Source organism: Paramacrobiotus metropolitanus, unplaced genomic scaffold (genome assembly GCF_019649055.1).
Source record: "Paramacrobiotus metropolitanus isolate TYO unplaced genomic scaffold, Prichtersi_v1.0 Parri_scaffold0000041, whole genome shotgun sequence".
In the NCBI taxonomy this organism is placed as follows: Eukaryota; Metazoa; Tardigrada; class Eutardigrada; order Parachela; family Macrobiotidae; genus Paramacrobiotus; species Paramacrobiotus metropolitanus.
This window is the reverse complement of record NW_026570261.1, coordinates 387,681-495,202: the sequence shown is the minus strand read 5'-3', so window position 1 is coordinate 495,202 and position 107,522 is coordinate 387,681. Positions and strand designations below refer to the sequence as shown.

The following is a 107,522-nucleotide window of genomic DNA, read 5'->3' as shown; positions in this document are numbered from 1 at the left end:
CAGCCCGGACACTTTAGTCGGAGCACTATATTGACCCGGACACTTTGGTCGGAGCACTATTTCAGCCCGGACACTTTGGTCGGAGCACTAATTCAGCCCGGACACTTTGGTCGGAGCACTAATTCAGCTCGGACACTTTGGTCTGAGCACTATTTCATCAAGGACATTTTTATCGGAGCGCAATTTGGAGCCGGACACTTTGGTCGGAGCACTAGTTCAGCTCGGACACTTTGGTCGGAGCACTAATTCAGCCCGGACACTTGGGTCGGAGCACTAATTCAGCTCGGACACTTTGGTCGGAGCACTAGTTCAGCTCGGACACTTTGGTCGGAGCACTATTTCAGCCCGGACACTTTAGTCGGAGCACTATTTTAGCCCAGACACATTGATCGGAGCACTATTTTGACCCGGACATTTTTGTCGGAGCACTATTTCAGCCCGGACACTTTGGACTAAGCACTATCTCAGCCCGGACACTTTGGTCGGAGCACTATTTCATCAAGGACATTTTGGTCGGAGCGCAATTTAGAGCCAGACACTTTGGTCGGAGCACTATATTTACCCGGACACTTTGGTCGTAGCACTATTTCAGCCCGGACACTTTGGTCGGAGCACTAATTCAGCCCGGACACTTGGGTCGGAACACTAATTCAGCTCCGACACTTTGGTCGGAGCACTATTTCAGCCCGGACACTTTGGTAGGAGCACTCTTTCAGCCCAGACACATTGGTCGGAGCACTATTTTGACCCGGACATTTTTGTCGGAGCACTATTTCAGCCCGGACACTTTGGACTAAGCACTATCTCAGCCCGGACACTTTGGTCGGAGCACTATTTCAGCCCGGACACTTTGGTCGGAGCGCTATTTCAGCCCGGACACTTTGGTCGGAGCACTATATTGACCCGGACACTTTGGTCGGAGCACTATTTTGACCCGCACACTTTGGTCGGAGCACTATTTTAGCCCGAACACTTCGGTCGGAGCACTATATTGACCCGGACACTTTGGTCGGAGCACTATTTCGACCCGCACAGTTTGGTCGGAGCACTAATTCAGCCCGGACACTTTTGTCAGAGCACTATTTCAGCCCGGACAATTTGGTCGGATGTTTTCACTTTTGATGTTTTTACTTTCTACTTGGTAAGGCTACTTTTAAGAAAATAAAATTTACTTTAAAAACTACGGTGAGGTGATGAGGTGTAAGGGGCGACAGTATGCTGGCGCTTTTTCCCTCAAAATGTTTATTGGTTTTTCGCTTTCTAATTTAATATTTTTATTTTTGTTTTTTAGTATTACATTTTCGACCGAAGAGAAGCGAAGGTCCTCTATGGGACAAGGAAACGGGACTTTCTGTCACGTCGGTCACGTCGGTCATGCACACATAAATTATTGCGCCTAATAAAAGCTTAAGATGGGGCGTGACCAGTGTGTCTGTCGAATCCCCGAGATCCCTTTGCGGTGGATTTCAAAAACCAAAGATTGTCTGATAGATAAAACCAAAGAGTTCAAAAAACCCTATCATACAAAGTCTGCGGGCCTCCACCACAACCAATCAGCGAGGACGTTAAGTAACTGCTGGCTTCAGTTGCTTGGGAGCTTGTGTGGTGATATTGAAATTTTGCAAATTTTGCTTTCTTGGATATTTTCGGTCTTCTGTTTAGGTCTGCCTGGGAAATATGCTTCTAGAAACCTTTGTGTATAGCGTTGGCTTTTAGATAACAAAAACATATGCTCGAGAAAGGTTTAAATAATATTGACAACTGAACGCACAAAAAACTAGGGGAACCTATTAAAGAAGTGTTCCAAGTGAGATTCGCGAACCTTTTGGTGACAACCGGCAACTGGCAAGCTTCGAGTAACTGCGGAATGGCGGGTGGCTGCTTGTTACTTATGTAGAAGGCAGCGTTGTGTATCAGAAAAATTTGTGATTTGGACGGTACGTAGGGCGATTCAGACAAACCTGGATCCATCAGTGAATCCGGTTGCGCAACTCTGGTTACGTGTTAATTGTTCTTCGCCGGGCGATGCGACAACCCTTTGGGGCGATTCAACAAGCGTTACTTTCGACAAATATTTAACTTTATCAACAAAACACAGTTAACTTTAATCAGCATTCGTCATTTTGCACTGATTTGCTCAAAAAAGAGCAACAGTTATACGGAAGGTTAATACAACGGCACTGGCACGGTATCAATATTTCCACGCTTAACGGTCGCAGACAAACGTACTACCGTTTTTTTGTTGCGGTAGTTTATGCATTTAGAATAGTTTGCTGATACCACCATGTTCCACCGTTTGTCGAATCGCCCTGTCAATGGCGTAAAATGCATAGGCTAAAAATACAACAGGCCTATGTGAAGTCTAAGCCATTGCGTGCTATTCTTATCGAATCGCAATCTGAACCGATTTGGGCTCCAAATTTTGGAGTCCCACTTTGTGGAGACTTAAGAGTACTCCTACAGATCTACTGTTAAATGTTCTATATGTACATCGTTCCACGTTTTTTATAAGTTTTTGTTCGTGTTTGTGGACTAAAAACATAGCGATTTACGAGAAACATGAATATTGAAATGAACTTGGTTAACGCTTTAATTACATAACGCTTGAACTTTAAAGTCCACGCTAAGAATTGTCGATTTTCGAAGAATAATAATAAATGCTTGCTGAGGAATGCTACTCTTGAGAACCGGCAAGATGTTTTGGGAATAAAATGGAAGAGCGCAACTAACCTTACTCCGATGATTCCAGCGTCACTGCTTCAAACGGTTTTTTCACGAAAAAAGGTATCTTTGAATTTTGGTAGTAAATAAGTGATAGGAACATAAGGCGAAGCCAAGCTGCTGCACGAGGAAAGTTCGCAGAGTAGCAGTCAAGCAAAAGGAAGTTTTCTTTTCTTCAGTGTATCAGCCAGTTCTGCAAGAATTGATCATTTTAAAATAAATAAAAGAAGTCCATGTAAGTAGTTAGCTGGTGCGTAAATGACGCCCGCCAGTGGAAAAGGTAATGAGCGCGTTACTAACTGAGTAATCATCAAGGTAACTTCGATAAGCATCATATGAAACCAGCCTTAACAGCCTTTCAATAAAGTAATTTATCTGTAACTCATTTGTTCCGCGCGCAAGTTTGCGCGCGGTCAACCGGTTATTTTAAACAGCTATGAAAGGCAGCCTTTACAAGTCAACCATTATACGGTGAGTTTGTGTAGTATTTAGGCTGACCGAAAGCTTGCACTTAATCATACCGTCCATACGGTAAAGAAAAGTATCAAAGCATGGTTGATTAGAGCATACATTTCAGTTCTTCTACCACAATCAGCAAAGAGTGTACTTTGAAAAAAAGCACACTCGTTCAGGCGGGTGATGAATGACTGTAGTGCCCCGACCAAAGTGTCCGGGCTAAAATAGTGCTCCGACCAAACTGTTTGGGCTGAAAGAGTGCTCCGACAAAAGTGTCCGGGCGGAAATAGTGCTCTGACCAAAGTCTCCGGCTCCAAATAATGCTCCGACCAAAGTGTCTGGGTCAATATAGTGCTCCGCCCAAAGTGTACGGGCTGAAATAGTGCTACGCCCAAAGAGTCCGGGCTGAAATAGTGCTCCGACCAAAGTTTCCGAGCTGAATTAGTGCTCCGACCAAAGTGTCCGGGCTGAATTAGTGCTCCGACCAAAGTGTCCGGGCTGAAATAGTGCTCCGACCAAAGTGCCCGGGCCAATATAGTGCTCCGATCAAAGTGTCCGGCTCCAAATTGTGCTCCGACCAAAGTGTCCGTGATGAAATAGTGCTCAGACCAAAGTGTCCGGGCTGAATTAGTGCTCCGACCAAAGTGTCCGAGCTAAAATAATGCTCTGACCAAAGTGTTTGGGCTGAATTAGTGCTCCGACCAAAGTGTTCGGGCTAAAATAGTGCTCCGACCAAAGTGTCCGAGCTGAATTAGTGCTCCGACCAAAGTGTCCGGGCTGAACTAGTGCTCCGACCAAAGTGTCGGGGCTGAAATAGTGCTCCGACCAAAGTGTCCGGGCTGAAATAGTGCTCCGACCAAAGTGTCCGTGATGAAATAGTGCTCAGACCAAAGTGTCAGGGCGGAATTAGTGCTCCGACCAAAGTGTCCGGGTCAATATAGTGCTCCGACCAAAATGTTTTCGAGCTGAATTAGTGCTCCGACCAAAGTGTCCGAGCTGAATTAGTGCTCCGACCAAAGTGTCCGGGCTGAAATAGTGCTCCGACCAAAGTGTCCGAGCTGAATTAGTGCTCCGACCAAAGTGTCCGGGCTGAATTAGTGCTCCGACCAAAGTGTCCGGGCTGAAATAGTGCTACGACCAAAGTGTTCGGGCAAATATAGTGCTCCGACCAAAGTGTCCGGGCTGAAATAGTGCTCCGACCAAAGTGTCCGGGCTGAAATAGTGCTCCGACCAAAGTGTCCGGGCTGAATTAGTGCTCCGACCAAAGTGTCCGGGCTGAAATAGTGCTCCGACCAAAGTGTCCGGGCTGAAATAGTGCTCCGACCAAAGTGTCCGTGTCAATATAGTGCTCCGATCAAAGTGTCCGGCTCCAAATTGTGCTCTGACCAAAATGTCCTTGATGAAATAGTGCTCAGACCAAAGTGTCCGGGCTGAATTAGTGCTCCGACCAAAGTGTCCGGGTCAATATAGTGCTTCGACCAAAGTGTCCGGGCTGAAATAGTGCTCGGACCAAAGTGTCCGGGTCAATATGGTGCTCCGATCAAAGTGCCCGTGATGAATTAGTGCTCCGACCAAAGTGTCCGGGCTGAAATAGTGCTCCGACCAAAGTGTCCGGGCTGAAATAGTGCTCCGACCAAAGTGTCCGAGCTGAATTAGTGCTCCGACCAAAGTGTCCGGGCTGAATTAGTGCTCCGACCAAAGTGTCCGGGCTGAAATAGTGCTCCGACCAAAGTGTCCGGGCTGAAATAGTGCTCCGACCAAAGTGTCCGGCTCCAAATTGTGCTCCGACCAAAGTGTCCGTGATGAAATAGTGCTCCGACCAAAGTGTCCGGGCTGCACTAGTGCTCCGAGCAAAGTGTCCGGGCTGAGACGCTCTCAGGAACTTCAGGTCACATCGAGAATGCAAAAATTGTTGAGTGGGCAAAATTTACGGCGGACGTTTTTTTGGTCCCCGGACGATTTGGTCGGTTTAACGACTAAAACGTCCGCCGGACGTCTTGGTCGTCCGGACGTTTTGGTCGGTTACAGGCGTACACATGCCATGCCCACGCGCTTGACTTCTTCCATTGGGCGTGTCAGGACTGACTGGCGTCTGATGGCTACAAACGTGCCGCCCTTGACCACTTCTAGCAGTAGCGACAAAAGTTGACCCTTTGTTAAGATATTTAGGCTAAGGGAATACGAGCGACTGCGCCGTTCGTGACTACTTCCGCATACGGTTTTCATCCCTGGCAAAATCATCTGCATGACAGTTACGGTAAAACGATAAGTTTTATTTGATAAAAATTCGAGCGCGCTGTCATTGACTGAAAATTGTGGTGGAAGCGTCTATCTGCGTATTGTTAATCTTTCAAGCATAGATAGGGTCGAGGAAAACTGGTTTTGTCCGTAATTCCATAAATCTTCAGCGACCTTTTGGATGAGAAAAGACCCAGTGCGCGGTACATGATAATTAGCGGAACAAAATGACGCAAAACTTCAATGCCAAAGCAGCCCCTATGCACACTATCTAGTAGATTCTATACGAGGCGTGTGTCCCTTGCTTAGATAGAGCACATTTACCTTACCATACTAAGATAACTGTGCCCGTGTTGTGCAGCGCTGTCAACCACCCAGAGATGGCAACGTCAGGGAGAATTTGAAAAATCTGTTGAATCAGCCGTTGATAACTTCAATTGCTCACATCTCGTGAATGTGGGAACAAAACTGTTCATGCAATATCTCAAAAGATGTGGAAAAAATTCATAAGTTTTTTGATACCAAGTAAGTCAGGATTTAGAGCGGATGAAATAAATTAGAGCCATTTCTGTTTCCCATAGACTTAGCATAGTGAGTATTACGTTGAAGGGGTCCACGAAGAGGTCCTATAGTGTGTCTACGAGAAACTCAAAAAGGCTACAACTTGTTTCAGTTGCTCTAAATCCCATATTACTTGGTATCAAAAATCTTGTGAATTTTTCTGCATCTTTGAGATATTGCTTGAACAGTTTTGTTCCCTCATTCACGAGATGTGAGCACCTGAAATTATCAACGGCTGAATCAACACATTTTTCAAATTTGGTTCTAGCGTTGCCACCTCTGGTGGTTGACAGATGTGCACATTGAGTGCACAACACGGGCACAGTTATCTAAGTATGGTAAGGTAAATGTGCTCTATCTAAGTAAGGGACACACGCCTCGTACGAAAATAATCGGGATGAAATGAAAGTAGAACAGCATATGTTTATTGGAGCTCGGGCGCTGCTTAATGCGTAGACACTAAATGTTGATCAACCGATTGCAATTTGCCAAATAATTGCTACTAAATACTGTAAATAACTTAAATTTTTTTCATTAGTTAGTGCTTTAAAAGTTAAAACGCAAAGCGCTTACGGCTAATCTACGTTGGTTCGGTGACCGTGTTGATCTCCTGCGAACGGGTGCTTTGTAAAAATCATTGCGTTTTCTAATCGACAGCTTAAAAAGACACTTTTCGCACTGCTTGTAAGCTCAAGAGCTATAGTTGTCTTTAACTTTTACTGATGCTGCTCGAAAGATACACAGAAATTGTGTAAACGTTTGCGCTGCATTCTAAAATTGTAAATCATGGCTGCAAGAGAAAACCATGAGCGAGAGATTGTTTTTAAGGCTTGACAGTACTATCTGGAAATCTTAATTATGACTGCGGGTCTGCAGATGTCTCTATAATATCGTTGAAAGCTTTAGCAACGCTTGTGTAACAAGGCGAAGGTGCCGCTCGAGCACAATCAGGTTTCGTGTTGTCCCATGCTACGACAACAAAAGCGCTGATATCCAGACAGTAAGACTTCAGAGCAGCATTGACCGCTGCGGTTATCTTGTCCAGTTCACTGCCGGTGACATCCTGGGGCTTCTTCCTTGTGTTGAGGTAGATATCGGGATAACCGAACAAGCCCGAAGTGCTGTTGGTTCCGAAACATTGGTAGAAAAGGATGTACGAGTCGTAGTCGGTCGCCAATACAATCGAATTATCCACACCTATCCCAACAAAACGGTATAAGGTGCTCGCCGCAACGGCAGCACTATAAAATCAAAGATTGTGCACAACGAATGCAGTGTGTTTTATACAAGTTCGATTAAAATGTACCGGCGGCTTCGGTGTTAGTTCTGGATAGGTCCGGTGGGAAAAAGTACAAACCAATTTGGCGTCCGTCCGTGGTCAGATAACATATTTCGCGATTAGAGCGGCATGTCATGTCTGAAGCATTGTAGTAAAATGTCTGCTCCTGGACCATAATGGCCGCTGGTATTGTGGTCGTGGGGAAATAGCCTTTGCCCAGGATGCGATAAAAGTTGACATCATTGCTCAGTGGACTTTCCATATCGGTGGGATCGATACCCGGATACCAGTTGCCGTAGGCGTACCATGTTCCTGCTACCTGCAGTTGCGAAAAAGCTTTTACGTTTTAGTCATATGACTGTTTAACTCCAAGATTTGTGCTTAAGCTTGGAGGACTAAGCGGCTCGGCATTAGTAATCGTCATTTTTCACAATGAAACGTGACTACATGCCGACATAAAGCGTTTTAAATAAAGCAGATTTATTGGGTCATTCAACTTAACATTGGTTAAACTCAAAATTACGCAGTTCTCATCACTTCAACACATAGTACACTTCATCCAGTCTCTTACCGATACAAAACGTTTCCTGAACACACGCAGCGTTACCTCGCATTAAAGCAACACTGATTCTCTGCTTCAGAAACTGAGTGGACCGTTTCTCCTGTGTCCTCTCAAAAAGCATCTTACCGAGAGTAGACATCTTACACTTCGCTTCTTTACTCCACACGCCCATTGTTTCAAAAACCAAAGCAGAGAAATTGAAATTATCGCGTAAATATCCGTGCTTATTGTTTTTCTTCGCCTCTGCCATCATGGCGGCAGCCCCGGCCTCCTGGGACGTCTTGGCGATGTAGGAAGTGGCCATGGTGTCCGGGCAAGTGACGTCCCAAACCCAAGCTTTGCCTTGGCTGAAGGGGACCGAGGTCATGCCGTCCGGTCGTTTCAGAGTGTCGCGGTACAGGCCTGGTGGTTCCAGAACTGAAGGGATGCAGGCCGAACCACACGCGCGATGAATAACATCTCTGACTTCATTGTGACGGGAAATCTTCGCGTTTTAAATAGCCCTGATTACACATAGAAGAAGAATGAAGTAAATAAGCAACCGATACAGCGCCCATCAGTGAATAATCGAATTAAAAAAAATCACATTATGTAACCTGCGTAGCGAAGATAATTATATTCTGTATTTCGCATAATACCCTATCGATTCTGCGTATACTTACACCTATTTACTGCTCGCTAATATCCTGCATGCACTGATTGCCAGCATTTCTGATATGCTTGTCTGCGTCTGTTCGTGTAAGACTGTAAGTATCTGTAGAAAGCTAAAAGACTACTCGTACAGTAGAGAGTTTTCGTACGAAGTGTCTCGGGGCAACGGTTTTTATTGGAACTGCAGTACTTTGTACTGGTATTGTTGCCTGGAAATGGAATTCCACCAATAAAAACACAATATCGCGGAAATAAAAAAAATTGTTTTTTTTACCCTTCCTGAAATTTGAATGGCCCCTTGGGGGCCGGGGGTCTCTTCATAGTCGCTTTACCTACTTTGTTCGCAGAACATATTCTAATTCAGACTGTATGGTCCCAGTTTTGCTCTACTACTACTAGTAGTACAAAATTTGCCATAAACGTGAAAGCTGCCAACATTCTTCGCCCTAACGCACGTTTTTAGTAACTTACTTGTAGTTGCAAGCACCTGATTTGAGGAAAGAAACCTACTTTACTAAGTCGATTCCGTGATAACTTTTTCCTCCAACGTTGTATAACAATTAGATTAAGGAGAAGATGGTCGTGATCTGCTTTCCCTTTCACTGTATTTTACGCTTTTATCGTAATTTTCGAGAAGTTCTCATAAAAGCTATAGCGTTTGCTTTTTTTGTTGTCGACTTGTTAATGGTAGGATAAGCTCGTATTCTTCAATTTAAATACCTGTGGCTTTAGTTTGAACCTGTTTTGATGAGCATCTTGTACGGCGGTTCAGTACTTGTAACCAGTAACATCACTTCCGATCCTCCCCTTGAATCGCAAGTTATTATTTTAAGTGTATTTATTAAGTACTCGTAATGGATGCTAGGAACACTAGATGCAGTCGTGCTGATTTATTTCAGCTGCACGTTTAGTTTCCATGACAATGGCCGTCACAATCAAAACTGTAGTGTACACGGGTAAGTACAATAGTGTACCTGGACAACGCATGGATAGTTGCTTTAGAACCAGTTTACGGGATGTACATCCGCACACAACCTTTGCGGCGAAAGGTTATTACGCAGTGCACAGTTCGCATCGGTTAAGCAACGGATGGATAGTTGTTTTAGAATTATATACTGTGCAGGCCGTTGTGTACAAAACTGTAAACTGCCAAGAGCCAGATGTGGAAACCTACCCCGGTTTGCACATATTCAAACAGATACTGCGCAGACAAACTGTTTTTACGCCAATGTATGCAAGATATTTGTTTTGGCTACATGTTGTCATAAAATAAGTGAGAAAGGTTTTGGAAGTTAGGTACGGCAGGAAAGTGAAACGGTCCGGGCACATACAGTAGTAACAGTACATAAATTGGGCACCCTATTGATACTTTTTCTACTAACAAGTAACATACAGCAAACATATCGCCGCTAGCTTAAAAATGACCTTTGTGCAAGCCATTCATTTTGTCCACCATTCATTCCGTCGCCATCCGCTTAAGCGTGTCTTACAATTTAATTGACTGATTTTACTACACTAAACTTTATTGATCTGTTCTTCTAAAAATTTCTATGCATGATGATGTTTTCTTATGGTTTTTCTTATGTTCTCCAACTTTAGTTTCTTAGGTTTCTTTATGACTGATGTTTTCCTTTTCTGATGTTTTCCTTCGTTTTCTTATATCTGCGCCGGTCTTTTCGTTTTCCTGTGTTTTCTTAGGTCTTTTATGTTTTCTAATGTTTCCCTTAAGCCATTACGATTTAGGACACTAATATACTACTCGTATGGTCGTTTAAGTGAAACACTATGGTAAGTGAATGGGCGATAGTCGTTTAAGTGAAACACATGAAATAACATTTTCCACAAACCGATTTTCTTTCGGATTTTTTCCTCTTCCGATTAAAACGGATGTACCCTTTCGGGCCTTTACAGAGTACTTGAAATTATTAAGAAAGCTTGATTCCTTTTCTTGCAAATGAGACATAAAGAAATCAGTGACGAAAGCGCTTTAACCACACCACGAGTGCCAATGCACTACGCTCAAATATTTGCAGTCACCGCCATGCGGCGGTTAATTCAGTTCAGATAAATATTTATGTGCAATTGAATTTTTTTCTTCGTTTGCTTGTAGTTGGTGTCTTCAAACTGTATTCGTTTTAATTTAAATAGACATCTTACCCGGCGATGGTACAGCCGCCCAGGGATGGCGGTGACTGCAAATATTTGAGCGTAGTGCAGTGGCACTCGTGGCGTGGCTAAAGCGCTTTCGTCACTGATTTCTTTACGTCTCGTTTGCAAGAAAACGGTTCAAGGTTTTTTGAAAATTTCAAGTACTCTGTAGAGTAATCCGAAAGAAAATCGGTTTGTGGAAAATGTTATTTCGAGTGTTTCACTTAAACGACCATCGCCCATTCACGTACCATAGTGTTTCACTTAAACGACCATACGGGTAGTATCTGTAGTGTACAGTAAGCTATCGTTTGCAATTGCAGTTCAGTGTGCGCTGTGGGCCGCATAAATCGAACTCGTTGACGCTACATACTGCATCACGTCTTAAGGAATTCGATTTGCACTGAAATACGCTTACAGTTTACTCGTATACAAAAAGTACGGTGGACAGAACGAGCGGTGGGCAAAATGAACGGTGGACAAAATGCACGGTGGACGAAACAATAGGAAGCCGTTCGAAATGATGTCTTCCAAGCTATCCACTGCGAGCAGTCCTCCTTGCATTGAAGTTACTGACCCTTTCCAAAAGTACTTGCAACGATTATCGTGAAAATGTTTTACTATAAGTTTTGCTTGTGTACACGCATCCGCCCAGGAAAACTCTTGCGCAAATTCGACGATGACTGCTTCGGCTGTTACTGCCATCGGATGTTTTTTAAGGAAGCATGGCATCACATTCATGTGCAGGGGTGCCACGCCAAGTTTGGGCACTTTCTTCACTTTTTGCCACAGGTCACCCATCACAAATGACTAGCTCATTACATTTTTATAGTATTGCCATATGTATCTACCATCTTATGGACTATCGTTCCTTACGCTCAGAGCGTGTTTCGAATTGCATCCGAATCTAGAGCAGACCAGTTTCAAAATACTGTTCAACCCATGTACCGTGGGAGCATCCCTCCGAATTGTAATTCGCTTCAAAATTCCATTGACATCTTTATCTAAACTAAATAAATTTGAAGCATTCGCGATTTAAGGATCTTGCGAACTGTATCTCAGATCGTTCGTTTACAGCCCAACCTACGTGACCTTTGAGATGTAACTGTGGGCATAGTTAAAGTAGAGAGTGACCCTTTTTACACACCTGACCTGCAACCTAGTGAAGCTTCGACGATCATTTTTTATAAAATCTCATCTGAAGGACCCTGAGGGACGGTGGTGGGATGAATTCGAGAAATGCGATAAGTTGCATACTCGCTGGCAAATATACCTTACGTTTGATGGACATGGTTCACCTGATTTGGTTGTAAAAATGTTTGCAAAAGCTCGCATCGATTTAATACCAACGTTGTAATTTAACGCTCTTTGATTCAGTAAAATTATCTGCCAAAATAGACGGGAGATTGGAACGTTGAAGTGACATTTGTGGAAGATGAGAAGATACAGTTCTACAGTATTTGACGTAATTCGTCAACGGCTTTTTACTTGTTGAAACTACTGCGAATTGCGAAACTGCGAAAACCATCAGATTCCGTTGCGTGTAATTTTCCGCTGTTGTTAACTTGTTATACTTTACTAGTTGCGTCGGTTAATTAACTATCTTACATTTTTCTCGAAAGGCTTTTTTGATGTAAACATCTAGCATAAAAAATATCGCCAACATATATGTTGCGATATTGCCAACACAGCTGCAGAATAAAATCATGCTAAAACTGCTGAACGAAATTCGCATTGACGCCCGAACGTTTTTCTTTGTCATAGGCTTGCCCTGCTGAGAAGGTCACCAAATTCATTATAAACAGCTCGGATGCAAAATGATACGAGTATCATGGAAATTGCATCACATTATATTTCTTATAGATAAAAAATTAAAAGGGTCCCTATAAAACGAACAATAATGTGTATTTACTGCCCTGCCAAGCCAAGTTCGGACAGTTGCATAAATAAAATTAAGAAACATTTGTACGTCACTATGTTTTTCTTTAAACACTTTTCTAGTGCAACTTTTTATTGCGGATCTAGTGATGTCAGAACTCAAATCTTTTAACATGTCACTAAGCAGATAGGCGGTGATTAATTGGGCGGGGCGTTGGTCGTTTTTAGCTATAGGTTGATTATAAGTGCGCCTCTGGAAATACCACAAAGCTGAATTTTTAGAGAACTTTTTCGAAACTATTTAACTATCCGAAGGGTGTTCCTTGCGGCTCAACAACTCAGCTAGCCCCGCGCGATCGAACCTCGACGTGACCTCAAAACAAAGTTCATCTCCCATAGACTTCTATGTTACTCGTATAACACACCTGCCGTAGAACGCGGTTGCATAGCACAAAGATCTGGAAGATTTAATGTTGACTGTTTCGATGGGTGAAACATGGATCAAGGTCCATGATTTTAGCAAATGGACAGATATCTCTCATACAAGTGGGTAAATGCAAGTGCCGGACAAATGATAGAAAAATCCAACAAAGCGGTGACCAAAAAACGTTAATATAGAATGATATCAAAACTCGTCAGTACGGAACGTATCGGGTTTTTTGTGGAAACGGAAAACCTAAAGTATACGCACAGTCATCTATAAACAATATTTGATCAAGAATGGACACCTAAGACCTCCCACGGTTGTACGGCGACCGCCCGAAAGGGGTCATCTTAAATTTCGACGGTGCCCACAGAAAGGTCACGCCGTCTTGGTAGTAAACGGGCTGTGTTAGACACCATCCGCAAGAGAAATGGTTGGCAAATACTATAGTAGTAACTAGCCAGGACTTGAGAAGCTTCGAATTTTAAAACGAATTACGAATCGGGAGATGCATCCCACAACAGATGTGTCGAGTCGCATTTCGAAGCTGGTCGGTTATGGTTTCGATCTGGCTGTAATTCGAGAAAAGCCTTCAGCGTAAAAATCCTAAGTGCAAAAGTTACTGGACATATACGCTGACCGATCCGATTTTAATTCTTGACCAATTTTAATTCTTGACGGGTGACTTATGATAATTTTTTGGGAAAAGTGTCCGAACTTGGCTTGGCAGGGCTGTATTTAATTATTATTAAAAAAAGGTGCCTATAGAAAAAAAAAGTGTGCTAAAAAGGGTGGTCATAAAAAATGAAGGTGAAAAAGGGTGGCTGTAAGCCTATAACAATTTCCAAATACAATGGGTTAGACAGGCATGCATGTAGATTTTGTGCAGGAATCGAGCAGCTCGGCGAGCGCGTTGCAAAGGCGAACCATAAGCAATCCAAAAAACACGAAAGACGCAACGTACCATACTATCAGTTACAATCAGCATCGCTAAAATTATGTGTCTATTTTGCAGTAAGTACGAGTAATTACTGTATAGCAACAACAGAAACGAAAAGCGAAGATATTTTGTGGGTGATCAAAGAACCAATAACCGACTACCTGTATCGCAGGAACTGAAGTTTCGAGTAAATCTAGCATGAGAGCCATCATACGGTAATTTAAATTTTAAAAAATGTCATCGATGCTATGTACAGCCAGTACAGGCAGTACAGCCGAGCAGAAATGCGCGACAAACACATGTGGCAAAACAAAGATTTTGGAACTTTTTGTTTTGCAACAAATGAAGACTGCCGATTGCTGGTGAGGGTTTTGTAATTCATGCAAAAATTAAAATTAATATTGTAGAAATGGCCTTTTATGTTGGAAAAATAATTAACGACCTTTTTATTAGTACATTACTTTTTGCAATTAATTGTATTATACTTATTACTTACTATTACTAATATTATATAGTACCTTGCGGCTTGCGCATTACTTATTACTAAGTGGTCGAATTACATATTTTTTATATTGATTTAAAAATTAATAGCTTGATAGTGACGTAACATGAATAGGCGGGGCTGTCACACTGTCACCGAAATTCTACCACAAGAGGAAAATATTAGTTTAAAAAATACAATTTAAAAATATATATTTGTGACGTAACTTAAATAGGCGGGCTGTCACACTGTCACCGAAATTCCACCACAAGAGGAAAATATTAATTTTACAAATACAATTTAAAAATAAATATTTGTGACGTAACTTAAGTAGGCGGGGCTGTCACACTGTCACCGAAATTCTACCACAAGAGGAAAACATTTATTTAAAAAATACAATTTAAAAATAAATATTTGTGACGTAACTTAAATAGGCGGGGCTGTCACACTGTCACCGAAATTCTACCACAAAGTGGACAAGATTAAAAACTTTAAAATAAATTGTAAAATATATTCATATTGTGTAAACAATTATTAGTAATCATAATAAATAATGAAAATTACGATTTAATTATTAATTTTTAAAAATAAGGAAAATAAAATATTTTTTGGAAACATCCAGTTCCATTAAGCAAAATTCCATTAAAAACGAAAATTGCTGCCCCGAGCCATGAGCTTTCTTTACAGTAGTGTTTTCGACAAAGCGCTTCAGTTCTGCTCTCTAGTCTGTGGCTTCCGCTTCACTCTTCCACAAAAGTTTAATAGGTGCCCCAGTTTCTAGATTTTAACAACAACAGCGATTACCTAGTTAGTTCCAAGCCAAATTTCTAGTTTCGGTGAATTTTATCTGCTGTTTGCCGTTTGTACTGCAATTTAAGGGGATCCCTATGAGATGAAAGTGGGTCTGAGAAAACATGAATAAGTTTAAAACAGCTGAAAGATCACTGTTGCCATTGTTCTGTCTGCATGCGCAAAGGGTTTGGCTATACAATGGTGTGCTGCGATCTTGTCTGCGCTCTCTCTAGACAGAGCTATTCAAGAAACAAAGAAAAAACTTTGGAATCAAAAGTTGAAGGAGAAAGTTTTCTCGAATTAGATGCAATAAACATCATTGAATGTGTTTTAGCCTGAAAAGCTTATATTCTCTAACATGCTAATAAAAAATGTTGTTAACTTACCAAAAAATTGAGAAAAACACTAGCTTGCAAGGGAAGAATGGGTTTGCTCCGGCCACAGGACAGCATCAGGTGTCCTGTCTGAGATCTTCTGTGGCATATCTGCCATGTGGCTGGCCATGGCTAGCCGATAAGATCACTGCATTTACTGCGCCGCTGCTGACCCAGCCTTGTTTTTTTACTTATAACTTATGATCACTGTTTACTGTGCCGTATCGGGACACACTCTCTGGAAGCCCGAAAAATTTCCTACAAGCTGATGTTAAAACTGGAAACATATTTAAACGAAAAGTCATCTCATAGTGGTCCCCTTAACACAAGAGGTATCCAGCGTTCGATCCCATCGCACTAATTTTTTACATGCGAGAGGCGGTTTTGTTCCGTCAGTTAAATAATGCACTTCCCTGTATAATTATTTAAGGAAGTTCATGTATCTAAATTCTAATGCTCATTTTCGCACGTCCAGGTCTCGGAGCAATATGGCATCAAGTTCAATGCCACCGTATGAGCGGCTCTTGTTTGATGAACAGCAAATGAGCTATCAGAACACTGTCGTTGTTCACAAGGACCCCAACGAGTATTGGCTGGGATACATTCAGAATATCTGCGGAGGCTATGCGCTCATTGAATTTGGATCCAAAAAGGTCCAAACCAGCTGGATCCATACGGGCCGCGTGTGGCCGTTGCCGTTCATTGATGACACTCACAGATACGGGCCACTGAAAGGCAAGCAGGTATCTGCGGCGCTCCGTGACGAAGACGACGGGCCATTTCGCTTTCGGCCAGCCGTGGTGGTGAATATGATCACCGCGTGCCAATCTTGCCAAATATTTTATGTGAAAACTGAGATCTCCAAAACGGAATGCGTTCCTCAGAAGGCTCGCGCGGAAGTGGCGGATAAATGCCAAATCGTCGCCCAGCTCCTGTCAACGAGGCGCCTCTCCTGTGCCGAGTAGAAGGGCTAATATTCAGGAAATTCTTCATCCCGTTTGACAGAGCGCAGCACGTTTTCAGCGATGCTTCCGACCGATCTCGGACCATCAAGCATTTTCGCCGCACGATGAATCGCGATAGTCGGTTGGCTACCTTATCGGACTGCTGTCGATTTCATCTACGGATTCAACGCAATGGATGCATCTTCGTTGTCATCAGCCTGTCAGCGGACCCGGAAACGTTACAGTGGTTGGCGACGGCACTGTCGGAATTGTTGTTGATTCATCTAGCCAGCCGGGCCGACCTGCCGCCTTTCTTCCTCGCAAACCACGACAGGAAAGGGCTTCCATTCGAATCAGGTCAGTAATGTCGTGCGTCCCAGTTTTGCTGCAAAATTCATCATAATACGAGGTCTAGATCAGATGCCGGTCGCCAAATGCACTGTGTTTCACTGACCGACAAATTCTAGTGCCAGTATTTATGTGGACATTGACAGAGAGATCCCGCTATTGGAAATAGCTAGCGTAATGTTCCATTACATACAAACTGGCCTCAGTAAAATATTGTACCTCAATAATCTAGTATAACTGTAATTGTCCAAAACGACCGCCGCCACTCAGATTTTTTTACATTTTCGATCATGAATAAATAGAATAAGTATATTTTCGTATCCGGTCCTGCCGGAGCGTTATATCACTTATATACACTCCGGCTGAAACGACCCGATACAAAATTACACTCCGGTAGCAACGACCGGATATGAAATTATACTTGTTCCATTTGTTCATGGTCAAAAATGCAAAAAAATCTGGATTGGCAAAATTTACGAAGGTTGTTTTGGCGGCTCCGCTCGTTTCGGACGGTTAGAAAAAACAACCGGCGGATGTATCAGACGACTGGTCGTTTTGAGCGGTTACATACAACTCTTCTTGTAGACGTACCGGCGGACGAGCTCAACGAAGACTTCCCTATTGATAATCTGGTGCCTTCTCTCCTGACCGAAATCTTTTCGTTTCTGGAACTGCATTCATGTGCAAAAATGCAAAGGTAGAGAAGTCTGTACCCGTACGTAGATCACAACCGTAAAACGAAAAGGGGGATCCTCCTTGATTGTCCAGCAGTTCGCTATCCAGGACGCCAAAAAAACTTAGTTTGCAAATTGTACAACGTGTGTCTGCAGCTTAGCAGTACTTCCGAAACGCGAACAGATTATCTCTTCATAGGTTCACAAATTCAAAGAGCGGAAGGTTACTCGCATCTCATGCAGTGTTCGTATTTGCTGACGCCTTTTTCGTTTTTTTTCCAACAGAGTATGTGCTTTATGGCAGCAACTGCTGAGCAGTCGACAAGCTTCCGAGCACATCAGGATCTGTTTGGAAGCATGCACGAATGCAACAAACTCCGACAACTTCAACTGCTACAAAGCAGTGTCTCTTCTAAGCCGTACCGTCAGCTCCCTGACAAAAAGCATTACTTTCCTGAAACCAGTCTTTAACGTGGACGCAATCATTGATTTGCTGAAATCTGCGCATTTCAAGCTGCCTGCAATAATTTTGAAAGATTACACTATTATCCATCCCGGCTATCTGCACGGAATGAAAAGGATTTCACCAACTGGATTTTACAGCATTTCACGATAGACATGGTGCGACAGGATTGTTAAATCTTTGCCAATACAGCGGCGCACGTATCTTGCTGCACAACTGGAAACTGAGCAACATTTTTGGCCGAGCTCTGTATCAATTATTTTTCGACACTCTTGTTATCGGGCTCGTGTTGCTACCAGCCCACGAGGTCATGTGGATAAAGCGTTTCACACCTGAGTCCCAGCTGGATGTCCTCGAGATCGATAACTGCAGATCACACTCCCGAAGCTGAGTGGCCAACGGAGATTTTTTAATGCAAGCAGAACATTCAGTGATCGCACGGTTTATGCTACCGCCCGAAAGTCGCTCTTTTAGTGAGTACACTAACTGTATAATAAGTTTTTTGTTTCGCCCTTTTTAATGAGTACACTAACTGTATTAAATTACAACTTAAAATAATCTTACACTGTCAGAAATGCTCGGATCCTTTCCCACTCATGCGGATAAGCGAGTGTCTGCACCCAACGAGCATGAACAGTCTTCACTTTTTCATAAACTTCTTCCGCGACCAGTGGGAAATTATTGTCCAACGCCCACATGAATTTACTGTCCATAACCATGCTCTCGAAGTCCTGGCTGCACTCGAAAACCGAGAACGGGAAAGAATGTACAGATACGTTAGTAAACACTTAACAACAACAGCGGCGTAAGGGAAAATAAAATCGTTCAGCACACGAAATATGCTGTTTTTCTTGGCAGGTTCAATGGATTTCAAACAGATGGGACGCCGAGGTCATGGCAAAATATTGATCTGAAACTTTTGGATGTGAATAAGCTAAGCAGAATGGCTCTGTTGGGGCTCGGGGAGCTATTTCGAATTTGAAGAAAACGGGTGTCTTTTACGAACGCCTTTCACTCTGTATTTCTCGCTGCGCTCGCTTTTTCCTGACTTTCTGAAATATTTACTTTCTGAAATATTTTGAATCACCTGACATCTGCCTTTCTGTGATGCAGGCAATGTGTGCCATTGCTTGTCCTATTAAATACCTGTTGTATTTGTGTGTTTGTTGTCAGTTACGTGTTAAGTTGATTCTTATTAAAGAGCACGACGCTGACGCTGACGTCACATGCGCAACTGCTCCAGCTCCGAGCGAACCTGAAGGCCATGAGGCCTTCTCTGGCAGCTGCGCTATTATTATTAACAAAATATGGATATTATTTAGTATATGGGTATTAAATTCAATAAGATGTACGTGCATGTGCAGATAGTTCAGTCAAATGCAGGCATATAGATATTTCTGTTAATGTGCAGTGCTCGAATTCTGTGCAAGTTCTAACCGTGGTATGGTACGTTATGTAAAAGAAATATTATTCAAAAACTACCGTATATTACTTAGTAAAGACCCCGGTACACGGCGTCAGATTTGTTTTTTTAAGGTTAATTTTGCGGTTTGCGCCTGAACAGGTAAAATATACCTACGTCACAAACCACTCGTAATATACCCTGTTGTTTTACCGCAGACGTGCTTGCAAAAACGAAATTTAACCCACATTCCCATTCTGACTGGCAAAAATAATTAACATGAAAGAAAAATTTACTAGATAGTTCAAAAGTGAATACAATGCAAGTTTGTGCTGCTGCTAAGTACTTTCATTCAGAAAACACTAGAAATATTGCTGCAGTTAGAATTCTTTGCCCGTTTTGCATGTCAATAATCGAAAGTAAAAATCCATTCTTTTTCCTTCTCCTCTGAAAAATATTCTTGGAGAAGCGTATTTTTCAGCTCTTGCGATACGAAGGAGGCTTGCAACGCGGAACGGTTTATCTGAAAGAAGTCAGCTGTGCCGAATCCACATTTTTCGTGAATTAGAGCGTAATCATCTACAAAACATCATCGGAACATTCATTAGATTAAGCTTAAGCCAGCGATCTTAGTTAGTTAACGCAAGTAAAATACCGGTTTAGCGCTTACCGGAAAGACAGGAGCCGAAACATGCCGGATCGTCACTGTTGATGGACAGGCTGAATCCATCCTTGTGGAATTTCGCGATGGGATGTTCACTGGCGGCCTTCACCTCACCGGTACATAAGTTACTAATCGGACTGATCTCTAGGTGAATGTTGTGTTGTCGGAGATACTCGAACACTGCCGCGTCTTGCACGACTTTTATGCCATGTCCAATGCGTTCTAGAACGCAAAATGCTTTATGTCAGTTATCCATTAATGCTTACACTTATTTGCTTAACATGTTTTAATTATTGCATGATATAAAAAAATACTTTCTTCAGCCGTACTTGCATGTAATTTCTCCACGGCAATCTGGGCGTTTTTCGGTTCGGTGCTTTCCGCTGCGTGGATGGTGACGCCAATGCCGGCGTCATGGACCTGGTTCAGATACTTGTCATACTGATTGAGATCCTTTTCCGGTCCACACAAATCGAAAGCCACGAAGTCCTTCCTGCAAAACAGATTCAAAAAGGGATTAACGATATAATTCAAGACAGCATTTCGTTTACGTCGGTCGACCAATCGCTATAGCTAGTTTGGTGGTGCTTTAAGCAGCAACCTTTGGCGCAAACGGAATTTCTTATAAAATGTGCATGTTTGCCTACGTACTTATGCCTAATTACGAAGTCTACGGCCTTTTGCAGTGATTCGCTGCCCAGAGCAGCCAGTCCCGACGCGATCAGGAAGACATGGATTTCTTTATCTTGTTCCCGAGCCCGGTTGATGCCGAAGGTGATGCCCTCCTGTATGGCCACCAGGACGTCCTCCATTGATATCTTGCCTTTGCTCTTGGATTCAACAAACGGCGGACAGTATCGCAATTCCAGCAGCCTACAGGAGAAATATAATGCCAACTTGCCTGAACGTCAGTAATGCACGATCTGTCATCTTGAACGTTTTACTCGTACGAAGTATACCAATTTAGAACATATAGTATACACGGAATTCAGTGCTCAGTACCTACTTTACATTCTCCATTGCTTTTCGGAAAACTACTTCGCTGGCAACACGAGTGATGGCACGCGCTTCTTCAAAGATGATCTAAATTTGCAAACACAGGTATAATCTCGCTCAGCATACAGAGTAACACAGAAACAACAAAAGAACATAGTAATTCAAATTTGCACAGTCTTTTCTCATGTTAACCCGGTCGACACCATGCATGCCAATTGGCACGGTGAAGGACCGAATTTTTGTAGCTAGTTCTAAAGCTCCTACAGTGTGTTTATTGGTTTTATTTCAAAGGCGAAGAGTGAAAGTATAATTAAAAACATGAAATTCCAATGTCCAGCATTACCATAGAGCTTTGGGAATAACCAAAGGTGGACAGAAATGACCAGACTAGGTTCGCCAAGGTCTCGGCCACCTGCCCAAAACCTCCCGCATCCGATAATTACCCAAAAAATCACACTTTTAGTATCCATAGGACTTCGTGTGAAAATGATCAGGTTGCTCATTTCCCTTAAGGAAAAATGTGAAACAAGAAAAAATAAAAATGCTCGCACACTGAGTGACGTTGTCGATGTCGTTCGGTGCATGGCCGGAATGTAACAGCCAGGCTTACAACTTCCTGCGCCTTATACGTAGCACCTGGCCTCCGGTGTTTCTATACTTTTGTAAAGTTTTGAATAATGCAGTGTCACCTCAGTACTTTGAATTTATATGCAGTTTATAAGTATGCGCTTTAAATAATGTACTATCTCTTTATGAATCCATTAGCATTTATTACTGCATATGCTAAACTTCCGGTCAGTACACCGGTCGGACTAATCTGCTTTCTAGGTTAGGGTAGAGAGGCCTGCCGATCGATTCTGCGTCTTAGTAATGAGAAAAGCAGCAATCATAACGATAGGTTTAACATTATCGTCATAATAAAACGAGAATGTTACAGTACTGCCTTTAAAAAATGGTACAGTACTGCCTTTACACTATTGTCCAGCGTATGGCGTCGGCTCTGGACTGGACACAGGTGCTGTTACTGCAAGTTGACAATGACTGCTGAGTCCATGCCAGTCACAATCCAACACAGCACACTGAGACTACTGTACTCATTTCCGTTTCCGTGTCTCATAATTATATATATATATATTATCATGTTTGCGCCATGTCAACTCTGATAGGTGATTTTATGCATTTTTCATTCTTGCTGACCACTGGTCATCTCGCTGACCATTTGAATTGCTGAATTAAATAGCGCTCGTCAAGACCTTCTGTTTAAACTAAACTATGTTCTTGTACGATTTTTTTATGAATTGTTATTTGAGTAAAACTATACGATGCCAATTGGCTCAGTTCCCATGCGTGCCATTTTGGCATCGTGACGTCCTATGGTCAAGAAAATTTCACAAAAAATAATTTTTCTTAATTGAATTTTTTCGTCGAGGAATACCAATTTTCGAATCGGTATTCCTATCCCTTCTAGTACCCGGCGTTGGTGGGTTAATTGGGACGAATTCTTCATTTGATTATTATTGTTGAGCGAAGCTCGCTTTGTACATATTGAGAAATAAAAACTGAGTAATTCAAATATTACTGAGATTGTAAATTACGGTATTTATCAATATTGCTACAGTATATGATAGAAAAGTACATTAACTACTAAGTTTCATGACAAAAGCACATACTGCGCCACGTTCCAGCGTAGGGAGAGCATCTTCCAGATTCTTCGCCGGCTTCTCCAGAACGAACGCTTTCCTGCATTCTGCATCGGACGCGGCAGGCAGCGGAATGCCTTGGCGTTGGTGCTCGTCGATAACGATTTCATAGGGAATACATCCTTCAAAGTGGCAATGCAGTTCCACTTTCGGAAGGTGTCGCCATTTTTCAGTGCTTTTTAAATCAAAATGCATGATGCTCGACTGGAATGGGTTTACCGCCGAACAAATGCAGCCACGTAAAAGACAGATAAAGGTAAATGCAGGAATTGCGATTTACATTTATCAAGAAGATACAATCTGCCGATGAAGCACCTGGCGCACAGCTGATTTTATCAGTTTCCGCCGCAAAGAAGTCGAACGTGTTTATACGTGCGGTGCATGTATAAAAGGAACCGGATCCGCGTGTTTGAAATCTTACAAACACGGTAGGCGTACGGCGCACTGCACGGAATGAATCATTAGCAAGACGTTACACAACCAGCAACTGTTAATTTTTTTCCCTTTGGCTTGCATTTCTCTCCCTTTGGCTGACTTGTGTGTACAGTCTGTACAGTGCCGGCAGCACGGTAAAAATAACAACTCTACTTTTATGCTTCCCCGATGAGAAATTCCCGTCCAGGCAAAAGAAAATTGTTATCGATTGACGATTGGATGCGGCTTTAAACTCCTTTTTAAATACCACATGAAGTTAATATTTCCTTGGAATCGACAAACAATATGTGACAAAAATTATTTTGCAGAAAATTGATCGTTCAATGTCTTTATAAAATTATTATTAGTTTTGCTGATGTAAATGTTCACACAGAAATCGACGAGTTGAGTTACTATGAGTATCGACAATTATGTAGTGAATTTTTATATGGGAATTGTGTACCTTTAATCGAGTTTTTATTGTTTTTAAATTCCACTAATATTAGAAATAGTTTAATGCAATTTTGTTACTGTTCATTCTAAACCAGAAACTATATCTCGGGATCCTCCGAAAAACAAAAAATAATTATAGAATATACCAGTACGATGGTTAACAAGCGTACAATCGTAATACTGACATTTGCGCTTTCCTGGCATTAACATTCCAAAGAGAAACGCAGAAGACGCAAAGAGATAGTAAGGCAAATTGCTGCTATACGCCAATCGACAAGCGATTCGCCATTAACACAACAGGATACGCGTGCAGGACGATAACGAAGCGGAAAGTGTATACCGGTAAAAACTCGTCCCATAATTCCCTTTGCATGCCCAGCGATGCTTAACGATGAACATCCGACCGAGGGAAAATTCATCATCCTTGATCAGCTGCCGCACCAATGGCTATTAAGGCGTTCAACCGAGGGCTTAATTAATTTAATTATTCATGCTGCCGTGAAACCGCTTAGTTAAAATACGGTAAGCTATACGCGATGTTCAGTGCATAAATACTTAATGGAGCTGTCTGAAGCTGCCAGAGCAGGATCCAGGCAGTAGGGTGCAGTAGTTGCCATCAAGTCAGTCGATCTGCTCGTGACCTTACAGCTGCCTGATATTACCTTATAGTTTGCTTGTCCCTTTCTGTGCACACGAATATGGAACGTAAGATGTTGATCCTTACAGTTATTGCTTTCCTGCTGCTGACCATGTACACGAAGGACACCGAGTCGGGGATAACCGATCTACAGGTTCGTTACCGATCATGCATTTGGTAAACATATTTCCATGCAGCTGCCGTAACGAGTTCGCAGAATTTTGCGTTTAAAACTTCGTTTTAAAGCTTAGTGATTTTATCATAGCGCGGAAAATTAAAGTGTGGTTACCAAATTTTATATCGGTTGCTAAAATAACTTATGCGGAAACATTGTGGTTACTTACTGTTATTGCACCTACTTCAACTTTTATCGATAGTACATGCGAATAAATAGGAATGCATGCTCGATTTTTTGTAGCGGACTCTTTATTTTCATACGGTGTATTATTTTTCTTCTTAAAAAATTTTTATTTTTAAGCGTGGGCGTCAATGAATTCGAAATTTTGTTCGATCCATGTCTCGGACAGTCAATTTTGTGCCATATGTTCGACTGGTTCACTAACTGTGTAGAAGCAGCTCCGCCAAGCTGCTTCCAAGCCAGTGCATTCCCATGGGATGATCCCTGGAAGGCTATAATTGCTGCTATTTGCCGATCAGGACGCTCGTTTTAATGCAGTGCAATTTTAGGAAACCGTGCTGTATCGGGAACGTCGCAACTCCAATTACCGCCGCTGCATGTCCAGCTGCAGTTACCGTTGCCGACGATCGGCGGTATGCAGTGCCGTGGGTGCATCCTGCTCCTGGAGCTGGCTGGGTTTCGTCTGCAAATGCAAGGATGGCTGCCTCCCGTAGGAGTTATCTAAGAAAGCCGGCAATGTATCGCACACAGCACAAAGTTCCCCTGCCACAAACATAGGTCATCCCTGGATATTTTTAAGTTCTTCTTTGTCGCCATTGCGCTGTTTGATTTACCGTTTTCGTACTGCTGGCTTTACAAAATTAATAATGTTCGGTAAAAATAGGTAGAAAATTACTTTAGTATAATTCATTTTTTAGTTTGTGTGTCCGGTGAGCATTTATGTCGCTCCAGCTTGTTACATATTCGAAATGACGCTCTGATATTTCGTGTCAGCTCTGCGATTATTTTGCTATGCTTTAATTGCACACATCTTGAAAACCCTTGCACCCTTAGTTTTTGGATGATACTGCTACAAAAAATGCAGTTGTTGAATTCTCCTTTTGTGTCAAGCGATACGTAACGATCTTTAGGTAATTCCACTACTACGATTCTTAGGGCACCATCGATCCGGACTACTCCAAGTGCTCTTCCACCTGTTTTACTACGCTCACTGCCAACTTTTAGTGCATTGTCGATGCATTCTTCAGTAAATTTAATTAGATGGATTTCCTTCCTTAATCATGTAAAAAGCGCGGAGCAATTATGTGTCTTCAACTTCCAGGACATACTCGTTCGGTCGTTCCAGCGATAAAGAAAGATAAACTATTTGTAAACATAGTTTTCATGCACTAGCTGGTGTTCTTTGTCGCCAGAAGACACTGCTATGTAATTCAGCGCTGAATAATTTGCGAGTTCAGTATTGTTACGTTCCTAAAATCATAGGAATTCCGTACTTACTTCAACGAAGGCGTGGTCATACAGACGCTTTTTAATTCCATCGAGCACAGTTTATAAAATGGAGCATATCAAACAAATAATAAAGCGATGCTGTTTTAACGAATCGCTTGCAGCGTCTTTACACCGTCGATGAATATGCACTGCTGCATAGCATAATACAAAGCTAAATCTCCAGCACTTCAGCTGACGCTTGTTTTTAGATTCCGCACAAAATATAAATCCAACAGTTTTTGTTTGACATCTTCTGCTGCAAAGGAACTGTGCAGTGCCAGAAGATTTATTTTTAAAAATGTAGCCATGTCATAGCCGAATGTGTGGTGCAGGACATGATATTCATCTGAAACGACAATAATGATAGCATGTGTTTTTAATACTGTTTCGGCACCCCAACGGAAACCGACCCGTTAACGTGTGATCCAGAATCCCGGGGTCGTCCGAGTTGATCGAGACACTAAATCCTCCTTGGATATACCGCTGGATGGGATGATTTTGTAGATTCTCCACTTCTCCACTCCGCACATTGGCCGTTGGGGCTTCTTCCATATGGATACGTTTGTCTTTCAGATAGGCGAAGATGGCAGAATCCTCAGGCACATGCAGTCCGTGTCCAACCCGCGCTGTCGGCATAGTAATATACTGAGCATCAGCGTCGGGAACAGCTTTATGAAATGGGAAATGACATCTCCACTAGTACTGTACTTGCATGCAACCTATCCACCAAGAAGCGGATCTTTTCCGGTTCCATGTCGCTCTCGGCATGTACGGTAATGCCTAGGCCGGCATCCTTAAGGCGATCGAGAAACGGTGAACACGGGTTCATATCGGCTTCGGTGCAGGCCACATCGAACCCAACAAAGTCAGCTCTAAAAGAATCGGAAGCTTTTCCGTTGGTTAAGAAAAATGGCCCGGTACATGGTGTCAAAAACGGGATACATACACTAAAACTTTCGCTTTCGCGCGCTCCGAAAGACTTTTTAGTAATATTTTATGTCGAAAAGCCAAATGATTTGCATCGTTCTGAAAACCCGTTTGAGCGCAACATCCGCTTGCCGAGATATGGCAAACTAAAATGAGCAAAAAATTTAAACGCATTGTTGTGTACCAAAAGTCTGGTAATTACCCAACTTTCTTGAAAACTTTGCTGTAAAAGACACATGACCATAAAGTCGAAAGTGAATTAGTAACACCGTTTTCGACACCATGCGCCACCGGGCCATTTTCTTAAGAAACCTACTAGTTATCCACTAGTTAAAAAGCGTCTTCTTTATTTTACTGTGACCCACCTGTGGTGAAGCGCAAAGTTAACGCTGTCTTTAAATCCATCCGCATCCCAGGGCGCTGTAAGCCAGACAAAAGACGAAACAAACTTGAGGTATTGTCTAGATAAGTGTTTGATGCTTACAGTGTTTAAAAATTACGTGATCGCAGCAGATGAGAAAAACATGGATGTCCTGGTTATTATTTAAGGCGGCTGCAACACCTCTCGTCACGCCCGCTTTGACCGCTTCGTGAATGGTACTCTGTGAAAGTCGGCCCTTGGTCTGCCTGGACATGTATGTCGGAGAATAGCGCAGCTCAAATAATCTGAAACCCACCCATAAATCTTACATTTTTTTGTTAGTTAAGGCCATCGATGCATCAAACTGCAAAGCGATTTGCGGATAGCGGAACGTAAATAAATATGGGTACTCGCAATATTAATTATGTCAAAAAAATGTTGGGGTAGAGCGCCAGAACACGAGACGAATACCAGTACGAAAAGCGGTGCAATGTACATGTACGTTAACCGTACTTGACATTATCGGCAGCCTTACTAATCACCGTTTCTTCTGCCACTCGGGAAATAGCACTGACATCGCCAAATATCACCTTCGATGAAAGAAGTCTCGTAATTGCTAGTCAGCCTGGTGATAAAATGTTTCAATTTGTGTAATTATATTGTTAGTACTAACTACCACGTACAAACCGGGCAATAATTAAGACAACTGTAACCAATTAAGCTCGTATCACATAAAACTTACAGATACTCCGGCTGAGAGCTTTTACCTGATGTCTTTCTATGGCAAGCAGGTATCGCTGAAAATCGTCGACAGGTTCCTCGATGAGGAAATATTCTCGTAGATCGGCTTCTGCCGTAAACGGAAGGGGTATTCCTTGCCGGCGGTGCTCATCCAAAAGGGTCGTAAATTGTACCGCGCATTCTAGATGGCAGTGGAGTTCCACCTTCGGAATATGTCGTAAGATCTCCAACATTTCCGTCATAATCATAATTACTCTAAAACAGATTCCAATGCTTATTATTACGGTAATAGCGTATTAATTTTGATCATCACGACTTCGTCGCCCGGGTAACTGAAATGCAGGAATGCAACCTACGCAGCCTTGAACTGTGCGATATTGATTTGCAATGGGAAAACGCCGGTAGGACCGTAGTCATGGTAGATCACATACGTATCCAGACGTGAAAAGAAGAGCGCAACCGGCGGAAGTGAAGAGGATGCCGGCTGAGTCAGATCTGTCCCGGCTGTTGTGGGAAAGTTCCATACAGCTCTGCGGAGTACGGAGTCAATTCATATACCACATCGGGCTGCCTGTATTTTGCCCGCTGATGCAGTCATCATAATAATTGCAGTTTGTACTTAGCTTGGGAGAACTGCATAGTAAGCACTATTCAATAAGACAAACGTAGGGCTATCGTGCTTGTATCGAGACACATACCGTACGAGTAGAGAAAGTAATCCGCAAATGATGGCGTTCCATGCAAACATAAATGCACCGACTAAAACTTTTGTTTTAAATAAAGTTTTAAATAAAGAGTAGTTTTAAATATTATTTTTAAATAAAAAGGGCCTTGGTAGTAACGCTTCCAATACTCGTATGTGTTCCAGGAAGCACACTCTTGTCGCATTTTAATACTACAAATTTCGTGTTATGTTTTTGTTTTTATGGTAATAAGATTTACTTGTATGCGTTATCTGTAAGTACACCGTACCACAATACCCCACATTTTTGGAAATATAGTAACGCAGACGAATAAACAATTATTGTTATTGGTGCAATGGTGCTCAATGGGTGCAGACTTCCTTCCGCATAAGGAGACAGCACATCTGAATAGCACACTTGAATAATGATTCAACAAAAATGTTTGCATTCTTAACTAGAAGTCAACACCCGAAGGATGTCATCTACAAAGCGCAGTAGGGCAGCAATTTGGAACCGGTTACATTCATCATTCCTGTAATCGTTAAATAGATGCCTGGTATTCGGAAGTGGTGAGGAAATAAAAACAGGAAACAACCACATACGTAGCAGGAAACAGGGCACTGGAATAGGTCTTCATATTAGTAAACAGAGTACTGAAAATACGGCTGCCGACACACAGACCTGTAAAATGGCAGCAGCCGGGTATTTAAGGACTAAAGCACATAGTTAACAAAATCATACTCATTCGTTCCGGATAATTTAGTGGCACTAGTTTTCCTAATAAGTATTCCAAAAGCATAATAACGATGCCCGCTGCATTCTTCTGTACACTTTTTGTTGGCCTTCTGGCTTCTTTCCGTAAGCTGCTTTATGAAGTTAAAGTCCCTGCTTAATTAACTCAAATGTTTTATTAAACTGTGTTAATGTGGTATATTCAACTTAGAAACATATTCAGTTAATTAAGTATTTTAATCTGTAGGCCTGGCTGACAGTGCCGTGTCCTGCGGTACCCCACAGATATCTCCCCGCTCCGAGATGTCACGAGTCAAAGGTGCGTTGCTAAATATTGAGAAAGCGTTTATCTGGTGTGCACTTGATCTATAAATATCAAAAATCATTTTCAACAGGTGGTAGCGACGCGATTGCCGGTAGTTGGCCCTGGCAGATCCGTCTCGGTGTCCGTTATCCCAACGGCCAGGTGTCGTGGATCTGTGGAGGCAGCATTCTCACCGAGAAATATGTGGTGACCGCGGCACATTGCTTGCTTGAGTAAACTAACACAGACGATAACGAATACTCAGAAAATGCTGACAACAGTTAAATATCTTTATACAGTGGTGTGAATGGCCAATACGTGGTGCGTGCCGGTGATCACGATCAGAGCCGCGTAGAAGCCAGTCAAGTGGATCATACTGTGCTGCGCGTAGGGCGCCACCCGCAATACGGCGGCGAGCGGACCTTCGTCAACGACATTGCCATTCTCCGTTTGGCGACCAATTTGACATTTAAAGCCCAAGTCAGCCCGGTGTGCATTCCGTCGACGTGTCAGGATGTGGCCCAGGGAACGAACTGCATGGTGACGGGATGGGGCGGATCCGGACCCATCGGGAATATGAATAAACCGCTACTGCAACAGGGGAGGGTCCAGATTATTGGACGGGAACAGTGCGCGCGGCGGTACTGGGGCGGCATGGTCACCGGGGCGGTGCAAGTGTGTGCCGGGACGCCGACGCTGACAACCGATGCTTGCAAGGTAACTGTGGCAATTATACTCGAAAGCATATGATTTTTAAAGGCATTGATTAACATTTTATTGCACTGGGTGCTTATTATAGGGTGACAGCGGCGGTCCGTTGGTGTGTCAAGACCCCGCCAGCCGGAAATGGGTTCTACATGGCATTGTCAGTTTTGGAGCTGGGTGCGTACTTATGCATAATAGATGGACAGTTACTGTCAAACTTTTTGACTTGTAAATCCGACAAACCGTCAAACATTAAGTTGATGCTGCTTAAAAATATGAGAAAAGTACTTGCAAGATGTAACTAAGATAACCATTGTCGGCTGATTTTATAGTTGTACCAGTAACAAGCCCGCCGTCTACACGAGAGTGTCTGGACTGCTTGACTGGATAAAAACGACAACCGGCAATACCGCTATGGTTTAACTCAATCCATATGCCAATGCTGTGCGAATTTTTCCATCCATGGAACCAGAAACGCCACACTGCAAAAAATTCTATAATTACTTATATAAAATGCTAAGTTCGACTGTACGGAAATCGTTTATACTTTCCTAATTGTTATGTCGTTGTCGCTCTAAAGGGTTGTACTCTCTGTACATCTTATCGTTAATATTATTATTCTGTGATACTACTTTAAAGTTTACCATAAAGTTAGATGTCTAAACTGCCTTTATGCCGATTTGTTTTGCATAATAAAGTGATTAAATTTTTATGATACTTTACCACAGGAAACCTGTCTTCACCACAGCCTGGATTGATACTTATATACATAGATCTTTTTGTGGTAACCGTATTGGTGATACAGCGAGAATATGTATTTTATAGATTCCCCGAGAAAATGGTTTATTACATAATCTTCTGATTATGATGAGGAGTGATTATTCAGCATTTCCTTGCATGATGCGTATAATACCGAGAAAAACTTTGGTTGCGGCACGTGCTAAGTTCACAATAAACGGGACATAACTGATCCCAACGGCAGACACGAATAACAACTTACCGACAACAGAGAAACTTGGCGAAACTTCAGGGCAAAAATAAACTATATGTATACGAATGAGCAGAATTCTGTTCAGATGCCTAATGAAAAAATTTAATAGTAGTGTTCGATAAAATCCATTTCGCAAAGAAGATTTAATTAAGAGCTTAAAAAAATTTGGCTAATTGCTTTTACGGAAATGTGATCTGCCGAAAAATGGAGCGGTGAGCGGATGTTGCGACTATACTTATAACGGGTGCGCTAACGGAAGGAAAACCACACACACTACTGCCCCACCTTTTTTCACCGTTGACTGTATTCTGTTCCAGGGGCTTATTGCGCTGTGGGAGCTATTCCGGAAATTATAAGATGCTCCCAGTGTTGCAGTAATCTAGTGCACATCAGATCACAGACGTTAATGATTTGTATTAAGTTGATGTATCGTATTACATGTGTACTTCGTGAAGTTCTTCGGTGTATGAAGCACGAACCAGCGCCCATTACCTCTGTACATACAGCGTTTGCGTGGGAAAACACGGGAACGAAATCTCAGGAAGGTCATCCCTGTTGATACTAGATAGAGAATATGCCATAATTTCAGTGAACTGTTGTTGGATGGTGAATTTATTTTTGTATTTGCAGTGAGGCTACTGAAATTCAGAATAATATCTTGACACAAGGTATCTCTGACAAATATCGATAATTTGTCGCTTACGATCGCGCACAAAGCGGTTCCTGCCAAATTCATCGTTTGTCCATGTAAAGCCGCGCTCAAATGCTCACTCTTTCACGTGCTCATAATCCCCGGCGGATCCATTCAGGTTTTTAAAACCGTTTGGATCATCTAGCTTTTAATGCGCTCCAGTATCTTCCTTACCGTTTTATAGGCTATTTTAAATCACTGCAGTAGTTGATGTGTCGCATGATCGCATCTTATGTATTTGTATACTGAAGTTCGGCAATAAATAATATTACCGCCGAAATAAAATCCGGCAATGTGGAAATATTTCGGATCGAATTTAACGGCTTGGATATCCTGCAAATTGTTGGTGTCCACGGTATATGCCATGCGACTGAACGTGATCACCCTGAGCAATGCCAACGCCAGCGGTTCGGCAGCCGATCTGATGCAGTCCACGTTCGCCGTGGCCTTGCGGCACAATCAACAGCGCTATCCGGAACTGTACGAGAACTTCACCAAACTGGATTTATCCTGGCCCGCCGATATGCCCATCTGTCGGCCGGTGGGCGATGCCTGGGTGCCGCTCCAGATGGCGAAATGGTACAGCCACGGGATGTTTAATCGCCAAGGCGTCACGGTTGTTCTCAGTTCCGGTACGGCTGAATTCCGATTATTAGCATAGGAAGGCGCAACCGCCCTTAAGGCAAGCCGGCTGCGACGTTAAGCTTTGTAAGGATATTTTATTAGTCTACAATTTCTAAAGCAGGAGTTTCATAGTTAAGAAATCCTTGACGATTTTCCCCTATTCGTTTAACATTTCTTAATAAGAACATTCGAAGTGCCAAGTCAGAAAGTTGCTTTACAGCGGCATTTCGATTTGGCACTGTAATTAAGAATTGTCGAACAAGCCGGGCAAAATCTGATTACTTGCAAATTACACGTCCCAGATTTGCGTGTTTTATCGTTGTATACCCTATGTAGCGGAGTTTGGTAATTGGTGTGTACTGTGTTAAACTAAATTTATTATTAAAAACCCTTGCAGTTTATGTACAACGCAACAGGTTTATGGGCTATTTGCTACCCACATGTCTAGCTGTTTTTAATACACAGCTAGCCGTTTCCAAGTTCTGTACAATTTATTTCGAAATTTATGAGCCGAGAGAATCGAACGGTTTTCTTTAGTGTGTGCTTACGCATTCCCCACCATCGCCGATTTCTTGCGAGGTGAGTAGATTTCTATCAAGAGAACCATGACTGAAACAGTTAATGTGTATATCACTTGTTCACTTTTTTATGTTTTATGTAGAGCTTGATATAGCAGTATTACCATGGTAAGTCAGCACGATTTTTCCTAAAAATTTATTTATTCCGTGTCACTGCAAGCAGATAAAGCAGTGCAAATTTGAATGCTAATTAGCGCAACCAGCGTAGCGATTCGAAGAGACCGCTATACAACAGCCGTGACGATGTCCACCGCCTCCTTCATTTTATTTGGTCAGTCTGTGTGGTATATGATGAAGAAGTTCAACTGGCGTTACGTGGTCATTATACGCGATGAATTCAAGAGAGTGCCGGGGTACGTTAATTCTGGCCGTTCCCAGACCCAGTGCGAGGGGGTAACCATGGACCTCAGCAAGCGCACCGATGTCCAGTACCAACTGATAACGTTCGATTCAACGGCAGAGGATTTTTCCGCTTATGATACTCTACGAACCGCCGCGTCGTACAGCCGCAGTAATGTATAGCGTAACAAACGTTATTCAGTGAAATAAATTCATATACTTGTACCGTTGTACGCTATACAAGCTGCTTTGTACCTTTACGAAGAATGGCTTGGTAAATAGTAAATACGCGTATAATATGTATACTCGTAATTTATGGGATACAGTTTATTTTTGCAAAAATTTTGTACAGCAAACGAGAAGATATTTTTGCTGTCGTAGAAAACCAGTTTCGCTGTTTATGAATTATTATGTATGAATAACGAGATTGCCTGTTTCTAGTTATTGTCTGCTGCACCCTTTTTAAAGCGATGAGACGAATATTGGTAAGAAGGCTCAAGCAGATGAAACCCAGATTTCTGCATATAATCCAGCCACGATACCAAAGCGTGTTTTGCGTAGGCCGCTGCTGCCGAGCTAAACATGACCAACGGTGAATATGTAAGTTTAGCATTTTCTGAATATTTCTACGGATGCATTGTCGAGAAAGATCCTCTTGGGAAAAGCGCTTATCAATCCACGATTTCCTTTGCCAAACAGGAGTTTTTATACTTTTATGAGGGACAAATCCCCGCGGAGCCGCCGCTGGGAGACTGGAGACAAAATGATGACCTCGATAAGGCTTGTCGATGCAACATAATCTTACCTTAGAAATAAGCAAACAAGCCGTCGTTTTGCAGGCAATCAATGCAGTCATCGAGCGCGTACTGGTCATTCGGACACCCGAGACCGACTGGTCGACGTTCTTGAACCGTTCAGACGAAATTCTGCGCTACCGCGAGGCAGTGTTTGGAGCGCCTTACGACATACAACACCTGGTAGCAAACAGTCAACCTTAAATCGAGTTCGACGGTGGGAATTCTGTTTTGCAGTATAACGACTTCTTCGTCTCCTGCACGAATGCCGCTGATCTAATGTCCACGGTAAGGCGTTCTTGATCGGTACACGTTATACCTAGTTGTTAATATTATGTCCATGTCTTTTTACATTACAAATGCTGTTGCTAATTACGATTTTACAAAGGAGACGAGCATACGACTAAAATGAGCAAGAGCGCTCCTTATGCCCGAAAAACATCGCAGTAATCAGAAGCTTTACCACACATTTGACGTATTAGGTCCTAGATGAATTCCGCACGGGCAACGAAACAGAACAGGATAGTCCTGCTTACCACTTGGACGCCGGACGAATACTGAAAAAACTGCTAGGACAATCGTACCGCTTGCCATTCGAGAACGTCTCCATTACGTCAAGCGGCGAGAAAGTACCAGTGGTCGTCATACAGCAGTTCGATCGCGTCAGCGGCAAATTTCGTGTGAGAAGTGCATCTGATTTGGCGCGTATCTGTTGAAAACTTAATTTTGCTGTATCCTTCAACAGAACGTCTACGCATACAATTATCTTACGAAAGCTTACGACCTGGTGGACGTTAGTCGCCCCATCAAGTGGAAATTGGGCGTAGCCCCGTTGGACCGGCCGGTGTGTGATACAAACTGTAGCGGACTGTCATCGATAATACCGACGGCCGTCGGTGTCGCGGTGGCGGGGATCGTGCTGGTCGTTGGAGCAGCTGCCGGATTGCTGCGGTAAATTAAAACAGCTGCAATGTTAACACTAAGGGTAGGGAAAATGCAGGGTTGGTTCATTGTTAGACCGGAGTGCAGGGTTTAAAGTTGTAAGTCCGTTCGTTTACGATAAGATATGCGACGTATAACTATTATTGTTAAATTAATATAAGGATTAAGTACTTCGAAATTCTATTGTAAGTCGGTGTTCCCATGAATACGAGGACATTTGGGTGCTGTGAACATACCCTGCACGATTAGGCTGCGATGAACAGCCGGCTAAATTTATAGCCGTTTGCATTCAGACCGAGCTACGGCTAGCCAGCTGTTCATCGCAGCCTAATCGTGCAGGGTATGTTCACAGCACCCAAATGTCCTCGTATGTTTAGGAACATATGAATTCATTTTTTGAAGAACAGTATTAAATGTATGGCACTGGTAGACAAAAATGAAGTATTTTATGGATCGTATGTATTTTGACTAGTCTTTCCGTGTACTTTGCTTTAGGTGCCTTTTACTACTCTGTTTTTAATCGTTACCTATGTAAATTATTGTTCTAATTACTTATAACCGGTGTCTGATACGCAGGAGACAGCAGAAGCTGGATAAGAGGCAACGAACATGGTGGATGGTGTCGGAAACGGAGTTCATGCCCTTTATGCCCAAATCCCATTCCTCAGATAGCTTTACGGAAAGCGCGTCGTGGTCTGATGTCACCGCTTTGCGGAGAGGCACATATCGCTCGACAGCCGGGCAACTAGTCAACCTCCGCGGGAGTCCCGCCTGGAAGCAACGGCTATATTGGACAACGAATGCCCACCCTGTCTTGACGACGACATTCCTTAAGTTGGTCTCAACGGTGGGATAATCCCGGCTAACTAATAAACCGCTACAAGGCACAACTATGAAACTTGGTTTTGCTTGTCAGATGCACAAATTCGATAACTGTTCCAATCTGAACAGTCTTCTTGGTATCTGCTTCACCACCAAAATACCCAGTACATTCTACACAGTGTGCAAGCGGGGCTCAATCGAAGATATGATTACTCAGCGCAATCCGGACTGGAATCTAAAGCTGTTCCTCATACAAGACATAATCAGAGTAGGTAAAACTGCAGGCATCACTGTAAACCGTTTTACCATACCGCTCTTTTTACAGGGGCTGACCTTTCTGCATAAATCTTCGTTAAAGAAGCACGGAAATTTGAAAGGCTCAAAATGTCTGCTGGATAAACAGATGGTGATTAAGATTTCCGATTACGGACACGAAGAATTAAGCCGCTCTCTGCAGTCCGTCGGTAAAAAATTTGCTGCACCGCTGTATGTCGTTCTGGAGCCGTTCTTTGCGCCGCATTGCTGGATGGCACCAGAAGTGCTGCGCGGTCACCCACCGACGCCGGAGAGCGACGTGTATGCACTGGGCCTGATCGCCCATCAGATTATCATGCACACGCATATATACGGTCAGGACGGTGAAGGAACCGATAGCGCTGTTTCTGAACGTACGTATAACAAAATTATTCAATAATTCGTGCTTTTTATTTGTACTGCACACTAAGCCTGCACTTGTTATTTGTCAGTGTATGAGAATCGTGAATGCGATAGTACTCGTACGTATAAGCCTACAGGTTGCGCTGTACAAAATTTTATAAAGTGTACGATAATAGTGTGTACCTATACAGTAATATTAATTCTAAGTTATATCGGAATTAAATCGTTTCGTCGTTCGTACAACTGATAAACTAAGAGGTTCCACTGTAAACTAAATTTGTAAGGAGCCTAGGTTTTGCAGACTGCAGTTCATAATAAATATCGTTCAAATTTGTTTTGACACTTTTCAAATGCTGTAGACATTTTGGAACAAATCGCAGCCGGATCAAAACCTTACTTCCGACCATTGTTCCCACAGCTATCTCAGAACAGAACGTTAGAGCGACTGATTCCCCTGGTGCAATCGTGTTGGGCGGAGGAACCATCACAGCGACCACAAATTGCAGAGGCCGCGCTGCGCTTCCGCCTGGCGACGGCCAGCGAAGGCATGGAAGGGACCTTTCTCGACCGGATCATGCAGTGGCTGGAGAAGTACAATCGCGTCCTAGAGCAGGATGTCGCAGACCGAACCGCCCTACTGCTGCATGAGCAGAAAAAAGCTGATGAACTCCTCTGTCAAATGCTTCCAGCGTGCGTTCCATCAGCCGCCTAGAAGCGACTGCATATTTGAAGCGTAACTGAAAGCATGAATATTTGATTCTGTTTCAGGTCAGTGGTGAAAAAGCTGCGAACCGGGGAGACCGTGGAAGCCGAGTACGTGGAAGAAGTTAGCATTCTGTTTTGCGACATTAGCGGTTTCAATACGTTCGTCGCATCCTGTCTCCCGCAAGTGGTGTTGTCGTTCCTCCATGAGGTGTATTCGATATTTGATGAAGTGTCGGTGGGATTATCGATTTATAAACTGGAGACCATCGGAAGCAATTATGTGGTTAGTGAGACGCTGCGAGTTCTTGCAATCCTAGCAAAACGCAAAATACATACAGTGCAAAATACATACAAAATACATACAACTTACGACATTAAGGTGATATCGTCAAGCGTCGCGTAGTATCGCATACGGGCCCACCGCCGAGCGAATTCGCTGTCGAACCTTAAACCACGGTTCGCTTGCAAAATGTGCCTCATACAATATACCGTATACAGTAATCTGTAATATAATAAAGTTTATGTACCGTATTAAAGTACAGTACACTCAAGCTTAAAATGTGTAGTATGACATTTTGGTCAGCTTTTCCGATATTTACTGGACAGTCCAATAGTATTAATTACTATTTATCGGACCTTATTATTGTAACTTGGTCAGCAAAAACTGAAGTACAGATTTCCTAGACATTTTATTTTGCAGGCCGTAAGCGGACTGCTGGAGCGAATAGGCAGCCGTCATGCCGATGAGATCTGCCGCTTGGCCACCGTCCTTCTCAGTGCCTTCGAGCGTGTACGCAGCCACGAGAGTATGCAGCTCTTGATGGGCGTTCATAGTGGGCCGGTAGCCGCTGGTGTTATTGGACTGAAGAGACCGCGATACTGCTTGTAAGATTTTGTGCCGGAATGCGCACATCTTTCGTGTAGCTAGATCAAACTGAACACAGCACACTTTTCCTCAGTTTCGGCGATTCCGTCAACACGGCAGCACGCATGCAGACCAGTAGTCAGCCGTCCCAGGTACACGTTAGTGTGGCCACCGTGGTCGTTGCTCAGCAATTTGGCCATGAGTTTATCAGTCGCGGGAAAGTCCATCTCAAGGTACGACGCGTTATATGGTGTTCATTACTTTTTTAATTTAATGATGATACTGACTCATTTTGCCTTGTTTGCTGATTTAGGGAAAGGGCAATGTGACGACGTACTGGCTTCTACTTCAGCCGGAGCAACACGTCACATCTAACGTTTGAGCGTAACATTTTCCGGAGCATCTAAGCGTCAGCAAGCAACAATAGACTGTCCTAATATTTCTAGCAGTTGTGCATTATTTTCTCGATAATGTTAAACCTAAGTAACATTTCTCTCGGAAAAAGAGGCTCCAATGCGTCCTTACTGCAACGTCTCGCTTCACGTGTCAGGCGACGAATGGCGGCCTGAAAGGCCAAAGATAAAGTCGACCATGCTCTCGAGTATTTTGGCACAGAAGTAGAGAATGTTTCCAGTTCATACACTGATGGTCGACGAATTAAAAGCGAGCGGTAAACGTTTACTCGCACAGTCATCCGTTACTCCTTAGACGGTCATTGGCATTGAAAATGCCGGGCGAAACAACAGACTATGTCCCCAAGTCCACAATTAAGCAACGAGCATCGCTAGTTTATCAGCTATTATATCTCGGACAACAACATCACATGCTCGAGGAAGTAGTGAAATAATGGTATTCGTAATATACATGTAGCTCACGAACATTGAGCGGTTGTTTATTAATTCGTTATGTATCAGCATAACGTATTGTTGTCAGCAACTTGCAGCTAGTATTTCTACTAGCAAAAAACATCACTTGAATCTGACACGATTCCTTACGTTTAGTAATCAGGAACTCATCGCTTTATTAACACCATTTTCACTGGCTAAGATGGGAACCATTATACTTCGCATCTGCCTCGTGTTAGGTGCATTCTTTCCATCCACCGAAAGCTCTGCATTACCACATCCGCAGTGCTTCTTCCCGGAGCATCAGCCCTTCGATCTCGCATGTACGCAGGCCGATCTGCATTTCCCGGGGAATTTCAACGCTTGTGCGTTACCCACCGTGTACGGCGCACTCTTCACCCTGGTTCTGGATTGTCCGACTAGCAACTTCAACACGTACTGCAACACCTTAGGGAAGTACTTTCAAGCACTGCCTCGTAACGACGGCATATGGCGAGTAACGCTGAAAGGGTTTCGGTCAGAAACAGAAGCGCGGGCCCCGATTGATCGACTCCTTTCTAACCTCCACAGTGTCCTGATTCTTATTATACAGTATTCAAAGATTGGCAGATTGGATGCGGCTTTCCTTAGTGGTTTCCCGAGTTTGCTTACGCTGGATATAGAGAAGAACGATATTAAGGACATCGCGATCGATACGTTCCGCTCAGTTCCTATCTTATCTTATCTTATCCTATCTTTTCTCCAGCTGAGCGAGAACTCCTTAACCTATTTTGATTGGACTACTCTGGAGCCAGTTGCTAACCACTTGGTAATCGATAAAATGTATTTTTCTTAAATTAATGAACTATAAATCTTTCGTTCTTTCCACCGCTGTTGTATTACGATTACATGAGAGTCGAAAAATTGTAAGAAAAAGTTGCAACAGCTACTCGTTATTACTTAATAAAATTAACTGAATTTACAGACATGGCAATGAAATTCAACATTCTAAATATTATTGCGAAAATTATTTATGGAGATCTGGGCAAAATATTAGTAAATTCGTGCTGTTAATTTTTAGCAGTTCTCTACATTACTAACTCTTGCGCTTTTTATAATTTCGATGAACATAATATAAAAACGAGGTTTTTTGGTCAAAGTTATTTCTGGAGCTCCGCCAGCAGACCCCGCCCCTTCGCCACCTGTACCGCAGTGGGCCTCGGTTCAACGTGCACTTATCGACACTGTCCTTAGACGGTAATCTTTTGCCATCCATCTCCAAGGATGTTCTAGATACCCTTATTGTCAAAGAAGACCGAGTGAATGTGAAGTTTAATTTCCGTCATAATCCGATCTGTCCAGAGGATGATGACTGTGGATGTTGGGCTATGGAAAATTTCCATCAGTGGTTCAACAGTACTGTGCATTCGCCCGGTTTGCTGACGGACAAGTATTTGGAAGTTAAAGTGACCTGTGGACCAGCATGGAGCATCCCGGGCAACCCAGAAAAAGTGTACCGAGCAGATAGTCAATCACTATGTATTGCGTGGTAAACGTTTTGTCGTAATCCTACTAACATTTTGTTCATCTAGCCGGTACAAATATAAGGTTGCTGCTCAGTCCAGATTTCTAATTCAGGCCTCAAAAGCAGACAACCCGTTTTGTCTGAGTGGCCAGAATTGCGTTGCTCAGATAGACCGATTGCTGTGTTGTGTGTTCTATGGTTGTAGTAAATTCCGTGAAGCAACTTAGCAGAAGCATATAATTATGCTTGCGCTGGAAAATTTTGTAAAGGTCACCAGTGCAAGGCTCCCGAAGCACTAGGCTAAATTATTAGACCATAAACCGTTCGAGTATGCATGTACAGTATGAAAGTTGTTAAAAATAATAATGATTAAGAATATGTGCTCGTACACGGCCCGTCTATGATCCTTTATTAATAAACCTGCGATGCTGCGCAACTGCAAGACTAGCAAATTACGCGTATATTGTCCCAAAGACTAAAAACTGATAGAATCATAGAAGTATCGGCGAAATATCAGACGCTGTCCCCAAATTCCACTAAGCACCGTCAGTTTATCACCTGTTGTATCTCGAGTAATGACCAGGCTCTCCCAAGAAAGGACAGAAACCAGACAAGCGGCGAACATTACACAATTTTGATAATATAATTATATTACTCGTACATAATCTGTAAAACCTTGGTGCTAGCAGCTTTAAATTTAACATCGCTAACAAACAAAATGGCACACATAAATCTGATCAACAGAAAATACATCGCGTTAGGATCGACGTTTTTACTGACTGGGAGGAAACTGGGGGCGAGCCGTTGCTATTTGGATGTCACATTTTTCGTCGTTGACGTATCCTTTGAAGCTAAGCCACATCCATGGTGCTTTATCCCGTGTGTTATTTTCACATCCCTTCGTAAATTCCTGCACACTTCTATTGGGCAAAAAGTTATCACCAAAATTTAATGTCACTTTGAAACAGTACGAAACCACTCGAAGCGAGAGTAATTAAGTAGCATTTCTTACGATTCAACACCTAAGTTGACCACAAAAGAAAGCGATAACGGGTGACACTGAGCTAGTTCACTATCACTAATAGTTTTCGTTAAGTACATGCGTTAAGGACGTTAATTAAATTTTTTCTGCAGAACAAAAATACTAGTATTTATAAACAACCGCCGTTTGGGCAGTACCCGTATAGCCGAACTCTGCACCGCTCAATCTCTACTCAAGTAGTAGAAATTAGTTTATTTCTCGAACATCTCAACGTTACCCTGCATTAAATTACAGTTCGAGTGCATACATATTACAGCTGCGCTACAAATTTCAGGATGTTCACCTCGACAGCATCTCGCCTTCTTTTCCCTTAAATCTTCCGGCCAAACTAGCTGACTGCCTGCTGGGCTATCTAAGTACTTAGTTGCTGCTAGTGCGGTTTAATCTAGCCAAAACTTTTTGCAACGTGTCTGTGTATCGACTATCGAGGACGCGATACTGCGCAGAAGAGTCCGAGGCTGACAATAACAAATGTTCGGCTACTACAGCAATATTCCGTGAAGAAATTGATTATGGTTGTGCCGAGGAGTATCCACAGTAATTGAGTGCCAAGGGAACCACGTACAAGGTGGTCGGCCACTTGGTTTGTCTCGTCTGTTACCTGGTCGATCTTTATCGGGCGCTTATAGAAAACGCCCGTCCACCTTTGAATCATTCGTTTTCTGCCTGAAACCTACAATCTTGTCCCTCTCAATAAATCTAGTTATTCCTAACCCTCGATTTTCCATCACGCTTTCGTGCGCGGTGCGCAATAACACCAGCTGACGCCACGATCCTGTTCATCTTTTCTTCCGCTTTCAGCATACTTCCCGTTTTTACTTACTTTGGGGGTTAGCTTGGGAGGACTGGAGGCCGGCGGTGGCATTGGTGCATTTTTGTCGATGAAATCTTGAACCTTTTTGCGATCCAAGGGGTTCTTAATAAACTGAAGATCTGCAGGATAAGTCATGCTTTGGCGAAGGTCCACGAGTTGTTTCAGATCGTTGACACCGAAATCCTCCAGATCCATTTGCGTTGTTGGGGCGAGGTCACACGCGGAGATCAGATTTTCTATGGTTTGCACAGGAAGGGTGTTCTGTGGAACACCGCAAGTATTTTGCGCCACACCATCCATACCGCTGGGAACGTGTACTAGCCAATAATAATAAATTCGGTTTGAATGTTTTGTTATTACTACTTTATCCCCTACCTACTAGCCAGACTGATGTAGGCACACCGTGTATAAGTGAAATGTTGTGTCATGGCAACCACTGATACTCGTACTTATTACAACTGCAATTACAAATTCGATCAGCTGTTTATATGTTTAAAATTTTCTCAGTATTGTGCAAGCCGACCTGTACACACAAATACCATTTTGGCGACAGAATGTCTTAAAGCAGTGCAAAACAGTTTGGAATGCACGGAAGCGAAGTGCAACGGATCTGCTACGGATTCGCTGCAATGTACCGTGCCGCTTTTCTAAGACTTAGCAATCCTGATCCGCTTCAGGATAGTTTAATAAGTTTGAGTTTAATAAGTTTAATAAGTATGTTCTCCATGGTCTCACGACTCACCACTGCCAATAACCGTTAAGTGTCGCCGGTATCGTTTTCACCGGCCAAAAACAAAATGCAGTCAATGTTCTGCACCCTTGTCGCAGACGTAAGAATAATAATTAATATCATGTGGTATAATTTGTTTTGATACACGAGTGTGAACTGTTTTACAGCAGCCTGATCTAGTATTACTATGCAGCGGTACAATGCAGCGGTATGTCTATTGATTTATAAATAATGAATCTGTTTCTGTACATTTGCTTTACGTCATTCGGCGTAAGATTATAAAGAGAGCAATTCAAACAATCCAATCCTTATCGGGTGTAGAAACAATCAATCAAAATTTCCGATAATAACTATATTCTAACATTGCATTATATTTTAGCCATCACTGCAACTGACTGCCATGCCGGCGCTCCAACAGCAAATCGCGCCTGCAGAATAAATTCCACTACATAGAAAAAGTTTATGCAATCAAAATAAATAAGCCTAGAACAGCATTCATCAAACTTTCTACGCAAAATCCCGGCTAATTTCTCCTTATAAAACACCACCCGACACCGTAAAGCAGCATAAAACACCACCCGACTAGAGACAGAAGCCACCGTTGGCCAGCAGCTCGGCGGAGATGCGGGTCTGTATCAGGTACAGCGCCACGTTGACCGCCTCGGGACTGCCGGTAATGGTGATACTGCGCTCCTTCTTCCCATCTTCACACGGACTGATTTTGATCACAGCGCCGGACAGATGGCGGATCTCGTTGATCTTCACCCCGCCCCGCCCAATGACACACCCCACCCAATCGTTGGGGATGGTCAGCTCGTGGCTCTGCTGATGCTGCGGCGGCAGTGCGGCGACCGGGGGCGGTGGGGGCGCCGCCACCACCGAGACGCCGCCCGGCCCGGACGGGCTTAATCCATTCACACTGCGCAGGACGGCACCGCTGTTCACGTTGAGCATCGGCGATCCCGTTAGCATGGCTGCAAGTACGCGGTCATCATAGATTGCTACAATTAATGGGGTGGCACGATTATGCAGGTGTTATAAAGATTAGTACAACCAAGTGCTACAGAAAGCTCATGGTATAACTTCTCATGCAGCTATCCTACTACAATTTCCGAACATTTTAAAACATCAATGGTCAATATACATATATGTAAGATTTACCAGGCGCATTTTGTGGGTCGATATTCAGGAAAATTCGGGTTTTTGCAACAAACGTGAAATACCAGCGCAATGAACTAAGATTTTTGTCAATTGCGCAGGCCAAAACTACGCAATTGCTAACAGTTCAAAAATTTATTACAGTAACCGTAATTTGCCAGAGCAACAACACAGTCGTTTAGCATACGTATAAAATTACGCTACGATCGATTTGTCTGTGACAACCGATCGTAGAAAATATAATTACGATTTACGGTAAATGGCTGTATTATTGCTACGGCGTATTAAAATTTCAGTATTACAGTATTTTCTGAATGTAGGCCAGCAAAATGCGCCCCGACTCCCCGAGTAATTTTCCACATACTCTACTAATATTGCGTAAGATTTTATCATATGCGTTCGGGTTGTATAACAGTAGGACAAAAGTAAATTATTCGTGAAGTAAGTATAGAGACGCACACCTCGTGCTGCAGTTATCCTACGCACCTTGCAATGCCGCCGCTTGCTGCGCTCCCATCAGCTGCGCTGTGGCGGCAGCGGCGCTGTTAGCCGAGCCGTTGAGCGTCTGCTGCATCTGCGTTAACTTCGTCAGATCGGCCTGGGCCTGGGGCGACAAGGGGAACTGACTCTGCAGGAGGAAGGGCGCCTGTGGTCCACCCGATATCAACACGGTCTGGGGCGCCACCACCGGCGCCACGCCGGGATTCCCCGTTGCCAGGAACCCGTTGGCGGCGATGGGTCCGTTCAGCGAGACGGCCTTCGGACGATACGGAATGATTGGTCCTTTTGGAGGCGACTATACCATAAATAACAAAGGCATTTTACCAATGCAAACATCGTAGTACGTAATCGATAGACCGACTGACCAAAATTTATTGAAAAAACTAAACCCACGGCAACTTTTAAGACAGGAACGCATTTTTAGGTTTAAGCTCTGAAAACTAGTTTTTGTGTTTAGTGTTCCGCATTGGCATTTAGGACAAGGTACATGCTTTGTTACGCTTCGTATGAGCAGAGAATTATTTACTGCGTTTGAAGCATAAAATTATAACATTGCCTTGATTGTGCGTAATTATTTTTATGATTTATGACAGTTTGCACTTACTTCGGCCAACATTTGGCAGACATATTCGAAGCAGCGCGTAATGGGCTCAAAGTTGCCGGTCAACGTGATGGTTCGTTCGGTGGAGTTGGGCAGGGCATCGCTGGCCACCTGGACCGATGCACCGGTTATCTAAACGAACAACCACCCGCTCAGCAAATGTACATGTTTGTGAACGGAGTGTTAGAGCGTTGACATACGTTGCGCAACTCCTTAATCTTGGACCCTCCTTTCCCGATAAGGCATCCACATTGGCTGGCCGGGACCAGCAGACGGATGGTTAATGGCGTCCACCATGCTCCGTTGGACTGAAAGGCATTCTGCCCGTTATAGTCTATATCCTGTACAAAAACAAGAAAATCAATTATGTTCATCAGTCAATCACCGACAGCGACCACTGTTTTCCGAATCAAAAAATAAACGCTCTAAGTAATACACAACGGTGACTGTCAGCCGCCCGCGGCAACCGGGCGCATAGATTTTGGCTGGGCGCCATGAATCTCCGCGCACAAATGTACATTTAATTTACGTATATGTATCTTTCTGACAGCGTCTCTTTTCACTTGGTTTGTTTTCCATTGTTTAAAAGATTTGAATTTTAACAGAATACAAAACAGTATACAGTTTAACTATAAACAGCAGACACTGGTCAGAACAAAATTGCTGCTCGCTTGCCATTTACCAGCATTAGTAAAAGCACGTCTCTACATACAAAGCGTGTATTTATTTGCGACGCTACCGAATTTTGTTCGCTGAAACTTTGCCATGAAAGTTATGTGAAATGTTTGAAGAGGCTGCCATAAATAAACCCCATGGCGCTCACCTCGAGGAACTTGGTGCAGATCATCTTGAATGCCGCCGATACATTGTCAACATTGCCCACCAGGGTGACAATCCGTTCCGGTGACGAGCCGTCGGAGATGTTGATTCTGGCACCGCTCTGTTACGAAGGAAAAAAAAGAATACGCTGATTAAGCCGGACAGCCTGGTGCACTTACAACATTTTATTTCCTCTCACAGCACGCTGGCGATCGCGGCGGGAATTCGCAGCGCGCCCGCATAACCAGCCATCATGTGCTCTGCAGCACTTTATCATCGCTTACCTCTTCCCGAATACGCTTGACATTTTTGCCTTCCTGCAACGAAGAAAGATTAGATTAAGTAGATGACCTTTCGTGACAGATTTTCCTGTAATTAACCGGCCAGTAGCAGTGAAGCAGGGCGCACGAATCTCAGCGCAAAATGCCGGTAATCGATCGTGCGCTCCGCCGCACGTGGTGCGGACGCGCGCGGTGGTGGGCGAATTAGCTGTTAAAAAGCTCATTAATTGAGCGGCAGTGATATGTGTGCTGTTATAGAGAATGGAGACCCGGCCCGTCACGGCAACAAATGCTGTATGGATAATCCATTAATCTTGTCTAACCAAAATTTAACAATGTTTATTGGCTTGTTGAAAGCTCATGTGGCTGCCGCTGCTGTGTGTATGTGTGTGTGATGTGTGTGCCGGTATTGAGAGCGTTGGCGCGGGTCAAGACGCGGATTACGGCGGGATTAAGTTGAGCATGATAGGTGCCGGTTCTTCCTGCCTGCGACGCTGCGCCTGACAAGCAGCTTATGTCGCGCAGGAACATCTGGGAGAGACTCCAGAGAGATGCGGTGTCTGAATCAGAAAAGGCTCAAAAGCAGGTTTAATACAGGCTGATTAAACCACCGTAAATTATATCAATTCTTCTGCATATATAACAATTATAAACATGCGTCAGTCAGATTTTATTGCGTGGTGTTATTTATTATCCATCTTTAATCCTAAATTGTTAATAAACAGCTTTCGATTATATCACAAAATTTAAATTTAATTATCATTCAATGATATCGCAGCTATGCTTAATTTTTATGACGTAATAAAATGCTGCTTCTGTGTAACTAAATACTGCGTGGAAATGAATTGAAATCGTTAGTTGATGTCGCAGTTTTATCTAAATTTTTTTTCGGGTAATCAAAGGAATCTCTGTTGGCAGGATCTTGCACAGCGCTGCAGAAAATTTAGAAGAAAATTCCCAGTCGTGCTGATGGCGCACTATTCCAATATATAGGAAATACGTCGGATAGAATAACCCTGTTGACGTGGAAGGGAGGGCAGGACGGGAAATAATCATTTAAATTATTTAGGCTACCATAACCGACATCTCCAGCTACCGTCTTCCGGGAGGCTTACCTTGCCGATGATACTGCCGACCTCCTGGAAAGAAAAAGAGAATAATTATACTATGCCTGCGCAGGAGCAGCAGAATCTATCTGATACGATAATTACAGTAGTTACACTCCACCGCCACAAAGCACCGCGGATCGTGATTTATTTAATCAACTACCAGCCACAAGACGCAATACATATTGCATCGGGGCAGCCCGAGTTAATTCTTCCCGGACTCTATAAACTCAATTATCTTCTATATTTGCGTAACCCAAGAAACTGGTGAGGAAGGAAGGGCGGGTGTGTTTTTAATCAGCGAAATATGCCTGCTTCCACTAAATATAGTATTACATCCGCTGCGGCCGGAAAACCATGTCGACGACAGCACGCATCATTTATAATGGATTTTTATATTTACGCCAAAAGTATTTAGGATTTTAGCGTTAACTAGTTATACACAAAATTAATTACAATTTTTAAACGTGTTTTCTATGCAGAAACTGAGGATAATTCTGACGTTTTTGTGTGCAACTAAATATTTTTTTATTTTCGGTATTTTTTACGAAAGGTTATGGTAAAAAAACAGTGGTGGCTTTCTTGTTTTTGGAAGAAAGTCAATTATATTGACTCGTTAATTATTATTTTATTGGCCGCACATGCTGAACTTCCATGTGCGACGATTACGTCGACCATCGTAAAACGCGGTAACGAAAGGGTTTTACGAAGCCGGGTTAGAATAGATGTTCTATTCCCCGCACAACCTCACCGATCTGTCAAGCGTGCCCTGGCATGGCTGTTTTGTCTGTTGACGTAAGCGGCATATCTGGTTGCAGCGAACGTGACAGCTCTGCAGCGTAGCTTCACTGAATACTACAACGTGCGCCTCTATTCTAAAGCCTCACAGTTCTCGTTGCAAGGAACCCCTCCTAAAGTATAATTAGGGTTTTTTATGGGTGCCGAATGTCAGGGATTTTTTTCCTCGTTATCCTCAAACCGCTATAATCTTCCCCCGTTCATTACAAAGTGATTTACGCACCCAGCGACGGATGCGTAAATCGCCGTGGATGTTAACACTGTAGCCAATAAACACCTCATTGCCAGGCATTCATTTTGTCTGTCATAGTGGCGACTGTGATTTGACACATCCAGTACTACTGGCCTTGACAAACATACGTGCGACACGTGTTAAAACGGTTAACACGCTTGTCCCCTTCTGCTTGTTGCTTCGCACGCCAGTCAATCGATCTGACAACCAAACATTTACTTTTTTTCTTCATTCCTAATATGATTCGGAAAATGAATCAAAATGCCCACTTAAGCTGTACATATGTACACGGCCGGCACAATAGCGGCGGTGGGTCAATACGTCAATAATTGGGTATCGCGTCGCTCGACGAAAGTAAACCCGGGAACCGATTGGTCAAAAACAAATGGGTGACACACACAGACAAAAAACAACTGAATAAGAGAGACACACACATACCTTGCCAAGCATAAGGAGCCGGACAGTAAGCGATTGGATGGTTGGGACAGGGGACGTATTAGGAGACGGTTGAGATTCAGCGTCCATCATTGCAGCGCGTTTATGTAATATAAATCAACACAAAAAACAAGCAGCAGCGGTGAGTGTTTGTGTTCCCGGACAACAGAGGTTGGTGAAGGAGAGAATGCGAGGATTAAACAAGGAGTCCGGTGTGGAAGAATAATAATACACGGATATGTCAAATTAACAAGGGACAACAAAGAGAAGAGGAAGAGAGAGAAAGAGAGAGACGACAAACTGTGGATCAAAAATCAAACACAAACAACGCAGCCGGACGGAATCTGGAAGTAAAACAAGACCGACATCAACGTAAAGATAATTGGGTCATCTGTGAGTACTATATACCTTCACCGTAGGAAAACGCAATGGGTAAAGACAATACCAAGTTTAACGGTGGTTATATGAAAAATGCCGGTTGGATATACGACAGATACATCGGCGAATATGTTTTTATATGGATGCTGCGAGTGTGCAACAGGATACACCGGTGGCTGACTGTGAGCACAGGACGCGCTTATTACGCCCCGGCATTTAACCAGCCGTGTTCCCTGTTCGCTGAATGTTTATGTGTCAGCTGGGGTAGGTGTATGGTTGTTGTATGTACAGTTGTATGGACATTTGGCTGCGCTGCGGTAAAATGCGAGCGAGCGCGCGCGCGGATGGGATAAAAAGAGGGGAAGTGATCGGGGCTTAAGTGTCAAGCGTCCCGGTGTACGCGGACCGTCAAATCCCTACGGTGGATTACCACTAAATGCTCTCATGTCGGCGGCACAGCCACCGGGCTCGGCCTCCTTTTCCCGAGCTGATAGATCTTTGAGTCGTTCTTCCTCTGTGATATGGCGCGCCCGGGCTCTTTCGACCCATCTTGTCTAATAAAACACTGACGGGCTCGCTTTTCTTCCGCCCCGCGTTACACTGCAGCTGGGTTCGGGGCGGTTTTTATGCGGCTATTTAGCGGATCTGACAAAGGCCAGGGGCTTTTGTTACGGTATCGCCGTCTGACACTTGTCTTAAGCGGAAGATGGGATGTAAAAAAAATCCCCCTGTCTCGGATATTAATTCCCGTTCGATCGATAAACGCGGAAAAAATCTGCGATTAATTGCCGCGGACAATGGGATTTTGCCTAATCGATTTCTGCATCTCCTGCGCAGTTTTTTGGCCTAATAACAATCACACTATTTCTAAACCAGTTAATAGAATTACCTAACAAACTGGCAGTTAAAATTATAATTTCTTGCATACTAAAATTTCTGGCAATGTTTATTTTATTTTAGTTTAAAATTTGTTACCACATTTTCGCGAGTAGCATTTATTTTACCTGAAATTCTTGATCATTGTCTAAGTAAAATACTTATTACACTACTATACTGTTCTGGCAAAACATTTGGAATTCACAATCGGCTAGTCAAGGATTTATGGACTTGGTGTAATTAAAAGATTCACCGGCAATTTTTTATTCTAATTCCACAACGCATTAATTTTAAGCCCAGACCGGCACGCCAGCGCGCTAATCAATCTGGAGCTGTAATACAGCGGCGTTAACAAGTGCCATAATGTTCGGCACATTTCGGTATCGCGGGGAGTGACGGAAGGATACTAATAGCATCGCCCGTGCTGCTGACACTCGCCAAGCCGCGCCGCTTTTAAGCAGGCCTTAAGAGGGTCTCATAATTGGATTTTCTATCTTTACAGCTCATAGATGTACGTCAAAACCATTTCCCATCATATAACCGGCAATTTAACGCGCACATTTACGACACATTGCATTATAGGGGGACTGTTAGAGATCGGGCAAAGCGATGATGCCATTTCGGCTGTGTAAGTCCATTTTAGAACCTCACTACACCGGAAACCGCGACAACGGTCCCATCCCGGCTGATGGGCACAATGCACTAATGCAGCATTTTTACGGCCTATCAAAAGAAGGTCACATAAAAAATGCGGGCATTTATTATTTCCGAGCTGCCACAAAGACTGCACACTTTTTATTATGATTAATTGCTAACTGAATAAATGATTATTTAAAAATTCAATTTGATTTTAAGTCTTTTATACTACAATATATAAATCTGAAATAAACTGTAGTCTTTCACATCGATCATTTATACTGCAGACGTAAAAATTCGAAAAATTTGAAGTGTAACGTACACAAATCTATCCTTTTTAAAAAATCCTGTAGAAGAGGGTTAACATTACATTAATGTATTTTATCTTGTTGAAGTAAAAAGGATAACAAACCAGGTAAGCTAATTTTATTAAGAACTACGCAATCTGTCTGAAAATATATTGGTCGAGCAAACATAATTTAGTTGCTGCGAGAAGCGTGCAGTTGCTCGTAGGATAATAATAATCCATTACGCCGGAAACAACATACAGCGATGGATACAAGCACACGATCGGCAGTTGCCACTCCAGCCCAGCGCATATTAAAATCTTTCCCGGGAATCTCGTCGTGATTTAGCCCATACATGCAAATGACCCAGATCTCCACAGATAATCAGTGGTAATTAAACTGAAGGAGCAATTTGCTTCCCATCTGTTATACTCCCGGATGAATGGAGGGGCGCTCGCGATGGGAGACTGCCCAGTGGGCAAGTAACCGATCCCGCACTACATCCCGCCACAGACAGCGCCGGCATCGATCGGAGCCCGGTATTCGGTACAGACGAACAGCTAATGAACCACAACATGTTACGCATGTTGCGCGCACGTCTTGCTACCCTGAATGTGCGAGAGACAGTGAGAGGGAAAAGAAACGGGACGGAGCCGGCGCATCGTGCCGCACAGCGTCTCACCACTACCACCGGAAAATTCACCGACCGATGCAAATGGGTAAACAACCCAACAGCGCTAATCGCTTCCAACATTTGCATGTGTAGTCGATCATGGGAATTACTTGTTTAAACTGACGCATACATTTACGACAGTATCACATTTAATTCGGAGCTTTACGACCTTTTTTACAAAAAAATGGAAGGCTTGCCGGGAAAAACTACTCTGCTGATTTGCAAGTTTATCAAACGGCTCGTGATCGGGCGAATTATTTTTTAGCTTATGCGGGTTTTTTCCCCATAGCTGTTTCATTAAATATAAATTTGGAAAGCTTTGTAAGTTCTGTTCTGATACCCGAAAAAGAAAAATTTACGATGGCAGGTTAGCGTTCAACAGTTTTAAATATTCTTATATATAATGAATTTTATTCTATCTGCTCTGCCAGTGCTCTATACATTAGCGAAATGCGCTTCTGAAATCGATGCTTTGATTTTCTTATGCGCATTCTAACAATGTGTACCGCCTTAACCGGAAACAGACGAGAAAATTCCCTTAATTGCACTTTTTTTGCATCAGACACTTTTGTTTAACGATAGCCTGTCACAACCGCTAAGACATGCTAAGGTATCCCTGACCGACATTTTCCGGGGAAAATGTCAATGCAAATTACGACAAATCCGCTTTTGTGGTACAAGCCGGGATGAAGATCAACCACATGCACCGCGCCCGGGATGCAAATGCGGATGAGTTAATCACACTACGAGAGCAATTTGTCAAAACCCGGCACCGGCTTCTGTCTTCTTCTACCAGCGCCCTGTCCAACAGGACAACAGCAGCCGCGATCGTGATCTCGTCCCCGGCACACAGACACACTTTCCTCCATACACACACATCAACCGATACAATATATATTGTGTCATTTATGGGAAAACCTTTTACTGGTTATATACACAGACAAATTTCCCTAACCGGGAGAGAAAATGAAGGGTTTCAACCGGTTTCAACGGGAAGAAAGCTCGTAGTTTAATGTGGAGCTGTGCGATCGCGCTGCAGCGTAATACGCCAATCGATTAATCAACAAAATGCAGCTTCCCTGTTTTTGTGGCTAATCGATCGCACAATAGTCAGCTGTGCGCTGCGATCAGCGGAGCCAAGAGAGAGGCAGCGCGCCGGGATAAATAGGTTTGATCAAAGCGCCAGAATAAACAAATAATACGATCGAAATGCGGAGTAATGACACAGGAAAAATACGCAGTTTTCAACAATTTATAGACTTCACTACCATCAACGCTACAAATAAATCTTCAAAACATAATCGCGACACTTTTACCCACGGATAATTTTGTATATACCTATTTTCATGCTAAAATATAATTTACCGGCAGTTTTCATCGTAAATATGGTCACAGTAATTTACAGAAATTTCTGAATATTTTCCGATTACAGACTTTTATAAAATTGGATTTCGGCTCTTGTCCGTTAAATTTGTCGGAACGTGGTTTTGAATAAAATTTGTTGATATTAAAATTATAGTCAAGCAATAAGTTTGTTTTGAAATTTTCAGGCGCACATATTTTTACAAGCGCACAAACAAACGCATTTTCTCGTCCGCGTTACTATCACGGAATTGCGGATATTCCCATTCCGCATACACACCACTCTGTACACGTATCGGATTAACCCGGCACATGCAACGGGATCAAATTTCACCTCCATCGAAGCAGGCTACGTTTAAAAATAAATGCACAGAAAAGCAGCCGTTTCCTCTCGAAACGCAAACACACCATCCTTCATGGCCAATGTTAAAAGAGTGCACCGGGAGATTATAATTTCTAAAGTACCCCTGCCCGGCAGTGTATACACGGTTACCCACCAGAGACACGATGCGCCGGGCCAGAATGCCAGCCGACACCGGTGGCGATAAGCACGTATATTCCCGCAACTGCGTGTCAGCTGCTGTGGCGGCTGCCGGCCAACAGCAGGATACTGCTGCTGCCGCGGCCGCACTAATCCTGATTGGAAATAATTCAAATCATCATCATCATCATCAGTATCATCAACGCGATCCACGATCCCATCAATGCTAATACAGCATGCCGCATAACACATCATCAGCATTTTTGTATACGCGATACACTTTCGCATTTCCCAGGGATTACATCATGCAGTGCCGGGTTTTTACATAATGTATGATAGTGGTCTAAAGTAAACAGATCGGGCTCATCAGTAAACAATACAGCTGTCCCATCAATTAGACCACGGGCTTCGATATAATCCCCCGTGGAACGAAATCACCGGAGAACAATTAAACGACAGCACAGTGATGCCGGCATCGGCGGAAATGTCTCATTGGCATTTTCCAGTGGTAGACGGCGACGGCGATCGAGAGATAGCAGAGAGAAGAGAGAGAGACGGACAGAATGTATGTACAGATCGAGCCAGCTCTTGTTAATCAAGCCCGATTTAGCAGCATGATGGAGAAATTGGAATGATGCTGTTACACACCAGCGCGAATATAATCATTCCCCGCCGATCCGCATTCTGATCATCTGTGTACCGCGCATTAGAGGAAAAATACCCCGGGATTGAATCGCGAGCTTAAACGCCAACGAGGAATGTGGCACATACACAGTACCGACGCTGCCAGAGAGAGAAACGCCGAGTTTTTCGCAGGACCGGCCGTTTATACTTAGAAAACAAGCTTGTTAATTCGACGGTTGGCTTAGTAACTTAACACTCCCTTCTCTCTATGCACGCCGCGCGGTGTTATCCCGCCCGCGTACGGTCGGGTTGCGTCAAGAGCGTACACACATCCACACACGCAGAGGAAGAGTACTCGTGTATAGAGAAGAGAGCGAGAGAGAGAGATGTGCCGGTACAATAGCCGAAAAGTGCCAGAGAGGAACCAGTTGCAACAGGAAGTGCAGTGAATGAGCACGGGGGGATGCTGGAGGAAATCACTGACGACAGGATCGCGGCGTGTACACTGTATAGCCATACAATAGCACCCGGCTAATGCGTCGTGTCCGGGACAAATTGCGCGCACAATAACCGGCATCTTTATGGGGACTTTACTAAAGAAAACGCGGTGAAAAATCTCCCGGCTTTTGACCTTTGGATTGTTACCAGATGGTGGTATAGGCTAGTTACCTGAGTGGAGTTTTCTGTGGCTGGTTGAGAAAGTATTGTTGCCGGTGACAGTTGTACCGTGCGGCGGATGTTTGCCGTGTGGCGGGATAGATGGAGTTATATTGTTGGTGTTAAGTGTGAATGCCGGTTTTCGATGTTTAAGGCGCCCGGGCACAATGTATCGATTATTACTTAACCGCGGCATGTTTTTATATTGCGGCAAAGTATGCGGCACTTAGTTTATGCGTTTATTATAGACAACACTCTCCTATACAGCGCTTCTGTATTTAATGAGAGAAAAAAGTCAAGATTATATTTTTATTAAAATAGCAAAGCTTGGTGCAAACTGCCCGAGGTGACAGTTACAGTAGCACTTGTTTTTGGAGACTTTAGACTTTACGTATTGAATGATAATTCTCTCGAAATTCGTTCTCGTTTTTCCATTCCTTTTTTTTAAAACTTAATTAGAGCTTTTCAGCTATCGAATAGTTTTTTGTTTAGCGTTTTGCAGACACGAAATGTTGGACCTACTTTAATATTTAGTTACAAGGGATTGTCCGGTTAATTTTAAGTGATAATCACGCATTTTTATCGTGATGTTCCAAGTTGATATGTGAGTATAATGTAGTGTAAACTAAAACCGTTTTCCGCTCGGTAACGGTCACAGGAAAACCGTACAGGCTGCACTTGACGATCTCTGCGCTTAATTGCTATCGATTCAGCTGCAGTGAGTGTCGAGTAGTGTATGATTAGCGGGAAAATCGTTGCCCACTCCTGATATCCGTGCGCGCTGTTCGCATCTGCACCGACTTCCCTCCCGGCTCCTGCTGGGCCACGGAGCGCGGTAATTAAACCCATGCAGTGGACCCGCGGACAATTGTGCATGCCGGCGCGGAAATCCAGCCAGACGTGGAGAATATGCGGCTAATTGGCATCCGCTGATGCATATGCACCGTGTTCGGGATGGGGAGCGTACGTACAGGACGGGGTGTGTGTAATCGAATAATCCTGCTGCTCGCGGGATATGACTGTGCTCCGAGCGTGAAAACAATTAGCCACTCAGAGCGTATTCACGGATGTAGAGCACTATAGCGGGAAGAGAATGGGATCCGTGCTTTCCCGGCCATGTCAGCGGAACAGGTCGAATGGGAAGAGCAGGAAGCGATTTGTATCGAATTACGCCAGCTTCAAATGATGCGTAATCAGAGAGACGCGGAAAATCTAATATTAACCGAAAATAACCTTAACAAAAATTATTGTATGATGTATAAAAACCTTTTTATATTCATTTATATTCATACAAGGCGTCCAAAATTTTTATCCATACATTAATAAACTGAAAATTTATATCCAATAAATATAATGAATAAATTATTTAACACATACAAAATTTGTATGTAAATCAGGAAGAAATAAAAAATAAAGTTTTTTAAAAAAGCTTTTGATAACGCGGCTCGTTAATGCAAAAAACATTGCCTTCGCCGGTTCAACGAAAACACGAAAATTGCCGGTTAAAAGCCTTCGTTTCTCCAGAGCATACGGTGATTTCATTTACCGGCATTTTCGTGCCGGGAAAATTGAATCAAACACTGACTTAACCTGCCCGCATGCAACGTCTACTGGCAGCCCGCGGTGAGCGCGCGTTTTAACGCGCGCCCCACCATCAATCATACAGGCACTCCAAGTCAAACATTTTCTCCCAAGTGCTGATGGACGCCAAGTGCCGGTAAGAGGGGCCCGACACATCTGTACAACGGCTGCAGCGAGTTAAATTTATAATCTCCACGGCCGCATTTATAATACACACCACATAGGCAACATTCTCCTCTCCATTCGTCCCCAGTGAGAGGGTGTATTTTGATGGAATACCCGGCATATATATCACTCTCCGTTCTCTCTCAGCATTTAGCTCGGCTATCAAGTGCCAGCTGGATGAGAGTGGATGGAATAATATTTGCTATTGTATAATCTATGCGCGCTGGGCAGCTGCTGTCAATGCGCGGCAGTGTTCGCCGATATTTTCCGGCTGGATTACCCAGTGCGCCAGCGCGCCCGCGCTACAGCGCTTCCGGCGGGCGTTGGTTGTCTGTGTGTGTATGTGCTGGTCAATAGGCGTTAATTGGGCTAATCAATTACCATGTGGACGCTGGATGGGGATTCATGCCGTGCCGCTTCACTTCACCAAATCCCGCAGGCGTCAATAGCCAACAGTACAAAGAAAAGGAAAACAAACCAGTGACGCGGGTTAGCTTTATATGCCTTTTTCTCTTTGTATGCCGTAAAAATGACCTACATTGTTTGCATTATAAATCGATATTAAATTTCGATTAATTCTTTTGCAACAAAAAATTCAGTGACATTTAGAATTAAATCATAAATTTCCCTCCCAATTAAAAAAAAACCTCTAATATTTCAAACAGTCCTGAACTTCTTTAACATTACCCACTAGTACACCTTGTGGAGACGTTTTTATTTTTTTCTTTTTAGTAATTACAGAGTTTTCAGAAATGTATAATCAACATATCAACATGGACAATATTATCAACATATCTCCTGCAGAATTTTTGGTTCAGTTGTGCTTGAAGCAGAGAAAAATTGAATTAAAGGCTTTTTACAGACTGCTACATGCTATATCCTGATCAGTCCATGATACACGCTTCCCTGAGTGTCTGTACAATGGTAATTTTATTAACTACTCTTGGAGTAGATGCCAGTGACAGTAGACAACACAAGCGTAAAATGCAGGAAGCAACACGATCTGTCTCCCATAAATGACATCGTTAACAACATTAACGATCCAGCCCGCTTATCAAACCCGGCATACTGTGTGTGCATGTCGCGATCTACGGAAATGGACGACAGCAAAAGATATAGGATAAACATTAGCATTCTAACAAGTCATCACACGGCTGTCGACATCTTCATCACGGCTATTACGTCGCCGTTAAAACCGCCCCAACTCTACAAAGCAGTAGAATACGCTTCCATGTCCAACCAAAAATGGGATTGATTTGCGCATTATAAACACACAAAACCATCATCTAAATATTACCGGCTTTGTTTGCTGGGAAAGTGCGAATCTCTTAACCTCCGCGATATACATAACATTTAGAAGGAAAATGTTAAAGATTAAAACGCAGCACTCGTTTTGTATATAGTGTGCCGTTTGTAAAATAATCCGCCTGGCAAATACGCTTGACAGTTCCCGCGGCTCGCAGAATGAGAGAGAAATGATCGAATTACCATTCCGTTGGGCCAACATATTTGGCCTTCACGACGCACGGGAAAACTTACTGCGAAGCACGGCGGCAACGGAATTAAATAACACGATGGCCTACATCATTTCCAACATGCCGGAGAAAGAACTCGACCAGCATCGGCGGGAAAATAGAGTGCTGGCGATTTGTCCGCGCAACGAAGCAGCCGTTGATTAACTACAAACCTTGAGAAAACCACTCTCAACATTAATTATCACGGCCTGTCATCACCCGGGTGCATAACGCGCACCCCATCTGCGCTAATGAGTTTTTGCCGGCCACTCTTATCGAACTCGCCGGCTAAACAACGTTTATCACATTTTCACGCTACTAAATATAAATACCACTATACTGATTAAACATCCCGTTCGCGTAATAACGGTAATGTTGCGGAACCAGCGCCCGTACTAATAAATCGCGGTATAATTACGCATCGGTTATTTATACGGCTGTGCACTGCGCAGCGATAAGACGCTCTCTTTCCCCGATCAAGTTCATACCGAGCGTAAAATGCACCGTATACATAAGGGATTATCGATAGCGGATTAGCCTATCTGTCGTCCGGCGTTGCACAATCATTCATCATTCTATGCTTGTGCACATGGCGGCGGGAAAACCGGCGCAGAACGCAATACTGGAGAAATATCTTCACCGCTTACCTGGGTTTTTATTGGGGGGATGCGAGCCGGAGAGGACGCGGGAATCAGTGTATAACAGCGTAACCTTTACTCAACGCTTGATTCGATTAGCATAAATCAAAAAAACTGCGCGACGCGCTTCAAAATCGAATACTATCGTGGCGCTTACGAAGACGGCCTGTTCAAACCGCGGTTATTTGACACGACTGAACATTAGGGGGGACAAACGTGCGGGCAAATTTAGCTGTGGCATAAGATTTATGAGATGGGACATCATTTTTAGAGGCTACTTAAAGCGCATGTACTGCGTGTGTTGCACAGCGTATAACCCAGTGTTTTGTTTTGATTTCTCAATCATGTCCATCACATCCAAGTACATGTCGTGCCGCGGGAAAGTGCTGAGACACCGAGAGAGTGAGCGAGAGCAAGAGCGCCCCGATACGAAAATGGCCAAGAATAAATACACTTAACAGCTAAATATTTAGATTAGCAATGCAAACTACATCATTTTTCTGATCGGGTTATTAAAAGAAAATGCACCGGCTTCGTTATGTCAACCGGGGGAAACGAGAGGCAGACCGGAAAAAGCGGTTGGGAGACATCATTTCCAACAGTATGGACACTTACCCGGAGTTGTTGTCTGTGATGGGCGCAGCCTTAATAGTCCGTATCATCCATTAGCACCGACATAAAACATCATGGCGGGAATATTAACAGCACACGCTATTTGAATGGTCCCATCTTTCCGCACAACAACCACACGTCGTTTAATTCCGCGTTAAGCGAGATCCAAACAAACTGCCGAACATTTTTATGTAGCAGCGGTTGCGATGGGTAAATACGGTGGAAGCGGGTTAGAATTGATAATGTATTGACATGGGTAGCGCTTATCGCTGCGGCTTACACTTTGGACTGACGTGAAACCGAGGCGCTGCGCGGTTGGATGTTGTGACAGGGGAAAATGTGGCGGATCATAATTAAGCGGTGGCTGCGCTCGCTTGCGCATCCGCACTGGCTGGAATGCTTAATTAGATTCGTTGCTGGAATGTGTTGCGCATGGCATAGGGAGAAAAAAACCGTCTTTGGTGTGTAAAAATGCCGGTTGCGCACATGTGCACGTGTCAACGTGGCACCGGCTAATTTCGCGTCAGGATGTGTCCATATAAGAGAGATGTCGGCGCGGCGGTGACAGCGGTCGAGGACAAAGAAAACCCGGGAACAGTTTGCCAGGGAAAATGTTCTACTGTCGCGCTCCAGTGGCGCTCTTAATGTTGCGTACCGAAATGTGTGGTGATTTCTGGTTAAATCGCCGGATATACGTGATGGCAGCCGGTCATAGCTACTGATATTGCACCGCTGCCAAAATGAATCAATCTATGCGTCAGGGTATTAGCTAAATTTGTTGTTTGATCGGTTTGACGCACTGTCATCACCGATTTCTTGTAGTTTAGTGACAAGTCATCGTGGCGGTAAAATGACTCTGCGATGGTTTGGGTCCTGCCAGTTCTTTACTAAACCAGAAGGTTTGGTCCAGAGTTAAAAGCGCAAAATGTCAAAAGTGCCATTTTTTATTTCTCTACATGATGAACGCACTTCAAATTGTAATTTGTTTTCTTTGAAAATTAGTGCGATTAATAAATTAACGCAAGCATAAAAACAAGTACCTGGCGGAACAAGTACTCTGTACTTGGCGGCAGTTTTCGCTTCAAGCCACATATAAAGCAGAATGCAACAAAACCGACCCAAAAATTGTGCAACTTCGAATTCAAATGAGCGGTAACACGAAAGGAGCATGTTTAGATCCGGTTTGTAACTGAATATACCGCAGTTTAAGACGAAAAATCCGTTTATCAGAATTTACATAAAAATCATTTTGCAGTTTTTTCGCGACTTTTTGCAGCGATAGTGCAAGTCATGCTATATACTGTATGTACTCGTACAACACTGTGTGACCTCCAGCAAAAATTCCGGTTGTGTGCCACAGGCTGTTTATAATTTCTATACGACAAGTCAGAGTGTTCTAGCAGACTGGCGGATAAATAAATATTATGTACATACGCTAAATCGCTAATACAGTAATAACCTGTTCGATTATCTAACATAATTATAATTTGCAAGGCGTTCTCCATACTCCATAGTACAACTCGTCCTGTGTTATCGCAGCCATGTTTGGGCATAGGATCTTGTTGTGCTTGGGATTTGTGGTAATCAGTGGTGCACGGGAAGTTAGTTCTCTTCGTCCAGATGCCGAAGTCGAAAGCATAACTAAGGTATGTTCTTGCTGCAAGTTTCGAAACTTTATTGCGGAGAATGCTGGGAATTAAAGCGTAGATGTTTAACAAGGCTCGGCAGCAACACTTGCGGGTAAATTTTCGCAACAGATGTTGTCGCACAATGCGATAGCGATACAGAATTGGTATTATTATTCGAAGCCCCCGAATTACTTATTGAAAAACAGTGACTGGAAGGGTCGTTATTCAGTGGCGGCCTGTAACTTCCACTATAACATTCAACCAGCAGTTAAGGGTGTGACCCGGTACATGACATTGTTATCAAATTCAAAACTGAACGGCAAAAAAATCTTGGTATTCATTTCCGCATTACTGATTGTTTCAATAAAACACCTTGTAACCTAACGGTTGCAACCAAAATACCAAATATATGGAATTTCGAAAAGTTGGCATCGTATTTTTTGATCAGTTTTTGTGTCAGTTTTCGCAATAGCAAAAACGTAATGAGCTATAATAAAACTAGAAATTTTTCCATGATTTAAGTGAAAGTTTTTTGTTCAAACGAGTAACTGAATTTTGAAATGAACGTATGCCTAGAACAGCATTTTGTTGCTTAAAATAAGCATTCATAACTAACCGTAAGGAATCTCTTGCTCACCTTATACTGTAAATGTCTTATGCCGAATTGTACTAACCCGAGTGCCTAGGATATACTTATCCACATGAACATTGGCAAATACTGTATAGAGTACTCGTGTAATGACACCCAATCAACGTCAATTAGTGGAATCTGCTCACACTGTACCTATACTTGCTTATCACAGAATTCGGTAGCCCGTGCCGGTAGCCACTAGGCATAGTGTGATTTATCGCCGTATTGCTTATCGGCAATAGACTTCGGTGGTCTAAACTAGACAGTGTAGACACTACCCTCCCAGTCTCCCCTTTCTTTGTTTAATTGGAAGGGGATAGCGCGAACGCAGTCCCCCAACTATCAAAAATTCTGACCCCCTACCCCGATCTTTTTGACCGAAGAGGCCACCTTCATAATCCCGGAAGTGCAATGGGACCACTCCGATGGGGATGGGCAAATCGTGAACTGCGCCATTCCGGGTCCAGGTAAGTATGAATTACAAATGCATGCGATGGCCCTACCACTTGCCCCGAACATATTAATAGAGGGTTACAGTTACATAACTTGCAACACTATTTTTGAATGAAGAGTAAGTTTTTTCGTATTTAAATTATACTCATTTTACAGACATGGTTGATGTGCATATTGTCAAATAAATAAAAAGTGAAAAGAAATTGATTTTGACGATCCAGTTGGTCACTGAACATCTCAGGTGGCGCTAATTACTGTGTATTGTACCTATTGTACATATGAAGTACATAGTCAAAAGACTCGAAACTATTATGAGAGCTCTGATTTGCTGACTTATCACATCGGGTATCACTTATTAGTAACCTACTGGTAGGTGATAATGATAAGAATTGGTCAACATGGCAGTAAGTAATCCAAAGTCTATACCTAATACAAAGTTATTTTGCGACTTTTACTATTCACAATCTCCTTTTCTTCATCTACTGGCTTTACTAGACTTATGCATCATCGCGTTATCTTGCGAAATTCTTGGGGGATGGTAAAGATGCTAGAAGTATTGAATTATGTGGTTCCACTGCATATCTAATTTTCGCACAAACGACTCTTCACCTCACAATCACGATCAGTTCTTTCAAGATGCATTAATTTTAATGTCAGTGCTGGAAAACGTGTGAGAGTATGCGAAAGCAAGAATTTTAAAGTGGCTTTGTCGTTCAAAGTTGTATTAGGAAGACAGACAAGCGGGTAAATCTGTAATATGGCGTAATGTTTCGCTTCGGTATGTTTGAGAGTACAGTACGTATGCGAAAGTGAAAGTTTTCCTGCATTACACGAATTTGTTGACATGTACCGGATCACTTCCATTAGTAACTGACGATGAATTATGTATCTACAGAGTACCAAGCGTATGTTTCACTTTTATGTATAAATCCACTCCTTCCATGTTGTTACAGTTTGCGCTGACCCATGGTCCGAACCTCATCTGTAAGATGATGGTGTCGAACGGCAAGCGGATTCCTGTTCAAAGCTATCGCACAGAAAATTTACCGGACGGTGTTATGTACACCATCATTGTACGTAACACGGTAACAGTACAGTTTGGCGAAATAATTCGATTTTGTAGAATCCCGCACTGCGGCATTATGACATTTTATGGCTGCTTTCAGGTGAGCCTAAACAACAAACCAGCGCAGCGCGGCTCAATTGGTGGTTTTGGAAAAATTTTGAAGGTTTTGAAAGGGAAAGATGGGAAGCTGTCCATTGAACAGGATCCATGTCGCTATAATGCTCCCTAAGATGTATCTGGCCCAAAAAAATGGCTTATTAATTCTGTTTTTTTTTAGTGTTTAATCAGTGTCTGTAGTACAGCTTTTACCAGTAATACAAACCAGCACGACAGATATCGCCTTCTTTAAAAGGTACAGCATGTTAAGAAAAATTGTTTATTCAAGCAAGCAAAAAGAATGAGATCCGCTGATACATGGCCGTAATAAATTATTCCCTAAGAGATACAGATTCTCATAAAACTTTTAATTTTGTGCGGCTAACAAATGCTCGGTACCGCGACTCCAGGTTGACACAGCACACATAGGTGGCTTCATCTTGCACCGAGGTATTGGGAAGATAGACCAACGGGTATTCTTGAAAATACAACGTTATGTTTCGGTCCTTCCACCCATTCAACGGCAGCAGAATTTTCCGCGGTGGTATGTTTAGATAAGTGAGAAGGACGTTGCGCATGGACTGTGAATTCTTGAAAATTTGCAGGGTAAAAGTAGTCGTTTCGTTGAGATTCAGCTCGATGGATGCGTTACAGGAAATGGTCACTAAGTTGCCTGGCACAGCGTACACGATGTTCGAATTTTCGGCTTGTTTGCCCGGGACAGTAGTTAAAAGTTTCCCAGTGGTGATTTTCTTTGGTAAAGGGGAATCTAATCAAAATTAAAGAAAAAAACTATAGCACGATAAAAAACGCTCTTAAAAAATCGCGAATCTCACCGTTCTGGGCAGATGTACAGGCAGCCATGAACACAACGTAAAAAACAAGTATCGCCTCCATTATTAAAAAATTATAGGCTTGGCGCTTACGTAAACGTTTTACCGCAGAGCAGCTATATAATCCAACAGTAGAACATTTATCGCCAATAAATGCTCGGCAGATTCGCTGCTTCTGACATTTAATCGCCAGCAGGCAGCAAAGTTATAGGAAAGTAATCGACTCATTAACGCCTTGTTATCGAGCTGCTCATGCTAAACGGTGCCTACTTAACAACCTGATTATTTTATTCCTGGTTGTTTGTTGTCGGTTTTTCAAGGAACTACACACTTATGCGAAAACCGGTCAATTTATTTTTTACGAGTTATACGTCACATTATGGAGTGTTTGTCGTGTGTTTTGTGACAATCGGGTTGTAGATGGGACATGTTGATTACCGCAGGTGAACAAACTTTCGTGGTCGCGCTTTGTAGCAAGTGTAAGAAGTTATTCCGACAAGCGACAAGCGTGCTGCCATTGACGGCAATTTATTGATACGCTACATGCACCCTTTCAGGGAAGAAGTGGATGTGCGAAGTGGACATGTGGCACGCGTCAGTCTGTCTCTTTTATTGTTCAGTAACACAACCGAATTACGTCGTTATCGAGTGCTATGATAATTTATAAAAGCAGCTGATGCAGTATCTTACAAAAAATTATTAAGTAAATTTGCGTGCAACTGTATGCCATCAGCTTACGGTCCAACGACCGGCGTAACAGATCGCGACAAACCGGCTGACATGCACTCAGTATATCACGTGCCGTTCTTAAGTGGCTTCAGCCGGCACTGTACAATTGGCGAAGCACTTGTCGAAGTGTGATTCAAAAGCAGCGAAGCGCTGATTTGAAACCAGTTTCTGGATGTCCATCTTGGTGTCGTGTGTTTGGTAAATGAGTACACCGTAAGTGAGGAGGATTGCAAAGAACTGCAAAGAAAATTAGGAAAATATGTGGGCTCTCGAAGAGAAACACTCGGTACAGCACTGACCGATCGAATGAAGCCGCGGTCAATCTTACAAAAGCCACCAATGGTGATACTGTGACTTCCCGTTCTTATTAGCCGAAGGAAATTGTCGATTTGGAGGCGTAAATGCACACAATCAATGGAAACGGCAGCACGCTGCAGCGCTAAACTGACATCATCAATCTAGAAGAGAAAAACTAGCTTTTGTAGACTTAATTATTTTAATTTTAAATCTAATGATTTATTATCTTTTTATTATACAGTATTTATTGAAAGCGAATCTAATGTAAGTGTGGCACTGACTTTCTCGTGACAGAGGGTGCAGGTACATAACTTTATCATCGCGTTTACCAAAACCAGACCGCCAATAATTAAGGTCATATTCCGGGCGAACCACTGCAACAGGTCTGTCTGGCTGGGATCCAGTGCGGTAATCGCAGCGCCCACAACCGCTGCTAAGCAAATAATGTCTTTGATAAAGGTCAGAAACATAAACCCCGAAAATATGTCGTTGAGATCGTTCACAAATAATTGCAGCTTTTGAAACTTAAGCTGCATTTTCTCCATCTGCTGTACCAATACTTCTTCGTTCTTGGCATCCAGCGTTAATTCATCCATTTCAGTTTGCATCTGTTGGTACGCTGCATGAATGTACAGTATGGCAGAGAACAGCAGCATCTGGGTCACGGATTCACTCAGTACGGCATACGCCCCGCATATCATCGCGAATACTGCCGCAACGATAATCGGGATTCGCTGCGGTGACATGGCTCCCAATAACGGTACTGGCATCATCCAAGAACTGTCTGTGTAGAGCAACAGATCGTCGTAGCTCTGATAAACACCTCCGATAATACCCGTGCAATACACAATGCTCCATATTAACAAGACGATAATAACGTATAGCGATCGGGTCTTCAGAGCTGGTGATGTAAAATCTTCGACAAAAGTGATTAATTTGAACGTGACGTCAAAAAGGTGCCGGATTTTGCTGCATATGGTAATCTGCAGCAGCGGCGCTTGGGCCATTAAAACCGTACTGAAGAATATTCGGAGCAGAGCAAAAAATTCCAGTTCTTGGAGGTCTTTCGCATTGATGTGCAGGTAGGTTGTTGTCCACGAGAGACAATGAAAAAGAGACATTGCGAATATCACAAATGCCCAGCAGGCTAGGTATGGGCTGAACTGGAAGCGCTGCCTTTCGCCGGTTTTCGGGTATACTGTCGTGGCACTGCTGTTGTATGGCCATAAGCCAAAAAGCTTCATACAAAACGCAATCATCCGCACAAACCAGGTCATTTTTGGTCGGTTTATAAGAACTTTTGGACGATTTATACTCGCGCGCCTAAAACTGCTGACTTGTAGGAAGCCGAGATTAAGGCTGGCAGTACTGCCAGCTAAGAAATATCTCCGGGTCTGCGGAGGCTCAGGATCGATGGTATGTCAATTCGCAGGCACAGTGTTTGTACAGAATTACCATAACAGCTGCATATGCAATACAATATCGAAATATTGTGTCATGCGATGAATTATTTACGCGAAATTCGAGAAACAGCATCGTGCAATGGCAGGAATGCCTTTCGTTTGGAAGTTTTGCCTTTCTGACAACTCCAGTGATATACATACGCTCTGGCACACCGACCTGTTTTTAAAAAAAACTAACTAAAGTGCGTTCTACTTGCATTTTTGCATCTTTCGTCGGAACGGCGAGTGCCGTGTGGGCATGTGGAAGTTCTCGGCTAGGGAACAGTGTCGGATGCGCACTTGTGCGTTCAGCGCCGTGCACGTTGGTCGATTTCCAGGCCTGTACCGAACATAAAAGACATAAAGCCCCCTTTATTGGCGACAGAGTCATATCACAGCAAACAAGTCGGGTGTGGCGGGTGGAGATGTTATCGCTACCTTTGCAAAACAGAAATTAGCTGGGAAGTGAGCATCGATCAACGCCGTACCAGCGCTGTATAACCATGGGGTGGGCGGTACGCAACAGATAGCCTAATGTTCGTAGGCCCCATAAATGACATTACGCCGTACGAAGACGGAAAAAGAAACAAATGAGCACTGAGTGAATGGATCATGGGTTTCTTATATTTAGAGACTATCTAAAGTCTCGTTATCTTTTGTCGTTGTTTCATATTTCAAGTATAGATGCTACTTCCATGTTCCAACCAGCTAATCTGTATAGTGCATACATTTTCCTGAGAATTTTCGTTCTCGAATACATAGAAGGGTAAAGGAGTAACTTCCGTTAATTTTTGATAGATTTTGGCAAAACAGTTAAACGCGTTTTGGTGCACTAAACGTGCGTTTCTTATCCTACCTGGTTCTGTTGCATACCACTCCCATAACTACCAATTAAGAACGGAAACCATTTTTAGAGCATTTTTTCAATAATTCAAGATATGAATCTAGCGCACCACGAAACTAGAGATACAAATTGCAAAAAAAAATGACACAGGCAAATTTTAATACAAATTTGCTGCAGCTTTTAAACCAGATGATTTCATTGATATGCTTCCTTTATTACAGTAATGCTAAGCTGTGGTTGCTGAATCCAGCACATTTGCCCATGCGCGCCTCGAAGATCTCAAAGTGCTTATTGGACACTAGTCCCCGAATATCCATTTTGGTGTCGTGGGTCTGGTAAATGAGTATTCCGTAGGTCAGCACGATCTCAGCGATCTACAAAATAAGCTGCCACATTGCACATTCTGTGTACTAATATAAAGATATGTGTTTGTTGATTACACCAACGTAATTGCTGAGTAAACATACGCCGGCACGACACTTACCGCACGGATGAATTCTCTATCGATCCGGTAGAAACCTCCCACCGTGATCGCATTACTATGATCACCACACACTACGATGAAACTTTCGCATTTGCTCCGAATTATGGGTGCATCGTGGAAGAACACCGCCGTCCGTTGAAGAGCCACCTTGATCGACGGAACCTCCAATGCATTCAAATTTTAAATCATCACGAAAATCTTTCCGCTACGTATATGCTTGTTTTTTTTGCTGCATAAGAAATAGTTGGTTTACCGTTTCTTGACACGCGATACAAATACCAAACTTGATGCAAGCATTGACCAGTCCTAGACCACCAATGACAACCGTCATGTCTCTAGCCACATATTTAGCATACGGATTGTCCGTGGGATCCCGTGCTGTTATCGCCGCGCCCAGTACGGCGGCCAGACAGATTATATCTTTAACAAAAGTGAACAACGAGAATCCCGCAAACACACCATCCAGGTCGTGGACAAACAGTTGGAGTCGCTTGAACTTGAGCTGTAGTTCCTCCAACTGCTGCGCGGTCGGCTCTTCCTGTTTTGGCGCAAATTCATGTAATACTCTGTACACATCACGGCGAATCTGTTGATAGGCCGCCCCCATGTAAAGTACAGTGCCTAAAATCAGCATTGAGACTCAACAGAATAACTTTAGTACGTTCATCTTTAAAAGCTTTAAAAATATAGCTTTAAAAATATAAAAAATAATAAGTTTTAACCGTATCTACAAAAGCTTTTGGTTATCACTTATAAGCAAAGAAAAGAATTCAAAATAAACGAATGCCATTTTAGTTTTTTAATTACTATTCAACAGTCAGTTCGTTTTTGTTAATCCGTTATTTTATCATTTTATGTCATGAAATCGCATAAAGCGGATTCTGAAGATATTTGGTCGTTTTAATGTTTGACATGAGTAATATTTTTGGAAGTTTAATTGGCTACTACCTAAGAGAGCCATTTGGGGGACTACTTCACAGCTGACCGCATGGGCTCCACCCAGCATGGAGGCAACGCACGTGATAATCATCGGAATTTTCGGTGAGTTAAATCCAAAACTTCCAACTTTTCAACCCAACCCGTAGCTTGAACCCCTCGGATTTCAAGAAACGTTTTATAAATAGCAGCCATAAAGCCGGCAATGTAGATGGCATTCCATGACATCAGGAGACAAATGACGTAGCGGATACGGGTGGCTGCTTTCTGGGATATCATGGATTCCGTGTACACCGTCAGATTGCAGACAATATCGTAGAGATACCGGCTTTTTATGGTCATGATCATGATCAGTAAGGGAGCTTGTAGATAAATCACGGTGGTGAACAGTATCCGGAGCAGTGCGAAAAACTCCAGTTTTTGTAGCTCGTGTTCGCTCATCCGGGCGTAGGAACTAGTCCATGATACGCATACTAGGATGGACAGAGCGAAGAGAAGAAATGCCCACAGCGCTAAAAACGCGTGCAGTCGACTGGCTGTTTTTCTGGTTGTGTTCTTGGTATTAAGCGCGGCCTCACTATTGGGATAATATGGAAACAGACCGCAGACTTGCATCCAGACGGTAACGGTACGGATTATCCAGTTCATATTAATGGTAAAATGTTTTGCTGTTTTTAGAGTACATTAATTACATTAATTTTTAATATCGTTCCCTTGTCAGCAGGTGACACATGTTGTGATGCATCCGATGTGGTTTATGCAGCAACTAACTGTAATGCCTTCGCATTCGCGTCCACCGAGCGATCGTTAATGCATATCCCGTTTATTTACATCCTATCAAATGGATGTGCCGTCCATGCATTTATTTGTTTGCACGGCCTCTTTGTAGCTTTTCGAATTCCATCGAGAACATGTCTCTGTAATAGTTCAAAGGACATCGGTATTCAGATATGCCGCGGTCATCTCAGATCTTTGATCAATACAGGCTTCTGAATCTGCGATATGTTAGTAAAAAAAATATTTTAATTTTGAAATATCCAGCTTATTACAGTAATTTTTGGATTACTACCCGGGTAAATTTCACAACACAGTACTCGTACAAAGCACACTTGTGGTTGAGAATGCACTTACCGGTTAGCGACTATCTGATCCACCGTAGCGCCGTTAAGTACAGCATAAACCATCGGTGTACTTGGCAACTACCGGCAGCCGGTAGGTATACTTTCTTAATCAACCTGTACGAGCAGCCGTTACGGATGATTAGGATCAGTGATTTTTGTAGTGCGGTCTGCTTTTATCTGCATCTGCATATACCGACGATAGCTCAGTTGGCAGAGCGGACGGCTGTAGATAATAATTAGCATAGCCACAGGTACCGTCAGGTCCTGAGTTCAATTCTCAGTCGTCGGAAAATTTTTATTTTTTTCGAAACCTTGTTCAATTTTTTCTAATTAGAAAATCCAATGCAAGATATGTTAAAAACTGTAAACATGCTGTCGAAAGCCTCGATAGCGGCCTTAGGAAGTTCAATAAGTAGACAGGTATGAATTACTCTCATCATTGGTAAAATCTTAGTAATAAGAAGAATCTTAATCTTAATAATAACCTTAGTACCTTATTATACATCTATTTACACCTTATTAATAAATCACTATCTCTCGCCTGCCAAGATATTTGACCTTACTAAGGCAACACACCTTGGAAAGCTCTAAGCAAACCGACGAAAGCGTGTCGCATGCCGTGGCAGAACGGTCATAAATCAGCAAAAACTCAATCCTGTTGTAGAACCACATTTCTAAAAGTACCGACGGATGAAAACGGCAACATCGCCGACCGGCAGCTTGTACAATATCAAAGCAATAAAAGCATAGTGAACATTTGCGTCAAACAGTAAGCTACATCCCATCGTCAACCCAGTACCTTCACATTTTTTAGTTATAATAAAACCTGATGGCGAACCATGCGAACCACGGAAATGGAACATAACTCACGGGCTTTGTTACCCGTGGCTCGAGTGCATGGAACCAACTTGCCCCACTCCTCGTTTGGATGACCTTGATGTAGTGTCCGTTAGAAGAGATTGTAGACTCATACACACTAGACAGTGTCTACTGAGTAGACACTGGCTTCGCTTTTTCCACCGGGCATCGCGCTCCTTGTATCTGTATCTTAATATCGAACAGCAGATATGACTGTTTCCGTAACAGGTACTACTCTGCTGTTTCTGCGATACTGCGCTCAGGTTCAGTACGAGTACTGGACTACACTGTATTGTGAAATTGTCTGCGAATTCAAACATGAATCCTATTGATATAAATTGGAGTACTAAACATGTACGACGGGGCTCGCAAGTGAGTGGTTTAGTGAGCAATGCCTTTAAACTGCTTTTTCCAGTTCTTCGACTCCACAATTTTTGCTTTTAACAATTTTATATGAAAATTTAAAATTTTGATTTGCTAGTCCCTATAAGCAATGGGTCATGCCACAAGCACACAGCAGCACGCTACAACGTCATAATCGTCTCCGCTGGTTACGCACGCGCTGAGACTTTTTTTTCGCTGCGGCATGCGGCTGTTTTCCAATGTCACCAGCCAGTCCTGTTGGGACAACCCTGTTCCTTTTGCAGATCCGCAGCACATAACGATAGGCGTTACCAGCGGTTAGATAAAAGAACACAGGGTCCAAAACAGGCTGCAGGCTGTACAAAACTGACTGGACTTTGCCCACTGCTGCGCCCATACGAACACTGGGGAAGGAGGTTGGGATCATAAAGTAGAATATGCTGGGCAACCAACATATCATTGCGCTGCCCGTGTATAGAGTGAGCAGCAGGAAACGACGAAGGAATGCCGCCCGCTTTTCATCGGCTCGCTGGGTTGCCCGATTAGCAGCGCTCTGCCGCGCCAAACGGACAGCATATTCCATAATAAAAACGGGTAGACAAGAAAAATGACCAGGTCTGGCACATCAAACAGCCCGATGCTCGTAAACTGGGTCAAAGTAAATTGACCGGCGGTATTTAGTCAACCGGTATTTAGTTGACCGGCGGTACTTCCTTTTTCCAGAGGTGCATACAGATCATCGTTGTCGAAACCGTCGCAACCGTAAAGCAAAGTACTGATGATTTTTAACCGTACTTAACGGTGGCCTGTCACGTTAGCACATGACATTTCCAATTACCAATTAACGTATAACATTCGTAAAATATGCCGTACAATTGAAGGCATCCTCATGAAATGGAGAAACGTGTCTGGTCAGCTGACTGATCGGTAAGTATTTTGTTTTTAAATACGTTGCGCGTTCACGATAACCTTTCGACCCAATCCCAACGTGACTTTTAATGATTCTCAATCACCAGGGTCGGGCCGGTTGTTTTTCGAAGTGGAACAAAAATGGGCGAAGCGTAACAAAAGCAACTTTTTTCGTTTTACAAGCAGTAATATGTTCATCCAGTATAATCGCACACTGTTGTTATCCGGTTTAAAAGGAAAATCGGTTTCCAATATAGCGGTCTGATTCCCTCCAAAAGATGTTTAATCTGGATGGCCAGCTCGTCATTTGAACTATGCGGATAGCGCTGATCGAGATTCAGCTTCTTAAGGCAGTTTTCTTCCCGCCATGTGATCAAGTTAATTTTCCTGGAAAATCCGGAAGTTATTACTGGTTTCTGTACTTGTAGGTCACACGCACATCAAAACAAACCATCGTATTTAAGCCTGCGCATTGTACAGCCACTATTCCCTGATCCATCACATGTCCGTTTGTTTAAAGTGTACTCTACTCTGTAAATGGATCACAAAATTTTTTTTCCTTGATTAAAGTGCCGCACTTTTTGCCAACCGACCAATCGTTTTCCATGTGTTACAGCAATGTAAAACGCAGCAAGTGTCCGAAATGTGTCCTCGGTGAACCTTCTCAACATCACGCACTCTTTGCAACTAGCATACAACGCATTTCTAAGAGCACCTGCATCCGTAAGTCTCGTTACCACAGAGACACTTGCCGTTCTTTTCAGTTCTCTGACACTTGTATTTACGTTGGCGAACAAGGCGCAGCGGACACCGTTCAACATATTGTACGTAACAGCTTTACTGTGCTGTAATATAGTGTATGAGAGTGTCGGCAGTACCATAGTCCTCGTCTCGGATGCTCACGGAGCAGCCAGGATGGGCAGTCCGGTATGCACATTACGCATGTACGTCTTATATGCGGTCGTTCCCATGATCATCCATTATCATCTGCTGATTACGCTGAATCGCGCCTCGGCCCTCTTCTGGCCGATGTCGTACCGCGCCCGGCATAACTGCAAAACCGCCTGCTTGCTGCGCTGCGCTGTCGTTCCATATGTTCACGTTCTGATACTGCCACAAATAATCCTTGACGAACTGTACTAGTTACTAGCTGGATCGGACATGGTTCGACAGATCCTTGGCAAAGCCCCACAATTCCGCTTCTTATGGCACGTTTCAGTGACAAGCTTTGCTCGGTGCATGTGATCCAGTTTGCGTAGTTTTTTGCACTCGCGCTACAAATTTACGAGCTCGCTTGTCAAGCGTAAATAGTGCATGTAGTACTGCCTAAGCCTTCTTTCGTAAGAGAGAAATATTTAAGCTATGGAAGTGCACCCATTTAGGCTACCACTATAAAACCGAAGCGAAGCCGGAAAAGCCAGAACAAAATTTATTCTGGCTTTTCCGGCTATGTATATGAAGAAAGCACTTACAATGGACGCCAAAATTGTCTTACACTTATGTAATCACAAAACTCGCGCAACTAAGCACTTTTCTGTACTCAAACAGCCAAATTTTTGACTGGCCATCGGCCTGCTGACATTTACACTTGCACCTTGCGCATTGCCCAACCAAAACCATCGACCAATATCTCAAACGAATGAGGAAAAAATTTCAAGAATTTTGATACCAAATAAGTTGTTCTTTATAAGATCTAAGAGATAATCGAGGCATCTAAAGTTTCTCGTAGACATAGCATAGGATTTGCATCCGCGGTTTGGTTTCAGTTTTCACACAGAAATCGTGTGCTTTGTCTACGACAAACTAAAATGGCTCGATTTTCTCCTAGATCTCATGAAGGATGACATGTTTGGTATCGAAATTCTTGAAATTGTTTTATCTTTCGTTTGAGATATCGCTTGATGGTTTTCGTTGGGTAATGCGCCAGGAACAAGTGTTCGTATTCTTGCGCGTTTTCTGTTTAGTGGTCATTTGGTCCTGGCCATTTATTTTTATTGGTCATTCGGTCCCGGACCGAATGTAAGACAATTTTGGCTTCCATTGTAAAATAATTAAAACATTTAAGTGCGGCTCATAGTAAAATCTCGTTTGATGCGGTATGGATAAAAAACTGGGGATCGAGGTAATGAAAAAGCCAACAAAGGGCGTCATGGAGGCAGACAGACCCAAGGGCGCGGTTTTGGAATTTGTCTACTTGCCCGAGTCTCCTTCTTTCCTCTTACAACTAATGCATTCCCGAAAAATTCAAGAGGCAGGTGAATAAAGAGTAGAAGCAGACAAGAAGAGTGAAAGCGTTTATTAACACCGTCTCAGTTGGTCTGATGTCTGACATAATCATTCGTGATTACATACATTACTCACACAGTGCCAGTTGTCCGCATCTACAATACCGGCTGCTGCGTGGGGCAAACAATGAGAGTTTTCACATTGACATGTTGTGGCGCTGACAGCACGTACACCACACTGTCGGCAATGTCGCTGGCATTCAACATTTGGTAATTGGCGGTAAAAGCAGCGGACGGTTCCAGTGGATGATCCGCTTGACTGAGCGCTCGGCCAACAATCTCCGTAATCACGACCCCGGGGCTTATATCCTATTAAAAGCAAAAAAAGCATCTAATTTCACCGTACGCACAAGTACCAGCTCAACCTACCGTTATTCTGATGTTATTTTTCGGCTCCATCGCGCGGACCTCGCGGTGCAGAGACTCCGTCAGCGAAGTGACCATATGCTTGGTTCCCGAGTAAAAATGCGCTTCGGGGAAATGGAATTCGGCGTGACCGGCTAAACTAAAGTTCGTAAAAGTGCCGAATTATCGCAACGGAAAGTACGATCTTCGGTTTATTGAAATTCTGCTGAAGTACAACGATACATGAAAATATACGCCGTTATGCCATCATTTCATCGCGCACCTGTTAATATTAATGATATTGCCATCCGTGATCCCCTTTTTCTGCATTAGTTTGAGCGCTTCCCTAGCGCCAATACACAATCCAAGGACATTGACCTGCACAAATATTAAGCACTATGCTGATGAAATAAAATATAACTGAATGTGTTCACTTTACTTCGAACACCTCTCGCCACTTCTCGGTCCGCCCCGCCATCAACGTATCCATATGGTTCAGACCAGCATTGTTCACAAGAACATCAACATGCCCGTACTGCTGTGCAATGTGATCGAACATCGCTGTGATCTGCTCCGGCTTGCTAACGTCACACTGGAAGGCTTCCAGGACGCCGGGTCCATTTTTGTATTGCTTCGCACATTCCTGCAACGTGAGCGTTATTTACTCTGCAAGCAGCATTTTAAATAACAGATGATCAGTGGTTCATCAAGTACTAGAAACTTGTGCCTGAATTTTCGTGATATTCCTGGCGCAACCGATGACTTTCATTCCTTTCTGCGCTAACGCCTCGGCGATGGCATAGCCAATACCGGACGAAGCGCCGGTAACCAGGGCTGTTCGGCCTTGCCAGCGTTCCATGATTGTATTCTTACTGCTCTTAAAGCACGATTCCGATGGTCGACAAAAAAAGTAAAACTTCCTTCTCAAAAACTGAAAAAAATCCGGCTATTAAATTTAATGTTGAGTAGACTTTGCATACAATGCTGACGAGTTTGCATTAAGCGCAGATTATTATGGCGGTGCGTACAGACGAGTCGCGACCACTGCACTGCCTTAAAATACGGATATGTATACACAACAAGCGTTCACATAAACCAGTTTTGCCAAGAAAATTCTTAACATGCAGTTTCAGCAAGGGTATTGTTTGCCTACCGAAACCAGTTTGTAACTGCGGTATTGTTAATCTTATCATTCTTTGGTCTGTCTGCTGATACGTATTCGACTTTAGCACAGAATGATAGAAAAACCGTACTATAGCAATTACGTAAGTATGTAATCTTAGGAGCTCTGCTTTGCAGCATATTACGTAAACTGCAAGAACTGGATGAGATGAGACCTAATGAGCGATTATACTCTGCATTTTCAATTTTTCGCCATATAATGTATGTTCTTTCCGGCTTTCCGATTACACCAACTGAAACATTACACAATCATTATTTTGGTTTTCCCTATCACTTCAGCATCAAGATCCTCATAGTTCCTAATAAAACCTGATTACGAGTATCAAGGTAGAGATCTATATTACAACGGAAAACCCCGTACGATCTGGTCCGAACAAACCAAAAAATTAATCGAAAAACTGCTAACGCCATTCGATTCAGCATGTCTGGAAACTATGTCACATGCATTTTGTTTTGGTAATATCTACTCCGGCTCCCGTGCACAAACGCCGGTGCCGGTAGAGAAGAAAGCTCAAGGTGACCTTGAAAACAATTTCAAAGTCCTCTTGCATGGAGCAAAAAATCAGTAAATTTAAACTGTTACCCTTTTTAGATCAACAAATCAAAAAGGTTTGAACTTTTACTCCTACAAAACTGGAAAAGCCAATGAGCAGTAGCACAAACGATACTGCTAGTGGATGGCTTCGTTTACAGTTTAAATCGTTAGCAAATTAAAGCGCTTAAAAACAGAACTTAAGAGTAAGAACTGTCGTTGAAAACCATTTGAAGGCAGCTGTAAAAGAAACTGACCATAGTAATCGTTCAAACGGGCTAACCTTTCATTGCAGTCCGAGCAAAACTAAAGACAGTGATTGATAAATGATAATCAGTATCTACAGTCCGTAAATTATTTCGTATAATACGGAATAATAGTACGGTATCTAGTATCTACTGTACATTCTAGATCTTTATTACCACAAAAAATAAAAAGGGATTCACGAACCCAGCTTTCCCGTATAGAATCAGCAGAAACCATTTCCATAATCAGAATGCCCATATTCCAAAACCCGGCCAGACGGTTTTAGTTTCACAGAGCCAAGCTGTGACCGAACTACCGCTACTATCCAGAGCACACAGCCCGCTAGGTAAACGAGTGACCGAACTACCACTACTATCCAGAGCACAGAGACAGCTAGGTAAACGAATGACCGAACTACCACTACTATCCAGAGCACACAGCCCGCTAAGTAAACGAGACCGAACTACCACTACTATCCAGAGCACACAGGCCGCTAGGTAAACGAATGACCGAACTACCACTACTATCCAGTGCACACAGCCCGCTAGGTGAACGAGTGACCGAACTACCACTACTATACAGAGCACACAGCCCGCTAGGTAAACGAGTGACCGAACTACCACTACTATCCAGAGTACACAGCCCGCTAGGTGAACAAGTGACCGAACTACCGCTACTATCCAGAGCACACAGACCGCTAGGTAAACGAGTAACCGAACTACCACCAGCATCTATTGCAAGCATCCTTTAGTGGAAATTTAGTACCTGGTAGACTCGATCAAGGGCGGGAGGGAGAAGTTAACAAAAATTCCCTTCTGAGTGAAAGTGAATAAAAGCCATAAATTCACTTCTTATTCTATCTGCGTTTTAGCGTATTTTCGGATCATTTTGTTTCGTTGAAGGAATAAGATGTTAACTAAATAGCTGATCGAAATCATTTGAATAAACCGGCCGTAGACTGGAGACCACAAGAAAAGCGGAGGCGAAGCCGATGCTGTTTCTTGTTTAAGGCTATCATTGTGTACGACTACATACTTTTCAAGTTACTGACGTGAATATTGTTGCAAAATTTGGGATACTGCCCTATACTCTATAGTTCAGCGATTTGTATTGAACTTAAAACTCGGATAAACTACAGCACCGCTGAACACTGTTGAGTGTTGAGAGCAATTACCGGTAGTCGGTAGGTACGCTGTCTGAGAAAAGGCTGACCAGCAACCATAACGGGTGATTAAGATCAGTTCGTACTGCGGCTTGACTTAATTTGCATGTACAGTTACCGATGATAGAGCGGACGGCTGTAGATTGATCAAATGGCACGGTGACAGATACCGTCAGGTCCTGAGTTCAGTTCTCAGTCGTCGGAAAATTTTTCTTTTTGCCAGATTAGCATAACAGCCTTTGTAGTCAAGCATGGAGGTGAAATATTCGATGAAGAATCGCGGTTTTGTGACATTATCATTATCACCTCAAGGTGTTAGTGGTAGTACTCATTGTTGCCGAACAAAAAAGTACAGCAGAGAATAATGAAACATGGTGCAAACACAAGCATGTACGTAGTCCAGCACAATTTCCAAGAAAGGGCAGCCACCTCCATAACTGTGCTAAGCGGAATGCACTGTATTTGAATTACCGTAGATGTTATATCTTTTTTTTAAAATCTACTGATAGATTTTTTAAAATCTACTAGTTATGTCATCCGTACTGTCAGAGTGTCCATAGTTCATACCAGCCTACAATTCTGGCTGCTGCGTGGGGCATACGATGAGAGTTTTAACATTGACATGTTGTGGCGCCGACAACACGTACACGACACAGTCCGCAATGTCGCTGGCATCCAATTTCTGGTATTGGGCGGTAAAAGCAGCGGGTGGTTTCACTGCATGATCCACGTCACTCGCCGATCTATCCGTAATCTCCGTAATAACAATTCCAGGACTTATATCCTGATAGAGCGGAACAAAAAACACGTGAAATAAATTCTTCATAAGATACACCGATTAGCGTTGGTTCCTTGTACCGTTATTCTGATGCTGTTTCTCGGTTCCATGGCACGAACTTCACGGTGCAGTGACTCCGTTAGCGAAGTGACCATATGCTTGGTTCCAGAATAAAAGTGCGTTTCTGGGAAGTGAAATTCCGCATGGCCGGATAAACTGTACTTCGCAAGGAAAATGCCGATTCAGTGTACATAAGTAACTCAGCCGAATTGTACGCAACGATTACACCATTATCTCATAGTTTACCTGTTAATATTAATGATACTGCCGTCCATGATTCCATTATTCTGCATCAGCTTCAGCGCTTCCCGGGCGCAGATACACAGTCCGAGGACATTTACCTATCCAGATAACAATTAAAGCCGATTGGTTTTACAACAGAGCACTGTCGACTGTTTACTTCAAAGATTTCGCGCCACTTCTCGGTTCGTCCCGCCATCAACGTATCCATATGGTTTAGACCAGCATTATTCACGAGAACGTCCACATACCCGTGCTGCTTCACAATCTGCTCGAACATTGCCGAGATATGTTCAGGTTTGCTGATGTCACATTGGATGGCTTCCAGGTACCCGGGTCCCCCCTTGTATTTTTTGGCAATTTCCTGACACACACACTATCAACTACGAAAACGATACTTCCTGAAAAGACATATACCGCTATAATCAAACATTTTATTAATTAATACTGTATCAGGAACTGGAACCTGAATTTTCGCGATGTTTCTGGCGCAACCGATGACTTTCACTCCTTTCTGCGCTAACGCTTCGGCGATGGCGTAGCCAATACCGGATGAAGCACCGGTAACTAGGGCCGTTCGACCTCGCCAGCGTTCCATAATTTTATCAGGAAAATAAATGCGCTACAATCATACAAGTATATCGGACGTATCTCGTGAAAGTGTTCAAACGTCTTTCGAAAAACTAGCCTCCTTATCGAATGCGAGCTACTAAACAGACGAGTCGTTTAACGTTTTAGACACAGGTAAAAACGGATACAAACTGCAGTTTTTCTCGCTGAAAACATCTATTCGCGTACATGTGGTGACTGCGTAATAAGACTTCAGCGCGAACAGAAATCAGTTTTACCACACATACATGCAGTTGCACCAACCCGTACTATTTTCCCAAACGTTGTGGAACAAGTTTGTAGTTGCGGTAAAATATCCATTTTTAGTGTCCGTGTGAATACGAGTAATTTATTATTACGAGCTCGTTTATTTTATTTTTCTGTTTGTTTGTTGATACGAACTGAAATGAGTGTGACTTTCGTAGTAATGTACAGAGGCTAACAGCATCTGTACGTTGACATATGTACTGGCATGCGCGTCTGGTTTTCACCTAGAAATCTGTACTCCAGCTTTCAGCTTCTGGGGTTGCCCGGCGTGGTACAATAGTTTTTGTTAGCCATGCAAAACATTTTGGCCGATGTTTGTTAGCACTGATCTGACAGTGATCCATGTCTATAAGAGTTTCGTAAGTAGAATAATAGTTTCATAAGTAGAAAATAAAAAATTTGGAGGATACTTTAAGTATACTGTGGATACAAGTCTAAAAACATGGCTGGAAAATTTTATCGTTTACTAACTGCGCCACAAGAGTAGATCAGGCTTGTCCCATTTTCTTTGCCGTACTAATATGTATCGACTTATAGGCATGGGCTGTACACTAGCAAGAACCGCTCTTTTTTGAATTAACTTTGTTGGCATGGGCTAATAAATTTCGAACAAGTAGAAACGGTACGTGAGCATTTTCTGCATTTCCAAATATAGGGGGAAAAACAAGTCTACTCGGCCCGTTTCCCTGTACTGCTGCCGTTACCCGCCTGGAGTGTGACGTTACGGCAGTACATACGGTTAAATCAGGCGCGGTACATAACACCATGTATAGCCACAACGTCAAACCCCAGTCGAGTGACGGCAGCAATACAGGGGAACGGCGGAAGCTGCCTGGTTTTGCCCTCTATATATAGGGGGAATTCAACTGCTGAGGCCAGCACTCCCTGTACTTGCTGCCGTCATCCGGCTGGAGTTTTACGTTGTGGCTAAATATGGTGCTTATCTACCGCGCCTGATTTAACCGTATGTAATGCCGTAACGTCACACTCCAGGCGGGTGACGGCAGCAAGTACAGGGAGTGCTGGCCTCAGCAGTTACATTCCCCCTATACGTACATACAGATACGAGTATATAGTATAAGTGACATATTATGGATTCGTTTGATTATCGGTACAAAGTATGCACAAATGTGCAGGTAGGCATGTAGTACAGTACTTTGTACTTCGAAATTCTGTACCGTTAAATGTAAGTGAATGCATGGCAGTAAAATGCAGTTCTTAAGGGAACATGGTACCAAATTTGTGTATATGTACAAAAACTTTCACTTTCGCGCACTCCCAAACACCTTTTTGCTTTGTTTTATGACATTTAATAGCCGGATGATTGATATACAGATACATAGGTGGGAAAACCGTTTGTGCGCGCAATATCCGGTTCGAGAGTTATGGCTTTAAGAAAATTCCAAAACGTTTAAATGGATTCGGGTGTACCAAAAGTTTTATTACGAACCGATCCCTTTCAAATTTTGCAGATAAATACACATAACCATGAAGATCGTTCTTACAAGGATCCAGACTTCCACGATTTTTTATGAATTTCAAAATGAATATTAAAATTTGTGAAATTCGTTTTAAAACGTGAGAAACGTGTTAGAACATTGGATCGGTGTAAAAACGATCTTCACGGTTATCGCATTTACGTGCAAAATTTGAAGGAGTTCGGCCCATGATGAGACTTTTGGTACACCGGACGGCGGACTGTGCATTTAAACTTTTTAGAATTTTGTTAACTTAATAACTCCCGAACCGGCTGTTGCGCGCACAAACGGGTTTCATGCTTTTGTGTACAAATTATCTGGCTACAGAGTGTCATAAAACAAAGCTAAGAAGTGTTTGGGAGTGTGCGAAAGCGAAAGTTTTCGCGCACCATGTACCGGGCCACTTCCCCTAAGTCAAGTATTTCGAAGTGCACTTTAATACTTATACTGATCGAATATCCGCAGTTTTATGGACTCCCCTAAGGGGTGGTAAGTGCTACGAATCGACAGTTACAAAACACGCAAACCTGACATATAGTAGTTTAGTTCGCAAGACGTTACCGATTTTTCAACATTCGCGCTGAGTTTCTACTGTGCCCAATTTCAAAAAAAACCAAATGCTTCCACCTTAAGCGGAAAACACAATGTACCTGCATAGGTACATCAAACGCCATTTTAAAAAAAATACGCATAAATTGGGAATTATTATCTGTAATTACAGATGGTGTAGGAGCAGGCCTACAATTCTGGCTGCTGTGTGGGGCAAATAATGAGAGTTTTGACATTAACATGCTGTGGCGCAGACAACACGTACACCACACTGTCGGCAATGTCGCTGGAATTTAACTTCTGGTACTGGGCGGTAAAAGCAGTGGGTGGTTGCACTGCATGATCCGCGTGGCTGGCCGATCTTTCCCCAATCTCCGTGACGACAATTCCGGGACTTATATCCTAATGGAGCCATCAAAACATACGGTATACTTCACATGCCACAACGATTGGCAGTGCTAAGTTTTCGTACCGTTACGCGGATGTTGTTTTTGGGTTCCATGGCGCGAATCTCACGATGCAGCGACTCCGTAAGCGAAGTGACCATACGTTTGGTCCCGGCGTAAAAATGCGCTTCCGGAAAGTGGAATTCTGCGTGTCCGGATTGGCTGCATTTCACAAGAAAATTTCGAAATAATAAAGGAAAAAAATATGCTGTATTTTTTGTTCGGATGGCAATAATACTGCGGAGTGCGGATACATATTAGTTCAGATTAGTATTTTTATTTTACTCAGTTTCTACCTGTTAATATTGATAACATTGCCGTCCATGATCCCGTCCTTTTGCATGAGCTTCAACGCTTCCCTTGCGCAGATACACAGTCCAAGGACATTAACCTGCACATATACCGTATAAATCAAAACATAAAGAAAGGAAATGGAGAAGCTGAACTGCCCCACCTCGAAGACTTCGCGCCACTTTTCAGTCCGACCCGCCATCAACGTATCCGCATGGCTCAAGCCAGCATTATTAACGAGAACATCAACATGCCCGTGCTGCTTGGCAATCTGCTCAAACATCGCCGTGATCTGCTCCGGTTTGCTGATGTCACATTGGATGGCTTCCAGGCTCCCGGGTCCATCTTTATATTTTTTGGCCAGTTCCTGAAACACACACCGCTTTAACTGAGAAAACGATACTTCCTTAAAAGGTATATAATTATTACTATATCACAAGATGGTACCTGAATTTTTGCGATATTCCTGGCGCAACCGATGACTTTCATTCCTTTCTGCGCTAACGCCTCGGCGATGGCGTAGCCAATTCCGGACGAAGCACCCGTGACCAGTGCGGTGCGACCTTGCCAACGTTCCATTATTAGTTTTTATCTCAGGATAGACACAAATACAGTATATGGTTCGTGAAGCTGTCCGAAGAATGATAAGCTGTGCAAACAAAACGGTCGAGTGGTTTATAACTATTAAACACAGACGAAAACGGATGCAGACTGCAGCTAGTAACATGCAGTAAGGTTTCACCGCCGATAGAAACCAGTTTTACCTAGAAAATGTGCAACCGCATTTGCAGGTATGCGTTTTCAGCGGCCCGGGCTCTCTGGCGAAGCCGGAACCAGTTTGTAATTATGGTATACTACCCAGACGTATCGTTCTTATCAATTTTCTGTTTGACTCTTGTCTCTTGATATGTACCGGTGTGTGTTTTCGTACAGAAACAAAATTAATAGCGTATGTACGTACGTACATGTATGGGCTGTTGCTTTTCATGTGAGAATCTGTCTGTACCTTAAAGTATCAGTAATTTGTTATTTTTGTATTTAAGTCTAGGTACGATATTCTAAACAAATATTTTTAGCAAGATTACCGCACTTCCACGATAGCTTGTTATTCTGGTTTAATAAAACCGCACATTCTGGCCTATTATCGAGCGGTGTAGTCTGAGACGCGTTGCAAAATACCGATCAACTGATCTCTATTTTCGGCTTACTACAACTGTGGCATTTGGGTTGGGCACACAATAAGAGTTTTTACATTAACATGCTGCGGTGCCGCTAAAACAAACAATACACTGTCAGCGATATCACTGGCGTCGAGCTTCTGGTAGTCATTGGCCAGAGCGTTGGAGGGCTGCATCGGGAGGACAGCCTGGCTCATCGCCCTGGTCCCGATTTCCGTAATCACGATACCAGGACTGATATCCTGCTTAGGTGCCAAATTTTGTTAAATTTATGGTAAATGAAAAGACAGTTTAATCTTTCGCATATCTGTACCGTTATGCGAATGTTGTTCTTCGGTTCCATGGCGCGCACTTCGCGATGCAGTGCTTCCGTTAGAGCGGTCACCATATGTTTGGTCCCGGAGTAGAAGTGCCCTTCGGGAAAGTCTATGTGAGTATGGCCGCCAATGCTATGAACACACATAAGAAACTGGATCGTTGACGGAAAGCATCAAATTTTTTCTGGAATATTGTGGAGGTTCTATGTTTCCCTTTGGTGGTACTGCCTTACTGATTTGCAGTTAAACTTTTGAATTGTAAAAGTGGTTTTTTGAACCTCTACAATATCAAGCAGAATCACTTTTAATTAGAAAAAACATTAGTTCATTGACATCATACGTTAAACTATGTATACGTGAAAACAAAATGCATATGTGTTTTTTTTAAAAATAAAGCATCGTTGCATGCAAAACGTACCTGCTAATGTTGATCACGTTCCCATCGGTAACTCCAGATTTCTGCATTAGCCTCAGCGCTTCCCTAGCGCATATACACAATCCCAGAACATTAACCTGCAACGATGAATGTAAACCCCTCAAAACATGGAATTTAAAAAGGCTAGTGATACCTCAAAAATTTCCCGCCACTTCTCCGTTCGTCCAGTTAACAGCGTATCCATATGCGTTAAGCCGGCGTTATTCACGAGAATGTCAACGTGTCCGTATTGCTTCTCAATATGCAGGAACATGGCGGTGATTTGTTCCGGTTTAGTGAGATCACATTCGATCGCTTCCACGCTACCGGGCCCTTGCTCGTATTTCTTCGCTAGTTCCTGCAATAAACATTCTAAAGGTACGACGTAAATCTAAAATGAAAAGTTGTCTATCCAATTTTGAAAAGAAACTTCACCTCGATATTGGAAATATTCAGATCCGCGCATCCGACCACCTTCACTCCGTGATGAGCCAGTGCATCGGCAACTGCATGTCCAATACCTGTTGACGCACCGGTAACGACTGCTGTACGACCTCGCCAACGCTCCATCTTATCACGTTTTTACGTTATTGCGATCCTCACTGTATACGAAAGAGCAATATATTGAGGGAAAATAACAATCTGCGGGAATCCTTTTCTGTAAACAGTATTATAATGCAGAACTGTTTTTGGTCTAATTGGTATGCTGTGCAAGGTGATAAACATAAAACGCGTGTCGGTGTACATAGATCTTAGAACAACTAAAAACGGATCCACCACGCATCGTTGTAACAGTTGTAGCAGACGGCGCAATGAAGATACGTTTTTCTTTGGGGTACATATCATCATGTTAACGGAACCGGTTTCTAAATTTCGGTTTTGCCTGCATTTTATTGCACCACAGAAAGTTTATTGACATGATGGTTGGCGAAGTGCATTTAACGGATCAGAGTACCAATGCGATATGGCGATTAGACTGAAAGTACAGGTATACCTGGTTTCTGATATACAAGTTTTAATAAAGTCTTTATTAAGCATTTACCCAGACAAGCGTCACTAAAAAGTATAAGTAGTATCAAAAACTTTCGATGAGCTAGCGTGATATGAGGAAGATACCTGAAACGCTTCCAGTCAGTATCTCCTACTATTCTTGAGCATGTACTTTTTTAGGCATTTTTTTGTATAACTGAAAGGCACTCATGGATGTTGTGCTGAATTTACCTCCGATGGAATAAGTACGTACTAATGCACTGTTCTTGTTAATTATGCAAATACTCTTATAAGTGTTGATACATGTACGTACACTTTTACGCGTTCTGGCGTTTCCATCAGTACTACATAATAAACCGGATGGCATTAACGGCGATCGTTATTTTCGAGTTTACAGTCTGACACGAATATAATTTTTGACTCACATAATCACTTTGGTATAGAACACTCTAACAAGCAATAAACGAACATACAAAATAATAAAACACAAGCATTTATTGCGCAATGCGCACCCACATGAAAATGATTAAAATATTTTCAAAAAAAATACGCATAAAAGAAAGTAAAAGTAAAAGAAAAAAAAGTTAGAAATAAAGTAAAAGAAACCATAAGATTACTATAAGTTAGCCAAGCCAAAATCTGTTGAAATATTCGGTATCCAGTTAACGGTGTCCGTAGCGGGTACAAGCATATGAAAATCAGCCCTGCTCTCCATCTGATCTGCATGCAAGCACATCATAAGAAAAAAGAAATACTGTGCCAAGTTATAAATAATTTGTATCCGGTATATTTTATCCCCATTGCAGCAAACAAGTGCACCGATCAGATCGAGGCAGACCCGGCATCTGCATATATATAAACCAATTGCCCGCTCCTGCATCTCATGGAATAAATAAGCGCCTAATTGAAATTAGCATGTTTCTCCATCATCCGCTGCTGCAGCATCAGAGAAATAAATGCCGGCGAGCGCGCGCGCACACACACACACGTACACGAAGCGTTTTATTTTTAAACCCGCTTCCAGCTGCTTAACTGGCAGTTTCTGAAAAGGAGGGAAGAATTTATCGCCGATATCAGCTGTATTCATCGGTGCGGCCTACACATCCGCCGTGATTCCAGCGCGGGCTCGACGCAGCAGCACAACATTCCTCCATTGGTCTGCGATAATTACCCTATGTTTAAACTTTACTGCGTAGTATGCGCCCGTATGGAATCCGTTAGTGCGTGCGATGATCTAACTGGCTGAGGATCGATAATTTATGTTTTTCCTTCCTAATCCATCCCGGCACGCTAACGCGCCCTGACGGCGGGGCTGCAATACCAAGGAGCAGCCCGTTCCCCCGTGATCCGGTATAAATCACCGCCGTCTCCTCATTAGACACCGCTTAAACAACCAGTGCAATGCGCGCGCGCGGCTAATCCCCGGGCAAAACGCAGATCCAACCGGCATTTCACTGTGGTAAGCCGGCTTTTGTTTTTCGCCCGCTGCACATTAATCCCCGGTGGAATTTAACCAGCCTGGATACTAGTTTAAATAGTCGCGTTTGTGTTAATCGCTAAACTATCTATTTAACCATATTGTGGTTTTCTCCTTTCAAACAGTTTTCAATGATCCTCCAATGAAGCGGCCGGCAAGAGGCGGGTCCTGGCTGTAATCTAACCATTGACAGTGCGCCACCGTATCCGGAAGCTGCACCCACTCACTGTACACGCAACCACCGGGATTATATATACACAGTGTGTGTGTAAAAGAGCGCTTGGCTTTGCACTGCGTTACTGTTGAGTTTGTGCGATGGTGGATGTGGTCGGCCGTATCGTCTGGTATCGTCTGCGTGAAACCGCCAGCATCTGGTCACACCGTCTCGATCAACTGTGGATGGATCCCGGCGGCGGTCAGGATGCCGGGATGGATCCCTTGGGATTATTACTCCTGGGCTGGATTGTCTTAGCCGGGATTGTGTACTTTACCACGGATCACCTGAAGGTGTGGTTAATCCGTTATTTCGGTGAGGAACCGGCACCGGCGGCCGTTCTCCCGCAGTACCGGCACCCGCCCACGGTGCTGCCGCTACCCACCCGCGAGAGCCCATACCGCCGCACCCCCGACAGCAGTTCCCCGTCGGCCTCCTCCCTGGTGTCCACGCCCACCGAGAGTTTACAGGCCCGGGTGAAATTAATCAACTACAGTCAGGAGGGCTCGGACTGGGTGAATAATGTCCTGAATTGGCTGTATCACCGATACAATTCCACACCGGAGTTTGCCGATATCTGGTTGTCGGCGTTAAATGAGTACGCCAAGCGTAATGCACAGCAGGTATGTGTGTAGTTGTGTATTGATTGCGCTGGGCTTGTTTTTTACACCTCCCAGCTAATCATTTTTGTGACGGAAATAGATCGGCGCTGTCCAGGGAAAGAATTATAGGCAGTGTAGGGTGGCTGGGTCTGGGTAATTCGATTAGTGCGCTACAAATGAGAAATGCGCACGGTATTGATTTCCGTGTGTCGCGCAGGGCATTTCCGGTGTAATCGGTAGAGAAAATTCCTTTGTTGATATTATAATACCCGAAGACGTAGGATGCGTTTTTGACAAGCGCCTCGCAATGCTCCAGGGTTATTTCTTTGCATGAAAACGACTGTAACATTCCTACTTTCCTGCAATTTCGAATATTCGTAAAAGAAGTGTTGAAAATTCTTTAAATATATTTAAATTTAGGTATTCATAAAGGATACAGGGTTAATTTGATGTAAGATGCTAACGGATGCCGTTAGTAAAATGCAGAAAGGATGAGAAAATATTTCGTGTAAATAAAATTATTTTTCAAAATTCCGTTGCGGTTTTTAATTGCAAATTCCGCCAATTTTTGACCTGTATTTTGCCGGCATATTTTAAGCTGCGGGATTTGTGATTTTTGCGCTTGACAGGCATGGTCAGCTGGAATGTCAAAAATGCGCGAAGAAAAATCGCCTCAGCACCGCGCACAATAATTCCCTTCAGCTGGCGATTGCACGCGCATATTGCGATTAAGGCAGCAGTGTCAATTAGGGCATAACCGGCACTTGACGACGTCTGATGGCTACAATCCCCCAGTCCTCATCCCACGGAATAACTGGGTTACAGACGTCAAGTTTCTTCAGCGAATATCATTAATTCTAATCCCACCCTGCACACTACGCGTTGAAGAATTACACCCGGTGGCAAAACTGTACAATTTACCGGCAATTCTATTACGCAACCACCGGTGCACATCTACCGGCACAAAGCCGAACCATCAAGGAAAAAGTTGGCCGGATTCATTAAGCGGACCATCGATTGGTATGGATCGATGATGCGGCCGTAATTACCGCATTTTACACTACGGCTACTTTAATCGACGCGGGCGAATTATCGGTTCGGCCAAGGTTAGCTGGGCCATCCGCACCATCACCCGGGCTACTCTTCCCGCTGATGCAACGGGATAACACACTTCCGGTTGGAGCATCCAATGCACTTACACACACACGCGCATCATCGATATACACAGCGAGATCGATGCAGTTTATGTAATAGTGTTTGATTTTGTTCGCTTTTTTTAATAGAGTGAGACAGCATCGCCGGCTAATTTTAGACATGCGCGGATCGCGGGCGCTTGACAGTTTGGGCTATAGACATTATTTGCCGTCATTGCCGGCTAACATTTTTATATGGACGCGCACTATGTGTATAGTGGTAATCGAGAGCTTGGATGGATATTTAAGACTTACATTATTTTTGGTAGCCATCGGGAAAACTGATATAGCCCCGGCTTGGCACGCTTTGACGCACTGCCGGCGCACTTAAGACCCCGGCGTTTTATGCTGCTTTTTGCACGTTTTATGCCGCGCGGCAGCTGCCAGCCGTTAAACTGCAGGATGTACACGGGCTGGAGGAAAAAATATGTTATTTAGTTACAACTCACAAGTATTGTGTTTTTCTGTTTTACAGAGAGAATAGTACACCGGCCAGCTGCTGCAATTATGGCAAAAATATGTACCGAAATAAACGCGAAAAATAAGTTTTTAAAGTGACACGCAAAAAACATGATAAATGCCTGTGCAGATATTCTTTATATAAAAATGCATCCTATTCATTTTAAAAAAACGGTTTTCAATGAATTTTATTTTGAATTAAATTGGCGTGCCAAAAAACTAGTTATTTTTGCATTATATGAATTTATTTCAAAAAAATAAGTTTTACTATTTTATTACAAAATGGTTTGCTTTTGTCTTGAGAATGAATTTAACTTAGGAGGCATTTTGTCAAATAAATAACTGGAATCCCGTGAAAGTCATTTAGATTGCTTAACAATTGCAACTGCAGCGGAATTCGGCTTGGTAAATTTAGAAGCATTTTCCCAGTGAAATTAGCTGCCTTTCTATTTTTTTCGAATTTCCGGGAATTGTTTTGATCTGTATCAGCAGCAGTTAATGAGATTATACCGCTTCTAGCACTAATTTGGCAGCAGCCGGTGCATTTTAATCAGATTTCACTCCAACCACGCACCGTGAAAATTAAAGAAAAGGCCTTGCGCATTTTTCCCTTTTTCGCATTACAACCGGCATCCAGCGCCGCACACTCCCCTTCCCACTGCAAACTTCCGCATCCAAGTGATTATGACCGGCACTCATCTGTCAGTGCCAGCCCAACCGAACCCGCCACACTGTACCGCACTTAATGAATTCGTCGTCGTTGACCTTGACTTTCAAGTGATATAAATCACCATCCGTAATGTTTGTCTACTCCCGTAAATTGTCTGGAGAGTAGTGCCAGCTCCCGATAATTATATCACCGTTGTAGCAATCTGGTCAAGCGCCGCATCTATACGATAGAGATTTATCTGTATACTTATTGGTCTTTATTGGTTGTGTCAGTGGTGCTGTTGTTGTGTGTTGTATAGTTGGGCATTCTCGTCACATTCGATCGATTCGCGCCCAGTAGCCGGGCGCCGCGGATCAGCGATGTCAGAGCGGAACTCTCGGCCGATGAACAGTTGGTAAGGATAACAAACAAGCCACTTGGCACGTGAGACTTCATTTCTTCCTTCTTCCCTTTACCATGCAGAGCAAATCAGTTTATTATTATACTGATAGCAGTCTCATTTCATATTGTTATTCATAAGGGCAATAGCTCAAAGTCAGAAAATATGTTGTCTAACTTTTAAATCTAATTTATTTAAGCCAGTTATGTAAACCGATTTTTAAGGTTGTTTTAACAGTATTTAAAAATTATTTTAATTTTTCAATATTTTTGTTTAAAAGGGGCGAGAGAAAAAATGCTTTAAAGATTAAATAAATGAAAATTAGAGGCAAACAGGTTTGCGAAAGATGTTGAAAACAGTTGTGTAATTGTTCGAAAATATTTTTGTGTTGTTTAAAAATATTATGTTTGAAAATATTTTTAAAATTAAAAAATTTGCAGATCAGTGTTTTTGATTTAAACAAGCGAAGTCAGATTGCAAAATAATATTGTAAATTGTAATAAGTGAAATTCAGTCACTGAATTAATCATTTTAGTATCTATCCGTAGAATAATAAATCTGTGTTTCTCAATAAACTGTTTTCGAGTAGATTCTACATAGAAGTTGTAACAATTTCAAAACCTATTATTTTCCCAATGACTATGCGCTGACAGCAAAAGCCAGCCTACGTAAATACAAATACCGCCTTCCGCTAAACTGCGTAATACACCAGGAGAAAATGCCCATAATTCCCCCCTAATTTAACTCCCCCATCACGTCGCTTTGTCGGGTGGCGTAAAATGTCAACCGCGCCTGTAACACGTAGAAACCTCCATAAAATAATTACACCCTATACGCGTTAAACGTCCCCCCTTAACGTTGTCACCCTGCATAAAGCCGGTTTTTGTGTTGCTGTTGATGCGTCGCTTGTGCAGGGCATCTTCTGCTCCGTGGAGACCGTCCAACTGGGATTCCACGTCCTGGCCACCACGCACAGTCCGGAGCGGGGCGTGGTGACGGACGCGTACGACGTGGATGTCGATCATCCGCAGGGCGAGGTCCGTTTCCTGAATATTAACGATATGCGCCATGTACCACCCGGTCAACTACATAACAGGCAGTGTTTCCAGCTTGCCATGAAGATCTTCCAGAGCGCCCATAAGGAGATTATGCTGTCCAGTGAGTTCGAGCGCCAGACGACGCCCAGTATAAAGGTCACACTTCGGCCGGTAAGATAACCCGAAGTTGTACGGTTTACGACACAGATTTTGGGACACTTGCACGAAAACACGTCCGTTCTTATTAATTCTGAATGACCATCAAGATTTTCCACAACGAACATAAAATAAAATTTTTCAAAAAGATTTGAGAACTTAAAACCAAAGTTGCCAGTCTGGTTCGGCATAAAACCCAATTTCATTTCTATTTGCGTTTACGTGCAAAATTGAAAGAAGTTCGGTCGATAACGAAAACTTTTGGTACACCTGTTTACATTTAGACATTTTGGAATTTTATTTTCACCCACAATTTGCTAACCGATTTTCGGGCGCACAAGCAATTTTTAGGCCACGTGAAAAATTATTTGGCTACACAATTCATAAAAGAACAACAAAAACGGGTTGTTGAAAGCCCGGGGACAAAAATTCCTTTGCATGTACGCAGATTTGGCAATTAGCGGCGCACTATCCTTATAAAATAAGTAGGATTTCGATTTTTGAATGAGATTCAATTGGTATCAAGCCTAGCAGCAGAGTGATGGTTCTGCTTTTGTGCCGAAATGCAGTGTTTAGCGTAGTTATCTGTAAGTGTCCTGAAAATGTTGGCGTTCATTGTATGTACTATGTATATGGTGTGTATACAGTCCGTTTCGCGTGGGTGTCTGGTTTTGTTTGCAGCGTCTGTGTGTATATATGTGCGTTTGTGTATTACGTGTCTGATCCGTGCACTGGTTTTATTTCGTCAACTGCTTTTTGCCGGCTGGTTCGAGAATCCATCATCCTGTATATACGTTTGCGGAGGCAATGTTGAGTGGCTGTTGCGCTTGATTACATGTAATCCGGCATTGTTTACTTAATTGCCGAACGGGATTTCTTCTGGTGGGCGATTGAGCGCGGGATCGTGCAACGAAACCAGACTGTTTTGTCTGGCTTCTTTTATGGGATGAGTTACATCACGAGAGAATTATCCAGCCAGCGCGAAAAGAGCAAAGGCTGTGGTCAAAGGACATGGACATTTTTAAGCGAAAATGTTCTCGGTCTTTTTAAAATATATTGTTAACCACTCATTTCATCTCTGTAGACATTACTAATTTTATACATAAGGACTTTAATCTAATACATATTAAAAACAATTAGGCATTGCTTAAAAAATATTTTTATTGCGAACTCCTTAATTTTTACCGTCCGCTAAATAATAAATAAATTTCTTACTTTATTATTATTTCACTTGAAATTATTGGACTGCTCTCCGTTCCGCTGTGACACGTAATAATTCTAATAAAGTACTGCGCTCAAGATTTATTTTAAATTTACGATCAATATTCTCGTAGCTGCTTTGTTGACTGCTGAATAAGTTCACGATTTATAATTTATTTCCATGAATTTGTCGAACGAACTCCCATCCCACAGTCGTTAAATACAATTTTATGCCCGTGCATATTTAACAAGCGATGCTTAAATAACTGCCATTTCCTCATCCATTAAACGTTGCCCTTGTTTATATCCCACACTGGCGCTGCACACAGGATGCATAATACATTTGCAACAATTCCGCGTCATTTGTTTCCGGTGGCATACAATGTATTGATCACCCCGCGTCCGTTGTTAACTGCAAACTCATGCAACTAAACAACTCGGCATGCACAGTGCGTGTGCCGGTATCCGCGCCTCGCGCACAGGGAATACTGACAAGGGTCAACCGGAAATTACCGTCATGTTGACTGTGGTTCCTCTTGACTTAATCAAGCTGCCGGATCGAGCGCATTTCGCGCAAACCGCTCTCTGCCTTAGCATCCGCGTTTCGGCGAGCGGCCGGTATAATTATTACGTCATCTGTTTGCCTGTAGGAAGCGGCCATGCCCGAGGACTTCGACCCGATCCCGCTGCAGGACGTCATCCGGCACTGCATCCTCAACACCAAGACCACGATGAAGTTGGCGCGCTTCCGCGATTTCCCCTATCCGTACTGGCATGCGCTGGCCAATCGGCCGGTAACGCCGTCAACACCGTCCACGCTCACCCCACAACAGGTAAGGGAAAAAGCCGTACTTGCGCACGCGTACCGCTGAAACGGTGAATTTCCTGTAACGGGGCTAAAGATAAACCATTTTTCCACGCTGTCCATCACGCGCCGCTACTAATACTGTATTATCTTCCCTTAATCGCACTTAACATTTGACGAAGACCCTAGACTGTTATTAAGTGCGTCCCGAATGCGTTATTCTCGTGCCTGCATAGAAGGCTACAAAAGGTTGTCGAACGACAAAAGACCTTTAGAATTTTTTAATAGTTTATGCGCTGAAGTGGATCGCTTAGAAACACCATGATTCATTTAACAATTTGCCTCGTATTCTTCAAAACTGATGCTATTTGAATGCGCGTATTATACCGAATCCAAAGCATTACAATATGCGTTTTTCAACCCAAAGATTTGCTTATTAAATACGCTGAATTTAATTATTCCGTGGAACCCATATTCTTAGCCGCATTAATAATAATTATCATAACTGCGTTGAAATCTTCTAAAAATATACGCATTTTAAATTAATGCATCTTTATAAGGAATTTCAAGGAGATCTTATGTGAGGCTAAGCCAACGGTTTCCAGATCGAATAAACTGAATTAAATCAATTCAATTATTCGGTATTTATAGACGCATTTCCCGTTTGTCGCCGCTCCCGCCGCCGGCACCGACAGTGAGCCCAGCACATCCCGGACCGGTTCCCCGTTCGGACCGGGCGACAATCAAGTGGTGGTGAAAGTTAATCGCGCCCATGGAATCGGCGGCGATTCAGGTTGGCGGCACATATTCTCCCGCATCTTCGATTACCATGACAATCAGACGTCTCGCTTACGCTTCTTATCAATATAGCCGGCATCGAGCCTTACTGTGTCATCGAGATGGACGAACCGCCACAGAAGCACACCACCTCCATTGTGAAGTCCCGCGGCGCTAATCCCGTCTGGGATGAGACGTTCTTATTGTACGTCATCCAAGGATTTAGCAGATACGATGTAAAAATAATTTCTTATTTGCGTCTGGTTATTCGCAGTGATGTCTCACCGGAATCCAATGAGATCCTGTTCGAGCTGTACGACCGTACCAAGACACAAAAGCGTAAGCGGTTGTTGTCGCTGAATAAAGCGCGGGTTAGACAGTCTAATGAATAATCCATGCAGGGAACTTCCTGGGCACGGCCATCGTTAGTCTGCATGAGCTGAGCAAGAATCCCCATCAGCGGCAAGTTATCCCGCTGCAGTCGCGGCCGCTAATGAACGACGTGGTGGCCGGGACGTTGACGGTCGAGGTAATGCATCAGCGCGTGAATCAGCATAATTAAAACATTTGTGCATAGCGCTTAATTTGTGTTACAACGACGTCGGTTTGCGCAGTTTTCCGTGATACCGGCCAGCGGCCGGAAATCCCCATCTACGAACGATCTCGGGCAGCAGACCAGTCCCACCGCTACCCATGTACGCATGAATATGTCGCCCAATCGGAACAGCCATGTCTACCGTAAGTCCTGTATACTGTAGCACTTTCAAGGAATTTGGATGCGATGCAAATGTATTGCTTCTTGAATTCCAAGAGTTCTGCTTTGATGGGTCATCATCCTTCCGACAGTTTTTTTAGTATTCTTCCTAAGATTTCTTAAATGTAAATCAGTTTTGCTGGCATCAAGCTGTATGAAGCAGCATTAATTTGGCAAAGTCAGATTGCAGCCAAAACACTTACACTGTTCAGGAAAAAGGCATAACATTAGCATACAATCACACTACGTGTCTGCATATCTGTATCATGGCTGTATGCCACAAGTAGCGTACAATTACAAACCATAATTATTCATAATCTTCGTAATGGAACCGCCTCGATAAAAACCGTTATTTACTGAAATAAATTGGTGTTAAACAAGTTTGGATCCATACGTACACACTCACAGATACACTAGATAATTAAGCGCTGGTTAGCTGAAATAGTGATTTCTTACGAAACCTATTGCAGTACAACAACGGAAGTGCGTAACATTTATTTGTTTTACAGTTGCTAATATGCAACACAGTGGTATGACTTAATGCTATAATTATGCGTTGAGCTCTTTGTAAGGGCTCTTTAACTGCATATTGCTCATACACAGTGTGTGTTAAAATCTCTTTCAATTTTAATTTCTTTTTAAATCGTAGATCGAGTCTGCATAAAACTGAAAAGAATACAGGCATCGCACACATTTTTTGCATAAAAATACACATCGACAACGCGATAGTTTAATAAAAGTGTGTTTAAATGGCTCGTTCGCCCAATTATTTACCGCTCAGTATTATTTTATCCTTTACAGTACATGAAACGGTGGAGACCCACGCGTCACCCGGTGAGCGGGAGCGTGCCCCGCCCGTCCAGCGCTCCGTCAGCGAGGACATCTCCATCCACCGGGTGACCACCATCACCAACCACGGCCCGCTACCGTCGCCGGGACCGCTGAAGCGGAAATCGGTGAGACGCTCAACCGGTGCATTAAAACCCCTGGTAGACAACTGCATGTCGTGCTGTCAGGCTGCTGATACCAGTGATAGTGTCCGTCGCCGGCACAACGGATCGGCGACCACTACCACCTTTGCTCACACCACTGCTCAACTCGTTGTCAATAAGGTTAACGCTCCCCCTTTTGCATGCGGTTTCCGTGACCTTTGACCACTAACCTAACGCTGGGTGTTTGCTTTTACGCAGAGATTTCTCGCGATACCTAAGGTGTGGGGAAAGTCTTGCCTCTTGAATTGTTAGAGTAGCACAGAAAATTACATAACATATATTTTGCAGAGTGCTACGGATGGAATGTTAGGTGCTGATTCATCCCTTTACGCTTCCGACCTGGATGCTAAAGGTGAACTATATTTCCGGAGGCAGAGGCACCATTATTCCTCGGCCCAGCCGTTCACCATTTGTTACACTCGTTCAAACAATTTTTACGCTAGGAACTTTTTTTTCCGGAAAAAGCAATTAAGTCTTTCAAACAAAACTTTTGTTACTTTATAAACATTCTCTTGCAAATATATCAAGAAATAGGTCCAGTTCCTTTCTGAATGGCTGCGAAAAATCAGCGTGACAAGTCTTTACTGCTGTGCGTATTTAAATTGTGTACAATACAGTAAACTCTGTGAGATTGAACAACTGCGAAAACTGAACATCTGCGAATATTGAACGTCCGCATAGGAACCAGCGCGTCTCGTATACTGCGAACGCTACTGCGAATATTGAACAGTTGTTTACATTGAACACTTTCAAGGAACCGTAGGTGTTCAAATTACACAGATTTTACTGTAATACCAATTTGTCATAGCGAGGTTAAAATGTGTGACTTTTTATCTTTCGATGAGAACAGTTTAACTTGGAAATTATAGGTCGATCTCGCAGTGCGGACCGCAAGCAGTCCCTTCTCGGCCGCATCAAACGCCGCTTCAGCTTCGGCAAGAAACGCTCCAAGAGCCTGGACCCGGCCACGGCCCAGGAAGAGATGGCCGCGGCCGGCGTAACCTCTGCCAGCTCCCTCTCCGTCAACGGGCCCCACGTCGACCGCACCACCGACGCCATGGACCGCGACCCGGACGTCCTGGCCGCGGAACGGCGCGCCGAAAAGCAGGAACGGAAACAGCGCAAGAAAGGCCACATCCGCTCCGTCTCCGCACCGGGATCACGTGACCCTTCCGTCAACCGGGCAGCAGCAGCGAGTGCGTACATCGGCGAGTGTCCCACCCCGCCACTGGGTCTCATGCACGATGATGAACGCTTACACAACAGTCTTGTCTTCCTTTTATCTACCACAGGTAATAAAGCCCAGCAGCGCTCCTGGAAAGATAAACTGCGCTCGCGCTTCTCCCGGAAAAAGAGCCACGAGGCCACCATCATCCGCACGGAAGCGATCAACCTCTAATACAATCTAACCGAGCGCAAAGCGAATACTAATGCGTAACAATACTGATTAACTGGACCAAGTGCAAAGAACACCGCCAAGATTTGTTGGTGCATGTGACGGCTGGAATTTACACGCTCAAATACAAACTGGAAATGGACAAATATATTGGTGCATGGGCTAAACCTGTTTATAACCTCCTTAGTGCACTCGCTGCTGTTCCCGCATGTCTGATCCTTTCACCACTGACCCTACGTTGTTTTCTAACGCGACTCAGCCGTCGCCGTCAAATTCCACTTCCACCACCGTTTCCTTCCCAAGACATCCTTCCTCCTCCGCACGAAGCGAAAGGCCAACCACCTTCTAGATGTGCTGATTGGTGGAGCTGACTCATCGGTATCCGAATGGTGGGCCTCCGGTGAAAGAGATCGGAATGCAGGATGCTCTTAACTCGGATATACATACAAGCTCTGTTCTAAATCTGGCGCTACAGATCTGTGTTTTCGTTCCTTGAAAAATCCGGCTTACTGGATAAAATAAACACCATATTGGTCTAATTTTTCTTCTCGGATTATACTGCCAGTAATTTGTCAAATCTGTACTCTAACCACCGAAAAAAATAAAGGTAGCATAAGTTAGAAATTTCAAATTTGTATAGGCGTACTGCTTAAACGCAGTTTCCGTGGAAAAAAACTGTGCGAGCACCACATCAAATTCTGGTATAAAAAGCAATAACGCGAACAAATTTTTGTTCACGATTTGTTCAGCAGCAACCAGAACGTCGTGATCTTGCCCTTACCCTGCAATTGCAAAAGTAGGATATTTTGTTAATGCTTAAGGTGCTGTTACTGCTGTATAATTTTTAATTTTTTTAATCCAAATTTGCATTTTGTACTGAAGAATTTAAAATTGTGTACATGCATTTTTACCTTTATTTGTATTTCTCCACGTTGCTCGAAGTGATGTCCAAATTGCACCGCAAGAACCTGTATGGTCCCGCTGACGTGGACTCGGGACGGCATACCACTAGTTTCAATGCGCGCCGCCGTATTAACCGTATCCCCGAATCTACGGCAGAATAATGCTTGATGCCACACTTAGCTAAATGACGTTGCCCGCAGAACTATTCGTACAAGCAGTAACGCGGTCGTTTGAAGCCAACCACGCCCACCGCCACCGGACCGCTATGGGCGCCGATACGGATCTCCATATTGTTGTGCTGATTGGCCCGGTTGAAAGCGCTGAGCAAGAGCTGAGCCAGAAGACAGATCTCGTTTGCGTGACTGTCGCCAATGCGTTCAACCAATCCGCTTACAGCCTGCGACAAAATCATGGAACATTTCAGAAACATTCCTATAACGCCCCGATTTACCATGTAAACACTGCCGATGGTTTCCATCTTGTAGATGGATAATTCGCTGGATGCTTGGTCAAAACCCGTGTAGACTTCATGGAGGAACGCCATGACTTCCTGGGGACGCGTGCCGGCTACGAACTGGTTGAAGCCGAAGATGTCGCTGAAGAGAATACTCACTGCGTCGACATATTCCGCTTCTACCGTTAAACCAGCGCGCAGCCTCTTAACGGCATCACTAAAATTAGGGACCGAATCAAGTTACAGTCATAACTGAGTATTACTTACTGGGTATTACTGGGTATTGCTTTTCCATTACAAACATATTTATAGTTTGGGATAGTATCATAATATTCCCTTTCTGCCACATATTATTCTGGAAGCATAACCAAGACATTCTTTGTTCATAAAAGCGCACGCAATGCCTGTAGCGCACAAGCCGGGTTTTTGCTTGAAGACTAAAAAAACGGTTTTTGGAGCGAGTACAGAAAAATTGGTCTTCTGAGCAATGACTGAAAAAAATCAATTTTATCCTGCGACTAATGAGTGCTCTGGATTTAGTAAGTAATAAAAATTATTTAGTCGGCAGGTCTTTTTGCCTGGCTGTCTGATGGAAAGAGAATATGATCTCAGTCGATTAACATACACATTGCCTAAACGGACGGACTCTGCGGCACAAACCTGGGCAGCATTTGACGCAGTAGGTCGTCGGCCTTCCTGTGTTCTTGCAGCAGAAGAGCCGTCCGACTGGCCACATCCTGCTCCAGTACCGCGTTGTACTTGGTCAACCAGCGGATGACCCGGTCCATCAGTGTGCCTTCCATTTCCTCCGCGACTGTAGCCTTCTTAAACGTAGCCGCAGTATCGCGCATCGTGGGTCGGTTAGCTGGCGCCTCATCCCAGCATCGTTTTACCAAGGCAACTAACCAGCCGTATCTGGAGTATTCAAAGTCCAGAAAGACAGGCCGAAAATAAGGCATCTCGCCTAATTGCACTTGGTCGATTATCTCTGCAAATAATCAGGCAAAATATTATTGATAAAAAAGATTTCTTGTATCACCTGCAAACCTGATACTGTAATTTACGTTACTTAAATGCAGCAGCAATTTATTTAGTGTCAGTATACACTGAAGAGCGTTGAAAACCTTAATCCGAAAACCGGTAATTATGGTAATCGCCAAAAATAATTCTTCAGGGTGAACGGATTATTTTTACGGTCTTTCTTCTTTTTCTGCAGTCTTTCTTTCTTTTTTTTCTATTTAAATTACTGTGCGTTTACGGTTGAAAAATCTCACGATTGAAATGCCCGTCAACAGGTTAATAATTGCTTATATCGGGGCTCAAAGTGTTCAACTGCATAAACTGCAGGTAAAGTTTTGAAATATTTTCCTGGGACGTACCGAATGGGCCCAGGGTGCAATGTGGTCCGGTACCGAATACTCGGCAGTGCATAATGATCTGGTGCAGTATTAAACCGAAGGCATACACATCGCTTTCCTGTGTGGACGCCAGCCCTCGCATGACCTCGGGAGCCATCCAGCAATGGAACGCAAAAAAAGGCCGTTCATGCAGCGGCAGAATGGAATCACTGAGCAGGGTACTCATTTCTTCATGGCCGTAATCCGTTATCTTGACGGCCATGTGGCTGTCCAGAAGGCACTTGGTACTCTTGAGATTCCCGTGCTTTTTTATTGCCGATCCATGGATGAAAATCATACCCTGTATTAAAGCGCCGTACTATGTTATGCGGAAAAATCTATGTTATGCAGTTGCGTACTCGGATAATGTCCTGGATTAGCGACAGCTTCAGCATCCAGTCGGGTTCCGCTCCATGCCAGCAGTCTTCAATGGAGCCGCGTTGGCACAGTGTATAGAACGATGACGAGGTATCATAGAATAAATGGATGCCCAGTAGTTTGTTAACATTGGCGGATTCCATTTTGTGCATCTGTTGAAAAAGACATGATGCGGTATGCATGACCAGCACGAGTATGTACATGCTTCTTTTATATATAGTTCAAAGAATATTCAGTTTCCATGATGAACTCACCAAAGTTTTGGTTGGAAGGCTTATTATTATCTGCTTTGAGCAAACGATAAAACCGTTTCTGGTCTTCGTTCAAAAATGCAGTTTTTTTTAGCCGCATGTGTCGTATTGATTTTGTACATACTTACGCTTTGTACGCTTCAGCATGAACGAATATATACTCCCTTGAGTACACTTTAAGCAATAACATATAAACTGTCCTAAAAATTAGTGCAAAGCAGTCTTACCTGCGCCATATAAGTTAAGAATGTGCTGGTACAATGCGGTGTTTTATTGCTGCTGCGCCAGTATAGTTGCTTGCGAAATGCCAGGGTCTCCTGTAAACGTACGATCTGCCGGAACTTCCTGGAACATCCGGGCCGGGTATCGGCACTGAAGTAGGACACGGATATCACCGGCTGCGAGAGACACAGAGCTTTCTTCAGCTTTCTCATGGGACGCATTGGTCGGACTGGTTCCATATCAGTCGATTTGAAATCGGTCTCGTTGATGATCCACCAAGTGCGGCGGGATGTCTGTTTACGCTGCTGATACCTGAAGAACGAAACAATATGCTACGTCTCGCCGTGAAAATAAAATTACAGTGTACAATACCAGAAAATCATCCACTACGTGTACTTTCTTTTTCCGTTGCATATACGCTAGTTACATCAGTCTGACAACACCGTAATGCGCATTTCTCAAAATAATTACCGATTCTCATCATCTGTGTTACGAACCATAGCGGAACGTACCATAATGACACGACAACGGTCGTGATGATGAAGACAATTAATAACCCGACCAGAACGATGGCCAAAGTGGGCAGTGCGATACCGGCTTGGCAGGCGGCACCGTTGACGCCGCACGTGACACGGTCCACGGGAGCTACGCCTCTCTTCCACTGCACCGGCGCTCCGGGATCGTATTTCTTCGTTACGGGATTGTAATAGAAAATATTCTGTGATAAAATACGTTCTGGAAGCGAAGGCTATGAAGGAGGTTTAAACGCAGTATGTACCGCGAATCGGCTGGGTACAGCGTCGAACTGCTGCACATGAACGGCCGGTGTCTTCAGACCATTTCCGGCGATGGAGGCGTTCTCGTATGTCAGAGAGAACTGTCGGCGAAGAATTTTACCGATAATTTTCGATGATCCGGTCGGCAGTGATTGATTCTGTAGTCGTATTTCATCCAGAACCTCCAATCAAAACATTTTGAATGGAACTACAGAGTGGTTTTTCTGACCAGGGAGGTTTTCTCGGTAGGTGTATAAATTATGTTTAAGTATTAAACAGGTTAAAATTATTTTTAGTATTGATTCGTCAGCTTACTTGTGATAGCAGCTCAACAACTGCCGTGCAAGAAAGAAAAAAGTCGTTGTACTGCAACAACAATAATATCTTCTTGTAAGAAATATGTTCAGTAAAACATCATCGTTCTCTGAAATCGCTAACCAGAAGTTCGACATCGTATGGCGCCGCAAAAAGCCGTTCGCGTAAGCGGAGAATTTGGTCAGCTCGACTGAGAAATGTTGCCCAGTTGGTTTCGGGTGTGCGAATCACGATAAGGCTGGCAAGTCCTTCCAAAACTTTCTAGAAATTTCTGTGATTAAATAATCGTGGTATTTTAATTACGCGTTGATTAAATTCTCACAGTACTTGGTCAAAAGAATCATTTTGTTGCCAGCGGGCAGGTGGAGGCTCGAAGGGAACTTCGCCTTCGTACAAATACATGAACACCTGATATAAACAGGCACATCTGATTTAGAGGAAACTGTTTCAGTGTTCACAACTAGCAGCATCACAAATTCACAATAATCAGTATAACTTACAAAATCGCCGTTTGTCATGTTCATGTCGTAAGCAGTGGCCTACAGAGAAATTTTAAAAGTTTAAAAACTCAGGTGGAAATGTTCCTGACACGCTGTACGTACCAGCAGCCGCCTCACAGAGCTGTACATGGTGCAGCATAAAATGACTAAAAGAAAAGAATTCGGTAATACTTTTGTTTTGTGCAGTTTATTGACAATCAAAAGTTAAGAAATACCATGGCTATAATCAGCCGCTTTTCCTAAGACACTTCGATACGAAAAACCGACAGCATCGGAATCCACGGGCAGGATGATATGCTGTAGATCTTGCCTCTGCGTCTGGAGATCCGTCAGAGCACCATCGCACATAATGGTATTGCGTCCATTACCGTTCGTCTTCGACAGTTTATCACTGATTATCACGATGTAGCGCCAGCTGAAGATGTCCATAATTAAACCGACCGCTTGGCCGAAGATGATGTACGACGTCTGGGCCAGGGAGATGACGTGGGGTGAGCGTGTCTGGTTAGTATACACTCCCGTGCCGCTGTACAGACACAATCAGAATTCATCGTACCAAATGCGAAAACTCCAACGTCATTGCGTCCCATATAAAATTACTTTAATCTGGACATTAGTTAAAGGAATATACGCACCATGCTAAAATTGCCACGTCCAGCTCTGCAAGATTATTAATACATTACCAATATCCGGTGTCAGTTACACACGTCATTACCTCGTGAAAAGTCGGCCACAACACCGAAAGCTCGCGCGCACACTGAAAATAATCCGTGTTGCCGATTAATCTGTCATGTTTTTATTAATTAGCGCCCCCTCCCCTCGAATTGAGCCCCTTGTAAACCCTTTTCAAAAAGAGAAAAACAAAAACGAAGTCCTTCCTGGAGGGTATACAGAGTACAAGAAATAGTAGCCTCAGGACACTATATCGCTACGCTACAAAATAATAAGTATTAAGTACAAAATACTAAGTACAGAACTGTACCGGCACTGAGAATCACCGTGATGCCGTCGCCGGTAAACCGATCCTGCCTGTACCATTCCGCCATCCTCGTCGGTACCAACCCGTCCCCTTCCGGTCGGCAAATGGGCTCTTGGGAGCCCCAGTATAAATCCACTTTGGTGTAATTAGCGTATACCAGTGGATAGCGCCGCTGCATATCGTCCAGCGCCACAGCGAACGTCGGCAGCATCTGCTCGGTGCCGGAGCCCGTGGCGTTGGCGCTGGTCAGTGTAATAACATTCAAGCGGGACGCCAGCAGATCTCTGCATAATACACCGACAATCATGACGGCAAACAGTTCTGCTGGCTTGTTCATCGTGGAATATGTTCGCAATGCAAACATTCGAGAACGGTCAAAATCTTCTCAGTGTTTACTATCATCTTGTTTTGCGTAGGGTATAAGAAATCCAAGTAGAAAGGTGGGAAATTACTGCCGGCTACCCGGCTCATGACGCAGTGAAGGAAATGCCAGGCAATGCGCACAAACACGCCAAGAGCGTAGCGGTATTTTTGCTTGATTGCATTATGATGAAAAACTACCCGCTACCGACACTCGATTAACAGATTGCTGAAACATAACCAGTCCGTTCCTGGCAGCGATGGGATCGGTACACCGACAAATAAGACGGGAGAATTGATATCAACGGAGACGGGAGAAATTAATTGTACACCGGTGTATCGTCGGCACGAAGGTGCTGCGCGTGTAATCACGCCATCAATCGCTGCAGCGAGACACGGTGCCGCGAAACCATTTCACTGCCTTAATGATAATTAAAGGGTAAAAGCGGCCCAGCGAAGGTATTTGCAAACATGTGATAACATGTGACCAGGGAAACCGCCTCTGTGCAACGTGCTTTAATTTTTGCTCATAATTATTCGAGACATTTGTGCAGTTGCTTCCAAACTACTCTACACGGAAAGTTTGATTTCAACCCAAAAGAAATGTGCGACGAGTGCACGCTACGGATATTCATCTGCGTTTTACAACTAAACCGGCAAGCATACCTTGGCTCCTTCAAAGGAACAAAAGAATTTACCGGGAAACACGATTTTCCTAAAACGCCATCGTATTATCAACCGGCTTTCACCAAAATTAAATTTCCCTAATACCGAAACGCCAAAGAGAAAACAGTGAGTTGAGGACTCATGCTGCAGACAGTACGCTATTATGTTAGCATGGTTTGTTGTGCCTGCAAAATGGCGCGTGGCATCCGGAAGGAAACCCAACTAAGGCAATTCTGCAGCCTGTATGCGACATAAGGATTTACATCACACTTCGACGACTTACTCATTACATGGGCATGACTGACGGTTTCTCGATGTATACTGTCAGTTGGCATTGTTTTCTAGGAATACAGAAACGTGTAACAGTACCGCAGTTACACGCGACAACCTTCTACAGCAGAACAAAAAGGTTTACAAATAAGTAATAGTATTATTTCATTATATGTAAATTATAAAATAAATCATAACAGTGTCACACAACAAATGAATAACGCACAACCATAAAACGGTCAAAAGATGCAGAATAATATCCTAATCAAAACGGACCTTTAATAAGTATCATGATACGAGTACAAACTATGTACCAAAACGAAACAGCATTTATAACAGAAACACTTCCTCTATGCTATCTTGATCGGGGATCGTACCCATTACACAAATCGCGTTTCCCCGTTGTATTTGCATAGATATTCGCTGCTTAAAAAACTCTTTCGCCCGCTTCTGGCCAGTGGAAGTCGCAATACCGTTCCCAACCATTTCCACTAGCTTTTTTAGTTCCGTCCCCATAAGGTCCGTAAATTTCGATGGCTGCAGCAACGAAATCGTACATTGGTTGCAGCCAGGCATGCTTCGCTAGCTTTCCCCTTTCCGCGAGTTCGGCTGCCGCGCCGACATTCACGGAAGTGCGGTCGATATATGAGGCCGCCAGCGTGTCCACACAGGTAACATCCACCGCCAACGGTTTTCCGCGCTTCCACGGAATAAGGGTGATCACAACTGGCCTTTTCTTATCTTTCACGGATAGACCTTTGGTTCCATTCTCGAAGGGAAACCGGCTGACTTCAAGCCTCGAGTGAATTCCGCGCTGATTCCGTCATGTCGTGGAAGTGACGGAATCACATAATATCCTAATGTATGTTACTGATTTTAGTAAAGCGTGCTCTATCTTGGTTCAGTTTGAAGGATGAAAGTAGCCGACCCCGTGTAACGGTATTTCAGCTAACAGCCGCTACAGCGTCTTGACTGGAAATGCTTCTCCATTCTTCGAAGGAGCTGTGGTTGTGTGGGCTAGGAAAGGGTTAAGGTTTACCCATCACCATGCAGCTCTGATTGCATTTGCCAGAATCAGAAGGATACCGAATTACAAGTTTAATTTATTTAACATTAAGGTTGTCCCATTTGAAGAAAAAAAGAACCTTGATGTAACTGAATATACCTTCTACGAAAAAGTGGCTCGCTTCCATCCAGTGGCAGTGAAGACGGTGGTAACATTTCGGAACGCTCTTTGATGAAATACTGTATTATGTTTATTGTCAGAGATTTGCGAAGCGCCAGGATACATTGATTCAAAGTTTTTAGGTAATGATCAATTCGGGCGATCGCTAGATAAAATGCTGCTGCGATTTTAGGAACGCTGAATGAACCTCTAAGAATCTGTGCTAAAATTAATATTTTGAGTGCTAAAATTAAGGTGAAGGCTCCGCATACCACCTTTATACCACCGTTGGCTCCTAGTACCACCTTTCATACCACCTTTGCCTCCTAATACCACCTTTTGCACACCACTTTTGACTCCGCATACCACCATTTAATTTTTTAAAATTTAATTTTTAATTTAGTTTAATTTTTTAACATCATTGATCCAAATAGGAAAAACAGATCAAAATCTTTCCGTGTACCGGCTGGAAAAAGATATGTAGCAAGTTGAAGGAATTCAGTATCGCAACCGATCCTATGGAAAAGAGTCCGTAATTGAATAATCAAAGCATTTACCGGTGAGGAGAGATAACCGAGCTGGTAGAACTGCCTGAGCCATAATCGGGTCATCGGGTCCCGATAAAAGAGTGCTGGGGCTGCCGATGAAAGTAGCGGGACTAGAACACCAAATGCCCACTGCCATAGCACAGAATAATTTCGCTATGCGGATCCTTCGCCGAATATTCTGCGCTCGGAAGTTTAAAGTCCCCTCGGGAGACATTTCGAATCTGGCGTTTCCGTTTAAGATCCAGAACTTTCAAGAACACCAAGAAATACATCATTCCCGTTAACCACCAGTTGCATATACGTGCTAAACACGGTAGCGACTTGAAAAGAGGGACCGAGAGCAGCGAGCGCGCTGATGCCAAACGGCGGGATCACCGCGAATCCGTCTTCATCATCCAGCGCAAACCGCAGATAGTCCGCGAATCCGATCACCCACGCCGTGATGATGCAGGCAGCGTTGACGCTGACCTGGTTCCACTGTGGATAGATGTGCGGGAAGGCGGCGGCTCCGAAACGGCTGGCAGCCAGG

General features: G+C 43.3%; 16 protein-coding genes and 2 non-coding genes across 28 annotated transcripts; 6 read left to right on the top strand and 12 right to left on the bottom strand.

Moving 5' to 3' along the window:
* Nucleotides 1-6,676: 6,676 nt before the first annotated feature.
* LOC129590680 (uncharacterized) lies at nt 6,677-8,984 on the bottom strand. The gene is made up of 3 exons (XM_055486031.1): nt 8,979-8,984; nt 7,283-7,574; nt 6,677-7,173 (listed from the first exon to the last, which is right to left on the bottom strand). Exons 2-3 carry the CDS (start codon nt 7,515-7,517, stop codon nt 6,833-6,835), a joined length of 576 nt encoding a protein of 191 aa, XP_055342006.1. The 5' UTR covers nt 7,518-7,574; nt 8,979-8,984; the 3' UTR covers nt 6,677-6,832.
* Nucleotides 8,985-19,541: 10,557 nt separating this feature from the next.
* On the bottom strand, nt 19,542-23,054 carry LOC129590687 (adenosine deaminase-like). The gene is made up of 6 exons (XM_055486038.1): nt 22,667-23,054; nt 21,007-21,083; nt 20,652-20,873; nt 20,330-20,493; nt 20,007-20,222; nt 19,542-19,915 (listed from the first exon to the last, which is right to left on the bottom strand). The coding sequence occupies exons 1-6, from the start codon at nt 22,889-22,891 to the stop codon at nt 19,743-19,745; spliced, it is 1,077 nt and encodes a 358-aa protein (XP_055342013.1). The 5' UTR covers nt 22,892-23,054; the 3' UTR covers nt 19,542-19,742.
* Nucleotides 23,055-25,865: 2,811 nt separating this feature from the next.
* On the bottom strand, nt 25,866-28,604 carry LOC129590668 (adenosine deaminase-like). The gene is made up of 8 exons (XM_055486006.1): nt 28,555-28,604; nt 27,883-28,386; nt 27,629-27,705; nt 27,239-27,420; nt 27,120-27,174; nt 26,536-26,699; nt 26,238-26,453; nt 25,866-26,173 (listed from the first exon to the last, which is right to left on the bottom strand). The coding sequence occupies exons 2-8, from the start codon at nt 28,102-28,104 to the stop codon at nt 26,016-26,018; spliced, it is 1,074 nt and encodes a 357-aa protein (XP_055341981.1). The 5' UTR covers nt 28,105-28,386; nt 28,555-28,604; the 3' UTR covers nt 25,866-26,015.
* Nucleotides 28,605-29,302: 698 nt separating this feature from the next.
* On the top strand, nt 29,303-30,943 carry LOC129590685 (chymotrypsinogen B-like). The gene is made up of 6 exons (XM_055486035.1): nt 29,303-29,397; nt 29,519-29,590; nt 29,667-29,808; nt 29,875-30,292; nt 30,375-30,457; nt 30,613-30,943. The coding sequence occupies exons 1-6, from the start codon at nt 29,346-29,348 to the stop codon at nt 30,701-30,703; spliced, it is 858 nt and encodes a 285-aa protein (XP_055342010.1). The 5' UTR covers nt 29,303-29,345; the 3' UTR covers nt 30,704-30,943.
* Nucleotides 30,944-32,326: 1,383 nt separating this feature from the next.
* On the top strand, nt 32,327-38,769 carry LOC129590651 (atrial natriuretic peptide receptor 2-like). Its single transcript, XM_055485987.1, has 18 exons — nt 32,327-32,594; nt 33,124-33,165; nt 33,248-33,272; nt 33,359-33,675; nt 33,945-33,988; nt 34,065-34,283; nt 34,343-34,480; nt 34,535-34,585; nt 34,780-34,977; nt 35,043-35,248; nt 35,816-36,086; nt 36,156-36,329; nt 36,387-36,729; nt 37,078-37,408; nt 37,487-37,706; nt 38,124-38,308; nt 38,383-38,521; nt 38,602-38,769. Exons 1-18 carry the CDS (start codon nt 32,327-32,329, stop codon nt 38,668-38,670), a joined length of 3,240 nt encoding a protein of 1,079 aa, XP_055341962.1. The 3' UTR covers nt 38,671-38,769.
* A 392-nt stretch (nt 38,770-39,161) lies between these two features.
* Nucleotides 39,162-40,883, top strand: LOC129590692 (uncharacterized). The gene is made up of 2 exons (XM_055486043.1): nt 39,162-39,941; nt 40,273-40,883. Exons 1-2 carry the CDS (start codon nt 39,336-39,338, stop codon nt 40,663-40,665), a joined length of 999 nt encoding a protein of 332 aa, XP_055342018.1. The 5' UTR covers nt 39,162-39,335; the 3' UTR covers nt 40,666-40,883.
* Nucleotides 40,884-41,045: 162 nt separating this feature from the next.
* Nucleotides 41,046-42,847, bottom strand: LOC129590705 (uncharacterized). Its single transcript, XM_055486056.1, has 2 exons — nt 42,503-42,847; nt 41,046-41,557 (listed from the first exon to the last, which is right to left on the bottom strand). Exons 1-2 carry the CDS (start codon nt 42,791-42,793, stop codon nt 41,528-41,530), a joined length of 321 nt encoding a protein of 106 aa, XP_055342031.1. The 5' UTR covers nt 42,794-42,847; the 3' UTR covers nt 41,046-41,527.
* Nucleotides 42,848-43,432: 585 nt separating this feature from the next.
* On the bottom strand, nt 43,433-60,283 carry LOC129590629 (poly(rC)-binding protein 3-like). 8 transcript variants are annotated; one of them, XM_055485954.1, is made up of 10 exons: nt 59,919-60,283; nt 59,642-59,812; nt 49,158-49,498; nt 47,699-47,722; nt 46,587-46,619; nt 46,307-46,423; nt 45,684-45,824; nt 45,487-45,615; nt 44,868-45,177; nt 43,433-44,224 (listed from the first exon to the last, which is right to left on the bottom strand). In XM_055485954.1, the coding sequence occupies exons 3-10, from the start codon at nt 49,245-49,247 to the stop codon at nt 43,806-43,808; spliced, it is 1,263 nt and encodes a 420-aa protein (XP_055341929.1). In that variant the 5' UTR covers nt 49,248-49,498; nt 59,642-59,812; nt 59,919-60,283; the 3' UTR covers nt 43,433-43,805. The 8 variants fall into 8 exon arrangements, with proteins under 8 accessions (XP_055341929.1, XP_055341927.1, XP_055341932.1 ...); XM_055485952.1 differs by having other exon boundaries at nt 59,642-60,283; XM_055485957.1 differs by having other exon boundaries at nt 43,433-44,197; nt 59,642-60,278.
* A 795-nt stretch (nt 60,284-61,078) lies between these two features.
* Nucleotides 61,079-63,851, top strand: LOC129590704 (uncharacterized). Its single transcript, XM_055486055.1, has 3 exons — nt 61,079-61,284; nt 63,304-63,423; nt 63,517-63,851. The coding sequence occupies exons 1-3, from the start codon at nt 61,180-61,182 to the stop codon at nt 63,643-63,645; spliced, it is 354 nt and encodes a 117-aa protein (XP_055342030.1). The 5' UTR covers nt 61,079-61,179; the 3' UTR covers nt 63,646-63,851.
* Nucleotides 62,208-62,372, bottom strand: LOC129590730 (U1 spliceosomal RNA). Its single transcript, XR_008690774.1, has one exon. It is a non-coding gene; the product is annotated as a U1 spliceosomal RNA (small nuclear RNA).
* LOC129590703 (uncharacterized) lies at nt 63,689-64,501 on the bottom strand. Its single transcript, XM_055486054.1, has 2 exons — nt 64,349-64,501; nt 63,689-64,281 (listed from the first exon to the last, which is right to left on the bottom strand). The coding sequence occupies exons 1-2, from the start codon at nt 64,407-64,409 to the stop codon at nt 63,869-63,871; spliced, it is 474 nt and encodes a 157-aa protein (XP_055342029.1). The 5' UTR covers nt 64,410-64,501; the 3' UTR covers nt 63,689-63,868.
* Nucleotides 64,502-67,872: 3,371 nt separating this feature from the next.
* LOC129590650 (uncharacterized) lies at nt 67,873-69,630 on the bottom strand. The gene is made up of 4 exons (XM_055485985.1): nt 69,090-69,630; nt 68,395-68,762; nt 68,142-68,303; nt 67,873-68,031 (listed from the first exon to the last, which is right to left on the bottom strand). The coding sequence occupies exons 1-4, from the start codon at nt 69,169-69,171 to the stop codon at nt 67,873-67,875; spliced, it is 771 nt and encodes a 256-aa protein (XP_055341960.1). The 5' UTR covers nt 69,172-69,630.
* Nucleotides 69,631-70,390: 760 nt separating this feature from the next.
* Trnay-gua (transfer RNA tyrosine (anticodon GUA)) lies at nt 70,391-70,487 on the top strand. Its single transcript has 2 exons — nt 70,391-70,427; nt 70,452-70,487. It is a non-coding gene; the product is annotated as a tRNA-Tyr (tRNA).
* Nucleotides 70,488-74,593: 4,106 nt separating this feature from the next.
* On the bottom strand, nt 74,594-76,089 carry LOC129590626 (dehydrogenase/reductase SDR family member 11-like). Its single transcript, XM_055485947.1, has 5 exons — nt 75,686-76,089; nt 75,398-75,601; nt 75,242-75,336; nt 74,983-75,118; nt 74,594-74,922 (listed from the first exon to the last, which is right to left on the bottom strand). Exons 1-5 carry the CDS (start codon nt 75,815-75,817, stop codon nt 74,710-74,712), a joined length of 780 nt encoding a protein of 259 aa, XP_055341922.1. The 5' UTR covers nt 75,818-76,089; the 3' UTR covers nt 74,594-74,709.
* A 2,529-nt stretch (nt 76,090-78,618) lies between these two features.
* LOC129590627 (dehydrogenase/reductase SDR family member 11-like) lies at nt 78,619-79,836 on the bottom strand. The gene is made up of 5 exons (XM_055485949.1): nt 79,625-79,836; nt 79,319-79,522; nt 79,165-79,259; nt 78,939-79,074; nt 78,619-78,864 (listed from the first exon to the last, which is right to left on the bottom strand). Exons 1-5 carry the CDS (start codon nt 79,754-79,756, stop codon nt 78,652-78,654), a joined length of 780 nt encoding a protein of 259 aa, XP_055341924.1. The 5' UTR covers nt 79,757-79,836; the 3' UTR covers nt 78,619-78,651.
* A 2,204-nt stretch (nt 79,837-82,040) lies between these two features.
* Nucleotides 82,041-85,454, bottom strand: LOC129590649 (uncharacterized). The gene is made up of 11 exons (XM_055485984.1): nt 85,144-85,454; nt 84,863-85,066; nt 84,712-84,806; nt 84,290-84,425; nt 84,007-84,218; nt 83,458-83,479; nt 83,246-83,380; nt 82,962-83,165; nt 82,804-82,898; nt 82,534-82,669; nt 82,041-82,463 (listed from the first exon to the last, which is right to left on the bottom strand). Exons 1-11 carry the CDS (start codon nt 85,276-85,278, stop codon nt 82,251-82,253), a joined length of 1,587 nt encoding a protein of 528 aa, XP_055341959.1. The 5' UTR covers nt 85,279-85,454; the 3' UTR covers nt 82,041-82,250.
* A 1,356-nt stretch (nt 85,455-86,810) lies between these two features.
* LOC129590670 (uncharacterized) lies at nt 86,811-98,418 on the top strand. 4 transcript variants are annotated; one of them, XM_055486011.1, is made up of 16 exons: nt 86,812-87,157; nt 87,301-88,012; nt 90,612-90,707; nt 91,607-91,729; nt 91,802-91,900; nt 93,736-93,918; nt 94,542-94,683; nt 94,761-94,872; nt 94,942-95,006; nt 95,069-95,196; nt 95,282-95,405; nt 96,223-96,377; nt 96,438-96,533; nt 96,612-96,632; nt 96,702-96,765; nt 97,283-98,418. In XM_055486011.1, the coding sequence occupies exons 2-16, from the start codon at nt 87,491-87,493 to the stop codon at nt 97,810-97,812; spliced, it is 2,460 nt and encodes an 819-aa protein (XP_055341986.1). In that variant the 5' UTR covers nt 86,812-87,157; nt 87,301-87,490; the 3' UTR covers nt 97,813-98,418. The 4 variants fall into 4 exon arrangements, with proteins under 4 accessions (XP_055341985.1, XP_055341986.1, XP_055341987.1 ...); XM_055486012.1 differs by having other exon boundaries at nt 86,814-87,157; nt 91,607-91,900; nt 97,283-97,609; nt 97,706-98,418; XM_055486010.1 differs by having other exon boundaries at nt 86,811-87,157; nt 91,607-91,900.
* A 125-nt stretch (nt 98,419-98,543) lies between these two features.
* Nucleotides 98,544-104,331, bottom strand: LOC129590648 (atrial natriuretic peptide receptor 1-like). The gene is made up of 17 exons (XM_055485983.1): nt 103,988-104,331; nt 103,641-103,665; nt 103,221-103,531; nt 103,108-103,151; nt 103,006-103,044; nt 102,833-102,913; nt 102,629-102,766; nt 102,193-102,291; nt 101,927-102,132; nt 101,420-101,726; nt 100,923-101,093; nt 100,546-100,864; nt 99,827-100,154; nt 99,164-99,383; nt 98,925-99,109; nt 98,721-98,859; nt 98,544-98,591 (listed from the first exon to the last, which is right to left on the bottom strand). The coding sequence occupies exons 1-17, from the start codon at nt 104,319-104,321 to the stop codon at nt 98,544-98,546; spliced, it is 2,994 nt and encodes a 997-aa protein (XP_055341958.1). The 5' UTR covers nt 104,322-104,331.
* Between the last annotated feature and the right edge of the window lie 3,191 nt (nt 104,332-107,522).

Coding starts and splice junctions, on each gene's coding strand:
- LOC129590680 (XM_055486031.1), bottom strand. CDS start 7,517: ATGGAAAGTCCACTGAGCAATGATGTCAACTTTTATCGCATCCTGGGC. Junction 7,174..7,282: donor AACTAACACCGAAGCCGCCG/GTACATTTTAAT, acceptor TTGTTGGGATAG/GTGTGGATAATTCGATTGTA.
- LOC129590687 (XM_055486038.1), bottom strand. CDS start 22,891: ATGCATTTTGATTTAAAAAGCACTGAAAAATGGCGACACCTTCCGAAA. Junction 20,874..21,006: donor AAAGCAATGGAGAATGTAAA/GTAGGTACTGAG, acceptor TTTCTCCTGTAG/GCTGCTGGAATTGCGATACT. Junction 20,494..20,651: donor GACTTCGTAATTAGGCATAA/GTACGTAGGCAA, acceptor TCTGTTTTGCAG/GAAGGACTTCGTGGCTTTCG.
- LOC129590668 (XM_055486006.1), bottom strand. CDS start 28,104: ATGATTATGACGGAAATGTTGGAGATCTTACGACATATTCCGAAGGTG. Junction 27,421..27,628: donor AAGGCTGCCGATAATGTCAA/GTACGGTTAACG, acceptor GGTGGGTTTCAG/ATTATTTGAGCTGCGCTATT. Junction 27,175..27,238: donor TCACGTAATTTTTAAACACT/GTAAGCATCAAA, acceptor TCTGGCTTACAG/CGCCCTGGGATGCGGATGGA.
- LOC129590685 (XM_055486035.1), top strand. CDS start 29,346: ATGCCCGCTGCATTCTTCTGTACACTTTTTGTTGGCCTTCTGGCTTCT. Junction 29,809..29,874: donor GCGGCACATTGCTTGCTTGA/GTAAACTAACAC, acceptor ATCTTTATACAG/TGGTGTGAATGGCCAATACG. Junction 30,293..30,374: donor TGACAACCGATGCTTGCAAG/GTAACTGTGGCA, acceptor TGCTTATTATAG/GGTGACAGCGGCGGTCCGTT.
- LOC129590651 (XM_055485987.1), top strand. CDS start 32,327: ATGCGACTGAACGTGATCACCCTGAGCAATGCCAACGCCAGCGGTTCG. Junction 32,595..33,123: donor CACGGTTGTTCTCAGTTCCG/GTACGGCTGAAT, acceptor GGTTTTCTTTAG/TGTGTGCTTACGCATTCCCC. Junction 34,978..35,042: donor GCGTCAGCGGCAAATTTCGT/GTGAGAAGTGCA, acceptor ATCCTTCAACAG/AACGTCTACGCATACAATTA.
- LOC129590692 (XM_055486043.1), top strand. CDS start 39,336: ATGGGAACCATTATACTTCGCATCTGCCTCGTGTTAGGTGCATTCTTT. Junction 39,942..40,272: donor AGCCAGTTGCTAACCACTTG/GTAATCGATAAA, acceptor TTTTGGTCAAAG/TTATTTCTGGAGCTCCGCCA.
- LOC129590705 (XM_055486056.1), bottom strand. CDS start 42,793: ATGGATGGTGTGGCGCAAAATACTTGCGGTGTTCCACAGAACACCCTT. Junction 41,558..42,502: donor CTCCCAAGCTAACCCCCAAA/GTAAGTAAAAAC, acceptor TTTGCCCAATAG/AAGTGTGCAGGAATTTACGA.
- LOC129590629 (XM_055485952.1), bottom strand. CDS start 49,247: ATGATGGACGCTGAATCTCAACCGTCTCCTAATACGTCCCCTGTCCCA. Junction 45,178..45,486: donor TCTGCCAAATGTTGGCCGAA/GTAAGTGCAAAC, acceptor TTTATGGTATAG/TCGCCTCCAAAAGGACCAAT. Junction 44,225..44,867: donor GCAAGCGGCGGCATTGCAAG/GTGCGTAGGATA, acceptor CATTAATTGTAG/CAATCTATGATGACCGCGTA.
- LOC129590704 (XM_055486055.1), top strand. CDS start 61,180: ATGTTTGGGCATAGGATCTTGTTGTGCTTGGGATTTGTGGTAATCAGT. Junction 61,285..63,303: donor AAGTCGAAAGCATAACTAAG/GTATGTTCTTGC, acceptor ATGTTGTTACAG/TTTGCGCTGACCCATGGTCC. Junction 63,424..63,516: donor GTGTTATGTACACCATCATT/GTACGTAACACG, acceptor GGCTGCTTTCAG/GTGAGCCTAAACAACAAACC.
- LOC129590703 (XM_055486054.1), bottom strand. CDS start 64,409: ATGGAGGCGATACTTGTTTTTTACGTTGTGTTCATGGCTGCCTGTACA. Junction 64,282..64,348: donor CTGTACATCTGCCCAGAACG/GTGAGATTCGCG, acceptor AATTTTGATTAG/ATTCCCCTTTACCAAAGAAA.
- LOC129590650 (XM_055485985.1), bottom strand. CDS start 69,171: ATGATTATCACGTGCGTTGCCTCCATGCTGGGTGGAGCCCATGCGGTC. Junction 68,304..68,394: donor GTATCGCGTGTCAAGAAACG/GTAAACCAACTA, acceptor AATGCATTGGAG/GTTCCGTCGATCAAGGTGGC. Junction 68,032..68,141: donor ATAGAGAATTCATCCGTGCG/GTAAGTGTCGTG, acceptor CTTATTTTGTAG/ATCGCTGAGATCGTGCTGAC.
- LOC129590626 (XM_055485947.1), bottom strand. CDS start 75,817: ATGGAACGCTGGCAAGGCCGAACAGCCCTGGTTACCGGCGCTTCGTCC. Junction 75,337..75,397: donor AGTGGCGAGAGGTGTTCGAA/GTAAAGTGAACA, acceptor ATATTTGTGCAG/GTCAATGTCCTTGGATTGTG. Junction 74,923..74,982: donor AAAATAACATCAGAATAACG/GTAGGTTGAGCT, acceptor TGCTTTTAATAG/GATATAAGCCCCGGGGTCGT.
- LOC129590627 (XM_055485949.1), bottom strand. CDS start 79,756: ATGGAACGCTGGCGAGGTCGAACGGCCCTAGTTACCGGTGCTTCATCC. Junction 79,260..79,318: donor AGTGGCGCGAAATCTTTGAA/GTAAACAGTCGA, acceptor TTATCTGGATAG/GTAAATGTCCTCGGACTGTG. Junction 79,075..79,164: donor AGTATCATTAATATTAACAG/GTAAACTATGAG, acceptor TGCGAAGTACAG/TTTATCCGGCCATGCGGAAT.
- LOC129590649 (XM_055485984.1), bottom strand. CDS start 85,278: ATGGAGCGTTGGCGAGGTCGTACAGCAGTCGTTACCGGTGCGTCAACA. Junction 83,381..83,457: donor ATAAACCACTCGACCGTTTT/GTTTGCACAGCT, acceptor AGATAAAAACTA/ATAATGGAACGTTGGCAAGG. Junction 82,464..82,533: donor AAAACAACATCCGCGTAACG/GTACGAAAACTT, acceptor TGGCTCCATTAG/GATATAAGTCCCGGAATTGT.
- LOC129590670 (XM_055486010.1), top strand. CDS start 87,491: ATGGTGGATGTGGTCGGCCGTATCGTCTGGTATCGTCTGCGTGAAACC. Junction 91,901..93,735: donor TAAAGGTCACACTTCGGCCG/GTAAGATAACCC, acceptor GTTTGCCTGTAG/GAAGCGGCCATGCCCGAGGA. Junction 94,873..94,941: donor TGGGATGAGACGTTCTTATT/GTACGTCATCCA, acceptor GGTTATTCGCAG/TGATGTCTCACCGGAATCCA.
- LOC129590648 (XM_055485983.1), bottom strand. CDS start 104,321: ATGAACAAGCCAGCAGAACTGTTTGCCGTCATGATTGTCGGTGTATTA. Junction 103,666..103,987: donor CACGGTGATTCTCAGTGCCG/GTACAGTTCTGT, acceptor ATAATCTTGCAG/AGCTGGACGTGGCAATTTTA. Junction 99,110..99,163: donor CCATCGGCAGTGTTTACATG/GTAAATCGGGGC, acceptor ATTTTGTCGCAG/GCTGTAAGCGGATTGGTTGA.